This window comes from Notolabrus celidotus, chromosome 22 (genome assembly GCF_009762535.1).
Source record: "Notolabrus celidotus isolate fNotCel1 chromosome 22, fNotCel1.pri, whole genome shotgun sequence".
In the NCBI taxonomy this organism is placed as follows: Eukaryota; Metazoa; Chordata; class Actinopteri; order Labriformes; family Labridae; genus Notolabrus; species Notolabrus celidotus.
The window spans coordinates 206,392-328,033 of record NC_048293.1 but is presented as its reverse complement, the minus strand read 5'-3'; the positions used below and the strand labels follow the sequence as shown (position 1 = coordinate 328,033).

At 39.5% G+C, this 121,642-nt stretch overlaps 7 protein-coding genes, 2 long non-coding RNA genes, 30 other non-coding genes and 1 pseudogene across 46 annotated transcripts; 22 read left to right on the top strand and 18 right to left on the bottom strand.

The window, feature by feature from the left end:
- Positions 1-5,994: 5,994 nt before the first annotated feature.
- Positions 5,995-17,098, bottom strand: eif5 (eukaryotic translation initiation factor 5). Its single transcript, XM_034674816.1, has 12 exons — positions 16,978-17,098; positions 16,163-16,391; positions 14,603-14,882; positions 14,404-14,485; positions 12,608-12,780; positions 12,366-12,477; positions 12,057-12,184; positions 11,127-11,288; positions 9,452-9,613; positions 9,057-9,221; positions 8,546-8,686; positions 5,995-6,478 (listed from the first exon to the last, which is right to left on the bottom strand). The coding sequence occupies exons 3-12, from the start codon at positions 14,672-14,674 to the stop codon at positions 6,380-6,382; spliced, it is 1,296 nt and encodes a 431-aa protein (XP_034530707.1). The 5' UTR covers positions 14,675-14,882; positions 16,163-16,391; positions 16,978-17,098; the 3' UTR covers positions 5,995-6,379.
- Positions 17,099-22,161: 5,063 nt separating this feature from the next.
- On the top strand, positions 22,162-26,065 carry vps29 (VPS29 retromer complex component). 4 transcript variants are annotated; one of them, XM_034675694.1, is made up of 5 exons: positions 22,181-22,290; positions 23,317-23,328; positions 24,288-24,479; positions 24,998-25,233; positions 25,539-26,065. In XM_034675694.1, exons 1-5 carry the CDS (start codon positions 22,288-22,290, stop codon positions 25,654-25,656), a joined length of 561 nt encoding a protein of 186 aa, XP_034531585.1. In that variant the 5' UTR covers positions 22,181-22,287; the 3' UTR covers positions 25,657-26,065. The 4 variants fall into 4 exon arrangements, with proteins under 4 accessions (XP_034531587.1, XP_034531585.1, XP_034531586.1 ...); XM_034675692.1 differs by lacking the exon at positions 22,181-22,290 and adding an exon at positions 22,747-22,773; XM_034675696.1 differs by lacking the exon at positions 23,317-23,328 and having other exon boundaries at positions 22,162-22,290.
- A 680-nt stretch (positions 26,066-26,745) lies between these two features.
- Positions 26,746-32,393, bottom strand: LOC117805780. 4 transcript variants are annotated; one of them, XM_034674333.1, is made up of 8 exons: positions 30,590-30,921; positions 30,437-30,465; positions 28,999-29,051; positions 28,770-28,896; positions 28,319-28,484; positions 27,863-27,952; positions 27,550-27,650; positions 26,746-27,092 (listed from the first exon to the last, which is right to left on the bottom strand). In XM_034674333.1, exons 1-7 carry the CDS (start codon positions 30,658-30,660, stop codon positions 27,593-27,595), a joined length of 594 nt encoding a protein of 197 aa, XP_034530224.1. In that variant the 5' UTR covers positions 30,661-30,921; the 3' UTR covers positions 26,746-27,092; positions 27,550-27,592. The 4 variants fall into 4 exon arrangements, with proteins under 4 accessions (XP_034530224.1, XP_034530223.1, XP_034530222.1 ...); XM_034674332.1 differs by lacking the exon at positions 26,746-27,092 and adding an exon at positions 32,344-32,393 and having other exon boundaries at positions 27,357-27,650; positions 30,590-30,827; XM_034674331.1 differs by lacking the exon at positions 26,746-27,092 and having other exon boundaries at positions 27,357-27,650.
- A 137-nt stretch (positions 32,394-32,530) lies between these two features.
- On the bottom strand, positions 32,531-33,895 carry LOC117805781. Its single transcript, XR_004629518.1, has 3 exons — positions 33,484-33,895; positions 33,082-33,118; positions 32,531-32,874 (listed from the first exon to the last, which is right to left on the bottom strand). It is a non-coding gene; the product is annotated as an uncharacterized LOC117805781 (long non-coding RNA).
- A 186-nt stretch (positions 33,896-34,081) lies between these two features.
- LOC117805779 lies at positions 34,082-41,173 on the top strand. Its single transcript, XM_034674330.1, has 11 exons — positions 34,082-34,706; positions 36,229-36,703; positions 37,203-37,314; positions 37,565-37,669; positions 37,820-37,920; positions 38,153-38,254; positions 38,463-38,589; positions 38,674-38,778; positions 38,927-39,082; positions 39,197-39,318; positions 39,570-41,173. Exons 1-11 carry the CDS (start codon positions 34,607-34,609, stop codon positions 39,703-39,705), a joined length of 1,641 nt encoding a protein of 546 aa, XP_034530221.1. The 5' UTR covers positions 34,082-34,606; the 3' UTR covers positions 39,706-41,173.
- A 4,832-nt stretch (positions 41,174-46,005) lies between these two features.
- LOC117805823 lies at positions 46,006-52,828 on the top strand. The gene is made up of 11 exons (XM_034674391.1): positions 46,006-46,321; positions 47,819-48,293; positions 48,864-48,975; positions 49,226-49,330; positions 49,481-49,581; positions 49,814-49,915; positions 50,124-50,250; positions 50,335-50,439; positions 50,588-50,743; positions 50,858-50,979; positions 51,230-52,828. Exons 1-11 carry the CDS (start codon positions 46,225-46,227, stop codon positions 51,363-51,365), a joined length of 1,638 nt encoding a protein of 545 aa, XP_034530282.1. The 5' UTR covers positions 46,006-46,224; the 3' UTR covers positions 51,366-52,828.
- Positions 52,829-56,206: 3,378 nt separating this feature from the next.
- On the bottom strand, positions 56,207-64,616 carry LOC117806856 (tumor necrosis factor alpha-induced protein 2-like). 2 transcript variants are annotated; one of them, XM_034675941.1, is made up of 12 exons: positions 64,506-64,616; positions 62,141-62,383; positions 60,805-61,456; positions 59,829-59,940; positions 59,255-59,377; positions 58,850-58,944; positions 58,568-58,660; positions 58,343-58,469; positions 58,028-58,150; positions 57,549-57,704; positions 57,283-57,404; positions 56,207-56,791 (listed from the first exon to the last, which is right to left on the bottom strand). In XM_034675941.1, the coding sequence occupies exons 1-12, from the start codon at positions 64,546-64,548 to the stop codon at positions 56,644-56,646; spliced, it is 2,037 nt and encodes a 678-aa protein (XP_034531832.1). In that variant the 5' UTR covers positions 64,549-64,616; the 3' UTR covers positions 56,207-56,643. The 2 variants fall into 2 exon arrangements, with proteins under 2 accessions (XP_034531832.1, XP_034531833.1); XM_034675942.1 differs by lacking the exon at positions 64,506-64,616 and adding an exon at positions 63,425-63,484.
- A 1,459-nt stretch (positions 64,617-66,075) lies between these two features.
- Positions 66,076-66,282, bottom strand: LOC117806913. Its single transcript, XR_004629818.1, has one exon. It is a non-coding gene; the product is annotated as a small nucleolar RNA U3 (small nucleolar RNA).
- A 354-nt stretch (positions 66,283-66,636) lies between these two features.
- On the top strand, positions 66,637-66,843 carry LOC117806892. Its single transcript, XR_004629798.1, has one exon. It is a non-coding gene; the product is annotated as a small nucleolar RNA U3 (small nucleolar RNA).
- Positions 66,844-68,117: 1,274 nt separating this feature from the next.
- On the top strand, positions 68,118-68,324 carry LOC117806896. The gene has a single exon (XR_004629802.1). It is a non-coding gene; the product is annotated as a small nucleolar RNA U3 (small nucleolar RNA).
- A 553-nt stretch (positions 68,325-68,877) lies between these two features.
- On the bottom strand, positions 68,878-69,084 carry LOC117806900. Its single transcript, XR_004629806.1, has one exon. It is a non-coding gene; the product is annotated as a small nucleolar RNA U3 (small nucleolar RNA).
- Positions 69,085-69,586: 502 nt separating this feature from the next.
- LOC117806908 lies at positions 69,587-69,793 on the top strand. The gene has a single exon (XR_004629813.1). It is a non-coding gene; the product is annotated as a small nucleolar RNA U3 (small nucleolar RNA).
- A 552-nt stretch (positions 69,794-70,345) lies between these two features.
- LOC117806898 lies at positions 70,346-70,552 on the bottom strand. The gene has a single exon (XR_004629804.1). It is a non-coding gene; the product is annotated as a small nucleolar RNA U3 (small nucleolar RNA).
- A 453-nt stretch (positions 70,553-71,005) lies between these two features.
- LOC117806907 lies at positions 71,006-71,212 on the top strand. The gene has a single exon (XR_004629812.1). It is a non-coding gene; the product is annotated as a small nucleolar RNA U3 (small nucleolar RNA).
- Positions 71,213-71,642: 430 nt separating this feature from the next.
- On the bottom strand, positions 71,643-71,849 carry LOC117806905. Its single transcript, XR_004629810.1, has one exon. It is a non-coding gene; the product is annotated as a small nucleolar RNA U3 (small nucleolar RNA).
- Positions 71,850-72,351: 502 nt separating this feature from the next.
- Positions 72,352-72,558, top strand: LOC117806901. The gene has a single exon (XR_004629807.1). It is a non-coding gene; the product is annotated as a small nucleolar RNA U3 (small nucleolar RNA).
- A 553-nt stretch (positions 72,559-73,111) lies between these two features.
- On the bottom strand, positions 73,112-73,318 carry LOC117806906. Its single transcript, XR_004629811.1, has one exon. It is a non-coding gene; the product is annotated as a small nucleolar RNA U3 (small nucleolar RNA).
- A 451-nt stretch (positions 73,319-73,769) lies between these two features.
- On the top strand, positions 73,770-73,976 carry LOC117806911. Its single transcript, XR_004629816.1, has one exon. It is a non-coding gene; the product is annotated as a small nucleolar RNA U3 (small nucleolar RNA).
- A 430-nt stretch (positions 73,977-74,406) lies between these two features.
- On the bottom strand, positions 74,407-74,613 carry LOC117806899. The gene has a single exon (XR_004629805.1). It is a non-coding gene; the product is annotated as a small nucleolar RNA U3 (small nucleolar RNA).
- A 502-nt stretch (positions 74,614-75,115) lies between these two features.
- On the top strand, positions 75,116-75,322 carry LOC117806886. Its single transcript, XR_004629793.1, has one exon. It is a non-coding gene; the product is annotated as a small nucleolar RNA U3 (small nucleolar RNA).
- A 553-nt stretch (positions 75,323-75,875) lies between these two features.
- Positions 75,876-76,082, bottom strand: LOC117806875. Its single transcript, XR_004629782.1, has one exon. It is a non-coding gene; the product is annotated as a small nucleolar RNA U3 (small nucleolar RNA).
- A 451-nt stretch (positions 76,083-76,533) lies between these two features.
- LOC117806909 lies at positions 76,534-76,740 on the top strand. Its single transcript, XR_004629814.1, has one exon. It is a non-coding gene; the product is annotated as a small nucleolar RNA U3 (small nucleolar RNA).
- A 431-nt stretch (positions 76,741-77,171) lies between these two features.
- LOC117806897 lies at positions 77,172-77,378 on the bottom strand. Its single transcript, XR_004629803.1, has one exon. It is a non-coding gene; the product is annotated as a small nucleolar RNA U3 (small nucleolar RNA).
- A 502-nt stretch (positions 77,379-77,880) lies between these two features.
- On the top strand, positions 77,881-78,087 carry LOC117806933. The gene has a single exon (XR_004629835.1). It is a non-coding gene; the product is annotated as a small nucleolar RNA U3 (small nucleolar RNA).
- Positions 78,088-78,640: 553 nt separating this feature from the next.
- LOC117806921 lies at positions 78,641-78,847 on the bottom strand. Its single transcript, XR_004629824.1, has one exon. It is a non-coding gene; the product is annotated as a small nucleolar RNA U3 (small nucleolar RNA).
- Positions 78,848-79,300: 453 nt separating this feature from the next.
- Positions 79,301-79,507, top strand: LOC117806891. Its single transcript, XR_004629797.1, has one exon. It is a non-coding gene; the product is annotated as a small nucleolar RNA U3 (small nucleolar RNA).
- Positions 79,508-79,937: 430 nt separating this feature from the next.
- On the bottom strand, positions 79,938-80,144 carry LOC117806915. The gene has a single exon (XR_004629820.1). It is a non-coding gene; the product is annotated as a small nucleolar RNA U3 (small nucleolar RNA).
- A 502-nt stretch (positions 80,145-80,646) lies between these two features.
- Positions 80,647-80,853, top strand: LOC117806890. Its single transcript, XR_004629796.1, has one exon. It is a non-coding gene; the product is annotated as a small nucleolar RNA U3 (small nucleolar RNA).
- Positions 80,854-81,406: 553 nt separating this feature from the next.
- LOC117806895 lies at positions 81,407-81,613 on the bottom strand. Its single transcript, XR_004629801.1, has one exon. It is a non-coding gene; the product is annotated as a small nucleolar RNA U3 (small nucleolar RNA).
- A 465-nt stretch (positions 81,614-82,078) lies between these two features.
- LOC117806917 lies at positions 82,079-82,286 on the top strand. The gene has a single exon (XR_004629821.1). It is a non-coding gene; the product is annotated as a small nucleolar RNA U3 (small nucleolar RNA).
- Positions 82,287-82,532: 246 nt separating this feature from the next.
- exoc3l4 (exocyst complex component 3-like 4) lies at positions 82,533-120,072 on the bottom strand. The gene is made up of 14 exons (XM_034675697.1): positions 119,738-120,072; positions 117,301-117,739; positions 114,358-114,483; positions 113,397-113,630; positions 112,208-112,835; positions 111,052-111,169; positions 109,048-109,173; positions 108,572-108,672; positions 106,284-106,382; positions 101,034-101,157; positions 100,494-100,616; positions 98,476-98,628; positions 96,611-96,732; positions 82,533-85,214 (listed from the first exon to the last, which is right to left on the bottom strand). Exons 2-14 carry the CDS (start codon positions 117,716-117,718, stop codon positions 84,995-84,997), a joined length of 2,592 nt encoding a protein of 863 aa, XP_034531588.1. The 5' UTR covers positions 117,719-117,739; positions 119,738-120,072; the 3' UTR covers positions 82,533-84,994.
- LOC117806916 lies at positions 85,530-85,710 on the bottom strand (annotated as a pseudogene).
- Positions 90,305-90,511, top strand: LOC117806910. The gene has a single exon (XR_004629815.1). It is a non-coding gene; the product is annotated as a small nucleolar RNA U3 (small nucleolar RNA).
- LOC117806914 lies at positions 91,066-91,272 on the bottom strand. Its single transcript, XR_004629819.1, has one exon. It is a non-coding gene; the product is annotated as a small nucleolar RNA U3 (small nucleolar RNA).
- LOC117806902 lies at positions 91,724-91,930 on the top strand. Its single transcript, XR_004629808.1, has one exon. It is a non-coding gene; the product is annotated as a small nucleolar RNA U3 (small nucleolar RNA).
- LOC117806912 lies at positions 92,725-92,931 on the top strand. Its single transcript, XR_004629817.1, has one exon. It is a non-coding gene; the product is annotated as a small nucleolar RNA U3 (small nucleolar RNA).
- Positions 93,404-93,610, top strand: LOC117806894. Its single transcript, XR_004629800.1, has one exon. It is a non-coding gene; the product is annotated as a small nucleolar RNA U3 (small nucleolar RNA).
- Positions 94,082-94,288, top strand: LOC117806893. Its single transcript, XR_004629799.1, has one exon. It is a non-coding gene; the product is annotated as a small nucleolar RNA U3 (small nucleolar RNA).
- Positions 94,761-94,971, top strand: LOC117806903. The gene has a single exon (XR_004629809.1). It is a non-coding gene; the product is annotated as a small nucleolar RNA U3 (small nucleolar RNA).
- LOC117806692 lies at positions 96,503-104,350 on the top strand. Its single transcript, XR_004629728.1, has 3 exons — positions 96,503-96,645; positions 100,478-100,578; positions 104,209-104,350. It is a non-coding gene; the product is annotated as an uncharacterized LOC117806692 (long non-coding RNA).
- Positions 120,073-121,642: the final 1,570 nt, after the last annotated feature.

The following is a 121,642-nucleotide window of genomic DNA, read 5'->3' as shown; positions in this document are numbered from 1 at the left end:
GGGATAATGTATGGTTAGCAGGTTGTTATGGGAAAAAGAATACCGACAGGGTGAGACAAGACACCAACGCAAAGCTTATTACCCGGCCACTAACTTAAAATACGAACACGTTGTCAAAAACATTGATTAAAATATTATTTTATTGATTTAAAATGATTTATGTTTACAGTTTTTAAAAAACTGTCCCAGTGATTCCACGTCAGTAAGCGTTCCATGGTGATGGATCCTTATCAACCTGTTAAATGTGACTGAACTCTTTTCAGTGGATTGTTTTGACATGAACACATGCGATCAGTTTGACTCTGGTGTTGCTCATGTTAGTGAATGTTAATAACCATTGTCAAGGGGTTTGGACCAATCAGAATTAAGCTTCTTACACATCCGGAAGATCAGAAAGCTGGGTGATAACAACACAAAACAAATGCAACCCAACAAGGGCTCAGACATGTGAAATGAAATAAAATTAATAATGATAAAAATGAACTGTCTTGATTAACAACACCACTTTTGCGGATGCCCTAAAGAGACATGCAGTCATATATTTTATTGATTACTTTGTACAGTGCTTTTATAAAGAAAATGTGTAATGTATTTAATGTAATCACTGTTATATTATCTGTTATTTTCTGTATCATTAAATTAAAACAGAAAACATTATTCTGCCCAAGTCAAATATAATTTCTATGCATCCTTGTAGAAACATGTAATATATAACTGCTTTATGTTTACTTGATAAATAAAAAAATATCTCTTCTTGCCATTGACCAACCTGTGGATACATTCTGCAATTTATGGTTTGGTCTGTGCTTAAATGTCTACCAACAAAAAACTTGGATGACAAAATGATATATATATATATATCAATAATGGAATACAACCCAACAAATTAATTGTGACATTGGTAAACAACATAAGAAATAAAGTCGGTCAAAGATAACATGATGCAGAAATATTAATTGAGATTTAGAAATACTAAAATGGACTGTAAATAACTTATTCTATTGGTGCCAAGTGTTACGAGTAGCAGCATGGTGGCTACTGAGAACACCATAGTTATGTCCTTGTACTATTTTAAGGGTATAATTTTAGTTTAATAACTTTGGGTTGATTTTACAGTGCAACATAATTAACACAATGGAATTCACCATTCAGAATCAGTGTTTAATTTGTTTTGGCCAAGTGTGTATGCAAACAAGAAATCTAACTCCAGTTTTAGGTTGCTCTCCTACACACCACAATAAAAAGGACACTGAAGCTAAACTAACACATGTAAAAATGAACCTTTAACTTCAACGTACCTGTTTGTATTTTTGAGAGAGATGCCAACTTAAGTAATCTAACAAGCTATGTTCCTTTAAAGTCATACAACACAAAAGTGCACTGGAATGTATTGTTACTGTATAGCCAACTGTATACAAATATATGAAATATACATTTGAACTATGCACAATGCTGTTATGTACTTGATAAAGATGATGATGTGTACATGTTCGAAGACAAAGCTGAAACGTTACCAGCTGCCTTTCCTACACCCCCTGAACGCAGCATCAATGTGTCCAGCTGAACGGGTGGAGGAAGTGAGGAAACCGGCTGACCTCAATCCCATTGGACCAAAAGTACAGAGAGGGCTGTCATCATGCAGGAGGAAATGTCTCTGTGGGAATTTATGTGGCCTCAAAGGAACAACATTTCTGACTTCATTCACAAAAACAGAGACTAAAGAGAGGAAACAGAAAAACTGACGACAGCCTTTAAATATTTCAGTGAAGCTGCAATGATTGACATGTTTTTAAATGTTTGTCTGGTGGATTCTGGGACAATGTTCACTGAAACTGTGGTGATAAAAAGTAACCAAGTACAATGACTCAAGTACTGCAAGTAAGTACAAATTAAGAGTCTCCATTACTATTGTTTATCTTAATATTTAGACTACAGTATACAGAAATCGATTTATTTATCTCACAATAAAAAACGTGTAAACATGTATTTTTGTATCCTGTTAGTTACCAGCTGTTGTTAAAGATGAGATGCTTTACAAGAAATATTTAGTGAATGTAAATGTAAATATTTGTATGTACTTTTTTTTCAAACAAAATTGGGATTTGCAGACAAACTGGATGCTCATATAAAATATAATTTGCAAAAAATGCACGGTATAGATGACTCATACTTCCTGGTACTCATTATACAAGAGTTTTTTTGTTTGTTTTAGAGAAACAAAACCTACTAATTAATCTAGGATCACAGACCCGTTTCACAGGGGCGTTTCAAGGGGTGGTCATAGCCCCCTTCAAAATCTGATTGGCTACCCTAAAACCAATGATGGGAAAGTTATTTGGGCTGTGTTTCTAAAGGCTGCTAGCGGCTTTCTTTGCATTTTTATGTATCAGATTTTTTTGGTTGTCCTTTAAAGCAGGGGATCCCAAACTTTTCAGCCCACGACCCCGAAAATATAAGTACCAAGGACTTGCGACCCCCACTGTCCCTCGAAGTGATTCAAAGTTGCTTCATACTTCATTTAGCTGGTCTGCAGAATGATTAGCCGACCTACAGTCATGGCCAAAAGTTTTGAGAATGACACTATTAATTTTCACAAAGTCTGCTGTTTCAGTTTTTATAATGGCAATTTGCATATACTCCAGAATGTGATGAGGAGTGATCAGCTCAACTGCAATTAATTGCAAAGTCCCTCTTTGCCTTGAAAATGAACTTTATCACCAAAAACACATTTCCACTGCATTTCAGCCCTGCCACAAAAGGACCAGCTAACATCATTTCAATGACACACAGGTGTCACACACATTAACACAGGTGTGGGTGTTGATGAGGACAAGGCTGGCGATCAATCTGTCATGATTGAGTGACTGGACACTTTAAAAGGAAGATGGTGCATGACACCATTGTTCCTCATCTGTTAGCCATGGTTACCTGCAAGGAAACACGTGCAGCCATCATTGCATTGCACAAAAAGGGCCTAACAGGGAAGTTTATAGCAGCGAGTAAGATTGCACCTCAGTCAACCGTCTATCCAATTATCAAGAACTTCAAGGAGAGAGGTTCAATTGTTGCCAAACAGGCTCCAGGGCGCCCAAGAAAGTCCAGCAAGCGCCAGGACCGTCTCCTGAAGGTGTTACAGCTGCGGGATCGGGCCACCACCAGTGCAGAGCTTGCTCAGGAATGGCAGCAGGCAGGTGTGAGTGCATCTGCACGCACAGTGAGGCGAAGACTTTTGGAGGAAGGCCTGGTGTCAAGGAGGGCAGCAAAGAAGCCACTTCTCTCCAGTAAAAACATCAGGGACAGACTGATATTCTGCAGAAGGTACAGGGACTGGACTGCTGAGAACTGGGGTAAAGTCCTTTTCTCTGATGAATCCCCTTTCCCATTGTTTGGGGCATCTGGAGGAAGGCTTGTTCGGAGAAGACGAGGTGAGCGCTACCATCAGTCCTGTCTCTTGCCAACAGTGAAGCATCCTGAGACCATTCATGTGTGGGGTTGGGAGTGGGCTCTCTCACAATCTTGCCTAAAAACACAGCCATGAATAAAGAATGGTACCAGAACGTCCTCCCAGAGCAACTTCTCCCAACCATCCAAGGGCAGTTTGGTGATGAAGAATGCCTTTTCCAGCATGATGGAGCACCTTGCCATAAAGCAAAAGTCATAACAAAATGGCTCGGGGAACAAAACATTAAGATTTTGGGCCCTTGGCCAGGAAACTCCCCAGATCTTAATCCCATTGAGAACTTGTGGTCAATCCTCAAGAGGCGGGTGGACAATCAAAAACCCACAAATTCTGACAAACTCCAAGCATTGATTATGCAAGAATGGACTGCCATCAGTCAGGATTTGGTCCAGAAGTTGATTGACAGCATGCCAGGGAGAATTGCAGAGGTCTTGAAAAAGAAGGGTCAACACTGCAAATATTGACTTATTGCATGAATTCTGTGTAATTCTCAATAAAAGCTTTTGATACTTATGAAATGCTTCTAATTGTATTTCATTATACCATAGAAACATCTGACAAAAACACCTAAAAACCCTGAAGCAGCAGACTTTGTGAAAATGTAATATTTGTGTCATTCTCAAAACTTTTGGCCATGACTGTACATGCACACGTGGCTTCAGAGGATGCTTTTGTTGATCAACTGTTTACTGACCCTAACTTTAGGAGTGATCTGGCAACAAAGAAAAACTGAAAACTAATGAAATGTTTTGTTTTTAAGGTCTTACTTCAAATGTAACTACTATTTTTGGCGCTATTTTTTCAGTAATAGGTCAAATATGCAATTTTTAGATTACTTTACAAAGATAATAATTCTGGAAGACTTCTCGTGACCCCCCATTAGTGTCTGGCGACCCTCCAGGGGTCCCGACCCACACTTTGGGAAACCCTGTTTTAAAGTGTGACATAATTGGTTTAGTCCTTAAACATTCAAGCTAAGGAGATTTAAATGTTTTCACTCTGTTTTTTTACTTTTTAAAGACAACATTTAGAATCACTTTCCAGTCGGAGAAAGCCAGATTACGTGTTTCCACACAGCAAGGCCCCCGCCTGGATTTGAGCTGTGATTAGCAGCACTAACCACCGCACTGCTCACTCACTGGGGTTCTTAAACTTTCCATTACAGTCTGGTAGTTCAGAATCACAGACCTCTGTGCAGTGTGAGAATTTCAAACTTTAGGGTTTAGAGTTTATTTACTTCCAAATTCAGTCTGGGTGTTTACAATTACAGTTCAAACTCCATCAGTTCCAGCCCTGGCTTGGATTGAAACTTTAAACCCTTGTGCCAGAGGAGATCAGACCTGCAGAGTCCATCCCTAGTTTTACTTCATTACTCAAGACACATTTTAACAGGAACGCTTTTATTCTGTCATTTGATCTATTTTGAACTTTGATTTTATGGGTCTGTTTATGTTTTAATGCTTTCAAGTTTTTTTGAATGCTTCATTTTTCTTTAATTGCTCATTGTGAATATTATAACTGTGCAATAATATTCATGTCAATGCAATACCAGGAACTGTGAAAACTTTTCATATGTGCAATATCTTAAACCCAAATACCTCCTCTCCTGACCTGACTGTATATATTCAACATTTGTTTGATATTATTACTATATTTATTGTCTTTTATACATATTGTTTACCTGTTTTTATTTTATTTGTATTTATAACATGCACCTTCAGGAGCAGCGCTTCTAATTTCCTTGTACACCTGACAATGACAAATAAAGGCTATTCTACTGTGAAGCACTTTGTTACCTGTATTAAAAATTGCATTACAAATAAAGTATTATCATTCTGTTGAGTGGCGGATGAACTACCCACCACACTATCATGCTACCTTGCAGCGCAAACTTGTTCAGGTGTATTAAGTTTTCCTATCAAACATACAAAATCTAGGTCAACACTTAAGTTTGAGAAGGAAGAAACACTTTCACTCCAAACAGGATGGACCTGGCTCAGATCGGACCCCTCATACTGTCCACCGTGAGGCAGCAGTGCTAACCGTTATCCTAACATGCCTCCTCGCACCTTAGCAATCCAATAAATATAGCTCAGCTGGACCTGAATACATACAACTTATTAATGTGTGCAGTGTATTCATGCCACCTCCACCAAAGTCTGTGCCCCAGTTTGGCAACCCCATTCATAAAAGTCTGGCTCCGCCCCTGCCATTTCATTAGAGAGGGGTTATTTGTTTTAATATTGCTGCTGCTAATGCTGGCACTACTCCCGCTCTGTGAATACACTGCTGGGATCTGCATTTATATCAACTTTAAATTGAACTTGTGCTGTCAGAGAATGTTTCTTTAAAAGGAACAGTGTTTCTCTTTAAAATGTAGTGAAATATAAAGGAATATCATTGGAACACGGTCCATCATTGAGCTGTTCTGTATATCTGAAATAAGAATGAGGCTGTACACAGTTTAAGGTCTGATGTGCAAAATGTAGACAGTAAAAGCAGCTCGTCTCCACAGAGAAACAAATGAGGCAGTGCAGAGATAACAGTGAGATTTAAAACCTTCAAGTGTGGTGGATAGCAAAACATTCATTCTTTATTGACTGGAAAAATACAGGGACCAAAAAAGAAAAAGAACTGTGCAGTCAAAATGATCCCCCAACACCCATGATTAAAATCCCCAGAGCGACTTCATATCATCAACTGAATACATCTCAAAATTACAGAGTTAATGTGCAGCAAGTAAAGCGCTATGTTAAGTCATGCCACGAAGCAGGAGGGGGTGGGGGGGTGGGGGGGGGAGAAGGAGGAGAGTAAAGGAGGGAAAGGCCAGCTGATTAGGTTGCACAGGGCATCGTGAGCCAAAGCCACAACACAAGAAAAGCTTCATCATCATCATAATCATCTTCAGTCATGGATCTCTTAGATAGCATCAATGTCAATGTCGTCCTCTTCTTTCTCAGGCATGTTAGGTTTCACAGTCTCTACTTTGAGCTCGCGAGCGGAGGAAGAGTACACGACCTGAAAACACAAACGACAGAACGTCACTGCTGCGTGAAAACTTACAGACGGACAGAGTTCACACAGGAATGAGAGAGAGACAGAGGCGTGTATGTAACACTGAAAAGTCAAATACAATCACTGATATCATCACATGGGTTGGGTGCAGACCTCAAAATAATACTATAGTCATGTTTCACACTGAAACTGTCAGATCCAGACAGTCTGAACTTCCACTGCAGTCTGACTTTACATTTCTTTGCAGACATTTGACAGAGAAAAAGCTGTTCTGAAAAGATAAACAACAACACTGAAATCTGCAGCCTGTGCGTCATAAACAACCGGGACCATCAGGGAGACTCAAGTCATGATGCCGCTGCTTTGACGACTGGTTAATGCGTAAATGATTTAAAAGCAAGAAGTTAATTCAGAACAGATAAAATGTAGACCCCGGACCTGCTGTTCAATAATTTAATCTGGATTATCTACATTAGGGAATCAATTTTCGCTATCCAGGATCAGGTAATCCAGCTCACCTTTGTCCCGGTTTTGCAAAGAAAAAACTGGATGGGATCAAACTAATCTAGACACAGACTATTAATGATTTCTTAATCTGGATTACTGGTGCTCAAAATGAGATGAATAAGTACATTCGTTGTGCACAGAGGGCGCCAAAATCTACAGACTGAACGTTACTTATGGTTGCTTTAAATTAAATATTTAAATTAAATCAAATGACGACAATGATTTATAAAATTTGTATATATCTTAAATCTGTATTCTTTTATTTATCTATTTTTTACTTATCTAAAACGTATATTCTTGATTGTACTTATGTCTGGGTTGCTGCAACAACCGAATTTCCCCGCGGGGATCAATACAGTAATATCTTAAAATCAAGGATTTTTTTCAAAACCCCAAAATGTTCTTCATCTTTATGTCATGGGAGAAGTTCAGCAATTTAAGAACAAAATATTAGATGACTCATAAATATCATTATTATTATAAAAAAGGTTATTCTGTTTAGCCTAATTTGAATTTATTTAATTAAGTTTATTCCTAATTTTTGCCTGAATCCACCTCTTTGCTAGGCTGGGAATAATCCTGAATTTTCATCAAAGTAATCCCATTCCTACTCAAGTTTTCAACTAAAAGCAGGTTAAAAACAAGGATTGAGAAACCTGATCTGATGATGTAATCCTCTTTTCTTTTGAACAAACCATTCTTTAGACTTGATTTCATTAAGATCAGATTGTTTTAGTTGTATGGGATTACTTTTAGATAACCATGCTCTGCTTTAGTTGGTCTGTTAAATGCTTTCTTCTGTAACTCAATTATTGACCTACTAAATCGTAGATATTTTGATAGGAATGTTCTGATTGAGATACAAAGGGAGTCTTGACAAAGACAGCTGCATAGAAAAAGTTACAGGAACGAGACAACAACTGACAACAACAAGTAACCACTGCATCAACTAATGGATTATCAGCATTCAGAAGTAAATCTGAACAAACAACCCTTCACCAAGTTTAAAATTAACAAATGAATAAAATGATCCAGTTTGAGGAGACCTTGTAGCTCAGAGCAGGATTCATGTCTCTAAATTGAGTCTGCAAGCTAAAAAAGACGTCATGGACCGGTCCTTCCACCCACCGTTATGGGGAATGTAAGATCTGTCTACAATAAGGTGGACGAGGCCAGCTCAGTCCTGGACCCTGTGGAGGTGGTGGCTGACAGGAGAATTATGGCCAAGCTGTCGTCTCTGAGGGACATTTCTTTTCTATATATATTCTTGTTGAAATTCTTGTTCTGTTCACCTTTTTGTTTGCTGCTGTAACTCCATGAATTTCCCCGTTGTGGGACGATTAAAAGGAGTATCTTATCTTGAAACAGTTAATAATTAATCCTGATGGTTCTCTGCTGCAGATTAAAAAAATAAATAAGGTCGACTGACTCAAAATGATCGGACAGCTCCACCAATCTGACAAAAAACTGTGCTGCAAGCTTCAAACCAAAGAAGCCTGAACTGTTAGCAGCACTATCTTTACTGATACACTATTTCAAAACAATGTGAGGTTTGTCTGTTACCTCCACGTTCTCATCCTCCTCCTCCTTTTCTTCCTCACTGCCCTCGCTCTCCTCTTCGGCCTCCTTCAGCCATTTGATGAACGGAGCGGCCTTGGCGTGGATCTCTTTGGCGAGCTCCTTTGAGACGTACTTCTTAGAAACCTGGTGGAGAGAAAAGAAAGATAGTCAGGTTTGTAACAGCTTTAACTAAGTCGATGAGAAGACAATCCAGTTTTGTGCCTCAACCGTATAAATGATTCAACAAAATGAGCCGTGTCCGTTTTGAAGTTCTATGGGCGTAAAAAACAGTAGTGCTAATGAATTTTAACTCCTTCATGATAACTTGTACCTAACTGACTCTTACATCACTGTTTAAAGCTTTGATCATTCATGTTCATGACTGGAGCATGTCTTTGGGGCTCCAAGAGAAAAACTGATCTTTGCATCATCCCTGCTGGAGTAGGCCTTCATCAAAAAGCACGACCTCTGTGATTATTGAACCAATATTTAAATATGACATCAGCACACTCACCTTCTCTGCCCAGGCAAATATGACATCTTCCTCCAGCAGGTCTGCATCGAACAGGTCTTTGAGGATGATGGGAACTCGGGACAGCAGCTGGACCTGATGCAGCTTCACCACACACTCAAAACCTCCCAACAGATACTTCTGGGCCTTCTTGTTGCTGTTGCAGAACTAAAGAGGGGGGGGGGACAAATCAGGACACAGATCATGAGACAAACAATCCCTGTAATGTCATGAAGAGGAATAATAGTCAACTGTGGAAAAAATGAAAATGAGGTTTGATCTACGGCACAGCTGCAAGAGAGGCACGAGGTGACGGTCTAGGAAAACTACCAAACGAGTTTCTGTTTCAACCCCCAAAAATAGCTGACACAAGGCGAGTCATGAGAGCGTCGACTTACTCTCAGGAAGTGGCGTTGGTACTTCTTGATCTGGTCGCGGATGTTTTCGTCAAAGAGCAGCTCGCTGAGGATGAGGGGGCCCATGGCTTTCACGTCAAGGCGCTCCGCCTCCGCCAAGATCTCCTTATCAGACCCATCAATGGTTCCGCTCTCCTTCTTATGCTGGAAGTGGAAAACAGAGTCAGATTGGGTGCACATGAGTTAGTTTAAATAGTTATGACTAATCCAGTTTAACTTATTCACTCTGATATTTACAGTTTCTGTTAGAGACTAAGATTCAATATTTCAGGGGGCTCTCTCCACATTGAAGTGCTGCATCTCTAAAGGGGAATGTTTTCCACTGTTTTCTGTTCTACAGACTGATCCACCTTTTTAGATAGAATGATAACTGATCAAGTTGTAGGAGCCATGAAGGATTTGAGTATTTATAGTATCTTATTTTGAGGTTTAGGGTTTGGTTATTGTTTGTGTATTTTTTGTTCACGATATGGTTTATTGTGGGGTCAGGTGATTATGTGATTGCCGTGTCATGTGTTAGGGGCGGGGATGTTCAGTTCATTTAGAACACCTGGGTTTTTTTGTTGGGAGTGGAAGAGAGGGGTGAGCTGGGTCTCCATACTTTTTGTTGACCGCTATATTCTTTTGAACACTTTAATCATCAGTTTGTGCATTTCATCATGAGTTCATTATCCTTTTTCGTCAATAAAAGGTTAAACTTATTTTTTTGTACATCAGTGATTTTTGCTTTTAGCGCGTCGGACACTTCACTAGGCCCAACCTCAGCCTCTTGGCTCTTTGCAGTTGCTACACAAGTCATTTTTATCTTTTCAACAATAACCCTGAGATAAACTGTATTTGGTAGTTAAGTCTTCATCCCTACATTATCATGAAGTAAACATGGAGAGGAACACAAACACATTTTGACACCAAGCACCGAACCTTGGGGGACAGAGCTTTCTCTGTCGCCGCCCCCACCCTCTGGAACGCCTTACCACTTAACATTCCAAACTGCCCCAACCTGTCCACCTTCAAATCACTCACCAAAACCCACCTGTTTAGAACTGCTTTTAACGTATGATTGCTTTTAAATGTATTTTATTCATGTTTTTATTATTCTGTTGTTTTATATGATGTTTTTATCCTTTGTGCAGCGTCTTTGAGTTTTCAGAAAAGCGCTTTATAAATAAAATATATTATTATTATTTTGTGAATGAGGTCTACTAAAGCCGGAGTTCCCAAGCCTTTCAGCCAGCGACCCCCAAAATATAGGTGCCAGACTTGTGACCCCCACTGTCCCTCGAAGTGGTTAAATGTTGCTTCATACTTCAAAATGACTTCACCTACATGCACATGTGGCTGTGTTTCCTGTGCTGCTGTGAATCAACCTGCTGATACTGATGTTTTCGTTAATTGTTAGCTAACCCTAACTGTAAGAGTCATCTGACAACAAAGAAGGGCAGAAAACTCATTAATTGTACTTATGTGCAGGGTTTTATTTCAATTAAACTATTATTTTTGTCTATATTTTTACAATAATGGGTGAAATAAGCAAATTTAGATTACTTTAAAAAAAATCAAAAAAATCTGGAAGACATCTCGCGACCCCCCCAGGGGGTCCTGACCCACACTTTGGGAACCCCTGTACTTCAGGATTCAGCAGTCAGAGAGTCCTTACTTTGACAAAGTTGTAGAACAGGTTGACCCTCTGCTCCAGCGGTTTCTCCAGGTCTTCACTGAGTGTCAGGTTCTTAGCATGGTCGCTGATCTCCTCCATTCGCCGCCTCTGTGCCTCCGCGGTCGTCTCTTCGGCCCAGTCCTCATCATCGTCGTCTCCATCCTGACGACAAGACACAGGAAGTTGTTTATACAGTGATAATCCCAGCAGAATCTTTCATTCTGTAACGTCTGTACAGATGTGAAACAGTCCTTGGTTACACACACATCTGACTGTACAGATAGTCATGAATGCTGGCACTAAATGGACCCCTTGTTTGTTTGAACTGACTGAACCTGCTGTTCAAAAGCAAACTCAATATGACCTCTGGACCACATGTCAGCTGACTCCTCATGAAACAACAAAAATGTGTGTGAGTGTGTTAAAGAGTGAGAGGAGGCTTCAGCAGGTTATCCATTTAAAGGAGAGTGAGAGATAAAACATAAGGAAGTAAAATCACAAGACAAAGAGTAAATAATCAGAAATAGAACTGGGATGTTTAACTTCAGAAACATCACCTCCTCATGGATCACTCTGGCATATTTACATTAGTGCAATGCTGAAATGTTCATTAATATGCACTGTCCCTTCACATAAATAAATAAATAAACAAACAAACAAACAGAGAAACATTTTGTGTTTGACAGTTTGATCGTTTTTGAGCTGCTTTAAGAAAGCGTCGAATCGTCTTGTAGTTTCTCAAAGTTCCAACAGTAAGCAAATAAGGTTTAGAGGCTGCATGTTTGCTGTTGAGTAACTCCCACAGCTGCCTGACTCACACAGTTGGGAATAAAGATCCTGAAAAGGGTCTCTAGGGGCCAGCGTCTGGACTACTCTCTCCCGATTGGTCAGAAAACCGAAGAGGTCACTGACTGAAGGAAAGAAACCCACCACAGCCTGAGGAGCGTCAAAGTTGTCCTGGTTTCCAGCCTCTCCACTGCCAGAGCCGTTCTCTTTGTCCTTCTTGCGGTTCTTCTTCTCCTTCTCTTTCTTTACTACGGATCCACTCTCAGTGCTCTCTGTTATTTGGAGAGGCAAAATAGTCATTATCAAATCTGCGTGTGTTCAAGTTCTTACTGTGTTAAAGCCAAGAAGACACAGAGACCTAATCAGAGAGGACAAACTAAAGTCAGACAAAATGAAGGTTAAGAGAAAGAGGAGGATTAACGAGAAAGAAACCCCTGAAGATCAGAACCTCACCTGGTGGGTTTTTGAGGATGAACGTGCAGAGTTTGTGTCTGGTGTCGAGCATGCCACGGTATCCACAGGCTTTACAGGAATTGCCGATGGTTTGTTTCTTGGGATTGACATGCTTTAAAAAGGAAAAAAAATTAAACCTCATTCAGAGCAAAAAACCTTTATGAGCCAAAGTACAACAACACCTAATCTCTCTCTAAACCTTCTGAGACCTGTGTGTTATTTCGGTGTTGTGAAATACTCACCAGATCAGTTTCAGGGTTATCACACTCGGGACACAGCACAAATTTTCTGATGAACCCATCAAGCATGTCCTGCAACTTGTTCGCCTCGTGGGATCCGTTGACGATGTAACGGTCGTTTTTGGTATCAAACTGGGTCTGAGCACCGAGTTCACAACCAAAAAACTTGGTCGGGTCTGCAGGAGAGAGCAGAGAGATCATGAAGGGAACAGGAGATCGAAAAAATAGCAATCTCAGCAGCTTCATAAATACCACTTATTATAGAAGAGACCGTTCCTTCTTTTATTTGTTAAAGTTGTGTTTTTGGGGCATTTTTGCCTTAATGACAAGACAGCTGAAGAGACAGGAAACATGGGGAGTAGAGAGCGAGGGGAAGACATGCAGTACATGATCCTGGCTGGGAAGCGAACCGGGGACCTCTGCGACGAGGTCTATAGTAGTGATGTTAGAGATGTGCCGAAGCTTCGAAGCGTGTGTCGAGTATTTGAGGGGGCGTTTCCGCGAAGCCCATATTGAGGCTTGCTTCATTGAGGGGAGGGGCCGAAAATGATGACGTTCGAAGCCTCGCGAGCCGCCTGTACCACGTGACTGATTCAGGAACCGGTTCGTGGGTTTGGTGCGCGATTCGAAATATAAGGGGCAGCGCACAGTCACAACCTTACACCCAATTTGTTTCCACTTTCCCTTTTGACCCGACCATTGTATCATAAAGACAGACACCATATTAAGAAGTTCATTATTTATGTGTTGGCATCACAAACATCATTCACTTATTCAATTCAAAGCTTCACACACCAAAGGGATGGTGTCATTGTAATCACTGCGCTTATTTTACATGTATTGTCCACTTGATGGCGCAGTAGAGCAAATGGAGCACCATGAAGCTTCGGCCCATGAGTGAACCAATTGGATGGAAAGCCTCAGTGCTTAAGAAGCTTCATCTCGCAATCACTAGTCTATAGCATTATTATTATTTTGATCATTGCTTTAACATATACTGTATTTATCTTATTTAATTATTTATTTTATTCCCTGTATTCAACTGATCTTGTCAACTACCTTATTTTTAACTTTTCTTTCCACTCTTATTTTATTAATCTTACCTTATTGATTTTATTTTATTGTTAAGTATTTTATTTATAATCATCTAATTTGACCATTGCTGTTGTTTTCTGTCTCTGTTATTCTGTGAAGCACTTTGGGCTTCATGTTTTTATGTATGAAAGGTGCTGCATAAATAAAGTTGAGTTGAGAGTCTATAGCCTCCATATGTAGGGCGCTTAGACCGCTAGGCCACCAGCGCCCCATCGTTCCTTGTTCTAACTAAAGAATATATTTTGTTCAAGTGTCATGAGTGGTAAGACCAGAGACACCTCGGTTTTGTATGTCTCCTGTTAACTACACTCTTACACTCTGTGAGCACTACTGAATTCATTATAGGTATCAAACTCAAGCTATACAAAATCTCAAATCAACTTTAACTTTTCCCGTCCAACTTCCTCAAAAATCTGAGAAACAAAAGAAAATCTAAATTACATTTCCTCAACTAGAACTTCATGTAGCGTTCCCCATGCTCAAGGACAGACTTGATAAATAATTGAGTGAGTCAGACGAGCAGGGAACTTGTTTTGTTTGAACACAAAAGGGATACTTGTTCGGTGATCAGCACTTAATTAAAAATGCTAAAAAAATTAGACGACATGCTGTCTGGTCGATCTCTGAGAATCGAACTGACTAACGGTTTCATTTTGTACCAGTGAGAGAGGACAGAAGGTCTCAGAGCAGAGGCTGTTACTTACATGTTGGAGGCCTGTTGAGTGCCTTTGCAACATCAACCATGTTGACAATGACCGTCTTGATTCCATTCCCTTTGCCTTCAACCTAAATGAAAAACACAGACGATCAAACACTGACAAGACATCTTACAGAAAATGGTGATGCTACAGCTACAGCGGGAGATCTGGTGTCTTAACTCTTATAACTCCACATTCTTGTTACCTTGGCAATCAGACGGGGCATCTTGTAGCGATAGAACTGGTCTGACACGCTGCGGTTGACGTTGACAGACATTTTGGCTGGATGTTAGCACTATCAGTAAGATAAAAGGATCTTGGTTGGGGATTTTTCGGGATCTTCTGTCTGGAAAAGAGGGGATGACATAAACGACTGCAAGCGTGCTCGGTCTCTGACATGAAAAACGCTGTGCCGCTGTGGCCGCAAGCTCCTTGCTTGAAGGCTAGATTTCCACCACACAGGTTCCAACGGCTGCGCAACAGCTCTGCAAGAGAAGAGGGACAAGAGTCAATCAGTGGTGAGTAGAGAACGTTCTGGACGACTTGACTTGAGAAATAATAGGAATCTCTCTTTTTAAAATTAATAGTGCACACATTTGGAATCAGAAAAAAGTGGCATTTTCCCAGGACTGTATCTTCAGACTTAAAGATGTGTTGACACTTAGAAGTTTGCTTCAGTATTGAGGAGAAACCTCACAGATGCTCTCTAAATATTAAATTATATCTGTAGGTTGATTCATAAAAAACACACACCAAAATACTTGTTTGGGTATCTTTTCCAGTACAAAACAAGAATGTTGGCCGCTCCTTCTCAGCAGACTTGATAGTTTATCAGGCAATGTCAGCTGCTTGCAGATAAGATACCAACCAAGAGCAGCCCTGACTCTCTTATCTTGTAATAAGACTGGTTCCGTATGAACTATAGTACATCATAAAACAGACTCCTGTTGTAAATGATGATTCTAGAGACGTCATTAAACCACGTATACAGAGTCATAACAGAGGCGTGCCCATCCAGAGACTCTCAGGCAGCTGAGGAATAGGTCAGGCATCATTAAACACTAATTTCACAATTTACACAAGCTTGGGTAAATACATTACTGCAATGTCAGAGAGATTACAAGTAGGAAAGCGTCTGAGCTCAGAAATACTGCTGACAGGATCAGATCTTGCAAATATCCATGTGATCCAACAGTGAACAAACACTACAGATTATCCCAAAGAATCAAAATAAAACCCAGCCAGTAAACTGCCAGCTTTTGTGGGCATATACATGCAAAAATTGTTGTTGTGAAAGCCCTTTGTCTTACATGAGGGCCCCTGGCTTTAGTCACATAAGGCCTTCTCTTGTTATTAGGTCAAAAACAGGAGGCCTAGCAGCTGCCAAACAGCTCTCCCCCTGCTGACGGCTCTCATACTAAATACCTCGTCTTTCCATGTTATTTTCTCCTCCACGTCACTGTGATTCGAACATGAAATCAATCACAGCTGGCGTGACAGTGTCCAGAGCCGAGGTGCTTTAGAAGGGCAGAGGTCGAGCCTATTTCAGGAGGAGGCTAGCTAGCTTAGCAGGCTGCTTGGTGCAGAGTGCGTCATATAGTCACTGCACACGAGTGACGGGGATGGGAGACGCCATTTTGATACAGTGGCACAGAAAACACACCATATTGCACAATAACGCTCAAAATTACCTGAAAGACATAATCCAGTTTAATCCAACGTGACTTCTATTTAGATAAGGTCACAAATGAATCCAGGGACTTACCGTTTTCGCAAAACAAAGACATAAACACAACGCTGATCGTCCAAGAGCCGCAGTGAACGGTGGTCGATAGCTGTTGCTGGTGTTGTATCGATTACAGCAGCCTGGGTTCTTGATGGGTTCTGGACTGTCGAAGGTGCACAGTTAAACAGCCCACAGCGTCCAAACAGTGCAGATGCCAGGCTCAGAGAGAGACAGAGGTGATCTGGAACGTCCTCGGGGGTTTGGGGACCTTTGAGAGAAGAGCAGGATTGTGTCACCCGAGCAACAAAATGCGGACCAACACGCTAGCATCATCAGATCTGTTTTACTGGGTGGTTCGACTCCACAGCTCCACAACTCCACAGTCACTCACTATGTTCCAGCTGTAAGAGCTTCAACGACGTCCTAACGCCCCGTTAGGTCACACCGTTATAACCTTATGTTGCTGATTACATGTTAATGACAGCGAGCTAACAGGCTATCATTACACGTGTTTCACCATCAAATCATCCTTAAATAAAAAAACATCCATGTCCTTGAAACATCTATAACAGTAAAGGGGATGCGACTACATCCTGCAGCTATGTATAGATTACCCGTTACCCTCGCGTGTTACATAAACGGATCGTAATGTTAAACCTCCAGGAAATAGTCAGCGCCCAGATGCTAACTAGCCCAACGCTGACGACGCGGTTAGCTAAGATAATGTGATTAAGCAATCTTTTTTACCACGCTGGTTTGATAGCTTCATTTTCTGTCTGGAATCAAAACTATAGATGTTAAATCGACATCGTGAAACGCCGATGAAACTGTTATGAAATGATTGCGCATCTTACCTCTCGAATGTTCTGTGAAGTGCTGCTACACACGTCGCTTTAAATAACCGACTTCAAGTTAGCGCTTACAACTGCAGCATGGACTTCCGGTTGTGGCATTACTTCAAAATAAATGTTCGTATCCAACGTTCTTCTAGTTCAGAGGCGTCAAACTCATTTCAGTTCAGGGGGCACATACAGCCAGTGGTGGAAAAACTACATAGCTTCATTACTTAAGTCAGAGTATAGATCCTCCTGGTCAAATATTACTATTTAAAGTTGTTCAATCAAGAATACATAGGAGTACATCCTGTTAAACTTTGTTTATTTAGAAACCATTACTTGAACTCTAAAAACAATACAATGGAATAAAAACAGCAACTTAGTTACTCCAAGCCCAGATAACTTAGTTTGAAATGTTCATCTGGAATTAAACAAACTTCACGTAGCTCAACACACTTTCTCAGGTTGTACTGTGAATTTTGTTTGGGCAGAGTGGGAGACAGGGTGAGCATTTCAAACTATACTTATCATTTCAAAAACCTCTAACAGGCTGAAGAAATGGCCATAGGTGCTCAGGTGGAGAATTAGAGCCATCATTACCACCTCTACATGAACTGCCTGATCTGAGTGAAATCTGCTCTGTGTTTGCTCCACTTTCAAATGTGTCCATATACAGGTACGACTAAACCACTGAGTCAAACAGAACTACACGAACACATCTTACTGTCTTAGGGATCAGATTTCAGAGAAGAGAAGGAAATTCATGAACTGATGTCAAAGCAAAAGTAGCAGGTAACTAGAGCATTGATATAAATGTAGTGGAGTAAAAAGTACAGTAATTATGTTGAAATGCTGAGCATTCAACTTTTAAACTATTCAGCTTCTTCACCATTCACGGGCTATATCTTTTCACATCTTCAACCCTTATACTTTTTGAATTATTCAACTTTATTTAAACTTTATTTTAACATTGAAACAGATGGGGCAGAATCTTCAAATCCACTTCAACTTCTTCAACTACTACAGCTCATAGCTTCAGCATACTTTCACTTATAGACTCCATTCAAACTTTAAACTGTTCACAAGACTTTCAGCTATCTACACATGTTTCACTTATTTGATACCTTTCACAGTTTCACAGATTTCACTGTTCAAAAATTCATCAAATTTCAGCTCTTCCCTCACTTTAACATTGGTGTGTGTGGGGTGGAACTCTGGTGGGCAGAGTGAGAGGTTCAAATATTAGAGTGGGCAGGCTGGGAAAACAATGGGACATGGCCTCTGGAAAAATTGCCAGAAAATCCACAAATTTCACTCCACATACACAAATAAGACATCAAAACTTTCCCTGTCTTCTCCTGCTTCTGTCAAAGAGGTAACCAAAGCAAAAGATTGTACCGTTGAGCCAGCAGTTCACCAACTGTCAGAGAAAGTCTCTCTGCTCGGCCATCTGCCGTAATGTTAAACATTTCTGGAGGGCAGCAAAGTTTCACTTTTCTTAACTCGCTGCCCTGACTACATTTCTGACTGTACAGACATGAAAAACACATCACTGTGTTCATCAGAGTCTTCTGATGCTCACGGTTTGATCCTTTTTCTGATAGCTATTACGGTTAATGCACAGTGTTGGCATATGTAGACCCTAATTTACTCCATGAATCCCATTCTTAATCAACTGTCACACAGCAGTTACACAGCTGGTCCCATCACCATGGAAACAGTTAATGACAGTTGGAAACACAGGTGATTCAGATGACCTCATCAGTGCTGACTGACAGAAAGACACACGTACACACAGGTGATTCAGATGACCTCATCAGTGCTGACTGACACAAAGACACACGTACACACAGGTGATTCAGATGACCTCTTCAGTGAGTGACAAACACAAACACACACACACACACACACACAATCACACACAGGTGATTCAGATGACCTCATCAGTGCTGACTGACACAAAAACACACGTACACACAGGTGATTCAGATGACCTCTTCAGTGAGTGACAAACACAAACACACACACACACACACACACAATCACACACAGGTGATTCAGATGACCTCATCAGTGAGTGACAAACACAAGCACGTACACACACACGCACACACAGGTGATTAAGATGAACTTATCAGTGAGTGATAAACACAAGCACGTACACACACACGCACACACAGGTGATTAAGATGAACTTATCAGTGAGTGATAAACACAAGCACGCATGCACACACAAACACACACACAAACACACACACACACACACACACACACACACACAAAGACACACACGCATGTACACACAGGTGATTCAGATGACCTCATCTGTGAGTGACAAACACGCACACGCGCACACACGCACACACACACACACACACACACACACAGGTGATTCAGATGACCTCATCAGTGAGTGACAAACACGCACACGCACCCACATATATGGGTCAAAGACGTGGCATGTCATTTCTGTCGTCCAAAGCATAATTATAATGTTAAAAATATATAAAGTTTTAAAAATACCACATTACAGTAATCAACTCTCTCCACTTTACCTACTCATATGAGTTTTCACTATTAAAAAAATCAAATTTAAAGAGCAATTGAGCTCAAAAATACAGAACTGTCCTTCCTGGATAACGTCTGGGCTTAAAATCTAATACAAAAATATGCCAAAAATGTCAGAAATCTTAATAAAAGCATTAATTATGTACTGGTGCATAATTGTGTTGATATTTGCAATGATACCCACAAATATAGTCACAACACTAAGCTTATTTACATATTTATGCAAGAAATACTCTTGTCTACATATTTGGATTTCCGAATGTCCTTCCTGGGTAACACACATAAAGTGGCTATATATTACCATATTTGGATTTGGATAGTCATGTGACAGGCTATTGTATCGGCCAACAGTTTCTGGAGGACCCCCAAAAGATATCACATGGTCAGAAAGTCTCTCTTAAAATGTTGATATTTTGACCTTTTCGGTCACTGGTGCACTATGTCCTCAAATCATGTGTCTTTCTGGATAACGCTAATAAAACTTGTATTATGTTTATATATTTAAAAATGACCTATCTCATGTTAAATATGACATTGGTGTGTTGAAGGTTAAGTAAACATTTTACACAGTAGGACTAGTTAGTGCCTGATTATAAAGGGAAAACATTGTTTTTGTCCTTCCTGGATAACGATATGTCCTCCCTGGATAACAAAGATCTTCTGTTACCCAGGACATGTCCTCTGTTATCCAGAGTGGACATGTTAATCAATACAGATTTATATTAGTATATGTTGCTTTTAAGGCATTGACTTGATATCGTTATATTATATTAATAACAATATTATGTATTTTTTAACTTTTGTGGCATTTTTTGTCATTATTTTTCACATTATTCAATGATAGCAACACTGGTCATTATCATAGTTTTTTATGAAGTTTTTGCCCAACAATGAACCAATAATTATGCTTTAATAAGTTGCAAAGCCTGCAGAGCTAGTTCAGGCAAATAAGGTTTTAGTATAGCTTTTGATATTTAAGGTTGAGTTTTGTCCTTCCAGATGCCACTGTCTAATAAAGAGAGGCAGAGACTTTTCAGGGCCAGGAAGAATGCTGACCCAGGAGCTAGGGCTGAGTATCTTGAGAAAAAGAGAGAATGGTATTGTAATTTAGTAATGAAATGACAAGGCAGATAAGTTAAAAAGAACTTCAATAGGCTTAGATATATTAGTTAAGCAATGTGTCAACTTAATGAACTCACGACACGCCAGAACCTATTCATGAATCCGCTCTTGAAGCTGAATCTGAAGTTGCATTTCTGCATAAGTTACATTGTTGCATGAAACTAAAGATTAAAAGATGGAAGAAAAAAAACATCTTTTCAAATCTTTAAGAGTTGTCAGTCTCTTTGTAATACAGTATGTTTGTTAAAAATGATGTTCCTGAAACAGCCTTTAATGATAATAATCGATCCTGAAATCTTGCGGTGGTCATTCCTGGCTAACAGCATGTCATTCCGGGTAACAATGACAGTCAAGTAATTTAAACCAGATTTTCATGATATACCACTCAATCATGTTTTTTGAGTTGAGGATATAATAACAAAGCTTTTACCTTTACTGTTAAACATTTTAAGACATTTTCCATCATTTTTCTCTTTTTGGCATTGAATAATGTGTAATGAACAGGAACTAATGAAGCCATTTCAGTGAAAATGTCCATATATATTACATAAATTGTGATAAAAATGTTGTTTTCTGAGCAGTATTTGTTTGTTGTGCTCTAACTCTAGTTATCTAATAACTTTTAAATGACAAGAATGATAGATATTTTAATTAATTTTCAAATCCATTTCCGTTACCCAGGAAGGACATTTTTCACGGAAAAAATCATGTGATTCACTGAAAAATGTTTATTGCATTTTTAAAACAAATTCCTGTTGTTGAGCTGTATACAGAAAACTCTAATAAAGATAGAAAGTGTCTAAATAGGCATTTTTAGCCACTTTGGGTTTTTTTCAATTTTCAAATCTTTATTCGTCTTTGACCCATATACACACACACACACACACACACACACACAGACACACACACACACTGGTGATTCAGATGACCTCATCAGTGAGTGACACGCACACGCACACACACACACACACACACACACACACACACACACACACATACACAAACACACATACACACATAGATGATTCAAATGACCTCATCAGTGAATGACAAACACAAAGACGCATGCACACACACACACACACACACACACACACACACACACACACACACACACACACACACACACACACACACACACACGTAAGACAATTCCATAGTTTGTCAAGCAGTTTATAGGTGCCACTACTTCTAACACTTCAACTTCTTTTTAATTTTTCCACTTTATTCACTTCTTTTCCTTTTTCACTTTTTCTCCTTTTTCCACTTTTTCTACATTTTTCCACTCCTTCACCTTTTCCCACATCAACTTTTTCCACTCATTCAACTTCTTCTCCTTCTTCCACTTCTTCAACTTCCTCTCCTTCTACATTTTCCAATCCTTCCACTTCTTCTACTTCCACTTATTCAACTACTTCTACTACTCTACCATACATTCAGCTGTGTTTCACAGCTTTCAGCCTTCAGCATTTCAACGCATTTGCTTTCAGGAAATGCAACCTTTCTAGTTGTCTTCTGCAGTGTCACAACTAGTGTGACGCCTACACTTGTATCCTCCTCTCTGATTGGCTGACGTCTTGACGCTGGACGTACGTAGGCGCTTCCTCAACTTCACTAGCAGAAACAGCAAAATAGAAGATGGTGAGTATGAAATGACGAAAAAGCTTCATTTTCCGACATCTACAGGCCACATTTTGACAACTCTGCTTGTACGATGTAATCTTAGAACACTTGTCGACGTTGGAGGAGCGACATTAAGGTTTCACAGTCACAGTTTCAGGGTTTCTATAGTGAAGCTTCATACCGAGATGGATCAACGATCACATGACAGATGAACAGTTCAGGCTCCCAAAATCAATCCAACAAACCACATGCACCTGTTTATTCATCGTTTCTGTTTCCACTGATGTCTGTTAGTGTTTCATGTTTATTCATCAGCCGTTCTTGTTGTGTGTTGAAGTTCTATCACAATGTATTCTACTTTTTCCTGTTTGCTAGCCAGTTAGCTAGCTGTGCTAACAGGCTAACGGCGACTTTATCTGTGGAGTCACTTTTTCCTCTGCAGCAGTAATGACTTTAACACACAATTATAACCCTCAACTTTAACTGTCAATGATATTACAGGTAAGAATACTAGCTAACAACAATACCTGTCACGTGAGGAATCAAATTAAATGGTATTATTTAGTTATTTTCATTCATTCTCACCTACTTCCCCTTAAACATGTTCATTTGTGCTTCAGGTAGTTTGAAACAAGATGTTTGTATACCGTAATCAACACATTTAAAGCAGCTTCAATGGTTGTTTTTAACTACATTGCACTTTCATTTTCTGCACTACATGATTTTGCATGTGCTCACCATCACACATAAGTTATTCATTTGCTTTACCATTGTCACTAACCATCAACCAATAACACTCCAACCACACTGTTGTTTAACTTCTCTGTTTTGTTTTGGAGCGATTAATATCAGTCCACGTAAACCATTTACTTTTTAATTTCTAATTTCAGTTTTCCCCTCTTGTCCCAACCCTTTTCTTTCTTTATTTTCATCCCAAATCTCTGATCACGCCTCATGTCGTTCTCTCCACGCACATCACGCCTTCCTCTCTATCTCACCCGCTCTCCTCCTCCCACTCCTTTTTGCCTGTCTTCAATCAACCAGGCTGGTCACCGGGTAAGTTCCTTCGCTCTGTGTTGGATCCCTGTTTTCTGCTCACTTTTCTACCTGATTCACTAACATGGTGTTGGGATTGCATAGCTGTTATAACAGGTCTGCTTTGTCTGGGTTTCATAGTGTAGTAACCTGGTGCCCAGCAGGCTTTATGAGGCTTTCATTACAACCTCTCATGGCTGTTTATAGTTAAGAAATATTAAATTAGCACAAGAACCCTGAGAATCCCAAAGTTTTCTTTAAGAACATGTTGAGAAACTTTTGAATGGATCCTCTTCAATGCAGAAATCAGATGATCAGGCTTATTGTAACAATTAATGAGACATTATTTCAGGTTCTGGTCTGATGCACAAAGTTTAAAAGGAATTGAAACGTATTTAATATGTACCATTGTTTAAAACTGATGTTCGTCTCACCAGAGAAGTTCTGCCGCGCATTGGATTGAGAGGGTTGTTTTTGTGTTTCACATTCACTTCGAGTTTGTTGGGGTTGATTGTGATTGACTTTTGTTGTGTGACACTATAGTTTGCTCTTTTATCCCACATCTGTTATTGACTGTCTGGAATCAAGCCGTGCCGAGGTTTTTTACAATCAAAGCCTGTTTTTTTTCAAGATGAGGTTTAAAATGAAACTTAAAATCCAGTTTGACTTCAGACACTCAATAAACTCAGCTTGTTACTCACAAACATTGCTTTTTTACAAATGGATCTTAATGAATTAAGCCATGGTACTCATTTGAAAATTGTTTGGGTGGATAACTTGAAACTTGATATTGTCGAGTTAATCAAACTTATAAACAACTAAGAGGAAGAATGTTTCTGGTGTGTGTGGATCCTAATCAGTGGCATCCCGCAGGGCTCTGTCCTTGGCCCAATCACCTTTTCAATGATCCAAAACGGCATCGAACTGCCTGAACTCTCCTAACCTGTCTGTCTATGTGTGTGTGTGTGTGATGCCATCAGTTGGTCCTGGTGTTAGGTGACCTGCACATCCCCCACCGGTGCAACACCCTCCCAGCCAAGTTCAAAAAGCTGTTGGTCCCAGGGAAGATCCAGCACATTCTCTGCACAGGCAACCTCTGCACAAAGGAGAGCTATGACTACCTGAAGACTCTCGCCGGAGACGTCCACATAGTTCGAGGAGACTTTGATGAGGTGAGTGTTTCTGGACCACAATGAAGGGGACTAAAGCCTTGTTAGCAGCCCCCCAAACACTGCAATATTCATTCCAGCCAATAACAAAATTAGAAACACACTTGGTTTCTCTAATATAGCTACGGATTAATTCACTCATGAAATTAAATGGGATGTTAATGTGGATCCAAAAGTAAGGTTTCAGGTGCTTCTCTCCAGCTGAATTTCGAAACTAGGTTAAATAGGGGAGCCATTGTTTGTTCGCTTGAATATTAGATGGCAAAGTGTAAAGAAATGAATCTCACTCCAGTACTAAAGTAACAGTGTAATAAGACTGTAATAGCTCCCTTCTTGCAAACTGGGTTGTCCCTGCTTGGTTCACACTTTAAGAAACAGTCACAGAAGAAGACATGCTTTAAAGTAGCTGATTTCACTGTTTCCTCTGCAAAGAAACAGGATATTATTCAAAGAAAAGTTCCTTCAAATATTCCTGTCTGGCTTCTTTCTTTCTTCCTTGATGTGTCCTTGTTTTTTTTCAGAACCTGAACTACCCGGAGCAGAAGGTGGTCACAGTGGGCCAGTTTAAGATCGGCCTCATCCACGGCCACCAGGTAATTCCTTGGGGCGACATGGCCAGCCTGGCGCTGCTCCAGAGACAGCTGGATGTCGACATCCTTATCTCCGGGCACACGCACAAATTTGAGGCATTTGAGAATGAAAACAAGTTCTACATCAACCCTGGTTCTGCAACAGGAGCCTACAGCGCACTGGAAAGGTAAAGAATCACGATGATGAAGCCTCACTCACAATGGATCTTCCAGATTATTAAGCGTGTAGTCCTGATCCAAAGTAGCAAATATGAACTTTTACCTTTTTGGTGTTGAACATATATACATACACTACCAGTCAAAAGTTTGGACACATCTTCTCATTCAATGGTTTTTATGATGATGTTGAATACATGATTACAGCAGCAGACATTCATGTTCAGCGTGTTGTACAGACGGACTATAATTACAAGCAGTGAGGAGAGAAGGAAAAGCCTCGACCTAAAAACACATCTGTCTTCTCTCCTTGCAGCAACATCATCCCCTCTTTTGTATTAATGGACATCCAGGCATCTACAGTGGTGACGTACGTTTATCAGCTGATCGGAGATGACGTCAAGGTGGAGAGAATCGAGTACAAGAAATCTTAAAGGAAGCTGTGAGGAGGACAGGGAGGGGAAGAGTTGGGTTAGCGTGGCTCAGTGTATCATTTCATTCCTTTCCACCAGGGGGCAGCGGCTCCCCCTGAAGTCACCACAATGTTAAAACTGTAACACACTTGTTCAGTAACTTAACTCTAAAACACCTGTGTATTATATTGTTTATACGTCATCAGCAGTTGCTTGTATCCCAGCCGTCATTTGGTAACTGTAGAGAATGCAATAATGTCACATGTATTTGTAATCAAGAAAGATATTTGGTGCCATTTTTCTTTTTTTTTTCCTCTTTGTTTTGTTATTTCTGCCCTCATGTCATGTACATGTAACAAGCAGGCCTTAGCTTCATGTAGTCGGCCTTTTTACATCATTTTCCCCATAATAAAAATCTGATTTAACTCCATCTGTTTGTTTGTCTGAATTAATTATAAAACTGTAATACATTCACTTTCTTGATGGTAAAACATTGATTAAGTGCACAATGAACGAATGCATAAAATTCGTATTGTGATCAGAACTAGTTAGCCCTGTAATATTTTTAAATAGGGGGTATTATGCTCATTTTCAGGCTATATATTGTCCTTTTGAAACACTTCATTTCAGCTACTGTATCTTTAAGGCCCCCTGCATTATAGCTGGGGGCCTTAATTAACTGTTTCTCTATTTAAAATGACAAATTATGATATATGGCTGCATGTTTTGGACCTAAAATCTGACCTGGACTGTTTGGAAAAGGAAAAAAAAAAGCCCCTGCTACAAAGAACAGAGCAGGACGTTTCTGTTTGGTAAGTGTGACCTTCATTATATTCTTTTAAGGAGATTCGTCATGATTTAAAGCAACTCTGTTTTTGAACAAGTCGTTCGGAGCAGCCTGGGATTACTCCAACACGTTTACCTCACAATCTGAAACTGAGCCCAAGTTTAGGACCAACAACCAACACTTTTGAACTTACTATTAATCAAATGTGAAAAAACATAACAATACAATAATACTTTGATTGTTATTAGCGTTTGAATATTGGCATTACACTTGTGGGAACAACTTCTTGACATTGTCAAGAACATTACTGAACAATACTATTGTTCATGGAGTCAGATATTTATTTTGTAGTTTATTCAATACAATACATCAATACAGCATAAATGCACTTATACAAAGAGGTATAGTATTAAAGGATTGATGGAAAGAGAAAGTTTATAATTTCTGTTACTAGTTACGACATTTGCAATCTGAAAATGTACAATTCAAATGTTAATTCCACATTTAAAAAACAAAAAACAAACATCAATGTTTGAATTACAAAGCTTTTCAGAGTTTATGTTTATGGGACACAAGGCTGCAGTCCTAGACACAAGGTATCTGAAACAACTTAGCCATTCTCTTACAGCTCCTGTGAGGAACTTTCAAGTAGTGTCAGTTTTGGTGATCCCTGTGGACAAGGTAGGATGATTTATCTCTTTGCTGATCCTGTCATGTACATTTATGCAATCAGAATAATTTCAGACAGTTTCAATACAAGAATAAAACTTTTAACAGGAGCTTCAAAGTATAACATGAACCCTTAAATTGCAGTAAGGACTGTTCTTGTTTTGTTTAGTCTTTATAGGATTGATTGATGACCGGTTACATGTTTTGTTAATGAGATGTGATCATCTTTCACCAAAACATGTTCTGCACTAAACACGTGATTTCCTGTAAATCGTGTCTCCAAAATGTATTTCCTCTTATCACCACTAGGGGGCATTATAGCACAGCATTGCCTGCTGTACCTCAATGATGCCACTGAAAACTCTCAAGAGTGTTACACGTTTTCTTAGACCTCCATAAGACCCACAGTTATACAAAATAATTTGACATCTCAAAATTCAAAGGGTGATGTCTCAAACCTGAGAAAGTGTCTTCATCTCATTTTACCCTTCTAGCATTCACTCAGAGTCGTCCTGTGCTTTTCCCTCTCTCTCCTCCTGCAACAGCGTGATCCTGCCTCCTGGAGACAAAAAAAATGTGAATATAACTTGTTAATGTATTAACTTACATAAAATAACTCCATATATTATAGTTTACATGACCCAATTCAGTAGGATATCTATTCTATGTATGATAAACACTGATTTTGCAGAAGCTTCTAAACATTGTAACACAAAATAGAAAAAATGGACACTGAAGAAAAAACTACATCTTATCATTTCAGTGGCGTACTCTTTGCTCTTTGGACTGAAACCTCTCAGAGTGGATGATGTTGTTTTTCTCTCCATCTTTGTTTGTTTTGATGCTAATGTGTTAGAGAGTCTGAAATGTAAATGCATTATGCTTTCAGTTCAGTAGGATGTTCCTCTTCAACGTACTAACAACATAAAACATTCTGGATGTTATTCACACAAAGTAATGCAGTAACAGAGTTTAGCTCTTTCTACATGTTTACATTAAGAGTATATGTTCTGTGTGTCCACATTTAATGTACAGCTGATTACCAATACTCTGAAGGAATTTAAGGAAAAGTAGTATACAAAATGTAACTATATTCCCTTATTGCATTATTATGGATGATGCAAATATAAGACATTTCAGACAGACATTTTCAATTGTACATGTAGTTCTAACTGGATGTGTAATTGCTTTGGAATGGTCTCCACACCCCTTGTTTTCTTGTCTCACCTGGACTGTCTGCTTGGGATCACTGGGGATTCTCCAGGATTCTTTGCACCAGTGTTTGTCTTCTCTTTGGGTTTTGCCTGAGACAGAGCTCCAGACCGCTGTTTATCAGACCCTGATAAGTTCACAGAGGGAGACCCAACGAGGTCTTCTCTGTCAGGGTTGTTGCCTGCAAACAAAGTCAGGACAACATGCATGTTAGAAGTTTTGTTGAGCTCAAATTACCCACAGTGTAATTATCCTAAACGCCCAAACTACTAAACAGCTGCTCCCTGTGTCCAAACAAGAAAGCCAAGGATTTTAAAGTAACCACACAAAAGCATGGACATGTTTTACAAAGTGCAAAACCATGGGTGCCATTACATACAGAAAAGGAACTATGACCACATCATATATAGCTAAAGCATGCTAGTTCACATGGTAAAATGAGTCTTCAGCATTTCTTAGTTCTTACCTGCTCGTATACACCTGTGCAGGACGTTCATGTAGTGCTGGTTTATTAGGTTACGCACATGTGCTGCACTGTAGGAAGCTGCTATACTGTACAGATACTCCTTCTGGGCTGGTGTTAGTGCTGAATGCTGATGACAGAGAGGTAAAGGTTTACTCTAAAAACAAACATCTCCACCTTTTATAAATTAAATATATATAATGAACAATGTTTCAGCAAAGTGCAGTTTCACCTTCAGAAACGGGGCTGACGTCATGGTTTTAGGAATGTGTATGGACGTTACATCTAAAGTACAGCACAAAAATGAAAAAATAAATACACAAGGAAATATTATCTGAATTGGATTGCTGAGAGCCAGGATATTTGGGACTAAAGGGTTAAATATACCTAAAACACCAAAAGCTAGCTACTGGTCGACATCGCTGTTAAGATAAGATAAGGGATAAGATATTACTTTATTGATCCTGGGGGGGAATTTAGTTGCTGCAGCAACCCAGACATAAGTACAATCAAAAAAAAGTTACAATAATTAAATTAAAATAAAATAAGTAAAAATAAAAATAGATTGATAAAGATAGAATAAGATAGAATACAATTTAGATATCTACAAATGTTACAAATGGAATTTAGATGAATTCCAAGCTTTTGTAAGCTTGATGAATCATCATAACAACATTTCGTTCTGAATATTAAAGTTTGTTTAGCATTCAAGTACAGTTTTTCTCTCAAATTATGAACTGAATGGACAGATTAATCTACCTTTATGTTTAGTTTTTACAATTTATGATATTTTTTTGCCTTATTTTCCATATTTTGGTCCATAGCTAAGAAATTAGCTAGCTAGTTTTGTTATCATGTTCATAGCTGCAGCCAGGTAATGCTGACTAACTTGTTTAGTCATCATTTTAGTAATACAAGAGTGCACGATAACAGGGGAATTGAAGTTGACTGAACAGTTTTTTAAGTTAAAAAAGTCGCTGAAAACATAACTAGAGTTTGAATTTAGCAAGGATGTTGGCTAGCCAGCTGTTTTAGCTCCAGAGCAACAAAATGCACTCTTAAAAAACAAATAAAAACTGTTTATTAGCTTCTTTTTGTAATCGAAACAAGCACATATTTAAAAAGAAACATCTGTTATGACCGGTAAAGCTAGTATATCAGTACTGTACTTTAAAGACTGCAGGGTCACTATTTCACTTACAGATAGCATTGTGTTTCATATTAGCAGCTGTGAGTAGTAAAATCAGAAATGTCTTGTTTATTTCCCAAAAAGAATGGGATGTTGAAAGCACTCTTAAAGTTAATGATCCAGCCATATGTGGCAGATGAAGATGTCAGGGTGTCAAGTGTAATTTGGCACACGTGAGCTGAAACAAGGCTTGTAGGTGGGATCAGTTTAAGTGTCAAACCAAAGAGCCTCTAATTAGAGAACAGCACAAGAGAGCTTTCTTCCTGTTACTTATCAGGCGTGACCCGGGTCAGGTTCAGGTTCAGGTTCAGATTCCCCTTTTTTTCCACTGATCTCCTCTAGCTGCTGTGTCCTCAATAGAAAAACCCGGCTCTCAAGTTTCAAAGCATGCAGGATACTAGACTTGTTTATTTAAGAACAAGATACAGCATGCACGTATGAATACAAATAAGAATAGAAATGTGTCTTAATTCAAACTTACCTGTCTTTGGCTCACTCATCCCAAAACTCCTACAACAGAAAAAGCAACATGAAAGTGTCATCCCAGATATATCCACAAAAACATACAGGTACTTCGAATAAGATTACAAGTTTTTGTGTCAGGTGAACACTAAAATGAAAAACAATACTGTACCTTTGAATAGCCTTATCCTGGTGTAACCTGTGGACCGTCTGACTTTCTGAAAATGTCACTTGCTTTTTCATTTTACGAGGATGTATGACAGAGCTCTGTGGAAGGTGGAAGCATCAGCAGCAGCAGCCAGTTCAACTCCAGTGAAAGACTCAGCCGTCCTCTCTGAGGTCAGTCCAGATAATTAGTGAAGTGGGAGGTTTTCTGCTCTTACCAACCTTCAAGGCCAGTAGGTGTGTTGCTGTGACAATAAGCCTTGCATTATGATATTCTAAATTTGGCCCCAAAAACCCAAAACTTTTATTTTCCAAAAACAATGAAAATTTAGAATGATCTAAAGTTGCATATTTTATTAATTGTTGTAAAACTATATAAAGTAAAAATTGTAAATAAAACCATGCAAATAAAAAACATCACCAATTTTCTTCTTTACTTTGTTGCCACATAACCACTGAGGACTTGATGCTGCTTTTAGCCTCTATTAAATGTTAGGAAATGTGTTGGTTTTTGGGTTAGCCTGCTAGTTCTTGTGTGCGGCTGTAAGCAACATTTAACCACCTCATGACAACAGGGGTCTCCAGTCTCTGGATGGCACTGTTACTTTAGAGCCTGTAGACTAACATGTTTGGGAACCCCTGTTATACATTACCGGTTAATTCGACCAAAAGGCTGAAACTAAGATCACAATAACAACAACATGAGTGAAAAATATGAACATATGCATATGTTTTTTTACTGAATGGAAGATGATGGGATCAGAAAATCAGTGCATGACACAAACACCTAAAAAAAAGAGCCCAATATTAGTACAAAGAGACCATACAGATTTTTTAACATAGTTTCAATTACAAATCTGTTCAGTCAACTTTCTTTTTAATCTTTAATTTACATTGAAGTGCTACTTCCTGTATCATTCATTTCATACACTTTCCTCTCCATCTGCTTGTTGTGATTGTATCTTTAGGAGGACTTATTATTGTCTTAATCAGTTAGGAAACAAAGTCATTAAGGAAAACGTTCTCATGTATCACCTTTCTGTTAAATACTTTGTCTTTTAATAAGCATTGTTGAATAATTGGTGCTTTTTTCACTGTATTTATCTTTGGATGACTCAACTCCCAATAAGGCAGATTTGTTTAATCTGTTGCGTCATCTACAAAAACATTGCACTCCAAATCTGACTAATATTGATTTACTGTGTCTATGGGGGAATAAAAGGGAATATCCAACTCTTCTTAACTGACTGTTTGTAGTGAAGACCAGGAATTCACCCTGATAGAGTCCTGAAGGCCTTATTTTTTGTTATCTGAAATGGAAACTTTTCAGCGACACACCCACACCCACACACATAACTGAGCAACTGTTAAAATCAGCATTATAATCTTAAAATGTTAATATGTTTGGTCATGCTTTGTTTTTTGTCTTGATATCAAGACAGATTATCTGAACACATGAATGTTAAAATAATCTAAACTGGAAACTATGATCTAATGAAATGAAACTGTTTCACATTCGATCCTTTTTGTACGCCTCTCAGTTTCTTTTGTTTGAAAGTAAGAGTCGTTCTTTCACAACAGTCCTGTTTTCCCTTTTGAAAACAACATACGATCATGACTCATCATAACTGCATAAAATGTTGCACTGTTTGGTTGTACTGTGCACAGATTTGCACCACCACTGCACTGATTTGTTTAACTTGTGTCACACCCTAAAGGCAAAGGCTGTGACAAAGCTGTCTCTAACATTTTAATACTGACCTTTATTTCCTGACACTGCTTTACAGTGTCTGAGGAAGAGAAGTAGGCAGTAACCAATCATCGTGTGCCAGCTGTGTCTCTGAAACGTGTAAACTTGTCATTGGCTCTGATTTCATGTTACTCTGCTTTAATACTGAGTGCAAGGACTGGATCACCAAACCAAATTTAAATTCACTGCACGGGCTAAACAACATTTAAGCCTAAGATAGAAACATCACATTAGAAAGACATATTTAATGTGTGTACCGACTGTATGTGTTAAACTAATGTTATTAAAACATTCAAAGTAATCTCACCTTCATTGATCAAAACTGGGGGAAATTTTGACACTGTTTTGGTTGTCCACCAACCTCACAGGGAAACATCTGTGGCCTGTTTCACCAGCTCTGTATGAGTTGTGTTTTAATGTAAGGTGCAAAGTTCAAACTAAACCACACCTCAAAACGAGTACATTTGTAACTTAAGTTACAGACGCAACTAGTAGAGTGTAACTTCTTAATTAGCCCAAGTATTGTCGCACTTTAAGTGGCACTTTAAAGTATGAAAAACAGAGAGAATGAGAGAGAGAGAGAGAGAGAGAGAGAGAGAGAGAGAGAGAGAGAGAGAGAGAGAGAGAGAGAGAGAGAGAGAGATGCAGAGACAGGCAGACAAAGGAAAGAAAGAGAGCAGGGATCAGTGAAGGTATAGTTTAAATAATGTTTAGGTGAACAGAGAGATAACAGCTTATTTTGTACTTACATATGCTGAGACAAAAGGTTACATGGACCTTGGTGCTCTGAGGGAGACAGAAAGCAGAGGTCAGGTCAGATATGCTAGATTCATCTGATACTGTCTCTTCTGTAATGAAAATAAGAGCTCTTTAATAAAGTCACAATGAAAGAAAAAGAACACATGTAAACTCCACATCAGGAGAAGGCAAACCTTCACTCCAAAGGGAGAGAAAGAGAGGACAAGTGGGTCAAGAGTGAGGATGAGACTATTTCAAAACATGTACATTGACAGTATTTGTGTCTTTAAAATAATGCAATAATAGATGGTTGCATTCATTACAGTCACTCTGTAAAAGTAGTAGGCTTTAGGACCCTCCAGGTGGATGTCAGCAAGAACACATAACAACAGTATACAGTATAATAAACTTACACGACTGAAGAATGCCTGTGAAGTCCACACCAATGAAAGGCACATCCCTGGAACACCCCTGGGGGACAGGGGCTGCACCTGCTGCCGCAGTCCAGCTTGAGGTGGCGATGGCAAACATGGCAGTAAGTTTGGGACATTTTGCTGTCCACTTGTTTTTAGCTTTTTATCTTGCAGCTTTTCTGCACCCCCCTTGCGCTTTTGTTATTTATCCATTTCCACTCACTTCTCTCCAACTCCTGTCAGCTCTAATGGCAACATTTGATAACCTGGGTCAAGCAGGAGGGGAGGGGTGGGCCGAGGGAGGCTGAGAGATTTCATTGTTTTTTCATAAATCAACAAATGGCTCATCACTGTCGATAAAAATGATTTATAATATTGTAACGTCCGTCCGGACGCTGCAATGATGACGAGCCGATTAGTGAACACAAGAGCTTCATGAACTGGTCACTGTCGGCCGTGACCACGCCCACTAACAAAACAAACATGATTAAATGAAAGAACTAACAACTTCTCCTGTGCTGTCTCTCGTCCTTCAAGCTCACACACACTCTCACTCACACACCTCAGCCCCTCCCTCCTGCTGCACTGTGTGCCGCTCACTGATGCCTTCACTGACTGTCAACACTGTAGGAAGTAGGAACATCTGCACTGAACACATTTAACAAACAGTAGCTGTTACAATGTACCTTTTGGGTTAAATCATGACAGCCCAGGGCCGGCCCAAAAATGTGCGTCGCCCCACCGGGCATTGCCCGGTACGCCAGATGGCCTGTCCATGCCTGCACTGCTATGATACATGTCCACTACTACTAGTCTACTATTACTGCTTTTACTACTGCTATTTCTTCTTACACTACTACTGTTACTATAATTACTTTTTACATTAGCAGCTGTTGTCTTGATGTTGATGTTATTATTGTTGTATTCCTGGTAAACACAATGCTGCAGCCACTTTCACTCAAGTAGCAGAGCTTACTGTAAGAGGAAACCGAAAGTAGGTTGATGATGTAAGGGGAATACCCCTTTATCTGCCTTTATAAGAATCAGTGCAGTCGACACACACGTAAAACAAAGATCGGAGTAGTAAGGTGCACTAGTCCAAAGAGAGCAGATACAATCTGTAATGTTGAAGATGAAGAACCTCTTTGGAAGCAAGCCCAAACCTAAGAGGACTGAGAGCAGGAGACCTTTGATTGAAAATAACAACATTTCTCTGCAAGGAGGTGAGTCTGCTTCTTTTGTCATTTAATAATTGTAAATTATTCTTCTTATGTGCGGCTTAAATAAGGTCCGCAAGCCATAAATCAAGGTGGCAACTTGTAGTTTTCAAATGAATATTGATGTACCATGTAAAATCCTAGAAATATACACTACCAGTCAAAAGTTTGTTCACACCTTCTCATTCAAATTTTTTAATTATTTTAATTATTTTCAACATTATAGATTAATACTGAAGACATCAAAACTATGAAATAATCTGGTTTTACCATAATCTGGATTACAACAGTAGTCAAATAGGGCTATCCATTGTGTACTAACCCTACCTCTGAACAACACAACTGATGGTCTCAAACACATTAAGAAGGCAAGTCATTCTACAAATGAACTCTTGACAAGACTCTTGTTCATTAGAAACCATTCCAGGAGACCACTTCATGAAGCAGACTGAGAGAATACCAAGAGTGTGCAAAGCTGTCATGAAGGAAAAAGGGGTCTACTTTACAGAATCTAAAATATAAAACAGATTCTGCTTTGTTTAACACTTTTTTGTTAATTAAATAAGTCCATATATGTTCTTTCATAGTTTTGATGTCGTCAGTCTTAATCTACAGTATTTCAAATAATTTAAATAAATACAAACCCTTGAATAAGAAGGTGTTTCCAAACATTTGACTGGTAGTGTATATTTAAATTATGGAATTTAAAATACAAAGAAAGATTTAAAAGATAAAGACTTGAGCAGAAATGTATAAAAGTACAAAGTGGAGAAAAGAGTGATATGTTAATCTGTGCAAGTCGAGCGAGTCTGCTTAAGTGTGTTTCAAGATTACACTTTTAAAAAGACTCATCTTCAGAAAATGTAAAACATGTAAAAATCTGAGAACAACAATGAATTTGTGGGACACAATTCAAAGTGACATTCAAACCAGACCGGATCAAACTGGTCCTGATTTAATACCAGCACGCTGGGGATTCCCAAATACCACAATAGATTGGTAACCTGTCATCAAATTGGGGAGTGTTGTCTATAAAGACACATTCAGCTTCACACAGATGCATGGAGAACAGAAGTAGTTGTCTATAAAGACACATTCAGCTTCACACAGATGCATGGAGAACAGAAGTAGGCGGTAACAAATCACTGTGCCAGCTGTGTAACTTACACGCACTACCTTCTCATTGGCTCTTGTTTGGTCCCTTAAACAACAAACCTGTTATTCTGCTCTGATGTGACTCAGTACAGAAATATTCAAGCACTCAAACACTTTGCACTTTAAGTTTATTTTTAGCTTTGTTAAACAGAAAAAACATGGATGACATTTCTACTCAAGCTGCATCAGCTTTTTTGTTTTTTGCTGTTACTGGAACAAGATTTAAGAAGGACGAGTTGAAGAGTCTATGCCATGCTTGCTTAGACTGTTTAAACCCACAAAGTGTGCATGCTACAAAGTTCAAACACAACATGATACTGAAGTAACATTTGCAGTGCTCTAACCTAAATTCTTAAATCTAACTCTTCCATAGGGTGCGATCTGCCATCATGTGATAGCAACGACAATCTGATAAAAACCTTCCACACCAACGAGGAACAACCCTCGCAGATTGCTTGGCAGACCAACTATCAGGATCTAGCTGAAGTTCTTGGTGTGGCCCCTGATGCAAACACCTCTGTGGATGGAGTCTGTTGCTCAATTCAACCTGAGGCTGATTCAGAAGGGAGAGTTAAGCGTCTCATTCAGAGATTTGTGCACAAGCACTTCCCAAAGCCACCGGCAGATCCAAACAAGAACCTTCACAAGCACCTGGAAAATGTGAAGAACACTGTGTACAGTGAGGTTGGGAGGCTGCACCTTCTGCTGGATGGAGAGAGGCAGACAGAATATCTGATTGAATGTTACCATTGTCAGACATTTGATCAGCTCCATGATCTCATCCAGGACATCAGCTCCTCCCAGAGTTCCTTCCACCTGATGGACTGGGTGTTACATACATATCTGAGGTAACTACATCTGCATTTTTACCTTTGTAACTTCTGAACTTCTTTCCATTTCCAATGTGATCTTTTGCATGTTTACCAGAGTGATAATAGAACTTACTTGTAGCACCATTTTGATCCAAACTTTGAGAAGGTTTAAACTCTTTTTGTTCCACTCAAGACGTTAATGCACTTCACTTACATAAGTGAACTTTTCACGCCTTACTGCCCAAGAAGACATCTTAGATCAGCCACATTATGCCTGCTAACTGTGCCAGATTCAAAGTGTGATCAGGCTTTTACTGTGAAGGCACCTCGGCTCTGGAATGATCTTCCCCTTCATATTCAGACAGCAGAACAGTCTGACTGTCCCTTTCAACTTGTCTCTGCTTGAACTGTATGCTTGCTTTTGCTGTGTCTGTATTAACCTTTGGTTTGAGCCATTACTTGAACAATTTGATCCCCATAAGATATCTATTCAACTATTTCAGTTCTGATGTTGGGATTTGTGATACTTTTTCAGTTTGGATCTGTCCGACTTCCTCGACCTTCCAGAAAAACTGAAAAAGCCTGACCCCGTGATGTCCTCAGAGTGGATTGGCAAAGCAAAGGACAAGCTGCTTGAAAATGTGCAGGTAAGGAAACGAACACCTACATTGTAATGGCTGCGTACACTAAGAGGTGCCTCACTGACTTAGATTAGGATGGCAAAATAATAAAAACAACTGTCATAATGCTCGACAGGCTAATCTTAGAGCTGTTTCAACAAAAACTCAACGGAACAATATCAGAATAAACTTTTGAATCGATCTGCATCTAAGAATTATAGAATAAGAGTTATAATCTGTGCATATTAATAGTTTTGGGGTTTCTTTGTGGCTACAGAAAGAAGTCAAAGGGCAACTGGAGAAAATCCTGCAAAGTGATAGAGTCCAAGAAGGCTGCGATAACGATGAAGCTATTATTCGTCTCTGTGTGGACACCATTGGGGTAGGTACCACAGTCAAATATGTGTATATTTCATGTCTTTGTACATTGACATTTCTATGTTTTTTTTTCTTTACTAACCTGAGTTTTTGGATGTCTTTGGAGTGGTTGTTGAGTCATAAAACTGTCTTTTTTTCTTTGTTTCTCTTGAAGTGTATTGATGCCATGCCCAAAGAAGCTAAAAAAATCAGCTCCAAGCTGTCTGTTCAAGTGCAGGAGATCTGTTTCAGTGAGCTGCTGGTGTTTCTGGAGAGGTGAGGATCTTGATTTTACCATAGCAATACTTAATCTACAAACAGGATGTAGAAACGTAATCTAATGATCCCTGACTGAAGACCATGAAGACTTGAGAACTGCTTTATCGCTGCAGCTTGAATTTTCAGTTTTCACTAAATGAACATTCTGCATGTGTCGTCAGTCAAAAGGATATCTGTCAAGTCATGTTGCATTGTTTAAACTGGACATAATGATTGTTTTTGCTTGTAGGTACACTGCTGAGCAGGCTGAGGCTCTTATCAAAGAAGCAAAAGAGGACAGACCAAACATGTGGCTCTTCTTCAAGACCTTGAAAACCTGCGAAGAACTGAAGTGAGTTTGAGCACCTCTGTTCCTGCAAAATAATAATTCAGTTCAGTAAAGACTTAAAGGTTCATTTAGTCACACCTAGTCATCAAAAATTATATTGTGCACACAATTAAAACGCTTTTAAAAGGCTTGAACTATTGTAAGAAAATATCAAATATTAAGATATAAATAAAGTTTTTTCATTGTCTGTTTTTTTGTATTTTTTTCTCAGAAAGCACGTCCAGAGGAAGGGTTTAATCTCAAATAAATCCCTTCTGGAGGATATAGTGCAAAAGCTTGACGACATGGAGACTCTCACTCGAAAGCTTCAGCTGAAAGTAGTGGCTGACTTTGCAGAGGTAGCTGTTCAACTTCACTTTGAAGTACAAATAAGTCATTAACGCATGTTACTGATAAATTCAATCTCAACTTCTGTCCCACAGAAACACCTGAAGAGTTACTTCAAAGCAGACAACAAGCTATTCTTATTGAGTCTCACACTGAAGGCTAATTTCCCCAAGATACAGCACTGCCAGGACTTACAGGAGGTAAGACAAAATTTAGATAAAGATCTGAATCTGATACAGCCAAATGTTAGTCTCAGAGTAAGTTAGCTTCCCATCAGTATGACTTCCCTTGACACATACCATCCACTGTTCCTGTTTAACTGTCTCTTTCTGTCTTTGTTTCTTGCAGAAAGTGATGGATGAAGCCTGTCGGCTCATTGTTCAAACTTACCTCAAACATCTTCTCCAACGCAGCCAGAAACAACTGCAGAAGTACTGGAGTCATGATGTTGGAAAAACCATCACTGATGATGCTGAGTTACTGCACAAGGCCATGACAGAGCTGGTGAGATCATCGTTTCTGATTGATAATATGAAACATACTTCAACCTACTTCATGTGATCGTGTGTTGCTAGCTTGCTAACCCTAACCCTTTCTGTTTGTGTGGTCATGTATCAGGCCCCTGGTGTTCAGCAGCGGAACCTCTTGCTGGAGAAAGTGGCAGAGATGTCGGATTGCAATGACATCAACGCGCTGAAGATCACAGTTGCAAGCATGCAGGAAGAATGTCAAACTTTGAGGTAATTCCTTCTAGGTTACATCATCTCTTTTATTTTAAAGCTGCTGTATGAAATAATTTCACATAATTAAAGAAACAAGAGACTTACAAATATAGACCTCACATCTAACCTTGAATCAGCAGGGTTCAGCAACAGGACATGGGTTTCCTTACAGCTCTGGGTTCCCTTTGACTCTGTTTCTTGTTTTTACAAGTATAATCACAAGAACTATACCTTACTGATTTACCTGGTTGTGTTGTTCTGACCTGCAGTGACGACATGGATCTTCTGCCCAAACTGCTGCGCTGGAAGGGTCTTCCTCATAGGAGGGTTAGGGCGGTGCTGAGTGTCATTCCCGGGCATCAACCCAGACCTGTGTCCTGCTTCTCCTGCCTGAGGTGCTGGTGAAGGCTGAGGTGCTCTTCAGACAAGAGGGCTGAGCTGATTGTTCACTCCGTTACAGACGTCAGCTCTAATCCAAAATATAAGATTAAGATTTGAAAAGTCTTTAGATAGAAATGTATGTAGGTATACATTAATATAAACAAGCAGATATGTTACATTGGGTATGACACAGAGGCTTCGACGCTTACTTCATTGGTGTTCCTTTTATTTTTCTAAACTATGATTTATTGGTAGGTGCTGGGTTCCTTTATTTTATTTTTGACACTAAAGTTGAAAAGCTGTCAAAAAGAAGCAAAAAAAATTATACTTATATTTTTAAGTTTCTTAAACTTAAGTTTCTTACATGTTCACGTCTTTGAATTAAGGTGGAGGATTTTCTCTCAAGTATCTTTTAATGAACAATTATGGTACATGCATTCCAAGTATACATTCAGGTCTCATCTATAACTTCTGGTTGAAGGATGTTTTATTTTATGAATGTGATTATACTTCAAATCAAATAAGAGTTAATTACTGATAAAAGTAAGAATGTTATATGATAACAAAACAATAACAAAGGGAAGGAAAGGGAGATAAGTATGAGTGGAGTCGAGAGATATTCAGTAATAAAAAGGGAACTCATAATACACAAACAATGATTTGTGATGATGATTTTAAAGGGACATTTACACAATGTTTCTAAGATGACTGAGCAACAATAACAAGTAAACCTTAGTGGTGTGCACATTGAAGCTTCTCTGTGTGAAACTTCAGCACCATTAATGAAAGAGGAGATTAGTTTGTTGAGCTCTGATATTCAGACGGGCACAAACAGTTCAGAGGGGAAACATTGAAGGTAAAGTTTTACTTTTATGCCTTCCTTCTGTTTCAGACCCCTTCATAGGTCATTTTTTGTACTTTTAGTCTACTTACATTTTGCTATTTACACTATAGACACTAAAAGTCAAAGACTTTCATTCAAGCTGATGAAGATGTTCTGTCTCAGCATTTCATGTTCATGTGTTAATGTTGTTAACCACTCTATTTATTCTTATTTATGAGTGTATAGCATTCCTACACAAATGTCCCTGCAGTCACTAGCTGACATGATAATATTTGTCTGTAAGTGCAGTGATTCCAGTGTTTAAGTTATTTATCAAACGTTTCTGGTTTACACTTGAATTACAGAATCTGTTTGAAGTTGAAACCTGTGGATTCCTCAGGAGAGGTGATGTGAACTCGATGTGGGATACTATGATATCTCACAAAAAGAGATCCATCGAAAAAATGAAAAGTTCCTCACAGTACAGTTCACTCAAACTGTATTTATTTACTTGTTACACTACAGAGATGTTTTACATCTTCAATGTTTGTATCTTCCTTTATATGTGCTGTGTATTTCTACTACCATGTAAGATCTGGTTACTGAGATACATAAAGACACTATTGTTCCGTTAGAGATGTAACAAATAAAGTTTGATTCAAATAAAAATCTGTTTTTGTCTTCATTATGTCACCACTAGATGGAGACATCATCTTGCTTTAATGTATCTAGATGGGAGACTGCTGCTCAGACACAAAACAGACCCTGAAACAGTGGTTGTCACCTTATCATCAATCTTTATATGACGTCAAATCACAACAAATGTTATCTGCTTTACAAACAGAGCAGGTCTAGACTGTACTCTATGTTCTATTATTAACAAAGACCCAACATCAAGATAGGATAAGATCCAGTCCCATCTTACACACAGGACTCAGTCTGATCTCATCTTAATCCACCATGAGCAGAGCACTTTGCAGCATTTAGCAAGTTACAGTGGCAAGAACAAACTTCCTTTAACAGGCAGAAACCTCCAGCAGGACCAGACTCATGTTAGACACACATCTGCTGAGAGTGAGTTTGAGTTGTAAAGAGGGATAGAGGGAGATGAAAAGAGAGAGAGATGATAGTGGTGAGACGGATAGGAGTGTCAGCTGGAGTCTTTGGCTCACTCATCCCAAAACTCCTACAACAGAAAAAGCAACATGAAAGTGTCATCCCAGATATATCCACAAAAACATACAGGTACTTCGAATAAGATTACAAGTTTTTGTGTCAGGTGAGCACTAAAATGAAAAACAATACTGTACCTTTGAATAGCCTTATCCTGGTGTAACCTGTGGACCGTCTGACTTTCTGAAAATGTCACTTGCTTTTTCATTTTACGAGGATGTATGACAGAGCTCTGTGGAAGGTGGAAGCATCAGCAGCAGCAGCCAGTTCAACTCCAGTGAAAGACTCATCCGTCCTCTCTGAGGTCAGTCCAGATAATTAGTGAAGTGGGAGGTTTTCTGCTCTTACCAACCTTCAAGGCCAGTAGGTGTGTTGCTGTGACAATAAGCCTTGCATTATGATATTCTAAATTTGGCCCCAAAAACCCAAAACTTTTATTTTATTTTACAATGTCTCATATGCATTTTTGTGTGTGGTCAGCTTCCCAACAAACAATAAACAATCCTGAACAGATACAACATTAGCAAGAATAAGAGTTGTTATTCAGTAGTCTACTTGTTTTGACTGATTGGAACTTTTTAAGAATGTATGAGTTTGCAACAGGTTCACGAGGGTTTTTTCTAATCATCATTTAACCCATTTTATTGACAAAAACTGCTGATTAGTTTATGATGACTAAAATCAATTTGATTGTAAAAGTCAACACTTATTTGTCCCAAAGTGGGGTCCGGATCTCCCCGGGGGTCGCAAGATGCCTTCCAAAAACAATGAAAATTTAGAATGATCTAAAGTTGCATATTTTATTAATTGTTGTAAAACTATATAAAGTAAAAATTGTAAATAAAACCATTCAAATAAAAAACATCACCAATTTTCTTCTTTACTTTGTTGCCACATAACCACTGAGGAACTGATGCTGCTTTTAGCCTCTATTAAATGTTAAGAAATGTGTTGGTTTTTGGGTTAGCCTGCTAGTTCTTGTGTGCGGCTTTAACATTTAACCACCTCATGACAACGGGGGTCTCCAGTCTCTGGATGGCACTGTTACTTTAGAGCCTGTAGACTAACATGTTTGGGAACCCCTGTTATACATTACCGGTTAATTCGACCAAAAGGCTGAAACTAAGACTGAATGGAAGATGATGGGATCAGAAAATCAGTGCATGACACAAACACCTAAAAAAAAGAGCCCAATATTAGTACAAAGAGACCATACAGATTTTTTTTAACATAGTTTCAATTACAAATCTGTTCAGTCAACTTTCTTTTTGATCTTTAATTTACATTTAAGTGCTACTTCCTGTATCATTCATTTCATACACTTTCCTCTCCATCTGCTTGTTGTGATTGTATCTTTAGGAGGACTTATTATTGTCTTAATCAGTTAGAAAACAAAGTCATTAAGGAAAACGTTCTCATGTATCACCTTTCTGTTAAATACTTTGTCTTTTAATAAGCATTGTTGAATAATTGGTGCTTTTTTCACTGTATTTATCTTTGGATGACTCAACTCCCAATAAGGCAGATTTGTTTAATCTGTTGCGTCATCTACAAAAACATTGCACTCCAAATCTGACTAATATTGATTTACTGTGTCTATGGGGGAATAAAAGGGAATATCCAACTCTTCTTAACTGACTGTTTGTAGTGAAGACCAGGAATTCACCCTGATAGAGTCCTGAAGGCCTTATTTTTTGTTATCTGAAATGGAAACTTTTCAGCGACACACCCACACCCAAACACATAACTGAGCAACTGTTAAAATCAGCATTATAATCTTAAAATGTTAATATGTTTGGTCATGCTTTGTTTTTTGTCTTGATATCAAGACAGATTATCTGAACACATGAATGTTAAAATAATCTAAACTGGAAACTATGATCTAATGAAATGAAACTGTTTCACATTCGATCCTTTTTGTACGCCTCTCATTTTCTTTTGTTTGAAAGTAAGAGTCGTTCTTTCACAACAGTCCTGTTTTCCCTTTTGAAAACAACGTACGATCATGACTCATCATAACTGCATACTCTGGACCGCAGGGCTGTGGGAAACAATGACTCCCACCTTTTTACTCTCTCTCTCCTTTCAGGAAACCACCAAAGGATTGTATTTTGCACATAATGAATATAAGATGGCTTCAAAACATAAAATGTTGCACTGTTTGGTTGTACTGTGCACAGATTTGCACCACCACTGCACTGATTTGTTTAACTTGTGTCACACCCTAAAGGCAAAGGCTGTGACAAAGCTGTCTCTAATACTTTAATACTGACCTTTATTTCCTGACACTGCTTTACACTGTCTGAGGAAGAGAAGTAGGCAGTAACCAATCATCTTGTGCCGGCTGTGTCTCTGAAACGTGTAAACTTGTCATTGGCTCTGATTTCATGTTATCGACTCTATCAGAAAACAAACCTGTTACTCTCCTTTAATACTGAGTGCAAGGACTGGATCACCAAACCAGAGTTCTAGAATTTAAGTTCACTGCACGGGCTAAACAACATTTAAGCCTAAGATAGAAACATCACATTAGAAAGACATATTTAATGTGTGTACCGACTGTATGTGTTAAACTAATGTTATTAAAACATTCAAAGTAATCTCACCTTCATTGATCAAAACTGGGGGAAATTTTGACACTGTTTTGGTTCTCCACCAACCTCACAGGGAAACATCTGTGGCCTGTTTCACCAGCTCTGTATGAGTTGTGTTTTAATGTAAGGTGCGAAGTTCAAACTAAACCACACCTCAAAACGAGTACATTTGTAACTTAAGTTACAGACGCAACTAGTAGAGTGTAACTTCTTAATTAGCCCAAGTATTTTCGCACAAAGGATGTTTTCACTTCCTGTGGACACTCACTGGAAAAGCACTTTTTTGTTTCTTCTCATGTCTGAATGCCAATGAGCAAGCAAACGGCTAAAAATACATTCTGTTTACGTCCATGAATCAACTAACAGAATCACAAAGGTATTTAAGATATGACAAAGCATTATGGTAATTTATGCTCCTATAACACAGCTGGTGTACAATAACACCTGTAACATTGAGAGGTACATTTGTCGACCGTTACATATGGTATTAATGGTACTGATGAAATTATTTCGGCTTCTCCTCATCCTCCGAGTTATCTCACCTTTCAAAACAATGACAACCAGTGTTTTATGGAAGTCTACTCAGTGCTGGTGTAAGGTTTAAGATGTAACTTGTGCTTGAGCTGGAACTATCGCAGCTGAAAAACACAGTGATGTGAGGGAATGAACTTAGACATTATAAGTGAAGGTGGTAAAATCAAAACAATGAGCTAAAAGGTGCTAAAATGCATGCAAAGATAATCTAAAGCAACGTTAGAGTGTTAATTCCTTGGTGGGTTGGTCACTATGAGCTATTTAATTTACATTACAGAAGTCACTTGGTCTGTAGTCAATAAAATATTAAATATAAGTAAAGAATTAAAGTCTACTTGCTCTGTGGTTTACAGCGTAGGAGAAGCTAACCACTGGACTTCAAGTTGAGCTTTTCTTTGTTGAAACTGTTATTTTAAGAGCCAATTGTTGACCTTCTGATCCCCTCTTACATCAAGGATAATCATTCCTTATTGTGTTTTAAACCCTTTAATAGTTTCCTCATTGTGAAGCTGACATCAGCTCCAGCTTCCGTCTTCTGTATTTGTTTACACAGGAAGTACTCAGGAGTAGTACTGAGAGTAAGTCGCCTGTAATGCTTAGAGCACAGTTCACAATGAGTGCCACTGTGGTAATCAAAGGGAAGATTAAACACTAACACTATCATAATAATAAGATGAATTAAAGGATGAATGCAACCCTGTGTTGATAGCTGAAACATATCTGTCTTCTTGATGTGACAGAGATATGAAGCTTTTGTAAACAAGCTGTGAGATTCTTCAGATTAGAGTACAGGGAGCTTTTTGTTTCCATTCATGTGCTGCAGAGCATCAGAGAGTATTTTGAATATGTTTTGATACAGACCTATGTGTAATCATTGAACGCGCCAGCTACTGTCTAAAATGATGCAACACCAACAGCAACAACAACAACGCCTCCTCCTACCATCACTGCTACTATTACAACTACTATACTTTAACCACTTTTACCACAACTTGAACTTCTATTACTGCTGCTTTTACTTCTATAAGAAGCAATACTACTGATAAAAAGTAATGTAAAAAAAAAGGATATAGTAGTACACTGCTATGATACATGTCCACTACTACTAGTCTACTATTACTGCTTTTACTACTGCTATTTCTTCTTACACTACTACTGTTACTATAATTACTTTTTACATTAGCAGCTGTTGTCTTGATGTTGATGTTATTATTGTTGTATTCCTGGTAAACACAATGATGCAGCCACTTTCACTCAAGTAGCAGAGCTTACTGTAAGAGGAAACCGAAAGTAGATTGATGATGTAAGGGGAATACCCCTTTATCTGCCTTTATAAGAATCAGTGCAGTCGACACACACGTAAAACAAAGATCGGAGTAGTAAGGTGCACTAGTCCAAAGAGAGCAGATACAACCTGTAATGTTGAAGATGAAGAACCTCTTTGGAAGCAAGCCCAAACCTAAGAGGACCGAGAGCAGGAGACCTTTGATTGAAAATAACATTTTTCTGCAAGGAGGTGAGTCTGCTTCTTTTGTCATTTAATAATTGTAAATTATTCTTCTTATGTGCGGCTTGAATAAGGTCCGCAAGCCATAAATCAAGGTGGCAACTTGTAGTTTTCAAATGAATATTGATGTACCATGTAAAATCCTAGAAATATACACTACCACTCAAAAGTTTGTTCACACCTTCTCATTCAAAGTTTTTTATTTATTTTAATTATTTTCAACATTATAGATTAATACTGAAGACATCAAAACTGAAATAATCTGGTTTTACCATAATCTGGATTACAACAGTAGTCAAATAGGGCTATCCATTGTGTACCAACCCTACCTCTGAACAACACAACTGATGGTCTCAAACACATTAAGAAGGCAAGTCATTCTACAAATGAACTCTTGACAAGACTCATGTTCATTAGAAACCATTCCAGGAGACCACTTCATGAAGCAGACTGAGAGAATACCAAGAGTGTGCAAAGCTGTCAGGAAGGAAAAAGCGGTCTACTTTACAGAATCTAAAATATAAAACAGATTCTGCTTTGTTTAACACTTTTTTGTTAATTAAATAAGTCCATATATGTTCTTTCATAGTTTTGATGTCGTCAGTATTAATCTACAGTATTTCAAATAATTAAAATAAATACAAACCCTTGAATAAGAAGGTGTTTCCAAACATTTGACTGGTAGTGTATATTTAAATTATGGAATTTAAAATACAAAGAAAGATTTAAAAGATAAAGACTTGAGCAGAAATGTATAAAACTACAAAGTGGAGAAAAGAGTGATATGTTAATCTGTGCAAGTGTGTTTCAAGATTACACTTTTAAAAAGACTCATCTTCAGAAAATGTAAAACATGTAAAAATCTGAGAACAACAATGAATTTGTGGGACACAATTCAAAGTGACATTCAAACCAGACCGGATCAAACTGGTCCTGATTTAATACCAGCACGCTGGGGATTCCCAAATACCACAATAGATTGGTAACCTGTCATCAAATTGGGGAGTGTTGTCTATAAAGACACATTCAGCTTCACACAGGTGCATGGAGAACAGAAGTAGTTGTCTATAAAGACACATTCAGCTTCACACAGGTGCATGGACAACAGAAGTAGGTGGAAACAAATCACTGTGCCAGCTGTGTAACTTACACGCACTACCTTCTCATTGGCTCTTGTTTGGTCCCTTAAACAACCTGTTATTCTGCTCTGATGTGACTGAGTACAGAAATATTCAAGCACTCAAACACTTTGCACTTTAAGTTTATTTTTAGCTTTGTTAAACAGAAAAAACATGGATGACATTCTACTCAAGCTGCATCAGCTTTTTTGTTTTTTGCTGTTACTGGAACAAGATTTAAGAAGGACGAGTTGAAGAGTCTATGCCATGCTTGCTTAGACTGTTTAAACCCACAAAGTGTGCATGCTACAAAGTTCAAACACAACATGATACTGAAGTAACATTTGCAGTGCTCTAACCTAAATTCTTAAATCTAACTCTTCCATAGGGTGCGATCTGCCATCATGTGATAGCAACGACAATCTGATAAAAACCTTCCACACCAACGAGGAACAACCCTCGCAGATTGCTTGGCAGACCAACTATCAGGATCTAGCTGAAGTTCTTGGTGTGGCCCCTGATGCAAACACCTCTGTGGATGGAGTCTGTTGCTCAATTCAACCTGAGGCTGATTCAGAAGGGAGAGTTAAGCGTCTCATTCAGAGATCTGTGCACAAGCACTTCCCAAAGCCACCGGCAGATCCAAACAAGAACCTTCACAAGCACCTGGAAAATGTGAAGAACACTGTGTACAGTGAGGTTGGGAGGCTGCACCTTCTGCTGGATGGAGAGAGGCAGACAGAATATCTGATTGATTGTTACCATCGTCAGACATTTGATCAGCTCCATGATCTCATCCAGGACATCAGCTCCTCCCAGAGTTCCTTCCAGCTGATGGACTGGGTGTTAAATTCATATTGGAGGTAACTACATCTGCATTTTTACCTTTGTAACTTCTGAACTTCTTTCCATTTCCAATGTGATCTTTAGCATGTTTACCAGAGTGATAATGGAACTTACTTGTAGCACCATTTTGATCCAAACTTTGAGAAGGTTTAAACTCTTTTTGTTCCACCCAAGAGGTTAATGCACTTCACTTACATGAGTGAACTTTTCACGCCTTACTGCCCAAGAAAACATCTTAGATCAGCCACATTATGCCTGCTAACTGTGCCAGATTCAAAGGGTGATCAAGCTTTTACTGTGAAGGCACCTCGGCTCTGGAATGATCTTCCCCTTCATATTCAGACAGCAGAACAGTCTCTGCTTTTGAATCCTGTCTTAATGCTTTAATGCAAACTTTATTTTGACCTTTTCCCACTCCCTATGTTTGTGACTGTCCCTTTCAACTTGTCTCTGCTTGAACTGTATGCTTGTTTTTGCTGTGTCTGTATTAACCTTTGGTTTGAGCCATTACTTGAACAATTTGATCCCCATAAGATATCTATTCAACTATTTCAGTTCTGATGTTGGGATTTGTGATACTTTTTCAGTTTGGATCTGTCCGACTTCCTCGACCTTCCAGAAAAACTGAAAAAGCCTGACCCCGTGATGTCCTCAGAGTGGATTGGCAAAGCAAAGGACAAGCTGCTTGAAAATGTGCAGGTAAGGAAACGAACACCTACATTGTAATGGCTGCGTACACTAAGAGGTGCCTCATTGACTTAGATTAGGATGGCAAAATAATAAAAACAACTGTCATAATGCTCGACAGGCTAATCTTAGAGCTGTTTCAACAAAAACTCAACGGAACAACATCAGAATAAACTTTTGAATCGATCTGCATCTAAGAATTATAGAATAAGAGTTATAATCTGTGCATATTAATAGTTTTGGGGTTTCTTTGTGGCTACAGAAAGAAGTCAAAGGGCAACTGGAGAAAATCCTGCAAAGTGATAGAGTCCAAGAAGGCTGCGATAACGATGAAGCTATTGTTCGACTCTATGTGGACACCATTGGGGTAGGTACCAGAGTCAAATATGTGTATATTTCATGTCTTTGTACATTGAAAATTCTATGTTTTTTTTTCTTTACTAACCTGAGTTTTTGGATGTCTTTGGAGTGGTTGTTGAGTCGTAAAACTGTCTTTTTTTCTTTGTTTCTCTTGAAGTGTATTGATGCCATGCCCAAAGAAGCTAAAAAAATCAGCTCCAAGCTGTCTGTTCAAGTGCAGGAGATCTGTTTCAGTGAGCTGCTGGTGTTTCTGGAGAGGTGAGGATCTTGATTTTACCATAGCAATACATAATCTACAAACAGGATGTAGAAACGTAATCTAATGATCCCTCACTGAAGACCATGAAGACTTGAGAACTGCTTTATCGCTGCAGCTTGAATTTTCAGTTTCCACTAAATGAACATTCTGCATGTGTCGTCAGTCAAAAGGATATCTGTCAAGTCATGTTGCATTGTTTAAACTGGACATAATGATTGTTTTTGCTTGTAGGTACACTGCTGAGCAGGCTGAGGCTCTTATCAAAGAAGCAAAAGAGGACAGACCAAACATGTGGCTCTTCTTCAAGACCTTGAAAACCTGCGAAGAACTGAAGTGAGTTTGAGCACCTCTGTTCCTGCAAAATAATAATTCAGTTCAGTAAAGACTTAAAGGTTCATTTTGTCACACCTAGTCATCAAAAATTATATTGTGCACACAATTAAAACGCTTTTAAAAGGCTTGAACTATTGTAAGAAAATATCAAATATTAAGATATAAATAAAGTTTTTTCATTGTCTGTTTTTTTGTATTTTTTTCTCAGAAAGCACGTCCAGAGGAAGGGTTTAATCTCAAATAAATCCCTTCTGGAGGATATAGTGCAAAAGCTTGACGACATGGAGACTCTCACTCTAAAGCTTCAGCTGAAAGTAGTGGCTGACTTTGCAGAGGTAGCTGTTCAACTTCACTTTGAAGTACAAATAAGTCATTAACGCATGTTACTGATAAATTCAATCTCAATTTCTGTCCCACAGAAACACCTGAAGAGTTACTTCAAAGCAGACAACAAGCTATTCTTATTGAGTCTCACACTGAAGGCTAATTTCCCCAAGATACAGCACTGCCAGGACTTACAGGAGGTAAGACAAAATTTAGATAAAGATCTGAATCTGATACAGCCAAATGTTAGTCTCAGAGTAAGTTAGCTTCCCATCAGTATGACTTCCCTTGACACATACCATCCACTGTTCCTGTTTAACTGTCTCTTTCTGTCTTTGTTTCTTGCAGAAAGTGATGGATGAAGCCTGTCGGCTCATTGTTCAAACTTACCTCAAACATCTTCTCCAACGCAGCCAGAAACAACTGCAGAAGTACTGGAGTCATGATGTTGGACAAACCATCACTGATGATGCTGAGTTACTGCACAAGGCCATGACAGAGCTGGTGAGATCATCGTTTCTGATTGATAATATGAAACATACTTCAACCTACTTCATGTGATCGTGTGTTGCTAGCTTGCTAACCCTAACCCTTTCTGTTTGTGTGGTCATGTATCAGGCCCCTGGTGTTCAGCAGCGGAATCTCATGCTGGAGAAAGTGGCAGAGATGTTGGAGTGCAATGACATCAACGCGCTGAAGATCACAGTTGCAAGCATGCAGGAAGAATGTCAAACTTTGAGGTAATTCCTTCTAGGTTACATCATCTATTTTATTTTAAAGCTCCTGTATAAAATAATTTCACATAATTAAAGAAACAAAGTATTACAAAAATAGACCTCACATCTAACCTTGAATCAGCAGGGTTCAGCAACAGGACATGGGTTTCCTTACAGCTCTGGGTTCCCTTTGACTCTGTTTCTTGTTTTTACAAGTATAATCACAAGAACTATACCTTACTGATTTACCTGGTTGTGTTGTTCTGACCTGCAGTGACGACATGGATCTTCTGCCCAAACTGCTGCGCTGGAAGGGTCTTCCTCATAGGAGGGTTAGGGCGGTGCTGAGTGTCATTCCCGGGCATCAACCCAGACCTGTGTCCTGCTTCTCCTGCCTGAGGTGCTGGTGAAGGCTGAGGTGCTCTTCAGACAAGAGGGCTGAGCTGATTGTTCACTCCGTTACAGACGTCAGCTCTAATCCAAAATATAAGATTAAGATTTGAAATGTCTTTAGATAGAAATGTATGTAGGTATACATTAATATAAACAAGCAGATATGTTACATTGGGTATGACACAGAGGCTTCGACGCTTACTTCATTGGTGTTTCTTTTATTTTTCTAAACTATGATTTATTGGTAGGTGCTGGGTTCCTTTATTTTATTTTTGACACTAAAGTTGAAAAGCTGCCAAAAAGAAGCAAAAAAAATTATACTCATATTTTTAAGTTTCTTAAACTTGTTTACATGTTCACGTCTTTGAATTAAGGTGGAGGATTTTCTCTCAAGTATCTTTTAATGAACAATTATGGTACATGCATTCCAAGTATACATTCAGGTCTCATTTATAACTTTTGGTTGAAGGATCTTTTATTTTATGAATGTGATTATACTTCAAATCAAATAAGAGTTAATTACTGATAAAAGTAAGAATGTTATATGATAACAAAACAATAACAAAGGGAAGGAAAGGGAGATAAGTATGAGTGGAGTCGAGAGATATTCAGTAATAAAAAGGGAACTCATAATACACAAACAATGATTTGTGATGATGATTTTAAAGGGACATTTACACAATGTTTCTAAGATGACTGAGCAACAATAACAAGTAAACCTTAGTGGTGTGCACATTGAAGCTTCTCTGTGTGAAACTTCAGCACCATTAATGAAAGAGGAGATTAGTTTGTTGAGCTCTGATATTCAGACGAGCACAAACAGTTCAAAGGGGAAACATTGAAGGTAAAGTTTTACTTTTATGCCTTCCTTCTGTTTCAGACCCCTTCATAGGTCATTTTTTGTACTTTTAGTCTACTTATATTTTGCTATTTGCACTATAGACACTAAAAGTCAAAGACTTTCATTCAAGCTGATGAAGATGTTCTGTCTCAGCATTTCATGTTCATGTGTTAATGTTGTTAACCACTCTATTAATTCTTATTTATGAGTGTATAGCATTCCTACACAAATGTCCCTGCAGTCACTAGCCGACATGATAATATTTGTCTGTAAGTGCAGTGATTCCAGTGTTTAAGTTATTTATCAAACGTTTCTGGTTTACACTTGAATTACAGAATCTGTTTGAAGTTGAAACCTGTGGATTCCTCAGGAGAGGTGATGTGAACTCGATGTGGGATACTATGATATCTCACAAAAAGAGATCCATCGAAAAAATGAAAAGTTCCTCACAGTACAGTTCACTCAAACTGTATTTATTTACTTGTTACACTACAGAGATGTTTTACATCTTCAATGTTTGTATCTTCCTTTATATGTGCTGTGTATTTCTACTACCATGTAAGATCTGGTTACTGAGATACATAAAGACACTATTGTTCCGTTAGAGATGTAACAAATAAAGTTTGATTCAAATAAAAATCTGTTTTTGTCTTCATTATGTCACCACTAGATGGAGACATCAATTTGCTTTAATGTATCTAGATGGGAGATTGCTGCTCAGACACAAAGCAGACCCTGAAACAGTGGTTGTCACCTTATCATCAATCTTTATATGACGTCAAATCACAACAAATGTTATCTGTTTTACAAACAGAGCAGGTCTAGACCGTACTCTATGTTCTATTATTAACAAAGACCCAACATCAAGACAGGGTAAGATCCAGTCCCATCTTACACACAGGACTCAGTCAGATCTCATCTTAATCCACCATGAGCAGAGCACTTTGCAGCATTTAGCAAGTTACAGTGGCAAGGACAAACTTCCTATAACAGGCAGAAACCTCCAGCAGGACCAGACTCATGTTAGACACACATCTGCTGAGAGTGAGTTTGAGTTGTAAAGAGGGATAGAGGGAGATGAAAAGAGAGAGAGATGATAGTGGTGAGACGGATAGGAGTAGTTGTATCAGCTGGAGTGTGGCATGTCCAAAGCAGCAGGTCAGAGGAACCCACGAGACAAGGGAGCTCAGGGACTCCCAGAAAGACATATTCAGGGGCGTTGTTAGGCATAAAGCTCTACTGGGGGACAGGCCCCCTACTATATCCCCCCCCCCCCCCCCCCCCCCACACACACACTGCCACACCCCACTTCTACACTCTCACTACTACTTGAGATATTAATGAGAATATGAACATATTTATTTTAACAATTATGAACACTTTGAACTTGACAGCAAAAGCATATATGAGTTAAACAATGGCAAGTCAGAACTCTCTCAGTTGTTTTTTTTATTTCAGCTTTAAAGCATATAGCCTATTTTTCATTTTCGCAAATCTGTCAATCACTTGACTATGACTCGGCTTTGAAAGTTCTTCTTTCTCACAGCTAAGACAGCAAGATGGTGAAGCCTGTCTTGCGCCATTGTGCTCCTCAGCCAAGTGTGGAGCCGTCTCAACACACTGAATGACCTTTCACAACTACAGCTGTTGATTGGGATTGTTAGGGAGATCTGAATGACCTGTGTCAGCGTGGTGTTATTCAGCAAGTTGAAAACACACTGCATATCCTTGATTGAAAGGCTTTCTTTTTTGGAGGCTAGATAGTTTTTGGCCACTAAAACCTCCTCTGATTTCCTCCTCCCTCCTCCTCTGTGGATGACAGAGAGCTGTAGAGAGCAGGGCATTTTCTTCTCAACTGCTGATCAATCTGGCAGATGTTTCTTGATAACAAATATTAGACCTATTCAATCTTTACTGACAACCTGGAACAAACAAATTAACTAATGAATATCAGCTTTCAAATCTGTTGTTGAAACAATTTTCATCAGGTACCAATAACAGGCTGTTAAATCCCAGACTGGGATTCAGTTGTTTGCTCAGAGATGTTTTTTTCATTCTTTGTAGTAGTTGTGATTCTTAACTGCATAACAAGTCACTGGAGGATTTCCACTAGTGAGATTCCAGTCATTGCCAGCATAGTTATTCCCAGTACTGATCAGAGCCGACAACTTTAATGAGGTTGTCTTCCTTCCTTTCCTCCCACTCTCCATGGGGAACTTGTAGCTATGAACCCGGTCTTCCTGAGCGAATTCTTCCTCTTAGAGCCATTATATAAAAACAGAGACTAGACTTTCAAGAGAAGACTACACTGCTTCCTCAAATGAAGTCCACAGGAACTACCTTGGCAGGCGTAAGACTTGGCCTGAGTGATGAAATAATTCAAATCTGGAAACAATTCAGCTCTCTGTGTATTCCCGCACAAGAGGGTAAATGATTTCCTTGAATTGTTAAGCTCTGTTTTGGCTGTGATGGGTGTGAATCAGTCACATAACTCTTTTTTCTTTGAAGTTATGTCTTAATGCTCCCATGATGAGGTGTACAAGAAGAATGATTAAAGCACACAAAGCCTACACGTGGAAAAATACATGATTTTGTCACTTACTATGAGTAGTAATGTTGGCATGTCAGCTCCCTCCGGTGAACAACAGGAACCAAGAGATGGATGATCATTAAATTTGGTACACACCTTTATAATCCTCTTGGGACGAATTGCGGTTAATGGTTGTGCTCTCTAACTTTTTATGGAGTGGAACTAGCATGCTAAAATTGTCTTTAAATGTTGTTCAACTTCTCTCAACATCTATCGTTTGACTCCTGGAAACAATAACAAAATGGACAAATATTCAGAGACCAAATCCTGATGTCTTTGGGGATCCATTCAACTTTTATAATTAGAAGTGTCACAAATCTTGATCTAATGTCACTCATTCATTTTTGACTGTTTCATTTGAAGCCACTTCCTTCAAATTCTGAGTAAATTTAAACACGTCAGCTGCGTCAAATCGTTCTGCTCTCTTCCCTCGAGCAGCCGGACATTAAAAGCAGAGCATGTGCAAAACAAGGGGGTCACTGGATACCATTATGGACGAATGGCCATTGGTTGTGAGTCGGACTAGCGGAAGGGTTGGCTGAGCTATTCAATAAAGACTAGATTAACATACAGGACACCATCACTGCACAATTGTCCATTCCAAAAAATATTGTTTACACTGATTCACGTCTGTTTTTCGATTATCAGAACAAAGGTCTACAGTGATTTTCCCTGCGTAAAGGTGATTTTGATGAACTTTTTTCTCTAACTTTGAATTTTTTAGTAAATAACTTAAACTATAAACAAACTTCTGCTTGGAATCTTGTTTTTCATTTAATGAAGTTAAGGTGTAAACTTAAATTCGGGAGCAGGACCACACCTAAACCACACCCTCAATCACCTGACAAGCCTTCTTAAACGTAGCCAGCCTACTCCAACCATTTGACTGGGATTCTTTCACCCACCCTCCCACACCTTTCTCTACTCCACTTAACCTTTTTCCTTTTTTATTCTATTTTATTCTATTTTATTTTATTTTATCTTATTTTTATTTTATTTTATTTTATTTTATTTTACCCATGTCATTGCTATTATTACTGTTATTATATTGTTTAACTATGTTAGTACATTGTTGTATTCCCCTGTCCCGTGTTATAAGCTGCTGTAACAAAAGAAATTTCCCCCAATGGGGGACAAATAAAGTATATCTTATCTTATCTTATCCACTTCTACTCAACTTATGCTCGCTTCTTCTATGCCCTTGTCTACTTCCAGGTACAACCCGGGTCAAGATCACCTCAGCAGGAGAACGCTGAGACGGAACCCCCATCCTGGGTCTCCTTCTGCTGAGCACACTACGCACAAATAATTCATTAGATGTTCAAACTTATATATTTGTGTGGGGTGGTCCTTGCTAGTGAAGTTATAACTCAACCCAGGTTTTGTTGCTCATGTAAACATGTACTTTTTTAGGAAATCACAGACAGTAAAGGTTCACAACATTTATTTAAAAAGTTTCATTTCACATTTTCTTTCACAACATTCTGTACACCACATGGCATGAAAATAAAACTCTAAAAGTACAACTGGAGATCTCTTTTTATTGCACATGATCGTATAAAAATAAAAAACTATAACACTGATTTGATAGTAAAGGACACTAACACAGACTAGCACTGATCTGGTCTCACAAAACAACAAAAAACACAAGCATGAACTCTCAAACCAAGACCTGGTCTTTCAGCAGTAAACAGCACATCATTGTGTTCGATAGCTTATACATGAATACAGTAACTCAGGAAACACCGTGTCCATACTCTCACAAATGCAGCACAAAACACACATTAATACATAATACTGTACAATTTCAGGCGACTTTAGCTAAAAAGAAGAGAACTGGATGTAATACTGGAGTGAACGGCTCTTATTTCACCTGAATTTTGGAGAAAAATGGCCGACTTGCAACAGCGTCGAGTTCTTTCAGATTATCTGACAGAGTTTCTTTCACCATTCTTCTGTTGGCTTTGGAGATGTTGGTCTTCAGCTTGAGGAGGGCTGAAACATGTCTCTCACTGCAGGTGGAAGAAGGAGGACATGTTTGAAAATGAACATTTGTATCCTCTGTGATCTGTAATTATTGCAGATAAAGCAATAATAGCTGTAACTTTTTCCTCACATTAGGAAGTGCTGGTTTTCTAAATGTGTTGCTTTGTACCGAGTAAGGCTTGCCCTACTTTTTCACTGGCCATTAATTCGTGTGAACAGCTCTCTCACTGTCCCTGCCAACTCTGAGTAAACTGAGCAGCAGCATGTCTGCTTTTAGCTCCTCATATCATGCTGCTGTCAGGAAACACCCAGGCATATTTCCACTTCCTGTTATCCCTCAGCTCTCTCTGAAAGAGTGGGGTTGTTTATATTCACTCAAGAGTTATGTAAACCGCTCACATCATGACACTATTCCGTCCTTATTAGGTCAGACAGACTCAATGACACCAGAGAATGTCTGTGGTAAACATGTTTTACTTGTTTGATAAAATGGTGAATAGATTCAGTGAAAGCTCACCTGAGGTCGGGGAAAGCTGTTCCAAGAGAAACTACTTCCATCTGTATGGCCGGGAGTTCTTGGAGTTTCAAGACTTCGGCAACCTTGGTCAGTATTTCATTCAACCAGTCCTCATTTGATCCCTGAGAGGACAGAGAAGTGTTTACTCTCTACCAAATTTTCTCTGTGTGAATTACTTCAGTGACTGATTTGTTCTCTGAGTTTACAAGACACAACATCAGGAAATACATGTTTAAAAAAATATACAATTAAACAATCTCACTCACCATTTTTCCAAAGAAATCTTGCAAACTCTCTGTGTTGGATTTGATCCTCTGGTAGGCTTTATGTTGCTGCTGCTTGTCCTTCAGTTTGACTTTTCCTTTCAGGAGCCTCCTCAGGTATTCCACCGTCACTTCCTGGTGCAGCTGACCAATCAGCTCCTGAAAGAATCCAAACATGACATTAGAAACACACAATCAGAAATACAAATAAGACAATTAACACTACAGTCCTTAATAGTTTTTTTTATGGTGTATCTGATTTTTCAAGGCCTTTCCCCTCGCCTCTGATTTCCATTCATTTCTTGACAGCTTAAAAATCGGGCTGCTCTTCTGTATCCTGCAAAGGGATTTTCATAAATGGAAACAAATAGCTTCCTGAATAGGAAAATCTCTTCAAAAGATCTCAACCATAGTGAGAAATGCATCATATTGAGACAGCAGCATCCTCTTTAGATTTATGTTGCATGCATTTCTCACTCTACCTGGTGACAGGACTGAACAGCACCCTGAAGATCTTCCAGCTCCTTCTCCACGCCGTCCAGCAGATTCCTAAACACAACGGGTTCATTCAGCCAGTCACTGGTTCCCAGCTGACTGTAATAAGGCTGTGTGTGATACAAACATAACACAGTGGACTGTCAGAACTTCAATTAACAGTTAAAGATGAAAGAAAGATGTCACATATTTCAGTAGCACCATCAGGCTTTGATGGCTTGATAGAAGGAGTCACATATCGTGGCGCTGGTTATTTATGTGAATAATAAAAAGTATTTTAATCTGTTGTGAAGGAAACTCACCCTGAGGCCTTCGTGCACAGGTTTCAATAAATATAGATGTGCTGTTTCTCTCATGTCAGTCAGAACCTGAAGACAGATTCTCCGTACGTCCTCCTGGAACAGATGGCCCTTCTTATTGAGGACCTCCCTGCAGGCAGACAGGTAGAGAGAAGACACGTTAGCTCACAGAGATAATGATCTAATTATATGACCATCACACACAGTGGCTAAACATAACTAGCTTACATGAACTGTTTGATGCAGCCAAGGTTTGCCTTGATGAACGGCCTGCTGCTTGGTTTGTTCTGCTTTATGATGTTGTTGTGAAAAGTCTGGAAACTGAGAGAACAGAGCAGATCTTTAATGTCACTGTTGTGGAACAATGAAAGGCAGTTTAGCAGCTTTTCACATTAGCCGACATCACACACTGAAAATAACAATAACATGTTACACAATAAGCTTAGAAAATATGAACATTTTAGTTTTCCCCATCAGATGACACTATTAAGACTAAAATCATCTCTTTACCTCTGCATCAGATCTTTCAGTGGGCAGGTTATACTCTGAGCTTTGTGCGGATCTCCCACGATCGTACCAGCTGAAGACACCATACCATTCAAAAGCTGAAGACAGATAAAGGACACAGATCAATACAGCTTATTAAAATGAATGTGAAGCAATAAAATAAATTCACTTGTGCTGGAAATACTGTGCGCTATATTTACAAGACTCACTGGCTGTGGGGCTATTGCAGGATTAACTTCTATCTAACAGTGAATGACTCTCTAAAAATTCACAGTGCTTCTTCCTCGTTGGTTAATATTTTCCTCAGAGCATAGTGATTTCATAATCTGTTAAACAAGCAGAGTAAGCTTTTTGTCTGTCCATTGTTTGTTTTGGAGCAGGCCCTGTAAGCATTGATTGAAGCTCTACCTGAATGATGTCGTAGGCCACGTGACTGACGAAGCATCCGTCCTCTCGTGTTGGCTCCTCTCCTTGTCTCCACTTCTGCTCTGCTTCCTTCAGGACGCGGCTGATGTAAGTCTTCAGCTCTTCCTGATAAAACAACAACGCCACTGTTACTCATAACAGTCTGTGTACAGAATATATATGACTCTGCTGAATCCCCTTTTTGTTTAAAGATTGAATCACATAATTATCCATCACACTGTACAAGCAGACATGAGGTATGTGATGGGATAACTGTACTTTACTTCACCTTTATTAATCTAAGACTGCAAAGTTGCAGAAGTTATTGTCATGTTCTGGTCTTGGTGATGTTTGGTTATTCTTGTCTCTGTTGCAGTGTGTTTATTTTGTGGTGTCTTTTATTTCATGTCATCTCACAATAAGTATGGGTCAAATCTTTTGGCTGCTTTTGAGTTAGTCAGGAGTCCCAAACACATAGGGATACATCCACTGTGGACCATGAAAGGACCTTAACCTTACCAAAATCTTATGAAATGCACAGAACTATAACTAATCAGACAACAGCAGCTCATGTTACCTGTTGTTTGCTTAAGTATTGCTCCTCTAGAGGTTTCAGTAACTCTTCAGACAGCAGCTTTCCCATCACTTCAGCATTGATCTCACAGGCCAGCTCTGGCTTCTGAAGGATCCTGACACAGAGAGAAGATATTAGAACTTTCATTCACATGCAGCATCAAAACTAGGATTTCATGAGTTTAAAAGCATGCAACTGAGGTTCCCACTGAAAGCTTGTGAGGTTAACTGGTTCAAATAAGCACAAAAAGACAAACAGTTTCTTTACGCTCTGTTAAAGCGCTCCTGCTGCGCTCATTACCCCTTAAAAAACCCTAGGAATGTCCACTTCTCAATGCCACCATTATAAACTCACACAATAAACAGACTGTCTTTGTTAAGTTGGAAGCAGACTGTTTGAAAATGAAAAATAATCACATACAAGCAAAGATAGCGGGGATATAACCGTATAATTAAACAACTCTGAGCCCCAGAAACTGAAATGCTCTCTTCCCTGTAAATACTGAGTTTATATAAAAAGAAAAGGCAAAGGTTAGGTTTGTGATTAGACCATCTATTAGCTAATAGATCTACTAGCTCTTACATCCATTAGCTCATTGGTAAAATACTGATAAAGATGAAAGAACCACCATTTGCATTAAATGATAGTGAAACGCTTTTTAAATCTTAAAAACAGGAAGTGGAATCCACATTTAGTCTACCACAGTTTCTTTAACGCTCTACATCTCAGAAATACTTGTTGTGCAGCCTCAGTGAAGGAATTAAAAGCTACTCTTTTCAGAAATAATAAGACTTTTTCATGTAAAACAAACATTTTTGGGAGTTAATGCAGAAAAACACAAATGTTGTAATAGTCAGACAATCAGCGCTTCTTGAGATACTGAAGGAGCCATGCGATATCATGGACTAACTCAGATCAGACCTAGTCTTTAAATAGAAGCTGTGAGTAACTCAGTCCATAAATCAAAGGCTTGACTTACTGTGGGTAATACTCGTTCACCCAGCGCAGAAGGAAAGTGCAGTCTTTGTCCCCAAGTCCAAAGTCTGCGATCTTTCTGAGCCTGGAGCTGAAGGTCTGGTGGTACAACCCGGCGTAAAAGTTACAGATGTCCTGCTCAGGTGTGTAGCATATCTTCACCACTCCCACCACCCACAGCAGGTCATCCTTCAGCTGCCTGCCCATGCTGTTGACATCCGCCTGGAAAGTTGACGTCTCTGCATTATCAGGAGGGGGCGTTGAGGGGTTGTCCATAAGACCCTCCACCAGACTGCAAAGCGTTGAGTCATGGAGCTTCTTCCAGTCGTCCTGCCTCCAGGGAGGTGATGACTTATCCCTTGTTTTCCACTGCTCGTCCTGGTCCACTTCCTGGTTTATGGCCTTCACCGCAGACGCGAGAGCCTCCACACTGAGTTCTCCAGGGCTGAGAGAGAGCCTCAGAGTCTTCTGGACAAGGCCTTTCAGGTTTTTGTAGTATCCATCCAGCTTGTTTTCTTCTTCAGAGTGATGTGTGAGAGAATAAGTCTCCTTTTGTTCCCCATAAAGACGCTCCTCTCTCTGGATCAGCTGCTGGCTGGCCTCACACAAGTGTTGTACATCTTCTGCTTGGAGGATTTCTTCAAGTGTGAGGACCACTGCGGGGGAAAAATGTTGGTATTATTTACAGAAAAACAAAACACTTAACCTCAGGAAAAAGCAGGAGTTTGGTAATAAAAGTGTCAAGCTATATTTTTTATGACTTGTTACAAATGTAACTGTACTAAACTGACTTATCCATGTGTGTACATCAAATTCAGGCATCTGAATAAAATTAAATTTAACTACAGTTGCTTTAGACTTGCATACACAGGTAAAATATTAATTGTTGTTTATTATATTATATATATCATATTGGGATCAGTTTGGTTGTTTCAGAAAATTAAATACATCTTCAAATGCTATTTTGGAAAGACCCACATTGCTTTCTTTCTTTAAATCTGACATTTATCCAACTTTATTTCATTATTGTGTAAAAGTAAAATGCTGCAACAAGGAAACAGTTTGTGAATCTTCTTCATTTTCATATTTGATGTGAGGATTTTAAAAGAAATAAAAAGTTTCTCTTTTAAAAGTTTATATTAAAGTGTTGTCTAACAGAAAATGTGCAATACTTTAAGGTTGTGCAATGCTGATGGTGTGGGTGCAATAACAGGGCATGTGCAATATTGAGTGTGGGTTTGTTTTTTTCAATTTTAGAGTAGATTTAATAGTACCCTGGTTATTCTATCACTCTGACTTTCAGGGAGGTAACCTTGCAGCCGTCACCGTTAAAGACTCACCGGTCTTGAGCTCCTCTTCCTTTGGTGAATTGTGTCCATCAGTAATGGAGATGGTTTTCACAACAGGCTGATTCTGAGCTTTCTGGCCTCCCCATAACTTCGGGAGTTTGAACCGTCTCCCTCCTGCAGGTCTCCCACTCTGATCCGAGGAAACGTTCACTCTGAGACCGACTGTCTCCGCAGATTCTGACATGGTCCGCATCCTTAACCGGGAGGTGAAACGGGACCAGAAGTGTGAGGAAGCTGTGGAGACAAAAGGATAAAGACTGTTTATAATGGAAACTCAGAGCAGCTCATTTAAACTCTTAAAGCTGCTGTTTGTAGTCACAGAGTAAACATCTGTTCAGAGAGAGGGACTTTGAATGTCAACACTATCCCTCCCAACCAGATTTCTTTTTAGCCCCCCAACATCGATCGAAGTGTGCAGTCATGATAGTGCCGGACATATAGCCAATATGAGGACGTAATAGGGGCCCCCGCTTAACCAATCAGGACAGAGGATTGGAGATTGGCTATGATTGGTCTGTCATAACGGGAATGAGGGGAATAATAACATTGCTTGATACAAAGGCTTTGAAAAATGCAGAGATTTTGCAATAGTCTCAAATAACTCCACTTACCGATGAGTACTGACGGGCATTATGACCTTTACTCCAAACCCAGCAGAAAAAAAGCAACGTTTTTAACACTACCAACAACAGCTTTAATGGCTGTGTGTGTTAGCTGACTCCATTAACAAGCTGTCAATTAAACATATAAAATCATAAATGTGTTCAGTATTATCGACTTATATTGACTTATATTGTCTCCTTTTTTATTTTTCAGTGAGTTTTATTTTCTATAAGTCTTTTCTTTGAATGTTTTAGCCTCATAGCATGACTTCCTGCTCAATTTCAAAATAAAAGCCTATTAAACATTTACATATTTTTAAGAAAAGTATTACATTTTTGATAGTATTATAATCATAAATACAAATTGGAAAAAAAGAAGAAAATAGAACCAAACATCACCATGTTGTCGCAGTGAATAAAACAAAACATAAAGCATAAAATGATCAATAAAAAAAGAAGAAAGAAGAAATTACAGTAAATAAAAAAATAATAGTAAGAGCCACTTCCCTATCTGATAAACAAGATAAACACATATACATTTGACAAGCAATGTAAGACAGTAACTTTTAGCTACAACCACAATTTAATCACACCCAGTTCAAGCAGGCAGATATATATCAGTTTAACGTTATATATATATTTCACACTGTTTCCCTGAGCAGCTTTTACTCACCCTGATCTCACAGTCTCAGCTCTGCTCACTCACAGATCTACAGCCGCAGCTGCTGTGAGCTGAAGCTTTTTAGAAAAGAACAAGCTCCACCCTCCCCTTTTTAAAGTCCACCCACCCACCCACACACACACACACACACACACACACACACACACACAAACACAAGCAGGACTTTTTTTTAGACACACCAGTGCTGAGGCAATGTTGGCCTCTCTTGTTTCATGAAAAGGGGACATTTTCAACAAAAACTTTTTTAAACAGACAGTCTGGAAAGTCTTGCAAACATCCACATATCAGGCACCACTTTAAAACAGAATACCCCTCAAACTAAACCATTTTCACCGGCTGTTTTCACTATTGATTGATCACCAAATCAATTGACTACTGGTCGTTACAAACATCAGAATCATCATTTGGTTACTTGTAGTGATTGAAAGTCTTCAAGGATATATTTCAGATGGATTGCAAGCAAGACTTTAAATAAAAATGTCAAAAGATTCAACATAATTGAACAGTAGAAAAAAGATCTGGCAGCGTTGAGTGCTTCCATTCAGTTTTTAACCGGAATCTGGCCTGCCTGCTTCGTCTCAGCAACAGAGAGCCTCACTGTCTGAATCTCTGATAACAAGTTGATGCACGGATGAACTGAGAGAGTGACGGAGACTTCCATCTTACTGCCAGCATTGTTTTAGCAGCAGTGCATGCTAAAAACCCCAGGCACTTTTTAATTAGAAGTTCTGTGATAAAAACACCATGACTGGATGGATCACAAACAGAAATGTGTGTGTTCTCTTCAACCCTGAAAGCTTCTTTACTCAGAATTAATTCAGATGTCATTCAAACAATGTCTCGGAGCTGTGGTAGAATAACGGTGTGTTGGTATGCTATTTAGTTTTCCAATTATAGATAAATTCTAATTTTTAGAAATAACATTCAGAATGTACATTTTCAATTATGCTTACCTCTTATAAATGATTTTGTTTTGGCTGTTTTTATCAGAAAAAAAGGTATAATCCATGGTTACTGTCACCTGATGATGGTCAGGATCAGATATTTAAAGTCCATTAAGTGTTTTTCTTACCTGGTGTGCTGGAGGGAAAACAGCTGGAAAGTGTCAAACACATCTCTCCTGAATGTAGCGAGACTTACAAGTGTGAAGATGTCCTCTGTGTGTGCAGCCGGTTATTATAACTCTGAACCAAGGGTAGGATGTAAACAGCATTTCATGTGGTTATACCAATCTGAGAAATTCAGAACTAGTTTCATTTTTGCACCTGTGTGTTGTTCTGACGCAAATTTCCTCTGAGAGGATGTAAGAAAACCACGTGCCGAGTTTCATAAGGATATACATCGTTTAAAACTTCTCATAAAGTGGGTCAGGGTCAGGAGGCATTTATGCAACGATTCATGAATGCAGTAAAACGTTTTCCAATCAGATCAATCAGCTTTTTCTGAAACCAGAAAACATTTTAATACTCATCCTCCAAGAATATCTCCCTTTAAAAAACCTCCAATCCAACATTAAAATCGTACAATCACTGTACAATCAACATCCACCTGTCAAAGCATCCAATAAAGCTGCATTATGCTGCTTTCACACCACAGAGCACCACAAATATATATGAGGACACTGTTTTCACTGCCGTAGACAGCAGAGAAGTTTAAAAGTTGAAGACGTTTTAATGAGAAGGTTTAGCCTTTACTTCTGGATCATATGTCTGATCACATTATTTTTTTCTCAACAGGTGCAATGCAATGAAAGAAAACAAGATTTAGAGCTCAGAAGCGATAGTCCCCAGTGACTCCTGCAGCTCTGTGAGGCTGTGTTGCACATTTTTAAGAATGGAAGAAAAGCAGCTGAAATATTTTTGTTTTTCTGAGTTTCTCACAGAAGGTAAAGTCTTTCTTTCTGCAGTGGTTGGTAATTTGAGCTGCAGTCTCTGTACTGCAAACATGTCCATTGTGAACCATCAGCCAGGTGGAAAGTGAAAGTATCTGAACTGTGGCTGTCCAAATTTACATCAGCATCAAAAAAGGGATATGGTGCGGACAGAAACCACAAAGGTCAGTGGTAGTGCAAGCGGCAAAATGTACACACAGCTTTTAGAAAACACAGCCTTTACAGGAAATAAGGTCTTCATCATCTGCTGCTGTCAGATCCAGATGTTTTCTGTGTTACTGTGGGGAAGTCTGTTTTTTGTCAGAGGTCGTTGTGAATAGAGGAACTGTGTGCTGAATCCTCGTCACTTTTAGAACAGTTCAAATCAAAACTAAACTTCTTCTAGTGATCGTTTCTTTACATGCTGATACAAGTTGATCGTGATGTTGTGTAATTATGGAGGAAAACAGGGTGTGTGAGTTTGACAGTTAAGAGGCAACATTCATGTGTTTGGACAAGTTGAAAGAGGAGTGAACCTGATGAATGACTCTGCCTGATTCTCTCCGAAATATTGTGCATTTAAGTCTCACTACCTCAGCTGTATTATCCCTGACAGAATGATAATGTTCTTTGGATGTTACAGATGGACAGTTTTGAGCAGAAGAAAAATGTATAATGTTTCTTTTTAGGTGACAGACCATCAACACTGCAGATATGGAGGGTTAAAAGTTAGGTCAGGCCTTGAAAAAATAGAGACTTTTGACCAAAAGAATCCACTCAGATCATGTTTCCTCCATCAGAGAGTCTCTCAGAAACTCTGAACAGTCTTCAACAGTGGAGATGAAACAAAGTCTTCCCACCAGCTTCCTGCCCTGAAGGAAACATCTGAACTCTTCATCATGGACAGCGAGACCAAACTCTTTAGAAACACATTTCTCAAGTTAACAACTAAAGAAATGATCCCTGAAAGTATAGTCTTGGTTTGTTCTAGATGTTTCTCACACTCCAATGTCTGGAGACCAGAACTCACTGATGGTGAACGTCTAATTATCACTAACATGTTAATGTGTCAGTAGGTTTAGGAGTAGTTTGTTTATTATTACCAGCTCTTTGGGGATAACAGTATCATAAGCATTAATGACTCGGCTGTCTTTGATGATCAGAGTGGTGATGGTCGTTAGAATTGATTTGTAAAAATGTCTTGAAGTGATGTTTTCTGCAATGAACATAGAGATTGTGATTATAGGTGGAGCATGTGTGAAACTCAGAGTTCACCATCAGTGAGAGTTCTGGTCTCCAAACAGTAGAGTGTGAGAAACATTCAGAACAAACCAAGACTATACTTTCAGGGATCATTTCTTTAGTTGTTGACTTGAGAAATGTGTTTCTAAAGAGTTTGGTCTCGCTGTCCATGATGAAGAGTTCAGATGTTTCCTTCAGAGCAGGAAGCTGGTGGGAAGACTTTGTTTCTTCTCCACTGTTGAAGACTGTTCAGAGTTTCTGAGAGATTCTCTGATGGAGGAAACATGATCTGAGTGGATGTTTTATTTTTTGTTTAAATGCAGCTCCACAATGTGAAGCAGTTTTGGCATTAAAGTGCACATCAGTCACCAAAATGTCTGAACACCAGTGTCAAAGTCTCTGAGAATAAAGATACGCCTCACTCATTGGGTCAAAGGACCAGCTGCTTCAATCCCTCATGAACAATCATGGTGCACCTGCTCAGGTGTTCTCACTGATGAGGCCTGATCAGACTGTTTCTTGTTCTTCTGTCTCTTGAGTGTGTTGGCAGAAGTTGTTAGAGTATCCTTCTTTACTCTCAGAACCTCAACTAAAATTTTCAGACCTGTCCGAGCAGAGCACTTTGAATCCCAATAATTGTAACTCAAACGTGTTCTTGGCACGAGGTATTTCTACGCCAAAAAGTAAACTTTGAAATTCAGTGGTGATAAAAGTTTGTCAATCTGAAATTGACCTAAAAATCTTTAAATCATCTATTTCAATTTCTGTTCATTAACACGGAACATGTAGTAAACCTCAAAGCCTATATGGACTACATTTGGAATTCAAGTTTTTTTAACAGATCAAAACATCCACTCAGATCATGTTTCCTCCATCAGAGAGTCTCTCAGAAACTCTGAACAGTCTTCAACAGTGGAGATGAAACAAAGTCCCGGACATCGGCCACACATCGGCCGTGTATTTGATCTCCTCCTCTCTATTCTTCATGTAATCATGTCTGTATGATAAACAGCAACATGTATCAGCTGTAGATTAACATAACACGCTCTGAATCGATGTGGAAAAGTAAACAGAGATCGTAGCGGGACCGGAAGCAGGCGACCGGCTATCAGAGAGACCGCACTGCCCTCAGGCGTTTCGGTGGAGAATTGCTGCGCGACACAGACACATCGACGCAGAAGTATGAGGGGCTCATGTCCGCGTCAGCCCCTGCTGCGTAGGGCGACGCAGAAGTATAAATCAGCCTTTACAGGGTGAGGTGCATCTTTATTGTAACAAATACTAAGAGGCAGGTGTTTAGACTTGTAGAAACTGGGGTGTTATTTGTTGACAGAAATAACTTACTACAAGTGGAATTCACATCCAAAATTTAGTTGGCATCAAAAAGTGGAGGGTCAAAGGTCACAAAAGTTTCAAGTCAAGAAGCTCAGAATTGTGACCGTTAGAGCTCTCAATCTGGCTCTGATGATGCTGTGATGGTAGCAGGTATGTGTTTGTGATCCTTAGGAGTTCACCATCAGTGATAGTTCTGGTCTCCAGACATTGGAGCTTGAGAAACATCCAGAACAAACCAAGACTATACTTTCAGGGATCATTTCTTTAGTTGTTGACTTGAGAAATGTGTTTCTAAAGAGTTTGGTCTCGCTGTCCATGATGAAGAGTTCAGATGTTTCCTTCAGAGCAGGAAGCTGGTGGGAAGACTTTGTTTCTTCTCCACTGTTGAAGACTGTTCAGAGTTCCTGAGAGACTCTCTGATGGAGGAAACATGATCTGAGTGGATGTTTTATTTTTTGTTTAAATTCAGCTCCACAATGTGAAGCAGTTCTGGCATTAAAGTGCACATCAGTAACCAAAATGTCTGAACACCAGTGTCAAAGTCTCTGAGAATAAAGATACGCCTCACTCATTGGGTCAAAGGACCAGCTGCTTCAATCCCTCATGAACAATCATGGTGAACCTGCTCAGGTGTTCTCACTGATGAGGCCTGATCAGACTGTTTCTTGTTCTTCTGTCTCTTGAGTGTGTTGGCAGAAGTTGTCAGATTATCCTTCTTTACTCTCAGACCCTCAACTAAAATTTTCAGACCTGTCTGAGCAGAGCACTTTGAATCCCAATAATTGTAACTCAAACGTGTTCTTGGCACGAGGTATTTCTACGCCAAAAAGTAAACTTTGAAATTCAGTGGTGATAAAAGTTTGTCAATCTGAAATTGACCTAAAAATCTTTAAATCATCTATTTCAATTTCTGTTCATTAACACGGAACATGTAGTAAACCTCAAAGCCTATATGGACTACATTTGGAATTCAAGTTTTTTTTAACAGATCAAAAGATCCACTCAGATCATATTTCCTCCATCAGAGAATCTCTCAGAAACTCTGAACAGTCTTCAACAGTGGAGAAGAAACAAAGTCTTCCCACCAGCTTCCTGCTCTGAAGGAAACATCTGAACTCTTCATCATGGACAGTGAGACCAAACTCTTTAGAAACACATTTCTCAAGTCAACAACTAAAGAAATGATCCCTGAAAGTATAGTCTTGGTTTGTTCTAGATGTTTCTCACACTCTAATGTCTGGAGACCAGAACTCTCACTGATGGTGAATATCTAATGTTCACAAAAACACTCCTACATCTACTGACACATTAACATCAGTGAAAACCCCTGAGCAGGTGCACCATGATGGCTCTTGTGAAAATGAAGCAAACAGTCATGACTTACAGGGTGAGGTGCATCTTTATTGTAACAAATACTAAGAGGCAGGTGTTTAGACTTGTAGAAACTGGGGTGTTATTTGTTGACAGAAATAACTTACTACAAGTGGAATCCGAATCCAAAATTTAGTTGGCATCAAAAAGTGGAGGGTCAAAGGTCACAATAGTTTCAAGTCAAGAAGCTCAGAATTGTGACCGTTAGAGCTCTCAATCTGGCTCTGATGATGCTGTGATGGTAGCAGGTATGTGTTTGTGATAATTAGGAGTTCACCATCAGTGATAGTTCTGGTCTCCAGACATTGGAGCTTGAGAAACATCCAGAACAAACCAAGACTATACTTTCAGGGATCATTTCTTTAGTTGTTGATTTGAGAAATGTGTTTCTAAAGAGTTTGGTCTCGCTGTCCATGATGAAGAGTTCAGATGTTTCCTTCAGAGCAGGAAGCTGGTGGGAAGACTTTGTTTCTTCTCCACTGTTGAAGACTGTTCAGAGTTTCTGAGAGACTCTCTGATGGAGGAAATATGATCTGAGTGGATGTTTAATTTTTTGTTTAAATGCAGCTCCACAATGTGAAGCAGTTTTGGCATTAAAGTGCACATCAGTAACCAAAATGTCTGAACACCAGTGTCAAAGTCTCTGAGAATAAAGATACGCCTTACTCATTGGGTCAAAGGACCAGCTGCTTCAATCCCTCATGAACAATCATGGTGCACCTGCTCAGGTGTTCTCACTGATGAGGCCTGGTCAGACTGTTTCTTGTTCTTCTGTCTCTTGAGTGTGTTGGCAGAAGTTGTTAGAGTATCCTTCTTTACTCTCAGACCCTCAACTAAAATTTTCAGACCTGTCCGAGCAGAGCACTTTGAATCCCAATAATTGTAACTCAAACGTGTTCTTGGCACGAGGTATTTCTACGCCAAAAAGTAAACTTTGAAATTCAGTGGTGATAAAAGTTTGTCAATCTGAAATTCACCTAAAAATCTTTAAATCATCTATTTCAATTTCTGCTCATTAACACGGAACATGTAGTAAACCTCAAAGCCTATATGGACTAAATTTGGAATTCAAGTTTTTTTAACAGATCAAAAGATCCACTCAGATCATGTGTCCTCCATCAGAGAGTCTCTCAGAAACTCTGAACAGTCTTCAACAGTGGAGAAGAAACAAAGTCTTCCCACCAGCTTCCTGCTCTGAAGGAAACATCTGAACTCTTCATCGTGGACAGCGAGACCAAACTCTTTAGAAAGACATTTCTCAAGTCAACAACTAAAGAAATGATCCCTGAAAGTATAGTCTTGGTTTGTTCTGGATGTTTCTCACGCTCTAATGTCTGGAGACCAGAACTATCACTGATGGTGAACTCCTAAGGATCACAAACACATACCTGCTACCATCACAGCATCATCAGAGCCAGATTGAGAGCTCTAACGGTCACAATTCTGAGCTTCTTGACTTGAAACTATTGTGACCTTTGACCGTCCACTTTCTGATGCCAACTATATTTTGAAGTATCATTCTTCCACTGCCTGGTTGATTAACATTTTTGGAAACACATGTCTCCTCTGTACTCACATAAATACCAACTCTGCTATCACACATTAAAATGAAACGTATTCCCAAACATCAAACAAATCTGGCTCTGATGATGCTGTGATTGTAGCGGGTCAGTGTTTCCGATAATTAGGAGTTCACCATCAGTGAGAGTTCTGGTCTCCAAACAGTAGAGTGTGAGAAACATCTAGAACAAACCAAGACTATACTTTCAGGGATCATTTCTTTAGTTGTTGACTTGAGAAATGTGTTTCTAAAGAGTTTGGTCTCGCTGTCCACAATGAAGAGTTCAGATGTTTCCTTCAGAGCAGGAAGCTGGTGGGAAGACTTTGTTTCATCTCCACTGTTGAAGACTGTTTAGAGTTTCTGAGAGATTCTCTGATGGAGGAAACATGATCTGAGTGGACATTGATTCAACAATAAAGTGATGTATTTTGAAGTTCTGTTCAATCTAATCAAATCTGTGGTAGAATTGCTAAGACTATATACTACTTGTACATTCAAACTATTTCAAACTAAAGATCTTCCTGACTTCTTAGTTTTGCATCATGAAAAAAAAAGAAACAATATAACTACTTCTACAATTAACAGTGACCTAAGTGTTTCCAGGTACTGTACATACAGTTTAGAAAGCTACAGTTTTTTTTGCTTTTACCAAGTCAACCACTCTTTTCTAAGAAAAGGTCTACACTTTTAAAGGAGCAACCAACTGCTTAAGGAGTTGCCAAAATAATTGTCAGTTTGAGGCTGAAAAGTGAAGTATTAACTTGTGAGGACATGACATGCAAAACTATTAATTAGACTTATATATATTTTTATCTGACAATGTTTAAAAATCCACTCAGATCATGTTTCCTCCCTCAGAGAATCTCTCAGAAACTCTGAACAGTCTTCAACAGTGGAGATGAAACAAAGTCTTCCCACCAGCTTCCTGCTCTGAAGGAAACATCTGAACTCTTCATCGTGGACAGCGAGACCAAACTCTTTAGAAACACATTTCTCAAGTCAACAACTAAAGAAATGATTCCTGAAAGTATAGTCTTGGTTTGTTCTAGATGTTTCTCACACTCTAATGTCTGGAGACCAGAACTCTCACTGATGGTGAATATCTAATGTTCACAAAAACACTCCTACATCTACTGACACATTAACATCAGTGAAAACCCCTGAGCAGGTGCACCATGATGGCTCTTGTGAAAATGAAGCAAACAGTCATGACTTACAGGGTGAGGTGCATCTTTATTGTAACAAATACTAAGAGGCAGGTGTTTAGACTTGTAGAAACTGGGGTGTTATTTGTTGACAGAAATAACTTACTACAAGTGGAATCCACATCCAAAATTTAGTTGGCATCAAAAAGTGGAGGGTCAAAGGTCACAATAGTTTCAAGTCAAGAAGCTCAGAATTGTGACCGTTAGAGCTCTCAATCTGGCTCTGATGATGCTGTGATGGTAGCAGGTATGTGTTTGTGATCCTTAGGAGTTCACCATCAGTGATAGTTCTGGTCTCCAGACATTGGAGCTTGAGAAACATCCAGAACAAACCAAGACTATACTTTCAGGGATCATTTCTTTAGTTGTTGACTTGAGGAATGTGTTTCTAAAGAGTTTGGTCTCGCTGTCCATGATGAAGAGTTCAGATGTTTCCTTCAGAGCAGGAAGCTGGTGGGAAGACTTTGTTTCATCTCCACTGTTGAAGACTGTTCAGAGTTTCTGAGAGACTCTCTAATGGAGGAAACATGATCTGAGTGGATGTTTTATTTTTTGTTTAAATGCAGCTCCACAATGTGAAGCAGTTCTGGCATTAAAGTGCACATCAGTCACCAAAATGTCTGAACACCAGTGTCAAAGTCTCTGAGAATAAAGATACGCCTTACTCATTGGGTCAAAGGACCAGCTGCTTCAATCCCTCATGAACAATCATGGTGAACCTGCTCAGGTGTTCTCACTGATGAGGCCTGGTCAGACTGTTTCTTGTTCTTCTGTCTCTTGAGTGTGTTGGCAGAAGTAGTTAGAGTATCCTTCTTTACTCTCAGAACCACAATTACCTTTCTTAGACCTGTCCGAGCAGAGCACTTTGAATCCCAATAATTGTAACTCAAACGTGTTCTTGGCACGAGGTATTTCTACGCCAAAAAGTAAACTTTGAAAATTCAGTGGTGATAAAAGTTTGTCAATCTGAAATTGACCTAAAAATCTTTAAATCATCTATTTCAATTTCTGTTCATTAACATGGAACATGTAGTAAACCTCAAAGCCTATATGGACTACATTTGGAATTCAAGTTTTTTTAACAGATCAAAAGATCCACTCAGATCATATTTCCTCCATCAGAGAATCTCTCAGAAACTCTGAACAGTCTTCAACAGTGGAGAAGAAACAAAGTCTTCCCACCAGCTTCCTGCTCTGAAGGAAACATCTGAACTCTTCATCATGGACAGCGAGACCAAACTCTTTAGAAACACATTCCTCAAGTCAACAACTAAAGAAATGATCCCTGAAAGTATAGTCTTGGTTTGTTCTGGATGTTTCTCACGCTCTAATGTCTGGAGACCAGAACTATTACTGATGGTGAACTCCTAAGGATCACAAACACATACCTGCTACCATCACAGCATCATCAGAGCCAGATTGAGAGCTCTAACAGTCACAATTCTGAGCTTCTTGACTTGAAACTATTGTGACCTTTGACCGTCCACTTTCTGATGCCAACTATATTTTGAAGTATCATTCTTCCACTGCCTGGTTGATTAACATTTTTGGAAACACGTCTCCTCTGTACTCACAGAAATACCAACTCTGCTATCACACATTAAAATGAAACGTATTCCCAAACATCAAACAAATCTGGCTCTGATGATGCTGTGATTGTAGCGGGTCAGTGTTTCCGATAATTAGGAGTTCACCATCAGTGAGAGTTCTGGTCTCCAAACAGTAGAGTGTGAGAAACATCTAGAACAAACCAAGACTATACTTTCAGGGATCATTTCTTTAGTTGTTGACTTGAAAAATGTGTTTCTAAAGAGTTTGGTCTCGCTGTCCACGATGAAGAGTTCAGATGTTTCCTTCAGAGCAGGAAGCTGGTGGGAAGACTTTGTTTCTTCTCCACTGTTGAAGACTGTTCAGAGTTTCTGAGAGATTCTCTGATGGAGGAAAGATGATCTGAGTGGACATTGATTCAACAATAAAGTGATGTATTTTGAAGTTCTGTTCAATCTAATCAAATCTGTGGTAGAATTGCTAAGACTATATACTACTTGTACATTCAAACTATTTCAAACTGAAGATCTTCCTGACTTCTTAGTTTTGCATCATGAAAAAAAAAGAAACAATATAACTACTTCTACAATTAACAGTGACCTAAGTGTTTCCAGGTATTGTACATACAGTTTAGAAAGCTACAGTTTTTTTTGCTTTTACCAAGTCAACCACTCTTTTCTAAGAAAAGGTCTACACTTTTAACAGAGCAACCAACTGCTTAAGGAGTTGCCAAAATAATTGTCAGTTTGAGAATGAAAAGTGAAGTATTAACTTGTGAGAACATGACATGCAAAACTATTAATTAGACTTATATATATTTTTATCTGACAATGTTTAAAGATCCACTCAGATCATGTTTCCTCCATCAGAGAGTCTCTCAGAAACTCTGAACGGTCTTCAACAGTGGAGATGAAACAAAGTCTTCCCACCAGCTTCCTGCTCTGAAGGAAACATCTGAACTCTTCATCGTGGACAGCGAGACCAAACTCTTTAGAAACACATTTCTCAAGTCAACAACTAAAGAAATGATCCCTGAAAGTATCGTCTTGGTTTGTTCTAGATGTTTCTCACACTCTAATGTCTGGAGACCAGAACTCTCACTGATGGTGAATATCTAATGTTCACAAAAACACTCCTACATCTACTGACACATTAACATCAGTGAAAACCCCTGAGCAGGTGCACCATGATGGCTCTTGTGAAAATGAAGCAAACAGTCATGACTTACAGGGTGAGGTGCATCTTTATTGTAACAAATACTAAGAGGCAGGTGTTTAGACTTGTAGAAACTGGGGTGTTATTTGTTGACAGAAATAACTTACTACAAGTGGAATTCACATCCAAAATTTAGTTGGCATCAAAAAGTGGAGGGTCAAAGGTCACAATAGTTTCAAGTCAAGAAGCTCAGAATTGTGACCGTTAGAGCTCTCAATCTGGCTCTGATGATGCTGTGATGGTAGCAGGTATGTGTTTGTGATCCTTAGGAGTTCACCATCAGTGATAGTTCTGGTCTCCAGACATTGGAGCTTGAGAAACATCCAGAACAAACCAAGACTATACTTTCAGGGATCATTTCTTTAGTTGTTGACTTGAGAAATGTGTTTCTAAAGAGTTTGGTCTCGCTGTCCATGATGAAGAGTTCAGATGTTTCCTTCAGAGCAGGAAGCTGGTGGGAAGACTTTGTTTCTTCTCCACTGTTGAAGACTGTTCAGAGTTTCTGAGAGACTCTCTGATGGAGGAAACATGATCTGAGTGGATGTTTTATTTTTTGTTTAAATTCAGCTCCACAATGTGAAGCAGTTCTGGCATTAAAGTGCACATCAGTCACCAAAATGTCTGAACACCAGTGTCAAAGTCTCTGAGAATAAAGATACGCCTTACTCATTGGGTCAAAGGACCAGCTGCTTCAATCCCTCATGAACAATCATGGTGCACCTGCTCAGGTGTTCTCACTGATGAGGCCTGATCAGACTGTTTCTTGTTCTTCTGTCTCTTGAGTGTGTTGGCAGAAGTTGTTAGATTATCCTTCTTTACTCTCAGAACCTCAACTAAAATTTTCAGACCTGTCCGAGCAGAGCACTTTGAATCCCAATAATTGTAACTCAAATGTGTTCTTGGCACGAGGTATTTCTACGCCAAAAAGTAAACTTTGAAATTCAGTGGTGATAAAAGTTTGTCAATCTGAAATTGAACTAAAAATCTTTAAATCATCTATTTCAATTTCTGTTCATTAACATGGAACATGTAGTAAACCTCAAAGCCTATATGGACTACATTTGGAATTCAAGTTTTTTTTAACAGATCAAAAGATCCACTCAGATCATGTTTCCTCCATCAGAGAGTCTCTCAGAAACTCTGAACAGTCTTCAACAGTGGAGAAGAAACAAAGTCTTCCCACCAGCTTCCTGCTCTGAAGGAAACATCTGAACTCTTCATCATGGACAGCGAGACCAAACTCTTTAGAAACACATTTCTCAAGTCAACAACTAAAGAAATGATCCCTGAAAGTATAGTCTTGGTCTGTTCTGGATGTTTCTCACGCTCTAATGTCTGGATACCAGAACTATCACTGATGGTGAACTCCTAAGGATCACAAACACATACCTGCTACCATCACAGCATCATCAGAGCCAGATTGAGAGCTCTAACAGTCACAATTCTGAGCTTCTTGACTTGAAACTATTGTGACCTTTGACCGTCCACTTTCTGATGCCAACTATATTTTGAAGTATCATTCTTCCACTGCCTGGTTGATTAACATTTTTGGAAACACGTCTCCTCTGTACTCACAGAAATACCAACTCTGCTATCACACATTAAAATGAAACGTATTCCCAAACATCAAACAAATCTGGCTCTGATGATGCTGTGATTGTAGCGGGTCAGTGTTTCCGATAATTAGGAGTTCACCATCAGTGAGAGTTCTGGTCTCCAAACAGTAGAGTGTGAGAAACATCTAGAACAAACCAAGACTATACTTTCAGGGATCATTTCTTTAGTTGTTGACTTGAAAAATGTGTTTCTAAAGAGTTTGGTCTCGCTGTCCACGATGAAGAGTTCAGATGTTTCCTTCAGAGCAGGAAGCTGGTGGGAAGACTTTGTTTCTTCTCCACTGTTGAAGACTGTTCAGAGTTTCTGAGAGATTCTCTGATGGAGGAAAGATGATCTGAGTGGACATTGATTCAACAATAAAGTGATGTATTTTGAAGTTCTGTTCAATCTAATCAAATCTGTGGTAGAATTGCTAAGACTATATACTACTTGTACATTCAAACTATTTCAAACTGAAGATCTTCCTGACTTCTTAGTTTTGCATCATGAAAAAAAAAGAAACAATATAACTACTTCTACAATTAACAGTGACCTAAGTGTTTCCAGGTATTGTACATACAGTTTAGAAAGCTACAGTTTTTTTTTGCTTTTACCAAGTCAACCACTCTTTTCTAAGAAAAGGTCTACACTTTTAACAGAGCAACCAACTGCTTAAGGAGTTGCCAAAATAATTGTCAGTTTGAGAATGAAAAGTGAAGTATTAACTTGTGAGAACATGACATGCAAAACTATTAATTAGACTTATATATATTTTTATCTGACAATGTTTAAAGATCCACTCAGATCATGTTTCCTCCATCAGAGAGTCTCTCAGAAACTCTGAACGGTCTTCAACAGTGGAGATGAAACAAAGTCTTCCCACCAGCTTCCTGCTCTGAAGGAAACATCTGAACTCTTCATCGTGGACAGCGAGACCAAACTCTTTAGAAACACATTTCTCAAGTCAACAACTAAAGAAATGATCCCTGAAAGTATCGTCTTGGTTTGTTCTAGATGTTTCTCACACTCTAATGTCTGGAGACCAGAACTCTCACTGATGGTGAATATCTAATGTTCACAAAAACACTCCTACATCTACTGACACATTAACATCAGTGAAAACCCCTGAGCAGGTGCACCATGATGGCTCTTGTGAAAATGAAGCAAACAGTCATGACTTACAGGGTGAGGTGCATCTTTATTGTAACAAATACTAAGAGGCAGGTGTTTAGACTTGTAGAAACTGGGGTGTTATTTGTTGACAGAAATAACTTACTACAAGTGGAATTCACATCCAAAATTTAGTTGGCATCAAAAAGTGGAGGGTCAAAGGTCACAATAGTTTCAAGTCAAGAAGCTCAGAATTGTGACCGTTAGAGCTCTCAATCTGGCTCTGATGATGCTGTGATGGTAGCAGGTATGTGTTTGTGATCCTTAGGAGTTCACCATCAGTGATAGTTCTGGTCTCCAGACATTGGAGCTTGAGAAACATCCAGAACAAACCAAGACTATACTTTCAGGGATCATTTCTTTAGTTGTTGACTTGAGAAATGTGTTTCTAAAGAGTTTGGTCTCGCTGTCCATGATGAAGAGTTCAGATGTTTCCTTCAGAGCAGGAAGCTGGTGGGAAGACTTTGTTTCTTCTCCACTGTTGAAGACTGTTCAGAGTTTCTGAGAGACTCTCTGATGGAGGAAACATGATCTGAGTGGATGTTTTATTTTTTGTTTAAATTCAGCTCCACAATGTGAAGCAGTTCTGGCATTAAAGTGCACATCAGTCACCAAAATGTCTGAACACCAGTGTCAAAGTCTCTGAGAATAAAGATACGCCTTACTCATTGGGTCAAAGGACCAGCTGCTTCAATCCCTCATGAACAATCATGGTGCACCTGCTCAGGTGTTCTCACTGATGAGGCCTGATCAGACTGTTTCTTGTTCTTCTGTCTCTTGAGTGTGTTGGCAGAAGTTGTTAGATTATCCTTCTTTACTCTCAGAACCTCAACTAAAATTTTCAGACCTGTCCGAGCAGAGCACTTTGAATCCCAATAATTGTAACTCAAATGTGTTCTTGGCACGAGGTATTTCTACGCCAAAAAGTAAACTTTGAAATTCAGTGGTGATAAAAGTTTGTCAATCTGAAATTGAACTAAAAATCTTTAAATCATCTATTTCAATTTCTGTTCATTAACATGGAACATGTAGTAAACCTCAAAGCCTATATGGACTACATTTGGAATTCAAGTTTTTTTTAACAGATCAAAAGATCCACTCAGATCATGTTTCCTCCATCAGAGAGTCTCTCAGAAACTCTGAACAGTCTTCAACAGTGGAGAAGAAACAAAGTCTTCCCACCAGCTTCCTGCTCTGAAGGAAACATCTGAACTCTTCATCATGGACAGCGAGACCAAACTCTTTAGAAACACATTTCTCAAGTCAACAACTAAAGAAATGATCCCTGAAAGTATAGTCTTGGTCTGTTCTGGATGTTTCTCACGCTCTAATGTCTGGATACCAGAACTATCACTGATGGTGAACTCCTAAGGATCACAAACACATACCTGCTACCATCACAGCATCATCAGAGCCAGATTGAGAGCTCTAACGGTCACAATTCTGAGCTTCTTGACTTGAAACTATTGTGACCTTTGACCGTCCACTTTCTGATGCCAACTATATTTTGAAGTATCATTCTTCCACTGCCTGGTTGATTAACATTTTTGGAAACACATGTCTCCTCTGTACTCACAGAAATACCAACTCTGCTATCACACATTAAAATTAAACGTATTCCCAAACATCAAACAAATCTGGCTCTGATGATGCTGTGATTGTAGCGGGTCAGTGTTTCCGATAATTAGGAGTTCACCATCAGTGAGAGTTCTGGTCTCCAAACAGTAGAGTGTGAGAAACATCTAGAACAAACCAAGACTATACTTTCAGGGATCATTTCTTTAGTTGTTGACTTGAGTAATGTGTTTCTAAAGAGTTTGGTCTCGCTGTCCATGATGAAGAGTTCAGATGTTTCCTTCAGAGCAGGAAGCTGGTGGGAAGACTTTGTTTCTTCTCCACTGTTGAAGACTGTTCAGAGTTTCTGAGAGACTCTCTGATGGAGGAAACATGATCTGAGTGGACATTGATTCAACAATAAAGTGATGTATTTTGAAGTTCTGTTCAATCTAATCAAATCTGTGGTTGAATTGCTAAGACCATATACTACTTGTACATTCAAACTATTTCAAACTAAAGATCTTCCTGACTTCTTAGTTTTGCATCATGAAAAAAAAAGAAACTATATACCTACTTCTACAATTAACAGTGACCTAAGTGTTTCCAGGTACTGTACATACAGTTTAGAAAGCTACAGTTTTTTTTGCTTTTACCAAGTCAACCACTCTTTTCTAAGAAAAGGTCTACACTTTTAACAGAGCAACCAACTGCTTAAGGAGTTGCCAAAATAATTGTCAGTTTGAGGCTGAAAAGTGAAGTATTAACTTGTGAGGACATGACATGCAAAACTATTAATTAGACTTATATATATTTTTATCTGACAATGTTTAAAGATCCACTCAAATCATGTTTCCTCCCTCAGAGAGTCTCTCAGAAACTCTGAACAGTCTTCAACAGTGGAGATGAAACAAAGTCTTCCCACCAGCTTCCTGCCCTGAAGGAAACATCTGAACTCTTCATCGTGGACAGCGAGACCAAACTGTTTAGAAACACATTTCTCAAGTCAACAACTAAAGAAATGATTCCTGAAAGTATAGTCTTGGTTTGTTCTGAATGTTTCTCACACTCTAATATCTGGAGACCAGAACTATCACTGATGGTGAATATCTAATGTTCACAAAAACACTCCTACATCTACTGACACATTAACATCAGTGAAAACCCCTGAGCAGGTGCACCATGATGGCTCTTGTGAAAATGAAGCAAACAGTCATGACTTACAGGGTGAGGTGCATCTTTATTGTAACAAATACTAAGAGGCAGGTGTTTAGACTTGTAGAAACTGGGGTGTTATTTGTTGACAGAAATAACTTACTACAAGTGGAATCCACATCCAAAATTTAGTTGGCATCAAAAAGTGGAGGGTCAAAGGTCACAATAGTTTCAAGTCAAGAAGCTCAGAATTGTGACCGTTAGAGCTCTCAATCTGGCTCTGATGATGCTGTGATGGTAGCAGGTATGTGTTTGTGATCCTTAGGAGTTCACCATCAGTGATAGTTCTGGTCTCCAGACATTAGAGCGTGAGAAACAACCAGAACAAACCAAGACTATACTTTCAGGGATCATTTCTTTAGTTGTTGACTTGAGAAATGTGTTTCTAAAGAGTTTGGTCTCGCTGTCCACGATGAAGAGTTCAGATGTTTCCTTCAGAGCAGGAAGCTGGTGGGAAGACTTTGTTTCTTCTCCACTGTTGAAGACTGTTCAGAGTTTCTGAGAGACTCTCTAATGGAGGAAATATGATCTGAGTGGATGTTTTATTTTTTGTTTAAATGCAGCTCCACAATGTGAAGCAGTTTTGGCATTAAAGTGCACATCAGTCACCAAAATGTCTGAACACTAGTGTCAAAGTCTCTGAGAATAAAGATACGCCTCACTCATTGGGTCAAAGGACCAGCTGCTTTAATCCCTCATGAACAATCATGGTGCACCTGCTCAGGTGTTCTCACTGATGAGGCCTGGTCAGACTGTTTCTTGTTCTTCTGTCTCTTGAGTGTGTTGGCAGAAGTTGTTAGATTATCCTTCTTTACTCTCAGAACCTCAACTAAAATTTTCAGACCTGTCCGAGCAGAGCACTTTGAATCCCAATAATTGTAACTCAAACGTGTTCTTGGCACGAGGTATTTCTACGCCAAAAAGTAAACTTTGAAATTCAGTGGTGATAAAAGTTTGTCAATCTGAAATTGTACTAAAAATCTTTAAATCATCCATTTCAATTTCTGTTCATTAACACAGAACATGTAGTAAACCTCAAAGCCTATATGGACTACATTTGGAATTCAAGTTTTTTTTAACAGATCAAAAGATCCACTCAGATCATGTGTCCTCCATCAGAGAGTCTCTCAGAAACTCTGAACAGTCTTCAACAGTGGAGAAGAAACAAAGTCTTCCCACCAGCTTCCTGCTCTGAAGGAAACATCTGAACTCTTCATCGTGGACAGCGAGACCAAACTCTTTAGAAACACATTTCTCAAGTCAACAACTAAAGAAATGATCCCTGAAAGTATAGTCTTGGTGTGTCCTGGATGTTTCTCACGCTCTAATGTCTGGAGACCAGAACTATCACTGATGGTGAACTCAAGAAGATCACAAAAACACTCCTACAGTCACAGTGTGATCACTGATACCCTCTTTTTATTATGAATTCAACACTTAAAATGGAGGTTAACTCTTCATTACAGAAATAGTGTCATTTTTTTACATTATTTGGGTTCCACTTGTAGTAAGTTATTTCTGTCAACAAATAACACCCCAGTTTCTACAACTCTAAACACCTGCCTCTTAGTATTTGTTACAATAAAGATGCACCTCACCCTGTAAGTCATGACTGTTTGCTTCATTTTCACAAGAGCCATCATGGTGCACCTGTTCAGGGGTTTTCACTGATGTAGGAGTGTTTTTGTGACCATTAGATATTCACCATCAGTGAGAGTTCTGGTCTCCAGACATTAGAGTGTGAGAAACAACCAGAACAAACCAAGACTATACTTTCAGGGATCATTTCTTTAGTTGTTGACTTGAGAAATGTGTTTCTAAAGAGTTTGGTCTCGCTGTCCACGATGAAGAGTTCAGATGTTTCCTTCAGAGCAGGAAGCTGGTGGGAAGACTTTCTTTCTTCTCCACTGTTGAAGACTGTTCAGAGTTTCTGACAGACTACGGTTAAAAAAGAAGACTCTGCAGAATCGGTGTTACATGACCTGTGGTTTTTCTGGAGATCAACTTTTGCAGTTCCAGAGTTTTTCACAAAATTGGCTCTAACACTATTGTATGACACAGATAAAACATTTCAGGGAGTAAAACTAGTTTTGACATTTCTGAAAAGGATCATGACTTTCTTTTCACTGAGTTCATTTGTGACTTGATTCCAAACAAAGTTTCACAACTTGTGTTTGCTTCATGTGCTGATGGAAAAGAGTGAGTTCATGACACAGATCAGTTTCAGATGTTTTATTAAAAAAGGTTAAATAGATTTACACATTAGTATTCCTGTACGACCTCTTTCAGCCCCAGTAAAACATTTGGAGTCTAACTTCTCACACTCAGATTCACACTGCTGTCAGTATTCATGAGTTCTTTAGTACTTAATAAAAACATCAAATGACAGAAAACCCCTGAACCACCCTGAGGTACCAAACTCTTCACTGCTCCAGGTTCATAACGTGCACAAACATATTTACAAGAACACGAAAGCTAACATTGAGACAACAAATGTGCAAAGAAAATCACATTAAGCTATGGTTGTCAGAGTTTACTGCATCTCTGATCAGACAGTCACATGAAACTAGAGATATAAGAGAAGGACAAAAGGCACACTGATAATTCACTGTCAGGGCAACTTGGAGAGCTCACACATGATCAGTTCTTCATCTTCTACGTCCAGCTCCTCACAGGAGACCACATTCAGTTTTTCACAACTGGTCTGACGCTCTTAACTCAATCTGGGGTCCAGTAAAAACTTTAATTTTATTGAGAAAAACCTCCTCACAGCTAACATTTGGCTCTAAAACTTGATTTTTATTCAGCTGACAGCTTCGACACAGAAAGTTTCACAATCTCTGTAACCCCCCACGTCTGTAACTTAAGCCAGATTAGTTTGAGAAATGTTTTATTTCCCAGGAATCGATCCCCGCTGAGCTGGAATACATGCAACACTGCATGAGTCAGCCTTAAAAAGCCTTGTGAGTGAGGATGATTGGATGTTAGTGAATATGTTTATGCTTGCAGATGCATGAGGATAAGTTAATGCATCTTTAAATTAATTTGTATAAAAGCAGTCAATGCCTTCATGGAGTCATTCTTTAACTTCATTCGAGGAGACTCCCGGTGTGTTTCTTTAGATTTTATACCTAAAAAAGATTCCTCAAGAGCTCCACTTCCTGGTTTAGCTAGTTTCATAGATCACAGTAAAAGTTAAGTCTTGCACCAACTACTTCATAAACAGGCTGCTTACATCAAGACTTGAATATGTCCACAATATGGGAATGATTTTGGGCCAGTGCCCACCACCTCAACCTCCTTTAAAATGCTCTGTATGCTTCATATTTGTGTTAATTCAAAGGCACTTTAAAAAGAAACTGTCAACACAATTGTCGAAACAGTACCATAGATTTAGCAGCAGCTTTACACCTGATAAATTGTACCTTAAAAATGGGTTTGGTTACAATATGTTTAGTACAGACCTCCACCATTGTTGTTGACAATGTTAAAATCAGAAGTCCTGCCCCTTCTTGATTCTGATTGGTTTACGATCAAGGAGTGACACTGACCAGCGTGGCAGTGTTCCGTGCGTGCAGCGACAACCTCCAGCTGATGCTTCACGTTGTGGTCTCGTCTCACCCTGTCAGGATTCTCTTTAGCATAACCACCGGCTAACTTTACATGACCCCTCACTCTTATCAAATAATCTGCTCACTACATGTGCCATCAATCCAAAAGTCTATAAATGTCTTACACTGCTTATCACAGCTCTCCAGACGCAAAGGCCGGCTTCCTCTATATCTAACTAGCATAAATCAGTAAGAGCAGATCTGCTGCATGAACGGAAAAACAACATGTGCCCAATAAATATCCTGAAAAAGGGGAACTGTTAGCTTGGAGGTTTAAGCATGCATCCCATGTGTGGAGGCTGTAGTCTACCACTCTGCTCCCCACATTTCCTGTCTCTCCTTAGCTGTCCTATCCAGTCTGTGATGATTAAATGCAGCTGTGACTTAAATAAGCTCCCTAGCAAACAGTATAACGTTAACTTCTACCGCTGTTCATCACAACAAACTTAAAATCTTGATAAAGTTAAGCTCCCCTGATTAAGGTTCCTTCATCAGCAGCTGTACAAGATCTAGAATCCAACTACCTATGCTGCTGTTACAGTGCACAGCCCACACTGTGTTCCCATCCGAGTTACAGTGGCAGGACACACAAAGTGCTCGCGGGAATTAGGCTACAGTCCTCCATGCAGCAGCCACTAGTTTGACTCTCAGCCACCACTGTCTGCTCCTAAACACTTCCTGTCTCTCCTCAGCTGTCCTATTGAATAAAAGAAAATCTATAACCTGAGAGAAATGCTTCTTTAGTCCAAACAAGAGTCTACAACCTACAGGGTCTTTATTTAGGAGCATAAGAAGCAGCAGATCCTCACCGAACTAGCTGTGCCTTGTAAATGTTTGATGTTTCTGCTGTTTGGTGATTCACCAGTTCTAAAAAATAGCAAGCCTTGGATTTCCTCTTAAAAGGCCGAAGAATAGATCAGCTCATTTTTGCAGCTTGCGTAAAAAAAGTGTAGATGTTTGAGTGAAGGTGACTGTCTGAGAAAAAAGGTATATCACTTTTGTCAAAATGTGTCAAATCACCTCAGAAAAAAACTGAACTGTTGAGCTGTCATTCTTCCTCGTCTCTTCTTAGTTGTCGGGCAGCAGGAAGCTGAAGCAGGAGAAGAGCAGGTTGGACAGACAGTCTGTGTGGACAGGAACCTGCATGTCGCTGAATAAAACCTGGCTCCTATCGCAGACCGCGTTGCCTCGTTTCTTCTTCAGTTCTGAGAGTTTCTGGAGGATGAGCTGGTGTTCACGGCCTCTCACCAAGCCTCTGAAATACAGGACGGCCACCAGGTGCTTCTTACTGCAGGCAGAGAGGAAGAAAACAGGTGATCAGGAATTCTATGCAAAGTCACTTTTGCAATACATGTAAGATTTAAGAGACAAAACTACCAGAACATGGTTTGTAAAAATGAGTTGATGAAGGTACATTTTAATTGTTGGAGGTCAAATTCACATGAATCTACCTCAAAAGCAGCACTCTGTAGTTCTTCGTTTTTCATTATAACAGAACACAGAGCTTAATAAACTAGTAATGCATACAAACGTAGGAGAATTTTCAGTCACTTTAAAGTTTTAAACTTAAAGCAAGTGTGAGTCTTATATATTACATTAAGTGTCCACTCAGATCATGTTTCCTCCATCTGAGAGTCTCTCAGAAACTCTGAACAGTCTTCAACAGTGGAGAAGAAACAAAGTCTTCCCACCAGCTTCCTGCTCTGAAGGAAACATCTGAACTCTTCATCATGGACAGCGAGACCAAACTCTTTAGAAACACATTTCAGATCAAGCTCTGATCTTTGGGATAGGAAGGAAGAAGTTAGTTGGTAAGAGAAACTGCTTGAAGTTGTTTTTGGAAGCTAGCTATTGTCAGGTGCTGATTACGTTAGTTTCACTCTCGTTACAACAACAACAGGAGAGGCAGCTGACGCGTGTCGCACCCTCTATTGATTGCTACAGTGATAACAACTGGGGCGGAGTTTCACTGGAATCTTGGCTTTAAGAGAGCTTGATACGAATTTGCCAGCAGAACAAGCTCTGATCTGCGAGTCTACCTGTGCGAGTCCACTGAACAAGGCCACTGTCTGACCAGCAGTGTCACCTTTTGAAACGCATCATGTGCTATGAACATATCAAAGTCCTAAATCAGAGCAGAAACAAACGTTACAATGGCAGAAAACACAACCCTCAAAATCTGTCCTCTCTACAGTTTGCTTCCTTTCTGCAACCTTGCGTCACAGTTGGCCTCTGGAACTGCCACTCTGCAGTTAACAAAGCAGAATTCATTAACTCTCTGACTAAACTGTCCGACATTCAGGTCCTAGCCCTGACAGAAACTTGGATCCGCCCAGAAAACACTGTAATACCAACTGCCCTTTCAGTCGATGCAATCTTCTCTCATACACCTCGCTCTACGGGCCGAGGAGGTGGTACAGGCATTATCCTACCTGATGACTGGAACTTCAACCAGCTTAAACCAATGAGCAATAACACATCCTTTGAGTACCATGCAATAAAGGTCACTGCACCTATGAAGGCTTACATGGTTGTGGTGTACACTTGGACAGCTTCACTGTGGAACTGGACATGCTACTCTCAGACATACCTGATGATGGCTCACCACTGGTAGTTATGGGAGACTTGAACAAACTTGAGATAAACTTGAGAACAGACTTGAATAAAGCCAAGGCAACTGATTTTATCTCTCTATTATCCTCCTTTGGCTTAAAACAGATTGCAACGCCTCCAACACACAAAGCTGGCAATACACTGGATCTGATACTAATACGCAACTGCTCAACAGCTGATCTGAGTGTGACTCCTCTTCACCTCTCTGACCATTACTTTCTTCAGTTTTCGCTTGGATTACCAGAATCTCAACAATCCACTACTCAGTTCATATCATACCGCAGAGACATTCGGTCACTTGACCCAACTAAGCTGTCTGATGAGGTCTCAGCGGCTATGGCTTCATGTAACGAGTCCTTCACACTCTCTACTAATGAAGCTACAGACTCATTCTGCTCCCTACTGACCTCCTCTCTGGACAAACTCTGCCCACTGGTGTCCAAGCCTGCCCGAAACACTCCACCCTGTCCCTGGCTCACGGAGGTGATCAGAGAGCAAAGGGCAGGGCTAAGAGCGGCTGAGTGAAAGTGGCGTAAATCCAAACAACCCACTGACTTGACAGACTATCAGCAAAAACTCTCCTCATTCACCTCTGCTTTAAAATCTGCTAAGAAGGTGTTTTATCATGCAAAAATCTGTGCTGCCACCGATGCACGCAAACTCTTCTCCGCTTTTACTTCTCTGCTTTCTCCCTCAAACCCACAACCCTCCACTATGTTGACCCCGGACATGTTTGCCTCGTACTTTACTGACAAGGTTGCTACCATCAGTAACAAATTCTCTGAGCCTGACCAACTCAGCTCTCGGCCACCAGCTAGTGATTCCTCACTCAGCTCATTCTCTCCACTGAGTGAGAGCGAAGTCACCAGGCTTCTGCTTGCTGCTAAACCCACAACTTGTCCGCTTGATCTGTTACCCTCACATCTCCTGCAGACGATTGAGCCCACAATCAGCCCGGCTGTAACAAACATCATTAACTCCTCTCTGTCCACTGGTGTTTTCCCTACTACATTCAAGCAAGCCAGGGTCAGACCATTGCTCAAAAAACCCACTCTCAACCCAGCCCAGGTTGACATTACAGGCCGGTCTCACTTCTTCCATTCCTTTCAAATATACTGGAGCGCACAGTCTTCAACCAGCTCTCAGAATACTTACAGAACCGTGATCTACTTGATCAGTATCAGTCTGGCTTTAGGCGGGGCCACTCTACTGAAACTGCACTGTTGTCGGTAACAGAATCGTTGCGTATGGCTAAAGCAGCGGGTCAGTCCTCAGTTCTCGTGCTGCTGGATCTGTCTGCTGCTTTTGACACAGTAAACCACCAAATCCTCCTCTCTACACTCTCCTCACTTGGTATCTCAGGGTCTGCCCTCCAGTGGTTCAAGTCCTACCTCACAGGGAGATCTTTTAGAGTGTCATGGAGAGGAGAAGTGTCCAATATGCATGGCTTATCAACAGGGGTACCTCAAGGGTCAGTGCTTGGTCCCCTCCTGTTCTCAATATACACCACATCACTTGGTGCAGTGATCCACTCCCATGGCTTTTCCTATCACTGCTATGCAGATGATACACAGCTGTTCCTATCTTTCCCACCTGACGACACAACTGTCTCAGCTTGGATCTCATCCTGCCTTGCTGACATTTCTAAATGGATGAGGGAACGTCACCTACAGCTCAACCTGTCCACGACTGAGCTTATTATCATTCCAGCCAGTCCCACTATGGACCCACAGATCAATATCCAGTTTGGATCACAAAACCTCATGCCCACTAAGTCTGCCCGAAATCTGGGTGTCATGATCGATGACCAGCTAACCTTCAAGGTTCATGTGGCCTCGATTGCTCGGTCCTGCCGTTTCTCCCTCTATAACATCAAGAGGATCAGACCCTACCTGACAGAACACGCAACACAGCTCCTGGTTCAAGCTCTTGTAATGTCACGCATTGACTACTGCAACTCTCTACTGGCAGGCCTCCCTGCATTCACAGTTAAACCTCTGCAAGTGATCCAGAACGCAGCAGCACGTCTGGTCTTCAACCAGCCTAAGACAGCTCATGTCACTCCCCTGCTCATCTCACTACACTGGCTTCCAGTTGCAGCTCGCATCAGATACAAAACTCTAATCATGACTTACAAAGCAGTAACCAAAACTGCTCCAGTTTACCTGGAACCCCTCATCCAGGTCTACTGCCCTTCTCGCCCGCTACGCTCAGCCTCTGAAAAGCGCCTAAGTGCTTCCAGCACACAAGGCCTCAAAATCACTAGCTCGACTCTTCTCTTCTGTTGCCCCCAAATGGTGGAATGAATTGGCCAACTCCATTCAATCTGCAGAGTCCCTCTCTACTTTCAAAAGACAGCTAAAGACCCAGCTCTTTAGGAAGCACTATGCACTTAGCTAGACTGTTCTCCACTGTTGTCCCCAGTGGCAGATCATGTCTTCCAGCTACGATTGACTCACACTGTCCTGCTCTACTCTGGGACTCTGTGTTCAGCTCTTGAGGGACCCAGCACTTGGTACTTTGGTCATTATTGTGGTGATGTTAATTTTTGACGAAGATAATGGAAGGTCTTAAATTGGTTGGTTGCTTCATTGTAGATGTTCCTTACTTCGGGAAATTAAAAAAAAAAAAAAAAAAAAAAAAATTCCTTACTTTTTTTTGTGCATTGCCTTTACACTGCTTGGCAGTACCTGCACCCAAATTGACTTGAAGCACTTTGTTACTCTTACTGATCTTGTTTCCTCTTGTCTAGATCTTTGCTTGGGTTATTCTTGTTCTCGTATGTACGTCGCTTTGGATCAAAGCGTCTGCTAAATGACATTGTAACATTGTAACATTGTAACATTTCTCAAGTCAACAACTAACGAAATGATCCCTGAAAGTATAGTCTTGGTTTGTTCTGGATGTTTCTCAAGCTCTAATGTCTGGAGACCAGAACTCTCACTGATGGTGAACTCCTGAGGATCACAAACACACTCCTACATCTACTGACACATTAACATCAGTGAAAACCCCTGAGCAGGTGCACCATGATGGCTCTTGTGAAAATGAAGCAAACAGTCCTTTGACTTACAGGGTGAGGTGCACCTTTATTGTAACAAATACTAAGAGGCAAGTAATAATAATAATAATAATAATAATAATAATAATAATAATAATAATAATAATAATAATACATTTTATTTTGGGCGCCTTTCAGATCACCCAAGGTCACCTTACAGATCATAAAAACATTCATTATTAAAACATCATAAAAACAAACAAACAAACAAACAAAAAGTAATAAATAGAAAATAAAAACTAGTGAAGTGCAGAGAGTCCAATTAGAGTGAATATGCCAGTTTGAACAGGTGAGTTTTGAGTTGGGAATTGAATGATGTTATGGAGTCCGACTGTCTTATGTGTGGGGGGGGGGAGTTCCAGATTCTGGGTGCTGAGCAGCTGAAGGCTCGGGCACCCATGGCACTGAGGCTTGAGGGTGGGATGGTTAATAGTCCAGCAGAGGTTGAGCGGAGGGGGCGGGAGGGAGTGTATTCATGAAGGAGGTCGTGGAGGTAAGTGGGAGCCAGGTTATGGAGAGCTTTTGTAGGTGAGGAAAAGGTTTTTGTAGTGGATGCGGTATGGGACAGGGTGAAAAAGTGATGTTTTCTGCAATGAACATAGAGCTTGTGATTATAGGTGGAGCATGTGTGAAACTCAGAGTTCACCATCAGTGAGAGTTCTGGTCTCCAGACATTAGAGCTTGAGAAACATCCAGAACAAACCAAGACTATACTTTCAGGGATCATTTCTTTAGTTGTTGACTTGAGAAATGTGTTTCTAAAGAGTTTGGTCTCGCTGTCCATGATGAAGAGTTCAGATGTTTCCTTCAGAGCAGGAAGCTGGTGGGAAGACTTTGTTTCTTCTCCACTGTTGAAGACTGTTCAGAGTTTCTGAGAGACTCTCTGATGGAGGAAACATGATCTGAGTGGACTGTTTTATTTTTTGTTTAAATTCAGCTCCACAATGTGAAGCAGTTCTGGCATTAAAGTGCACATCAGTCACCAAAATGTCTGAACACCAGTGTCAAAGTCTCTGAGAATAAAGATACGCCTCACTCATTGGGTCAAAGGACCAGCTGCTTCAATCCCTCATGAACAATCATGGTGCACCTGCTCAGGTGTTCTCACTGATGAGGCCTGGTCAGACTGTTTCTTGTTCTTCTGTCTCTTGAGTGTGTTGGCAGAAGTTGTTAGATTATCCTTCTTTACTCTCAGACCCTCAACTAAAATTTTCAGACCTGTCCGAGCAGAGCACTTTGAATCCCAATAATTGTAACTCAAACGTGTTCTTGGCACGAGGTATTTCTACGCCAAAAAGTAAACTTTGAAATTCAGTGGTGATAAAAGTTTGTCAATCTGAAATTGACCTAAAAATCTTTAAATCATCTATTTCAATTTCTGTTCATTAACACGGAACATGTAGTAAACCTCAAAGCCTATATGGACTACATTTGGAATTCAAGTTTTTTTTAACAGATCAAAAGATCCACTCAGATCATATTCCCTCCATCAGAGAGTCTCTCAGAAACTCTGAACAGTGTTCAACAGTGGAGAAGAAACAAAGTCTTCCCACCAGCTTCCTGCTCTGAAGGAAACATCTGAACTCTTCATCATGGACAGCGAGACCAAACTCTTTAGAAACACATTTCTCAAGTCAACAACTAAAGAAATGATCCCTGAAAGTATAGTCTTGGTTTGTTCTGGATGTTTCTCACGCTCTAATGTCTGGAGACCAGAACTCTCACTGATGGTGAACTCCTAAGGATCACAAACACATACCTGCTACCATCACAGCATCATCAGAGCCAGATTGAGAGCTCTAACGGTCACAATTCTGAGCTTCTTGACTTGAAACTATTGTGACCTTTGACCGTCCACTTTCTGATGCCAACTATATTTTGAAGTATCATTCTTCCACTGCCTGGTTGATTAACATTTTTGGAAACACGTCTCCTCTGTACTCACAGAAATACCAACTCTGCTATCACTTATTAAAATTAAACGTATTCCCAAACATCAAACAAATCTGGCTCTGATGATGCTGTGATTGTAGCGGGTCAGTGTTTCCGATAATTAGGAGTTCACCATCAGTGAGAGTTCTGGTCTCCAAACAGTAGAGTGTGAGAAACATCTAGAACAAACCAAGACTATACTTTCAGGGATCATTTCTTTAGTTGTTGACTTGAGAAATGTGTTTCTAAAGAGTTTGGTCTCGCTGTCCATGATGAAGAGTTCAGATGTTTCCTTCAGAGCAGGAAGCTGGTGGGAAGACTTTGTTTCTTCTCCACTGTTGAAGACTGTTCAGAGTTTCTGAGAGACTCTCTGATGGAGGAAACATGATCTGTGTGGACTGTTTTTAGTAGTTAATATAAATGAATTTTCCTTATAAGCATATCAAATGTAGTAATACAAATAAAAACGTTACTTTTCTTCCAGAAAGTAGTCTCATTGCAATATCTCACAAAGACTTGCCTCCCTGTTTTTTTCAATCATTAATTCTTTTTTTATGCTTTAAAACGGAAAAGGACATTTTTAGGCAGACAAAGATCGGCCTTGTCCTGCTGCTCATGCTCAGTTTACTACTTTTCTGTCTCAATATTGCTGGTTTCTTGTTTTTGTAAAATCCTGCAGCTCTCAGAGAAGTACATGCCAAGATGCCATTTAAAAATAGAATGGTTTAGAAACAAGCAAACTCAAAATTTTAACCTTGCATCAGCTCTGAAAGAAAACTGGAACAAACAGTTGCCACATCTACCAGTGGAGATGTTTGCAAACACTTTCAAAAAGGGAGGGCTTAAAGAAAACAGTCAGTCTATCACTTGGTGTCCGTGTTGAAAGCAGAACAGGGATCATGTTTTATATGATTTAATTTGCTGCTGGGAAGCTTGTGATGTTCCTCCCTGCAAACAGGAAGCAGCTCTTAGGGGATAACAGTATCATAAGCATTAATGACTCGGCTGTCTTTGATGATCAGAGTGGTGATGGTCGTTAGAATTGATTTGTAAAAATGTCTTGAAGTGATGTTTTCTGCAATGAACATAGAGATTGTGATTATAGGTGGAGCATGTGTGAAACTCAGAGTTCACCATCAGTGAGAGTTCTGGTCTCCAGACATTAGAGCTTGAGAAACATCCAGAACAAACCAAGACTATACTTTCAGGGATCATTTCTTTAGTTGTTGACTTGAGAAATGTGTTTCTAAAGAGTTTGGTCTCGCTGTCCATGATGAAGAGTTCAGATGTTTCCCTCAGAGCAGGAAGCTGGTGGGAAGACTTTGTTTCTTCTCCACTGTTGAAGACTGTTCAGAGTTTCTGAGAGACTCTCTGATGGAGGAAACATGATCTGAGTGGGCAGACACTAAACCTTGTCATTAATCATTTAAGCTACAAAAACAGTTGGCTGGATTGTTAAAAATTTAGATCTCTTAAAATAGTGTTGTTGACTTAATTAATTGCAAAATAAAATTGTAGTTCTCTAAAATGTATTTAACTTGAAACATTTATTTCACTCTTAATTGTAGAAGTAGTTTTCTTATCTTTTTTTTAAGATGTTGCACAACTGACAAATCATGAAGAACTTGAGTTAAACATTGTTTGAATGTAGTAGAAGGATTATGTTCTTAGCAGTACTATAAAAGTTGTAATTTCATGAACAGAACAAAAAAATTACATCACTTTCACTGTTGAATCAGTGTCCACTCAGATTATGTTTCCTCCATCAGAGAGTCTCTACAAAAACCCTGAACTGTCTTCAACAACAGTTCACCATCAGTGAGAGTTCTGGTCTCCAGACATTACAGCGGGAGAAACATCTAGAACAAACCAAGACTATACTTTCAGGGATCATTTCTTTAGTTGCTGACTTGAGAAATGTGTTTCTAAAGAGTTTGGTCTCGCTGTCCATGATGAAGAGTTCAGATGTTTCCTTCAGAGCAGGAAGCTGGTGGGAAGACTTTGTTTCTTCTCCACTGTTGAAGACTGTTCAGAGTTTCTGAGAGACTCTCTGATGGAGGAAACATGATCTGAGTGGGCAGACACTAAACTTTGTCATTAATCATTTAAGCTACAAAAACAGTTGGCTGGATTGTTAAAAATTTAGATCTCTTAAAATAGTGTTGTTGACTTAATTAATTGCAAAATAAAATTGTAGTTCTCTAAAATGTATTTAACTTGAAACATTTATTTCACTCTTAATTGTAGAAGTAGTTTTCTTATCTTTTTTTAAGATGTTGCACAACTGACAAATCATGAAGAACTTGAGTTAAACATTGTTTGAATGTAGTAGAAGGATTATGTTCTTAGCAGTACTATAAAAGTTGTAATTTCATGAACAGAACAAAAAAATTACATCACTTTCACTGTTGAATCAGTGTCCACTCAGATTATGTTTCCTCCATCAGAGAGTCTCTACAAAAACCCTGAACTGTCTTCAACAACAGTTCACCATCAGTGAGAGTTCTGGTCTCCAGACATTACAGCGGGAGAAACATCTAGAACAAACCAAGACTATACTTTCAGGGATCATTTCTTTAGTTGCTGACTTGAGAAATGTGTTTCTAAAGAGTTTGGTCTCGCTGTCCATGATGAAGAGTTCAGATGTTTCCTTCAGAGCAGGAAGCTGGTGGGAAGACTTTGTTTCTTCTCCACTGTTGAAGACTGTTCAGAGTTTCTGAGAGACTCTCTGATGGAGGAAACATGATCTGAGTGGGCAGACACTAAACTTTGTCATTAATCATTTAAGCTACAAAAACAGTTGGCTGGATTGTTAAAAATTTAGATCTCTTAAAATAGTGTTGTTGACTTAATTAATTGCAAAATAAAATTGTAGTTCTCTAAAATGTATTTAACTTGAAACATTTATTTCACTCTTAATTGTAGAAGTAGTTTTCTTATCTTTTTTTTAAGATGTTGCACAACTGACAAATCATGAAGAACTTGAGTTAAACATTGTTTGAATGTAGTAGAAGGATTATGTTCTTAGCAGTACTATAAAAGTTGTAATTTCATGAACAGAACAAAAAAATTACATCACTTTCACTGTTGAATCAGTGTCCACTCAGATTATGTTTCCTCCATCAGAGAGTCTCTACAAAAACCCTGAACTGTCTTCAACAACAGTTCACCATCAGTGAGAGTTCTGGTCTCCAGACATTACAGCGGGAGAAACATCTAGAACAAACCAAGACTATACTTTCAGGGATCATTTCTTTAGTTGTTGACTTGAGAAATGTGTTTCTAAAGAGTTTGGTCTCGCTGTCCATGATGAAGAGTTCAGATGTTTCCTTCAGAGCAGGAAGCTGGTGGGAAGACTTTGTTTGTTTCTTCTCCACTGTTGAAGACTGTTCAGAGTTTCTGAGAGACTCTCTGATGGAGGAAATATGATCTGAGTGGACAATCTATGTTCTTCCAAAGAAAATAAAAATTAAGCCTCTCTCAGCTTGTTTTGTCCTTCAGATAAGGTACTGTAGTTCTAGTTCTAACTTGTTTCTTAGCGTGACACCTGGTTTTATAAAATCTCACTCAGCCTGACATCTCAGTGGAGCTTGGGCTCTTTCATGTCATATAGCTGAGTAAGCAGATGTCTTTACACAACATGTATTTATTTTGAGATTTTATTTGGGCTTTATATATTATTTGGTAGTTCTCCATATTTTCCAAATACCCCTAACCTTTGAATTAAATGTATTATCCATCAGACGAGGAGCATCTCTTAAAGATCTCCTCCCATCAGTGTGTTTAATCTGTTCAACCGTCTTCTCCCCTCACATGTCTGCAGTTAAATGTCGCCCATGTGATTTCAGATGTAACACGTGACTCTGGATAGCTCTGGTTAATACTTCTTCCTTTAACTCTGCCCTGTTTTTTGGGGAGAGCCCCTGATGTTGTCATCTGACTCAAGTCAACATTTCCTTTGAGGGTCACGCAGCAGAGTTTGAGTATGTGTTGTCTGGACCGGAGCTTCCTAATGACAAATTTCCAAGTTTATATGTAAACACTGAAGGCCGCCGGACAATCATGGCCTCTGTTTTGGGTAAATCAGTAGCTAAAAAGCACATGGTGTTATATTTTTACTTCATCTTCCTCTTGGAAACATTACTTTAAGTGCAGCCGGATGAATTTCCACCCTGTGTGACGAAATCTGCCAAAAATCTCCGGACTCCTCTCTGAACAGAAGGCCCTTCATTCATTTATTACTTCCATAATCACGAAAAGAGGAAATTTCACTTTTGAAAGCAAATATAAAGCATCAAATAGAAATTTGAAATCAGGATGTTGGTTACATTTCCTCACTCCGGACTTTTTTGTTCATTATCACAGACTGTTGTTGACTTCTTCAGCTCAACAAAACTGCTGCTTTTCATCACAGACATGTTGCAGCGCCATTTAAAAAAGAATGTTATTCTTTTTCAGAGAGTTTATTTGCCTTTTATTGATATGACAGCTTAACAGAGGCAGGAAATGTGGGAAGCTGGAGTTGGCCTGCAGCAGGGGTCTTGGCTGGTAGTCGAGACAGCAACTGCTGCAACGAGTGCTAAAGCCTATGTGTATAGGGTACGGGCCTTAACTGCTAACCCTTTTAACTTCATCAAACAGTTAATTAAACTAGACTTCTCCAAAAAATAAACACTTGGACATTATTCCGCGTGTTAGGAGCTACCTAAATTGATAAAAACCATGTTTGAAAATAATATGTTTGGTGTGTATATTGATCTAAAAGTTTGACCCATGTCTCATCTGTTAACATGGAGGAGGCAGGCTTTATGAGCTATACTGAAGCCAGACAGCAGGGGGGAGATCCCAATATGTTGGCTTCACTTTTAGGGTTCTGTCTCGTCATCCAGTTTTTTAATCAAGTCCAAACCTTAGAGTCTGGCATCATACAGACTGGCATCATACACGTGTTTGCGAACTGAGCTGTTTGAACTCTTCAGTTCTGTTTCAGGGTTTCTCTTTGTTTTTTATCACGTCAAAAAGCACCATGTTTATAAGAGCTTTGATGCAAGGTTTATCAGACTCTCTGAAATGCTTACCTGAAGTCTGGGTAGTGGTCCACTAAAGGCTGCAGGTAAGTCTTTATGTCTGTCTTGTTTTTCTGGATGATGATGTCGCTCAGGTCATCTCCTACATGGTGGAGCCATTCGTGAGATGAATCCTAAAACATGCAATGAAAACAACAACGAGTTTTAAATAGGCTTCGAATTCTCTTGACTGTCAAAGATTTCACGCTGGCAACTTACATTAACCTGAAGAAAACTTAGTAGCTGTTTAAGGGACGGATATATTTTAACTCTAAAACAATTTTGTAGCTGAGTTAGGACATTTCAAATCAAAGGGTCCAGCCTCTTTTAAGTCTCAGGGGTTGTAAGATGTTTGATGGGAGAGGAAAGATGAGAAAACCAAGACTTGTGTTAAAAAATAACAAAAAAACATGTTTTTTTTTTTTTGCTGAGCTCTGTTTTCCTTTAAATACTGGATACTTTTTCTTCATATTTTGAAACTGTTCGAGAAGTGTAAAGGGGAAATATCTCTCTGGGGGAAGCACAAAAAGCTGTAAGACTTTTCAAATGTTGCAATGTGAAACAATCTTGTAAAGGGTCAAAAATACACAGTTTAGTAAGAGTTAATGTAGATTAATGTATATCATTTAGGGGTGAGCCCGACTAAGGATTTGCTTAGTTGAATCTGATTCATCAGATTTTGCCCATAGTCGACGAATAGTGGAATGTTTTTTGTTTTTTCTTATTGACCCAAAGTCTGCATGATGGTGACCGCATGACAATATTACACATAACCCTTTACAATTAAGAGACTTGTATCTTATAGTAAAAGGGACAACAGAATATTATAAGTATAAAACTAAGATTTTTTTAATCTATATTGCAAAAACAACGAGGTGATGAAGGAGAGAAAACTCAAATAAGGCCACCATCAGTTAAACATGGAACAACGCTCCACTATAGAGTAAGGAATCAGGAGATATTTAAACAGTGTTCACACAGAGGAGAGCAGCACTGTGGAGGGTAGTTTGTCCAACTTAAGACTAAACATGTTTATAATGTTCAAAATCAAACCTGAACCAGCTAAAGGGTTTTTAAATCTCTGAACAGAACCTTTTAAATCAGTCTTTCATGTCGTCTTTGTCCGCTTGAGTCTTTTCAAATTGTACGTGAGGAAAACCATCGTGTGTACGGGCAGAAGTGCGCTCCTTGCTTTGTTGACTGTAAATCCTGTCTTTGAGAATATCCTCTCTGATGGCGTGGAGGTGGATGGGATGCTGTGGATTGTTTTTGAGGCTTCAGACAGCTTTGGGTATTCCTGCTCGTTCTTTTGGCCCCGTACAGTTTTTGTGTGGTCCGGTAATCCTTGATCTCAAAGCCCTCTTCATGAAGCTGCTCCTCATCTTCATCACTAGTTTTTAGGATCAACTGAAGTTTTATTTCCTGACATTTTGAGCTACCATGAACGTAGAAAGATTTAAAGGCCAGCTGAGGTACGTCTGCTCCACAGCTCCCACTAAATGGGGGGGTCCACCTTTAATTACCAGGGGAGATTTAATTACCACTTTAAGGAGATTTAACACTTCAAGAGCTGTTCTCAGAATTACATTAAATAAGTCTATATTTGTATAAAAATAGGCTAAATGAGACATTATTTTTATGGGAAACAGGAAAATAATGTAAAATTAGACATTGAGCACCCCCATGGTTTGAATGGAGTGATCCACATTTCATATGCAAATATTTGACTATGAGATTGGCAGTCGACTAAGGCTCGTTAGAACGAATCGTCCAATATTCGACTATTTGGGGTCACCCCTAATATCATTTCTTCCACTTTCATTAACTTTTCTAAATGGTTTGAAATGTTATGCAGAAAGGTGCAGTTCGTGTTTTACCATGTCCTCAAACAGATCTCTGAGTTTGTTCCACTGCACATGAATCTTCGCCCCCGCCCTGGCGTGTTTGCGGTTCTTGCATGAGTAGTTGCTCTTCATCAGCTGGCCGATGTATTCCCTCACCACGTGGTAGTGCAAACGGCTCGCTAACTCCTGTCGCGGGGAAACAGACACAAACACACACACACGCACAGAAGGAGTGAGGTGGCAGAATAACAGGATGGGCCTAGAAAAAAGGGGAAATGTCAGCATGTCTACGTCTGTATTTATCCATCACACGACCAGCAGCAGCCCACAGGTCATCTGGGCTAACACCTCCACTTCCGCCTATTCATTTCTTCCCTGCTGCCAGGATTACCCCCCGTCTTCAATGTTTTCTGCAGCCATGGCATCCGGACAAAAACAATGGAGCCTAAACTGACACACTGGAACTTCTAAGAGGGACGCACCCTTAATACGGATTTCCTCCCCTGACCTCCAAAGTCATTAAAAAACATTAAAAAACATTGTCAAAAAGCTAATCACTAAATTTATTTCTGCCTTATATTCCCTCATTAAATCCCTTGATGCCAAAGCTTTGAGTCAGTGTTCAAGCTGATTTGGTTAACAGTGCTGACACCATGTACAGCGTGTTGGATTTTAATCAGGAGGAAAAATGCCAGTAAATCTTTGGCACTCACTGGAAATCCATCCTCATGTTTTAACCCCTCGTTAAGAGGTCGGGGTCCTTCCTGAAAGTGAAATGATTCGGCTGATACGGTAAGTGGTTCATAACAGTTGGAATCCCCACACATGAGCTGAACTCTTGAAAAATGTCCCAACATTGTCTGAGTAAGGTGCATGTGAGAACCCAAACAGGAAGACTTATTACTGCCACCCACCCAGTAACACTCTCACATAGAGTCGGAGTGGGCAGATCAAGAATAGGATATTTTTTGAATGTATCTTAAAATATGTTTCAACATTTCTATCCTCACTTAGTCGTCACTGTGACTTTGCATTTTAAGGCACAATGAGTCACAATGCATCCACATAATCCACCTCCATAATCACACCCTCTATTTTCTTTACCATGAACACATCACTACGACTCCAATACCGAGCAGTCAGATAAACCTGAACTCTCCTTTTATTGAGAAAGTGCTTTAACGTATGAGTGGGGCTCATGTCTTTTAGAAAAGATTTTAAGATTACTTATTGGTTTTTAAATCTCTTAATGGTCTTGCTCCTTCTTATTTATCAGATTTGCTTCTATCATATGAGCCAGTGAGAGCCCTCAGGTCTTCGGGTAGTGGCCAAAAGCTAGAACAAAGACTCACGGTGAGGTAGCCTTTTATCATCATGGCCCTGAAGCCTGTGGAACACCCCACCTGAATATCTGAGGGCTGCACAGAGCATCAACATTTTTAAAAGCAAACTCAAGACCGACCCCTTTAGTCTTGCTTTTAACTGAGTTTTATTCTTAGAACAGCTTTATTTCACCTTACTTTATTTACTTATTTATTATCTAGTTCAATTTATTTATTTGTATTTATGTATTTATTTACTTATCTCTAGTGTAGCTTCTTAGTTTCTTTTGAGTTTTAACATCTTATGTTTCCTCCAGTGTTTCCTCAATAAGATATAATGAGAGCCTTTCCTCAATTCGTTCAGCAACTTCTTTTTTATTTTTTATTTATTTATTTACTTTATTTTCTATTGTTATTATCATTGTTGCATATACTGTGTTCTGAACCTTAGGATTGTGGGGTGGTTTTTTTTATTTATATATATATATATATATATCTTTTTTTCTATCAATTTGAAGTTGTTTTTATGTACAGCATTTTGTGTTACAATGTCATTGTATGAAAAGCGCTTTATAAATAAAGTCTGATTGTTTGATTGATTGATTGATTGATTGATTGATTGATTGATTGATTGATCGATTGATTGACTGATTGATTGATTGATTGATCGATTGATCGATTGATTGACTGATTGATTGATGTCTTTCTTCCAGCTCTCCTCTTCCTCACCTTGGTGTGTGGAGGCCTCATGAGAGCGCAGTGCTGAGAGAGCAGCGTTGTCCGGTTACAGAGCTCCTTGAAGTCCTCCTCGTTGGTGAGCCACTTCCTCGTCATCATTCTCCTCAGATAGGGCTGAAAAAAGAACAAACTCTATAACACCATTTTCTTTCTTTATGAGTCTGTTTAAGTTTCAGGAATGTCATTGGTCTACTCTTTAAGGCATCTTACTCTCTCCCTCTGACAGTAGTGACTCTTAACGTGCAGCAGGTCGTTCTTCAGACACCAAAACTCCTCATATATCAAATCCCCCCTTTCGTAGCCCCTGTTTTTTCTCCTTATGGTGTGAAACAGTGAATTTGATGCCTTGCTGGAAAGCATCAGTGTTCGTGATGAGAGTATCAGGAAGAAAGGAGATTCCCTTTTTCAATTCCTCTTTAAGTATCTACAAAGAAAACGACTTCTCTCTGCGTGCTGACACAACATGATGAGAAAGGAATTTTGCTTTCGCCCAAAATAAGTCGGATTTGATTTACTGTGTTGTTATCTTACCTTGACATCCTCTTTGAAATGGTCCTCCATGTCTTGTGTGAGTCTGACAATCAACCCCTTCACTTCTACTTTGAACCCTTCCACCTCATCCGAACAGGCGGCCTTATAACCCTCCATGTGCCCCCTGCAGGAAGAAGCACAGCGGGAAATGGAAAAGCGTCACTGAGGTTTAAAGATCAGGTTTAACTTTGATAAAACAAAGAACAAAAACATGAACATAAAACGTTTCTCTACATAAAACTCTGCCAGCAGATACAAGTACAGCACAATCTATTAAAATAAGAAAATTAAATGAATGAATGCTTCCTTTAAGGCAACAGTTATTCCAGAGAAGAAGAGTCAGACAACAAACATGATGGTGATTGATTATGAAAGCAAAATTAGAGTCAATAATGTGAAGACAGAATATGTTTATAATTTCTAACTCGCACAATCTTTCTCAATCTTTCCTTAAAAAAGATCTGCCATTTTTCAAACTCTTCATCTCTATCGTGGACTGCTGGTCTGGTTTGAACTGTGAACTACACTGTTCAATAGTACTCCCACACATTGGCATGGTCTGTATCCGTACGCTTCCAGGAAATGTGCAGAAATCTGAATGAAATGTACGCAGAGTACAAGCAGACACCTTGTTTCCTCTTACACATGTATCTGATGTCTGTAGATTCTTTACAGATGGATAGAAACCTGATAGAAGCTACCTGCAGCCATGGGGGGAGGGGCTAATTTTGTCTCATAACTGATAGATCTGTATATCATATCGAAGTGATAAAGACAATCAGACCATATGTAACGTTCCTGGTTTTTATGAGGATTCATATTCTTATACTTTATGCATCTTGCTCAGAAATAACTTGAAGTGATGAGAAATCGGTGATCCTTATCGTTAACTTTGCAGCAACTATGCATCGCTATCCATATGTCAACTCTCAGCCTTTAGATATGTCTGCACACCAGAAGCTGCTCCAATATGCATTTAATGAAACATATCACCATAAGTGACGTTTCATTGAGGAGACACACCTTCATATGTTTAAAACACTTTGGTCACCTGATGGGTCACATGAGTGTGATCACAGTGGGTCTATCGCAGTGAATGAGGCTACAAAACTGAAAAACTCAGTAACATACGCCCCTCAAATCACATGGCCTAGGGGTATAAGTGCGTCCCATAAACAGAGGCTATAGCCCTCGTTGCAGCCACCGTAGACTCATCTCCCGGCCTCGACCGCTTGCTGCATGTTTTCCAGCATGTAACAGCATGTAAATTGAGGGTAAAAAGTCAGAGGCATCTCTGTCATCATGATACAAGCTGGATAAACAATGAAAAAGTGTCACAGCTGGAAAGATATACACATATCATTCCCACAGTCCATGAAGAATCAACAACAGCAGCATATTAAGTTGTCTGCTGAGAGAACTCTATAAACACAATGAACACAAGCCCAGTTCAACGACACAATATCTGAGAGTGATACAAGAAGCATTCAGGATTTTCATGGCTCTTGTGTTCATCGTGTTTACAGAGTTCTCCCAGCGGACAGCTTAATTTGCTGCTGTTGTTGATTTTTCATTGACAGTAGGAATGATATTTGTATAAGCTTCCAGCTGTGATACTTTTTCATTGTTTATCCAGCTTGTATCATGATGACAGAGACGCCTCTATAGCCCTTTCCCGGTTTTTCCTGATGTGAAGTCATGTGATTTGAGGGGTGTGGGCTATTGAGTTTTTCACCTGTTCCATCGGTCAGTATAACAAATCTTTAAAGGGGACATATCATGCTTTTTTCATCAACATATATTGGTCTAACAGGTCCCAAAAACATGTCTTTAAAGTTTATGCTCAAAAAAACACTTTGAAATCAGATTTTGGTCTGCCTGAAAAGTCCTCTTCTTCATTCCTCATCAGAACACTCTGTTTTCCCTCTGACCACGCCCCCTCCGGAAGTGGATGTGCCTCGGCTCTCCAGCACGTTGATCTAATGTTTACATGTTGGCTGAATATACACGGCTGCTCAGAGATCGCGTTACTTCAACCCTCTGAATCTGATCCTGATGGAGAGGCGCCTGTAGCAGGACCTTTCTGAACGATTGGTCATAGATTTAGTGTTTCTTGTTGTTTTATTTGTCAGTATGTAGACGTGTGTCTTGGTACACAGCTACGAACATGTAGCTATGTGGCTATGCTAACTAGCGCTAGCACTTATCCATGATAAATAAAAATCATCCACTAGATCTTCAAATCTGCAGACGTGGGGAGTAAAACCGACCTCTGCCAGAAAGGCAGCAGGACCTTTCTGAAGGATTGGTCACAGATTTAGTGTTTCTTGTTGTTTTATTTGTCAGTATGTCGACGTGTGTCATGGTACACAGCTACAGCTACAGCTACAGCTACAGCTACAGCTACAGCTACAGCTACAGCTACAGCTACAGCTACAGCTACAGCTACAGCTATGAACATATAGCTATGTGGCTATGCTAATTAGCGCTAGCACTTATCCATGACAAATAAAAATCATCCACTAGATCTTCAAATCTGCAGACGTGGGGAGTAAAACCGACCTTTGTGTTTATTAAGACAGCCTACAACTAGCATGCCTCCCTCCTAAGCTCCTTGTTAGCACACATTTGTGCAGGTAATGAAAAACAGAGGAGGGATTCAGTATTATTTTATACAGTCTATGGGCTGAACAAGCTCCGAGCTCTGACTCCGTGACAGACCGGATATTGTTGTTACGTAACAAAAACACTGAAGTCTGAAACGGCTCGTTTCACACACATTTACAGAAAGGTGGAGAAATCAGAACAGGGGCAGAATGGATTTTTTTCATTCTCGGGGGGTTTGTAGACATGCCAGGGAAACATATTTCAGGTAGAGAACCATTCAAAAGTCCATTTTGCATGATATGTCACCTTTAACTCTTGTGTAGCCTTATTCACTGCAGCAGGCTCACTGTGATTACACTAAAGGGTAGTATATATATGGAGGTGTGTTCTGCTGTACGGACTGACCTACTTTTTATGTGTGCTATCTCTGTCCAGCATCCGCTACTTCAGGTTCTGGATGTGTGTGCCAGCTCTGTCCTTGCTTATGATCACTCTTTCCTACTTGGCACTGAAACCTCTGCAAGCATTTACCCTCTGGATAAAAATAGTCCCATCTTTTCTTTATCAGGTAGCAACAGCAGAGAGTGACAGCAGAAATGAGGGAGGAGATGCAGCAAAGGTCCCAGGCAAGATCAACCCTGAACAATTGGAACGCAGAGCTGGCATATTGAAGCTAAGACACAAGATGAAGTGGATACAATAAATCTGACGTAAAGATCCATGAAAACACATTTTTACACATATGCACGCCGCATTTTAGTGGTTTTCATCTTATCTTCCACACAGTGACCCTACACACTTAGTTTGTTCTTTGTTTTTGTTTCTGTGAAGGTCATGAACTGTAGAACTAAAACCTAAAGATTGAGACGTGTGATGCAAAAGCGGTGCTCCTAAAACCTCAGAGCAGCAGCAAAATCGAAACCAGACATCGAATCTGCAGCCATAAACACAAACAAACTATTCATGACTCAAATGAATGTCTTTAAACAACCAGTCCCAACCCACATCTGTTCCATTTGTGACAGACAGACACAGCTGGAGGCAGTCTTACTTTCTCTTTCCCTCCACTTTAACTAGCAGAGTTTCTCACTCGGGGCCCTGCTTCCACGAAATCACGTGAGCTCTCCAAAGCTGGCATCTCTCACAGTGACATGCCCTTATACTGAGCGGGTCTGACTGGTCTGTGCTGGGCATATTGAAGAAACACTCGGCTAAGCAACCGCCAGCCTCTGAGAGGGAATGCAGCTCGGTGCTCGGCTCTCCAATAAAGTAAGCTGGCAAAAGTCCTGGAAATCCCCCAGTGAAGTCCAGAATAGCTCAAAGATGAAATCATCCAAACAAAACCTCTGCATGGCCTTCGAATTATCTCTTCTTCCCCTCAAATCGCTCTCTTCTTTTGAAACACTTTGTCCACAGGGGAACCAAAATTGGTAAAGAAGACACAGAAGCTTGTCGTGATATCTATTTGTAATATGTACGGCATGCATTTCAATTATTTGATCCAAATCCAACATCTGACACGAGGGTTTGAAGGCAGCTTTAAATGTCACTTAAAGGCTCTGTGAGGAGTTTTCATGATGTGATGATTCTGATGACCCCTTTCGATGAAATCGTGTTTTTCTGGGATGATGACTGCATTTCCCATGAGCACTATCACCCTCTGTCATAAAGATGTTGCTCTTGCAAAAGCAAATTATTTGAATCCTTCTTTTCTTTGTTCAAGACAACTTTGTGCAGGATGCAGAGTGATGAGGTAATGTGTAGACTTGCAGTCCATGAAATTATGCACTGTGTGAAGTAACGACTACACTTTGTAAACTTTGATGTTTTACTGTGTTTTACTTACAGAAGTTGTGCAGACAGACCGCTGCAACATGACCTGTCAAAGCCTGAACAACATAAATATGCACACGATTTGACTCTTTAGTCCTTAAAGAGAAGTGGAGCATTCACACGCCGGCATCAACATTAAATCCTGTTCATAGCTTTTTGTTCTTTTGGCGAGCAAAGCCCTGATTGTAGAGTTTCTCAGTCTAAAAATTCAACTGAAAATGTTGACTTTCTACTAATCCTGCCCCAAAAGAAAATTATCTAAAGCATAAAAACTCGTCCTGCTCGCTAACTTACTTCTCACTGCCAAACTTTACCAGCAGAGCTCGAAACAGAGACACTTCAGGGTGAGCAACAAATATTAAACACATGCATTCAAATCGAGAATAAAGAAATAACCAATCCTGTCCCTGATCATCTCATGTGCCTCTGCAGGTCATGAAGAGGCAACAGTATAAGAGTGAGACTGTTCAGTAAAGTCAGTCGAAAACTCCTTACAGTGCCTTTAAATAGCTCTTACTGTAGTGAGAAATGCATATGCTGACTCTTCTGGTATTGTAATGTTGTAATTTTGAGCTCAATTTTCTTAACATGCTGCTGTGCATGCTTCCAAGCAGAAAGCCCTTCAGATGGAGCTCGTAAATTCCATCCTAATTTTAGCTTCAAGGGTCGGTATGAAATGTTTTAAACCTCATATAGATCCTTGCTGGCTTCGTGAGGCAGGCAGGTTTTGCAGTTTTTGGCAGGGCTAGGTAATTTATTCATCACAGTGCCTTAAGCCTTAAAAGTATCGCAGGAAGTCACGTGACTTACTGTAAAGCTGTGAAGCTGTTGATGTAGGTAATTTGATACTCGGTCCAAAGAGGCTGTGGTTTGAGAGCACTGCAGTGACGTCTGAGCTCTGTTTCGAATCTGCAGGAGAGAGAGGAGACTCGTGTCAGAGCAAAGGACATAGAATCAGCTTGTAAGACAGCTAAAAGGGAAAAATACTCCCACTCTAAAACACATTCCACAACATGCATAACATCTCTTTAGTCCTTTTATAAACTTAGCAGAAAACAGGCCTTCAGGGGTGGGACAAACTAACAAGAACATGCTGTGCAGTCTGTAAAAAGTGAGAGAAGACAAAGTTTAGATCCGGACAAACAGTTAGGTAATGCAACAAGGACTATATACTCTGTATATGGGAATGCACTTCAATGGCTAGACCACCGGCGCCCCTCCTAATCCAGTTTTCTAGTGTTCTATTTTCTTTATGTTTCAACAGCATCCTTTTATTTGTTTGATTTTCCTCCTGCACATTTTCTCCATGTGAAATAATTAACATTAATCTGACATTTTATACGACTAAGAGCTTTAAAAGAGCAGTGTTTGACGAGGATGGACACATGATCATCAGATGCTTTCCTGAATGCATAACCATAGCACATCTATGTTGTGAAATTCAGTGAAGAACCGCGTTAGTCATACATCAGTTAACGGAAATATTTTCTTATTACCCAAGAGGAGAATCACACAATTCTGTGGTTATTGCACGGGAGCAGGATCCCCTTTTTTTATTTGTTTTGGTGTGTTTTTCTGTGGGTGGGTCCCCTCCTCACATTTTCACTCTTCCTTATTCTAACTTCTCTAGTGATGCTTTCAATAAATGTGATTTTTTTAAACTAAGTATCAGGTGATGTTTCTGAAATTGTACAACTTTACATAACTGGTTAATTTTCTTGCCTGGGGAAGCCCTATGACATTTGACCTTTGAGTAAAAACACATATTCATTACTAACTTAATGTTCTTATAAACTCTTAACACAACTAATATTAAATGAGTTGATAAGCAAAAAAACCTACAAAGAAGATAAGTCGTATATAACCTTTTATAGTTTATTACTGACTCGTTGTTGATGTTTTTAATCTAATGCTAATGTTGGCATGCTAGAATCTTCACAATAACAATACTACTTGTTGATGTCAGTGACTTTTACCATCATCATCATGCTGAATCCTGACTTCATGTCCCACAAAGCATCAGGACTCACCCACTGGGAGCCATGAATGTCTTCATTAAGTTTCATGGATATTTTATGCTGCAATTTTTTAGATATTTCAGCTTTTACTGAAGCAATGGAAAAAGGTCAGGATGGGCGGTTAAGATACGATGTCACCACTTCTGTCCTTTATTTCTGCATTGAAAGTTTGTCTGCAAGGAGGGATGAGGTTTGCAGCAAAGATGCAAAACATAAACAATGTTGTTCTGCTGAAATAAAGATTTTTGGTTCGCTTTTTTCACCACTCAATCTTATTGGTTACCAACCAATCTAGAAGAGGTGAATTAATAATGATATGTCAAACACCCTAAGTTTAAAAGACCCTAAACACAGGACTGTGACACATCTATTTAAAAATAGATGTCCGTTATCTTGACCACTTATCCCATTCGGTGTGACGGGGGGCTGGAGCCAATCCCAGCTGACTTCGCAGAAGGCAGGGTACACCCTGGACAGGTCGCCGATCCAGCACAGGGCAAACATGGAAAGACAGACAACCATTCATGCACACACTCACACCTATGGGCAATTTAGAGTGACCAATTAACCTGGTGAGCATGTTCTTGGACTGTGGGAGGAAGCTGGCAAACCCGGAGAGAACCCACCCATGCACGGGGAGAACATGCAAACTCCACACAGAAAGGCACCTGCCTGACCGGGGACTCGAAGGAGGAACGTTCTTGCTGTGAGGCAACAGCGCTACCAACTGCACCACTGGGCAGCTCTAAGAAATATCCAAGAGGGAAAACCAAGGGGGTCTCTTTTAAGTGTTTGAGTTCCTATAGCAGCTTTATTTTGAAGGAACAGAAAGTGAAAGTCTTCCTCTTTCAGATTCCTCTAACAGCCCTGCATTCATTGACCTCTTCAGTGGTTTCCATTGTGCTCATTCTTTTCTATCTGTTTGATTCTTGTGTAGTAACTTATGGCTGTTACCCCCTTGGAGAGAATAAAAATGTATGATATCCTTGATCCCCCAAACTGGACCATTTTTGTTCGACACGTCAGCTTATAAGAAGTGAAAACAATACATTTGTTTTGTGTGTCTCTGTGTGAACGGACCTCTTTGGAAAGTGTTTCAACTCTTCCAGGCAGGAGGAGATCACTCTCTTTTCCAGATCTGCATCAATGTGTTGAGAGCCCTTAGCGTTTCCTTTCACTTTCTGGACAAAGAAAACAGAAACAACATGGAAACAGTGAATGAGGAGAACAAGATCAAGCCTCTGCTGCCCCCGTGTGGTCATGTAAGAGCACTGAAACTTAGACAGAGGAAAAAAAAGAGTACCAATTGTTTAAATTCACTCTTTTAGACATTAACACCATAGATTATTGTGAGACTGAAGAGGTTTTTAAAGTGTGAAGTGTCAGTGAAAATGTCATTTGTCTTTCCTTGAAAACATCTGAACCATTCAATCGTTTTTCAGCTATTCACCAATTTGAAAGTCATGTTTTGAATGTATACATATCTCTTATACATTCATCTCAGTCTTCCTATCAGATAATCATATAAAGATTAAAATAACTGTGTGGTGACGTACCGTCCAGATATCAAAGTCAATCTTAGAGGTGAGGAAGTTTTCCTCCATTTCGGGACTTTTACTGTGGCTCCAAACTTCCTCATTTTCGAGCTCGATGAGTCTGTCCAGTGATGATCTCATCTCCTCCTGCATTCAAAACACAGTTTGTAAAAACGTCATCCTCAGCAACAAAACACAAAACCTCCTCTGAGAAATGACACACTCTCAGTTGGTGTTTTCTTATCAAATCTAAAACAAGTCTGGTTAATGAAAAGAGTCTAGCTTCACACAGATCTTAAAATGCAACACAAAAAAGAGAGGAAAAATGTCACTTCTATCTCTCTTATGCAAGTTTGTCTGAGTGATGGCCTCTAGAAAATGCTATTTTTATACAACCATCACCTTTGTAACCTTAAAGCTGGGGTTGGTAATCAGATTTAGATCCACTTTTTGTTATACTGGTTAAAATGATCTTTATGTCCCGATGGCAATCAATACATAATGTGTTCTTAAAAAAGAACAAAGAAAAGCTGCTATCTACAGCCGGCATAAACCTGGGAAAACACCAACCAATCACCGTTTTTTGGGTGCCAAAATTTGAAACCATTCAAATCCTGTCCTGCCGTTCTGCCCGCCTCCTGCGCGTACATTTCGCCGGCGTGCACTCTGAGTCCCTGTCTCCTGCCTCTGCTTCCCCTGACTCTATTTACTGCCCCTCTCGCTCGTCCTCGGGTCTGTCCCCTCTGACCCGATGAGGTGCTTTGCTCAGGACTGTAGTCCGGATCAGAGTCTAAAAAGCTCTCACCATGGGGGCTCTGACAAGCAGAAGAATGAATGACATTTAGCAAGTCCTACAGAAAATGTAGATGTTGTAGCGTCCGTCTGGATGCTGTAGGGATGACGAGCCGATTCGTGAACACATTGAGCTTTAATAACCGGTCACTGTCAATCAATGTTTGAATGAATGAAGAACTTCTTCTCTTGTCTCTCCTCTCTCCACCTCGCACTCTCTACACCTCTCCTGATGCCTTCACTGACTGTCAACACTGTAGGAATTAAGAACATCTACACTGAACACGTTTAACAAACAGTAGAGCTGTTACAGTTTTATATGTGTTATAACTTTTCTCCTGATATCGTGTCACCAGTACAACTGGATAATGCTAGAATGACAGTTGTGAGTGCTAACAGTAGCCATGTTTGTTTGTGTTTTTAACTTTCACTATGATAATGTTTTGGTGAGGACCGGTTTTGAATCAGTCACCATCATATGGTCGCAAGTCAGCGGCGCTCGTGCATGTGAGCGGGGGGGGGGGGGGGGGGGGGGGGGGGGCGTAGCTTTGGAGGAGCTCTGAGGGAGGAGGGGAGGGGTTAGATGGAGTCATGAGGAAATGCTACATTCAAATTCATGCTAGTTTTCCGAGACTACCAACCCCAGCTTTAAAACAAAAAACCTCTGACTAGAAGAAGAAGTTGCAAATTTGGAGTAAATATGTAAGGATAATAATGTTTTGTTGTTTGCTTCTGGATTACTTAAAATTTTCCTCACAACAAAACTTTTGTTCTTGTTTTTCTCTATCCTGAAAAATTCAGTTACAACAAAGATTGTTCTGCTACTTCTACTCAATCTTGGTATCACTTTAAAGTACTCAAATTTTACGATAAGCAGTCTTGTTGACAAAATAAAGTCCAGGACTGGTTGCACGATCTGTGACTGGTTCTGGGATAGCCGTCCAGATGTCACTTTCTGTGTTCCAGTGAATAATAAAGCAGCGTACAACTGTCTCTTTGCTCCTTAGAGGATACTGTTTTCTTTGCATGTTCAGCAGCAACAAAGATTCTACTTAACAGATAAGTACTAACACGCCACATGTGCTTTGACATTATTGGAGAAATATGGATTCCAAAAAAAAGGAATCATCCTTTAAAAATAGTTTTTAAACTTTCATTTTAAATCCTCAAAGTTGTCAGTATCTCCACATTCTCACAAACAGTCAATTCGTCCTATGATCGTGTGCTCTTCACCTTCACTCTGCTGCAGTATTTCTCCTTCAGCTGCTTCAGGAAGTCGTCCTCCAGCTGCAGATCAGAGCTCTCATCTTTCATGTCCGGCTGCAGAGAAAGACTTCCCATGATCCTCTCGCTGTTGAGGGAAAGATAAGAAAAAGGTTAACATTTCACGTCACTGTTATCTGTTGGCATGAAAGAATGCTGGAAGCGTGTCACTACATGTCGAGGCAGGAGATGAGATCAGGGTACATTGCTGCACATAACACCAGAACAGGACACAAAAGATGCACCATCTTATAACTTCAAGAAGAAACAATCCCTCAGAGCTGAAGCATACACATGGATTAGAGAGTTAATGCTCTAACATGTTCAGTGTTTACTTTACTTAGTGCATAAAGAAGCCTTTTTTTGGATGCTACTTTGCATAATCTAGAAGAAATGCGGACACGACCTGATTTAAATTTTCCAGCTCTGGCCTCGAGAGAGTGATGAGCCTTCCTTTTTCAGATCAGCTGTTTATTTTTGGTCTCCCAAACGTTGTTTGTGAGCACAATTTTTCAGGTTGATGTGGCCTGATTTGACAAATCATGTCAGAAATGCTGCTTTTCTCAAACTCACACTCACTGTGGTGCTGCAGGGGTGTCTGGTTTCCTTTAAACGTGTCTGTGAAGTGTTAAAGGATAACTAAGACATTTTTTATCCTGCAGGATTAGGACTATAGACATTGCTACAGACCTCATGTTTGTGAAGACACATGCCTAGGCCCCTTTCTTTCTTTACTTACTTAAATGTTTCATTTCAGTCTTGATAACCCAAAGGCAGCATGCACCTGCAGATTCTAGTGATGTTTGTTAACTCCAATCTCTTTAATCACACAGATCAGTGAAAACATTTCCAATTTAAGCGTTAATTTTCACCAGGTTAATCTAAAGATTCCATTTTAAAGGCACTGTGAAGAACTTTCATGTTGGGTTGATTCTGGTGAACCCTTTGGTAGAAGTCAGTAGTGTTTCTCAGGGATGAAGACTGCATTTTCCATGAGCACCATCACCCACTGTCGTAAAGATGTGGCTCGTGCCAAAGCATGAATTACTTATGGAAGCAAACAGATCTTCTTTGTACGACTTTTCTTTGTGACAACTTGTTCTCTCATCTGTCTACGTTCACTGACCTCTTGTAGCCGTTGATGATCCAGTCCAGCAGAGCGTACAGATCTTTTAGCTCCGTCACCTGCACCTCCAGCTTCTTCAGGTGCTGCCCGACGACTCGGTGGTAACTCTTCACGTAGGTGCTGAACACTTGAAAGCTTGGCGGGTACGACCACCGCAGCTGCTTGCTCACATTCTCCAGATCCTCCACGATGGCCTTCCCCAGCAGACACAGGTGAACCGCCAACCAGGAGACATTCTGCTCCTTCTGCTCCAGCTGAACGCTCTCCACCTTCACCTGCACCCCCTCACACACCGCCTCCCTCCAGGCCTCCATCCAGCTGTCCGGAAGTCCACCAGGTTCCTTCGCTCTCCGCTCTTCCTCCTGGATGATGCGAGCCACAGGAACCAGAAGCTCTTTGTTTCTGGAGGGAAGAGAGTTAGAGTCGCGGACGATGGTGCAAACCTTGTTCCTCAGGTCTCTGTAGAGGAGGCACAGGTCTTTCTCCTTCTTGGCCAGCTCCATTGGAGAGTCCTGGCTGGAGATTTCCTGCTCCTGCTTGAACTCCTCCCACAGAGCGAGGAGGTTCAGGTGAGCTTCCTCCAACTCCTCCACCTTCTCCGTCTCTATCAGCTTACTGATCTGCATCACTGGGGAAACACAAAGAAGATTCTTATTATTTTTAATAAAATGACAGAGAGGAAAGAAAACAAAGAGGCAAGTTCCTTAGTTAAAAATGGACACAACCTCAATTCATCAGATAAAGGATAGCAGGGAAACTCTAAATAAAGTTCTTAAAATTAGACTACAAGAAAGTCAGGACTGTGGGGACAGTTGCTAAACTGAACCACAGTGTATTCACACCAAGAATACGATGTCCATCTTTGGCTGCTTCTGTTGCAAAAACAAACAGAGATCAAGAGGAAAGTTGCATGTACAGACAGAGAGAAAGAGAGAGAGGGAGGTAGAGAGACAGAGACAGGAACGTTTGTGAACATTGTGAGAAAACGTTGCATTCAAAGCTTACAGTTACAAGTCTGTACAAGGGTGGCAGCTAAGTTTTGATGCAAGCTGAAGGACATATTTTTGATCTGTTTACATGTTTTTATAATGAATGTAAATGTAACCAAAGGAATGAATATACACAAAGGACAGTCATGTGGTCAAGCCCTGGTAAAAAGGGTTTAATACACAAGTTAAAGAATCCGTACCTGACAGGGGTGTGTGAGGTAACTCTGGTAGTGTATACTCCTCCTCCATTTCCTCAAATTCCTCCTTCATTTCCTCCTCTTCCTCCTGCCTCTCCTCCACTGAGCCTTCAGAGACGGGGCCGAGCGGCTCCGGTCTGCAGGTTTTATCTTTGTCCTTCACCATGCCTAACCTCAGGCTTCTGCGTATGGACGATCCTCTTTTCAAGAGAGAGTCACGCTTGGTCATGTTGGGTTCTGAGGGAGAAAACACCCAGCTGTGAGCAACACAGAATGTCCTTGTCGTTGCTAAAGTCAAGTGCTCTATGTGTTGGTGACACAACCTCCCAAATTAATATATCAACATATCATGGGTTCATTTTACTGTATAAGTTCCCCTATGCACTACTGGCTACAATCACATGCTTTTTGATAACATGTTTAAAATAATGGTTTACATTTTGCGAACAGATTTAAGTCACTATTACAACCATAGAAATATATAACATAGGCCTGCACTTGATTATCATAAGGACTCAGAATAACAGTAAACTGCTGCTTAAATATTCATGGTTAACTTCTTTATTGTATCCACTTTAACTCCCAGTGTCTACTGCTGTTTTCAACTTTTAATTAGGGATATATTTGTCGGTGTTGTCCTTTTAGGGGTATTACGTATTTGGATCCTTTCAGGTGTCAAAGTGTTTAAATAATGTAACAAAACTCAATGCTACTAAATACACCCCTTCCATTTAAAAAATGACTCATTTTGGAGGATCTTTTGGCACTTTTGTGCAGTAAGTAAGTGTTCATATGTTCATTTTTTGACACGTCACAGGTGTTGTTGAGTACATAATGTTAAGTAACTAGTGCAAGTTATACAGGTCATCAAGCAGAACCAATGTGGGACAGAGGAACAGCACTACTAGCAGCCAGGAGACTGACTGTTGATTAGTTTTAGTATAGTATTAAATGCTGACTCTACCTGTCTTTGAGCGCTTCAGACCTGTGCCTTTCTGTGGAGTGCCGTCACCCTCCTCTTCCTCCTTCTTCTGGAACAAGCCTCCCAACATCTTTAAAGGAGAGGTCACAGGAGAGCTGCCGCTCAGACCTAACAGAGAAGCAGGGAGACTGCTTAAAGCTGCAAAAACTTTCTCCATGGGTCCATGTTTCACAATCACTATCACATTTGGCAGTGAAAAGACCTCAGTGTGTGGAGTGGCTGATACGGTTTCGATTTCTTAATACATAAACAACCAAGCTGGGGCATGTGTGTGTTTGACTTGGCAGTGACTTCACCTTACAGTGACCTGTAATAAGGAATGCTATAATTAAGGGTTGAGGAAAACTGACATCAGTTTGGCTCTGCTCCAGGTGAACACATGACAGTTAGAGGTTGTAGTACTTTCATTTCCTCGTGAAGCAGCGATTTCAAGGAATCAGCAAGACTTAACCAAGTGGCAAGCTCTGTTGTTAAAATCTTAAAACAATGCAGAAGTGCAAAAAACTGCAGTTCCTCAAACGTCCACTTGGGGCTTAATGCAAAAGAAAAAGAAACCCATTAGGCCCCAAAGTTAAAATTTCTATTTTGACAGCAGAATCAAACATGTTTAAAGCCTGGTACAAAAAAACGTTTTTCCAAGGCTAAAAGCTCACTTCAGCTACACACCTTTCTGGTTAATCAAATGTTAGATTGTTCAGCATTTCTACGATGATTCCCACTATTGATAGGCTTCAAAATATCCCTCCAGGAACCAAAGAGTGATGCCACGAAGCTTGGTCCATGTGTCTTTGGTGTCAGCTAGCTTTATTATAAGCATCAAGCCCAAAAGATTGAGAATGAGTAAAGTCAGACAAAACTATAACACTGTTGACATAAAGTTAAACGTCAATGTAACTGCTTTATTATATAGTGTGAGCCTAAAAGTTGAATATCATCACTTCGTTGCATTAAAGTTTAAAAAACATCTTTTGTTGAGGAAACACATAAAAACATTTCTGCAAGCCTGTCAGCAAAACACTTTTTGTTATTAGTAAAGCTTAATGACGGTTTGTACCAACGAGAAGAAACAGCTCTCTTGCTCTTTCTGAAAAATCTTCCCACACTGTTGCTCTTTCTGCCTACACACACACACACACACACACACACACACACACACACACACACACACACACACACACACACACACACACACACACACACACACACACACACACAAACACACAAATACACAAATACACAATACATACAGAACCACCCACACCTGAGTGGAACAAGTTCACTCATGGTGGGTGGTAAGGGGAATCCTGGGAAATGTAGGTCATTTCATAAGTGCTAGAGGAGGTAGTTTCAGGCAAAGCAGGTCAAAAAAGGGTCATTTAAATGATTTCTTACTTTGAATTAGCTTAAATTTTGGTTCTGTGTAGCTCAGTTTGTCTTAGATTCAACACTCATCCACCAATGTAATAGAACAGACTTTAAATTGTGCTCTATAATCAGCAAACACATGGATTGTGTGAGTAGTGGACATAGCTGCGGTGACATAACCAACTTCTTTTTCAACGTTGATATCTAATCCTCAAGTTGACCGCTGCCATGTTGGTTTTCTGGAGCAAGAATTGAGCATATTTGGATAAGAGGTGTTCTGCATATTTGAAAGTCAATAAAAGGTTACTAAATTTCCCGAAACAAACGAAAACAGAGCTCTGACTTCTCAGACCGTCTGTATAATAAAAGGCACACTAAGCCAAAGTCATTTTTCAAGACCAGCAGCTGCAATCAGATGGCGACACCGACCTGTCCCTAAAAGTTTTACTTCAGTTTCATTTATCTTATTAAACAAACATATACAAAAAATCACTCACCAATAACTTTCTTGAAAACCGCACTAAACGATGTGAAAGGGCCTGTGTCCATCAACACCACTTTGAGGTAGCAGTGCCTCTTTTCTGTGCTAAGCTAATGCAGTTTCGCCCTCAGCGTCCCTTGCCCTTGTAGTCAGCTGCTTCTCTCTGCTGTACTCAAAGCCCTCTCTGTGGAAAATAGTTTAACCTTTTGAACACTCGCCAATGTCACTGCTACCTAACTGATAAATCCAGAACAAGAAGAGGCGGGACTTGTATATCAACTTTGTAGACAACAATGGACAAGGAGAAACTAACCTGACTTGTTTCTTCAAGGGTAAATTTTGGGTATAGAGTTACTGCTAATATAAGGATGCATATCTTTTTCACTGTTTTTATATTTTCTTTGTTAATTCTCTTGAATGAAAGCCAATATGAAGCAAACAGCAATTGACATATTTGGTGAAAGTCATCCTACAGTCCCCACATTTTCAGTCTCTCTCTCTCTCTGTCTCTGTCTCTCTCTCTCTCTCTCTCTCTCTCTCGAACTGTCATCCCTTAAGTTAAACAAGAGTAATAATGTTTAACTTAAGGAAAGATGGGGTCTCATTGTTTTTTTCAAATTATGTTTTAGCCAGCTGCAAATTCACGTATTTTTTATGAACATAAACAAAACAATAAACACAAGTATTGATAAGACAAAAATTTGCATTCTTTAAGATGAAACCACCCTGCTAATTATGCAAACATTGAACTTTGAGTAAAATAAAAAATCATTCCTTTTACAGTTGTGATGTAAAAAGAGAAATCACCCATAGAGACTTTTTTCCTCCTACGATTCTCTCAACACGTTAAATGTTGCTGTAAAGTTAGGCATTTTAAAATGGGTGCTAATGGGGATTGACTCACTTTTGGACCCACCCTCCAGTGGCCACAAGAGGAACTGCAGTTTCAAGCTTTAATTTTATCCCTGGAGTTTGCCACTGGTGCACACCTCCACTTTCCCATTCCCTGACCTTAAGAGGCCACATTACATTGATTTTTTACTCTAAAGGAGATTTCATGAAAGTCTTTAAGTACTTACTGGGTGATGGAGGTGGTTTAATCTCCAACTCATTATCATCTGTGTCTGCTTTGGGCGTGACCTTTGCCCCCTTGCCTCCAGACAACAGTGGGCTCTTCTCGGCTGCGCGTCGAATGCTCCTCCTGAACGTCTGAAGCCTACCCAGTGACCCCTTCTCAGCACCTTCACTTGGCGTGTTGCTCCTGAGGGACACTCTGTCCTCGTCTGAGTTTTCCTCTTTAGATTTCTCCATCTTTTGTGACGTGCCTCCAGGCGACAGTGGGCTCTTCTCTGCTGCACGTCGAATGCTCCTCCTGAGCGTCCCAAACATGCCCACCGACTCCTTCTCAGCACCTTCACTCGGCGTGTGCCCATTGCTCCTGAGGGACACTGTGTCCTCGTCGGAGTTTTCGGTAGATTTTTCCATCATTTGTGACATCCCATTAAAAAAATAATCCAACTGTGGGAAAAGGACATCAAATATTAAAGTCAAAGGAGGAACTGCCCGCCTGCTGTGTTTAATTCTTTGTGAAACAGGTGTGTTTCAGCATCAGGTGTGTTTTTGGCTACATCCAGAAAGGACAGGAGGGGCAGCTTTGTTTACAGATAACACCCGGGCCTGCTGTGTAGTTCATGTCAACACAGGGAAGAAGGAAATGAGAAATGTTAGGATTATGTTAAAAGCACTGTAATGGAGGGTTAAAGAGTTTAACTTCCACCGGAGACATCACCATTAGGGACCTTTTCATTGTTGTTAAAGGCGCGTTGTCCACATGTACTTTGAATGACTGAGACCACTGGAATTTATCTTACGTTTGACATAAAGGTGGTCATAAATAACAAACATTTCAATATAACATTTTCACTTTCTCTTACTTTTCTTTTACTGAAATGCATTATGCAGCTCTTGGTCTATTTGAGAAATGTGAGAACAAAGTAATATATTTTTTGTGTTTCCTTTATTGGGCTGGGTGCAGTCTGAAAGTGAAACTGTTTCTTTGTTTGACCAAGTTGCTGAAAGGTCATTAACTGTCTGTAGATCTTTATCACTAACCTGACTAACTTGTCTCTAACCAGGAATAAACTTTCACTTTCTATTCAACCAACACTGTTCACTTATTTTAATGATACATTCAGGGAATGGTTGTAAAGTTAACAACAAAAAAACCTGCACACTACCAATACTTTTCAAATTTTCACGGCAGCGCAAACAGTATTGAAATTCACTTACTTTTAATTTCAATCAATAGAAGTCAATGATTTTTATTTGGCCTTTTCAGTCAAGGCGGCTTGTTTGACAAAGGTTTAAAGTATTTGTCAAATAGAGACAATGATTTGAGTTAAACATAAGGTACTTGTGCTGAAAGAAAGGATGAGTTCTTCAGTGAAGAAACCCCACTTTGCCCTTTACTGATAAATTTAGAAGCCAACCCCATGGCTCTTCATGTCACCCAAAGCATGATATAGAAAGGACAGATGGGCAGCGAGAGCCAGCACATCACTGGGGTTATAAAGTGGGCTCCTCCCTTCACTGATGTTTCCTTTAGTTAGGCCTACGACACCTTGGAGAGGTGACACAGTTAAATCTGGTGTCCATCATATCCACCAGCAGAACAATAACCCAACCCATACAGTACTGCCACGTTCAACGGACCCAGGCTCCAGTGACAACACTGATGATATCTTTATGAGAAAGAAGGGCGAACAAGAAAGTCTTTGAAATATAACTTATGTGTCTCAAATATTTAAAAGATTTTACCTTAAATAGCAGATTTTTTGCTTAATCATTTAAAAGTGCCGCCTGATTCCCTGTAAAACAATTTGAAGACATGTAATAAACCTTTACACTGCTGGTTGAGACTGTTATTGACAAAATGCACACAATTATATCATACTTCTGAATAATGTCTGAGAGGTTATTGAAAGGCAACACTACCCTGCAGGTTTAAAGAGATGTGCATGCAATAAAATACAATTAGATCACACCACAGTCTCACTTAAAACACTGAAAAGATGCCCACAACCACGCCACATTATCACAAATTATACAGAAACCTTTAAGCATTATGTGTATTAAATATACTTCTGTAAGAGTGTGTTGCTCAGAAAATATTAAAAAGCGTAACAATGTCATTTAAACCTCTGACATGAGGAAAGTACAGCTCTTTTTTATTATAGGGTGTTATAAATAAGGAAAGTATACCACTGAGGCCTCGTTTTATTCAGCCTAGAGCAGGTTTTATTATTAAATCAGATCACTTTCAGCAGTCAAGAAAGACTCCATGTGCTGATAGTGATTGACTGTCAAATTACACCAAATAACCTGCTGTATAAACCTACGCCGTTTTTCAGAGGCAAACTTTAGGCCTGTGTTTGATTAGAAAGACAAATACTTATGTAAATGCACACATGAATCAAAGTACAAGCTTGTAGGTCAAGAGAGAAGGTGTCTGCTTACCTGCGCAGCTCAGGTAGAAAATCCCCTGCCAGCCCACCTTCCGTTCTTTTATACTCTCACCTTTACCTGTTGCTTTACTTTCTCTACCTTTAGAAGCGAAAGGAAAACAAGCAGTGTCTGTCTGTGACCGGGGCCAAACTTTGGAGTCGGAGTGTGGAAATGGGATTAAAAACAAGAAAGTAATAGTTGCTCGTTTTGTGAATCCTGTGCGGTCAGTTTCTCCTGTAGAAAGGAAAAGTCAAAACTCACCTTCACGTCAGCGGTCAGATTATGTTAATGATTAACAGACACAGAATAAGGAAGTGTCAGTCAGACGATTACAAATGTTCTTTATATTGTGTTTTCTTTACTTCTAAAGATATTTTTCTTCTTAAATCTTCTTGTAAACTTTGAATTTTAGGGGAAATTCATGTCGTATCTGGAATGTTGCGTTTTTTGCAAGCAAGCTGCATTCACGTGTCATCGTAAACTCCAGTTCCAAAGTCCTCAATCATAAATTCACAGTTGGAAAAGTAAACACAGCAGTGCCATAGACTGCATTTGCATAAATAAGATGTAACATGTAAGTAATTTTAATATACTCCATTTAAAGGTGCCTGACACAAATTAAGAGTGATTCCTCTGACATAGATTGGGATGCATTTCAGATTCAGAATCAGATGTACTTCATTTATCCAGGGGGGAATTCAGTTATTACAGTATGCTCTTATACATAGTATGTAAGAAAGTCAAAATATTAATAGAAAGGAGGAATAAAATGAGATATCAATACGAATAAAATAGGATAATAATATAGTATGTACAGAAGTGCAAAATACTTAGAATTAGCTATGAAGAACTTTCATAAACTTACCAAACTCCTTTTGAAGTAAAAAAAATGAATTAGTGACTTTATCAGTCAAACAGCTGTAGTTAAAGCTCCTCTGATGATTTTTTAGGCAGCCATGAAACAGACTAAATTTGATACTGATGATGTTTTAGGACCTACAAAAGGAAACAAGATCATTAATGATAAGTCTGATACTTTATTTTTTATGCCTTAAACTGCTGCAGTATGGTATGTCTTCTGCGAATAGACAACGAGTGATTTATTTGATCATAAAAATACAGCAGGTTCGGTCATTTTGTTGAAGAACACTGAACACACTTACACTTCCTGTAAAGGAGAGGATAATTTGTCCACAGGGGGCGCCAAAGTCAACATAAACCTAATATTTTTTCATAGGGGCTTCACCTGCATGCATGTTTGATCATTGCTCTTAGTTGTGAGATTACAGCAGGTGTTGGGGCAACCACCAGGAGTGATTCTGGACTTGGGATGCTTTACAGATTCTTTTATTGTTTATGATGCACATTTTATCAAGTGCTGTCACATACTATACAATCTATAAGCATGTTCTTTCATGTAGACTAGTCTTGTCTGATGTGATTTAATGTGACAGTCTCCTCAGTTATGGTCACAAAAAAACTACAAATGAACACAAAGTTAAGTCTAACAGTATCATCTGAAACTAGCATTTACAACACAAACAAAAGGCATTTTTAAAAGTGCAAAAACAAGTTTAACAAACCAGGCATTTAATCCAACACAGTGGTGGTAGCTAAATGAACTCTGTACTTAAACACATTTGTCATCTCTAAAAAGGTGGCTTAAAAATGATTGCAATGGTTTTAAATCTTGTGTTGTGAATATTTCTCTTTTTAGATAGCTTCAGCTGCAGGATTTGCAACCCCTTTAAAAAGCTGAAAGTAGAGACATTTCAGAAAACATGTTCCAAAAAGCAGATCCTCTGAGTCCTGTGTAGAGCTGCACATTGACCTTAAATAGACCTTAGGAGTTGATAAGTCATCTCTGCTCTCCACCTGAAGTGAAAGATTTACTATAGTGGCATTTATAATGCAATA

What these genes read in the sequence shown, in the direction of transcription:
- exoc3l4 (XM_034675697.1), bottom strand. Translation starts at nt 117,718, where the DNA reads ATGTCACAAATGATGGAAAAATCTACCGAAAACTCCGACGAGGACACA. An exon ending in TTGACTTTGATATCTGGACG is followed by an intron (nt 108,673 to 109,047) that starts GTACGTCACCAC and finishes TTCTTTGTCCAG; the next exon opens with AAAGTGAAAGGAAACGCTAA. An exon ending in TGAGGCCTCCACACACCAAG is followed by an intron (nt 98,629 to 100,493) that starts GTGAGGAAGAGG and finishes TCCCCGCGACAG; the next exon opens with GAGTTAGCGAGCCGTTTGCA.
- LOC117805823 (XM_034674391.1), top strand. Translation starts at nt 46,225, where the DNA reads ATGTTGAAGATGAAGAACCTCTTTGGAAGCAAGCCCAAACCTAAGAGG. An exon ending in GTGTTAAATTCATATTGGAG is followed by an intron (nt 48,294 to 48,863) that starts GTAACTACATCT and finishes ATACTTTTTCAG; the next exon opens with TTTGGATCTGTCCGACTTCC. An exon ending in CTGCTGGTGTTTCTGGAGAG is followed by an intron (nt 49,582 to 49,813) that starts GTGAGGATCTTG and finishes TTTTGCTTGTAG; the next exon opens with GTACACTGCTGAGCAGGCTG.
- LOC117805780 (XM_034674332.1), bottom strand. Translation starts at nt 30,660, where the DNA reads ATGAAAAAGCAAGTGACATTTTCAGAAAGTCAGACGGTCCACAGGTTA. An exon ending in GCACAGGTGTATACGAGCAG is followed by an intron (nt 28,485 to 28,769) that starts GTAAGAACTAAG and finishes CTTTGTTTGCAG; the next exon opens with GCAACAACCCTGACAGAGAA. An exon ending in TTCAGTCCAAAGAGCAAAGA is followed by an intron (nt 27,651 to 27,862) that starts GTACGCCACTGA and finishes TTTTGTCTCCAG; the next exon opens with GAGGCAGGATCACGCTGTTG.
- eif5 (XM_034674816.1), bottom strand. Translation starts at nt 14,674, where the DNA reads ATGTCTGTCAACGTCAACCGCAGCGTGTCAGACCAGTTCTATCGCTAC. An exon ending in ACTCAACAGGCCTCCAACAT is followed by an intron (nt 12,781 to 14,403) that starts GTAAGTAACAGC and finishes TCTCTCCTGCAG; the next exon opens with ACCCGACCAAGTTTTTTGGT. An exon ending in CATCCTCAAAAACCCACCAG is followed by an intron (nt 12,185 to 12,365) that starts GTGAGGTTCTGA and finishes TCCAAATAACAG; the next exon opens with AGAGCACTGAGAGTGGATCC.
- LOC117805779 (XM_034674330.1), top strand. Translation starts at nt 34,607, where the DNA reads ATGTTGAAGATGAAGAACCTCTTTGGAAGCAAGCCCAAACCTAAGAGG. An exon ending in TAGTGGCTGACTTTGCAGAG is followed by an intron (nt 38,590 to 38,673) that starts GTAGCTGTTCAA and finishes TCTGTCCCACAG; the next exon opens with AAACACCTGAAGAGTTACTT. An exon ending in ACTGCCAGGACTTACAGGAG is followed by an intron (nt 38,779 to 38,926) that starts GTAAGACAAAAT and finishes TGTTTCTTGCAG; the next exon opens with AAAGTGATGGATGAAGCCTG.
- vps29 (XM_034675692.1), top strand. An exon ending in TTCGAGGAGACTTTGATGAG is followed by an intron (nt 24,480 to 24,997) that starts GTGAGTGTTTCT and finishes GTTTTTTTTCAG; the next exon opens with AACCTGAACTACCCGGAGCA. An exon ending in GCCTACAGCGCACTGGAAAG is followed by an intron (nt 25,234 to 25,538) that starts GTAAAGAATCAC and finishes CTCTCCTTGCAG; the next exon opens with CAACATCATCCCCTCTTTTG.
- LOC117806856 (XM_034675941.1), bottom strand. Translation starts at nt 64,548, where the DNA reads ATGTGTTTGACACTTTCCAGCTGTTTTCCCTCCAGCACACCAG. An exon ending in CTGAAAGATCTGATGCAGAG is followed by an intron (nt 58,661 to 58,849) that starts GTAAAGAGATGA and finishes CTGTTCTCTCAG; the next exon opens with TTTCCAGACTTTTCACAACA. An exon ending in GGCTGCATCAAACAGTTCAT is followed by an intron (nt 58,470 to 58,567) that starts GTAAGCTAGTTA and finishes GTCTGCCTGCAG; the next exon opens with GGAGGTCCTCAATAAGAAGG.